The sequence below is a fragment of the Gossypium raimondii genome, chromosome 8 (assembly GCF_025698545.1).
Source record: "Gossypium raimondii isolate GPD5lz chromosome 8, ASM2569854v1, whole genome shotgun sequence".
In the NCBI taxonomy this organism is placed as follows: domain Eukaryota; kingdom Viridiplantae; phylum Streptophyta; class Magnoliopsida; order Malvales; family Malvaceae; genus Gossypium; species Gossypium raimondii.
The window spans coordinates 43,322,867-43,467,045 of NC_068572.1; the positions used below are offsets into that span (position 1 = coordinate 43,322,867).

The 144,179-nt window shown below is 33.1% G+C and overlaps 4 protein-coding genes and 1 non-coding gene across 19 annotated transcripts; 2 read left to right on the forward strand and 3 right to left on the reverse strand.

Annotated features, from left to right (window-relative positions):
* The first annotated feature begins 26,479 nt into the window (after positions 1 to 26,479).
* On the forward strand, positions 26,480 to 30,108 carry LOC105791536 (polyadenylate-binding protein-interacting protein 5). 8 transcript variants are annotated; one of them, XM_052634271.1, is made up of 6 exons: positions 26,480 to 26,672; positions 27,236 to 27,723; positions 27,820 to 27,924; positions 28,219 to 28,271; positions 28,510 to 28,904; positions 29,700 to 30,108. In XM_052634271.1, exons 5-6 carry the CDS (start codon positions 28,518 to 28,520, stop codon positions 29,862 to 29,864), a joined length of 552 nt encoding a protein of 183 aa, XP_052490231.1. In that variant the 5' UTR covers positions 26,480 to 26,672; positions 27,236 to 27,723; positions 27,820 to 27,924; positions 28,219 to 28,271; positions 28,510 to 28,517; the 3' UTR covers positions 29,865 to 30,108. The 8 variants fall into 8 exon arrangements, with proteins under 8 accessions (XP_052490231.1, XP_012475077.2, XP_052490233.1 ...); XM_012619623.2 differs by having other exon boundaries at positions 27,843 to 27,924; XM_052634273.1 differs by lacking the exon at positions 27,820 to 27,924 and adding an exon at positions 28,001 to 28,086 and having other exon boundaries at positions 28,497 to 28,904.
* Positions 30,109 to 53,476: 23,368 nt separating this feature from the next.
* Positions 53,477 to 55,851, reverse strand: LOC105791538 (uncharacterized). The gene is made up of 3 exons (XM_012619630.2): positions 55,097 to 55,851; positions 54,461 to 55,010; positions 53,477 to 53,884 (listed from the first exon to the last, which is right to left on the reverse strand). Exons 1-3 carry the CDS (start codon positions 55,744 to 55,746, stop codon positions 53,738 to 53,740), a joined length of 1,347 nt encoding a protein of 448 aa, XP_012475084.1. The 5' UTR covers positions 55,747 to 55,851; the 3' UTR covers positions 53,477 to 53,737.
* Positions 55,852 to 56,610: 759 nt separating this feature from the next.
* Positions 56,611 to 60,476, forward strand: LOC105791537 (beclin-1-like protein). 4 transcript variants are annotated; one of them, XM_012619627.2, is made up of 10 exons: positions 56,611 to 56,877; positions 57,175 to 57,515; positions 57,609 to 57,779; positions 58,288 to 58,412; positions 58,640 to 58,688; positions 58,912 to 59,070; positions 59,155 to 59,240; positions 59,482 to 59,553; positions 59,713 to 59,889; positions 60,023 to 60,476. In XM_012619627.2, the coding sequence occupies exons 1-10, from the start codon at positions 56,727 to 56,729 to the stop codon at positions 60,270 to 60,272; spliced, it is 1,581 nt and encodes a 526-aa protein (XP_012475081.1). In that variant the 5' UTR covers positions 56,611 to 56,726; the 3' UTR covers positions 60,273 to 60,476. The 4 variants fall into 4 exon arrangements, with proteins under 4 accessions (XP_012475081.1, XP_012475082.1, XP_052490494.1 ...); XM_012619628.2 differs by having other exon boundaries at positions 59,740 to 59,889; XM_052634534.1 differs by having other exon boundaries at positions 59,813 to 59,889; positions 60,023 to 60,093.
* On the reverse strand, positions 59,552 to 64,599 carry LOC105791539 (uncharacterized). 5 transcript variants are annotated; one of them, XM_052634538.1, is made up of 9 exons: positions 63,962 to 64,202; positions 63,688 to 63,819; positions 63,496 to 63,601; positions 63,225 to 63,407; positions 62,776 to 62,935; positions 62,237 to 62,562; positions 62,024 to 62,113; positions 61,572 to 61,642; positions 59,552 to 60,641 (listed from the first exon to the last, which is right to left on the reverse strand). In XM_052634538.1, the coding sequence occupies exons 1-8, from the start codon at positions 63,974 to 63,976 to the stop codon at positions 61,581 to 61,583; spliced, it is 1,074 nt and encodes a 357-aa protein (XP_052490498.1). In that variant the 5' UTR covers positions 63,977 to 64,202; the 3' UTR covers positions 59,552 to 60,641; positions 61,572 to 61,580. The 5 variants fall into 5 exon arrangements, with proteins under 5 accessions (XP_052490498.1, XP_012475090.1, XP_052490497.1 ...); XM_012619636.2 differs by having other exon boundaries at positions 61,572 to 61,645; XM_052634537.1 differs by lacking the exon at positions 59,552 to 60,641 and adding an exon at positions 64,231 to 64,599 and having other exon boundaries at positions 61,371 to 61,645; positions 63,962 to 64,004.
* A 24,898-nt stretch (positions 64,600 to 89,497) lies between these two features.
* LOC128032181 (small nucleolar RNA R71) lies at positions 89,498 to 89,604 on the reverse strand. The gene has a single exon (XR_008188310.1). It is a non-coding gene; the product is annotated as a small nucleolar RNA R71 (small nucleolar RNA).
* Between the last annotated feature and the right edge of the window lie 54,575 nt (positions 89,605 to 144,179).

Consider the following 144,179-nt stretch of genomic DNA (forward strand, 5'->3'; position numbering starts at 1 on the left):
CATTTTCCTATTGGTTTTTAATGATATCTAGCCTTTTAAATTGAGTTTTTACCTATTGAATCGAAATATTTTAATAAAACCCGAATATTGGGTCGTTAATGGTGAAATTCAGGATTTTGCATAAAAAAGTTTCAAAGTATTTTTCAACTTGTTTTGACATGATTAGAAGGTTTATAAATTTTTTCTAAAGTTTCGTTAAGATATTTTAAGGTTTTATTGAGTTTTCATGAAAACTACCTATTTTACGTTGAAATTTTGGAACCACGAATTTGGGTAGTTTTATGTAGTTTGAAGGTTAAGAATCAGTCGTAGGTGAATAATTAGATGAATGAAATCAATTTTAGGTAAAAAGAATAAGTATAGACCGAGATAATTGAGTTTCAAGTTTGCTATGTCAAAGATTTCGGTTCCAAGAGGAACTAACTTAGGCCTACATTTTGGTTGTTTTAAGAGTGTCTACAGCTAAATTCTAATCATGGTTATTGTGTAATTAACTTTGGTGAAGATACAAAAGTGTTGGAGCCTTCGACGAGTAAAGCGAAAGGAAAGGAAAAATCTAGTTTGACCTTTCAGCGACTAGGCGAAAGCGTGAACGGTGAGTGATTGGAATCACTACTTGTAGACATGATTCATAGTGTTTATTGAGAGATTAGGAATAGCCTAAACCCCTATCCTAAGTTCCAAATGTAAGCTTTCTATTTCCCTTATTTTATTTTGGCAAATTATGTGATTATGTGAATAATTGTGGATTAATTATTATTATGCGATATTGTGATATGAGACATATGTGATAACTATTGTGAATTGTGTTGTGTTGTGGGCATGATATACATGTCAAATAGCAGTGATAATGATATGCTAATAATGCAAATATGCAGCGGAAGTGAATGATATTTCAGTAAGTGCATATGTGTTGAATTGTGGAATGTAATATTATTATGACAGATAATATGTGAGAACACTTGTATGTGATATATGATGTACTAATTTTAATGCACACATATGTGGTCGGATATGTGATGGCTCAATGAGCATCATTATGGCACTTAAAGTGCAATCAAATGTGAATTCAATAAGCATGCAATGTGTACAAGTTTGTGATGTAAATTGATGAATATGAACAAATATGATTGTATTAAATCAGTAATTAAAAGTATGTAACTGTGGATATTTTGGCCTTGTGATCTCTTGAAACGTTAGATATAGTTGGCATGCCATAGGATTGTGAGTACTCACCATTGTGTTTTGTGATTCGGGCATTGAGGCCCTGGGTTAGTTTGGAAAGATAAGGGAATGTGAGCCAAGCTCCATTCATCGAGATATGTTGGTATGTGTTAGCTAAATGCTATACTTTTGGGATATGTTCGACTCTACGAGTCATTTGGTGTGTTGGAGATCCGTGTATCCGATGTGTGGTGATAGCGCCCACTTTTATGCTTAATAGCCTCAATGTCAAATTATCGTTTAAATGTGATTTTATTTATTGTGATAATACGATGTGAGATGGATGCATAAACATGAAAATAATATGCTAAATGAGTCGATTTAAGTTTCATGAAAATGTTAGAATGTTCTCATAGTAAATTGCTTATGTAATTTTGGTTTGGGTCGTTTTCATTTAACCTGTGTATGGATGTGAATATACCAACTAGACTTGTGAGTTATTAAAGCATGTATACGTTGTTAGTCTTGATGAATTATTGTAAAATGAATTATTTGAATATGAGTTAAGTGTAATTATACATGAGAGTATATGCTAGTTTTATGATTTAATGAAGCATGAATATGTTATTGTGACTTGTTTAGAATATGGTTGTGAATGTGTTGTAGTATGCTCTTGTTAACCTTTGATATTGTGTATACATTGTAGTTGTTACGACATTCACTAAGTTTGATTAAGCTCACCCACTCCTTTTAAAACCTTTGTAGATTGTGACCGTTGCAGTGTAAGTGGTGCGGAGATAACAAGGAAGTGATCCAAGTTAAGCTTTACTTTATGTGTAGGTGATATTATTATTATTCTTTGAGCAGTGGGTATAAGGCAATGTGGTAGACCTCTAGCTGATTGATGTCATAATGTTTACATGACTTTATTGCTCTTAGGATTTATGGATATCAAGCTTGATATGTTGATTCTTGCTCAAACATATTTTCGATGTTTTGAACTATTATTATAGTCGTTTTGACAATTTTTGATGTGGTAAAAGTTACATGCTGAATGGATTTAAGTTAGGTTGGACTAATTGTTTTAATATGATGTATTTTTGCTATCTGAAGTAGAGGTATCGAAATTCAGGTTTTAAAAATGATACCTCCATAAATTTCGAAACTGTGGGTAGTCAGTAATGTAATATGGTATCGATACCACATCACGAGTATCAATACTCAGGGGTAATAAAACTGATACTTTTTGAAATGTACCAATAATTTCTTTGGTTTTGATTTTAGATGAGAAACAGAATGCTAATTTGGTACCAATTTTCTGGGTAGTATCGATACAATCTACGAGAATTATCGATACCTTTGATTCAGTATCGATACCTACGTGATGTTTTTAGAACTTTTGTTAAATGGTTTAAGAGCATGTTCAAATCTTGTTATAATGTTGTTTAATGTATGTTTACCACAATTTAATGTTGTTTAGGGTATTCATGACTTAGAATCTCGATTAGTAATTTAATAAAATTTTATGATATTCGCATGTTAATGTGATGTTTTATGCTTTGCTGTTTATGAGATGGTGCTGTAGCATTTTGTTCTTGGGCTCGGTGACAGGGTCGAGTATAAGGTGTTATAAAACATTTATAAAAAAATACATTACTAATGTTCATTTGCTTTTTTAATAGTTTAAAAAAATTTAAGTGAATGTGAAAACAACAAATAAAACATTAAATCCACTACATAAGTCTTAAAAGTTAACACATAATTAAAATGCAACAATCTTTAATATTCCCCATTTACATCCATTTCATCAAACATTGACAATAAGTTTAAAATCTATCCTATTAAGTCTTCGATAAGTTTAAAGAGAACCTAAGAAGAGACTACATGTGAAAGAAATAAGAGAGAGGGGGTGGGGGATGAAATTTCCATAAGAAGATTACTTTAAAATGGCCAAAAAAGGGTTTTTTCCATTTAACATAACTTGTATAGGAGACAGGTGCAAGGCATGAATGACTTAATCATATCATGATGTTCTAGGGAAATATTTTTGGCAAGTGAAAATAGTTCTAGGATTTTGCATAAGGTTTCTTCCCTAGATATTCCAAGGCAATCAATGAAATTCACATCAAAATAAAGTAATAGAAAGTAGTAAATTAATAGCAGTAGCAATGAGTGAGTGTAAAAAAAGTTATAGCCATTCACCTTCCCCACTAAGTGCAACCTCAAGCACTAATTCATAAGATAAAATAAATAAAGGAAAGCAAAGCCCTTCACCTTCCCCACTAACTTGACCTGGTGGACATCGAATGGTGGTGAGTGTGTCGAGTTGCTAGTCATCGGGCTGAAGAGAGCTAAAGCTTGAAGTAGAACTTTAAGGTGCATTGGGTTAGGGAGTTAAAGATAATGGCAAACGAACGATGATGGTGACTTGGTGGGCGTTGGACAGTGGTGACTGGTGAGCGTGTTGGGCTGTCGGTACTAGGAAGTTTGAGATTTTGGGAGATTTCATATTAAAGATCCACTGTGAGTTAATTTTAATTTTTAAGACTTTTAGGTTTTTCATTAAATTATTTATGTAATATAAATTAATTTTATAATTAAATTAACATTTGGTTTGGGTTGAGTTGAGTTTATAAATGTATATTTGGATTGGGTTTATAGTGAGGGCCTGTGCTGGGGGTGGCTGGGGCTTAGGTGGGCAATGGGCTAACAGATATTATATATAATATATATTATTTAATTCATTTAATTAATTGATTTTTAACCGAATTAATTGCTAATCGAAATTTCAAAAATTCATTAATCGACCTCCGACCGAGAACTAAATTCGGCCACCGACTAGTTAACCAAATTAGATCGGTTCAGTAGGTTAATCTGGTTTTAACTGAAGTTTGAAAATCTCTACTATTAATGGTTTTTTAAATAAAAAAACTAAAGTACCATCAAATAATATAATTTCTTTTAAATGTCGAGGTGCATTAAAGTAATTTCTCTTACTAGGCTGGGATACGATTGATGAGTGGCACAACTCAGTAAAAGGCTTTATAAGTAGCATAGATATTTTACCATATCTATACTATTATTTAAATGAATGATTAAGTTGTCAGCCATCAATCGAGTCCTAACACGATTGAGAAACCATTGAAAACTCATTCCTTTTATAAAATAACAAACAATATCACAAGAATATTTTTATCATTCTATATTTTTTTGTAAAATCTAGAAAAAAAAATATAATACAATTTGAACCCAAAAACAACATAATATTTTAGCATATTAACTTTAACATTTCAACCTAAACCTCATTTATTTTTAATAGCATTTTTATAGATAAAATTTTCCACCCACATCTTACGTGTGGCATAACCTATATGTTAACGATATTTTACTATATATATCATGGGTTAAAATTCACTCATTACTTTTCCATCCATTAATATTCAATACAATAATCATCACCATTTAAATGTGTAAGACCCATGAAAATCTATATGCTAACGTATATTTTACCATATATATCATGGGTTAAAATTCAATCCATTACTTTTCATCCATTAATATTTAATACAATGATCATCATTATTCAAATGTGTAGGACCCATCTATTAAATGTGAAAATAAACTTGTGAATGATGATTAAACATGCATTAAATATTAATGGATAAAAAGTAATGAAGTGGAACCAAACCCATATATCACTATTTTTCTTACTTGACAAGGCACGAGTTTAGTTATATATATCAATTAAAATATATTTAAATTATTTTATAATTGTTTATAAATTTAATTTTATGATTGATATTATAAATAAATTTAAATGAGCTTATTACATATATTTAAAGCAAAGATACATGATATCAAGTCCAAAGGCTAGGCCTAAGAGTTTCAAACCAACATAAACCTTAGCAACACATAACACCCCGTCATCATCAGTAATGGAGGAGAGGGAACAGGAGACTGTCAAGATGGAAGTTGCACGGTTCTGATAGAGAACTCGCCTCAAGAACGAGGATGAAAGAAAGTGAAGCATAAGAAAACTCAAGCACTGGAGACCACCAGAACCAATTACAAGCTTGACGGTGAAGGGGCCAAGGATGGTAAAACCCTTCGATCAGTTGGCCATGAACAACCACCAGAGAAACACTAGTGCAAAGACACCAACAACCTTCGAAACTCAAACGAAAATAACTCCAACAAACAACTGATGTCGAAAAAGGAAAACCCAACACTTCACATGTTGGAGAGAAGAAAGCATTAAAAGGAAACATCTAAAAGATAAACACTAGCCACCATAGAGGTGATCGAGGACACAAAGGGACAGAGGCCAGTAGAGAACAAAGACATGACCAATCGTTACCAATCTGATAAGGACTAACTAGAAAGTCAGAATTTAGATGAGAAGAAGAGAATTCATAAAGAAGAAGAGAGGAGAGAAGAATTTCAGAGAGAAGAAATATCTTGTGTATAGTACTGATTACTCTCTCCCACTTACAACCAAAACAATAAAAGGAAAAAATTAAACAAAAATAACAACCCAATAACTAAAATTTGGTTACAGGACTGTGCTATACACATCATTTTATTAAAACTTTAAACTCCCCGTTTTGCTTATTGAAAATGTGTCATTTTGATACTTCTGTTTTTCATTCCATAATAACTACTCTTCCCTCGAAAAAGATCATTGTCCTTAAGGATCAAATTGATGAAACTGGCTCTTGATCTATTCCAAATACTCCCATGTGTCATCTTCAGGGAATGAATTAGCCCACTCCACTGAAATTTTAGTAACTAGACTATTCCCTTTCTTAACTATCCTTCGATCCAACAATGAACTGGCTCCCTGGCCCAAGCACCTATAGCATCAATCACAGGTAAAACTACTTTAGCTGGGGCTGACCCTACATATTCCTTAAGCTGAGAAACACGAAATGCACTCGAGATACAGGAGGCAAACTGACCATGTTCGCACGTGCGCATAAAACAAACAAATTCATAAAATAAATTTATAAGCGCGACTTTACTGCAAGCGTTCAAGTCAGTTGTAATATTTATAGTGTTATAATGGAACGCCGGAGTATTCCAAGGATTGAACCTAAATGAGATGGTGATTGAGCGATAAATCTCATACACGATAGATTCTAAGCAACTATTGATATGATTTTATAGTACGATAAATCGTAACAAGAAAATTTTGCAAGAAAATTAAATATGCTAATCTAGGGACTAAATTGCAAAGAGTATAAAACTAAGAAATTAACCAAATAAATGACTAACGATGGTTGATCGATTTTGATGTAGTTTACCGATCCTCGAACAAGAGACTTAAATCGCTTAATTTACTAAGTGACTCCATTTTATCTTTCGGTCTCAATTTTATCGACTTAGACAACTTAATCCAATTTCTCTCTCAATCTCACTAGTAAATACGAGACTAATGAACGTGTGAGCAACAAGATTACCTCTCTGTCTCACTTGCCTAGATATTCCCTTAGGTCACTTCCTAAGTTTTTAGGTCTATTTGATTTAGTCCAATTTATTACGATTTAGTCATTTGTCCAAAATCAACATACCCACATCTCCATCAACCAACCCTCTTTTTGATTTATCTACTCATGCTGAAAATAAATAGAATGAACATGGAAATGAAAAGCAAAGAAACCATTAAAGCAAAACTTAAGAAAAATATTAAAGTTTGGATTTTTATCAAATAAAAGTTCAAGAACATGAAATTAAAAGCATTCAACAAAGAAATGTAAAACGATAAATATAAAAGGAACTAACTTTAATAGATTTAAAGTAGAATAAACTTAATTATACTAAACTAAAGCTAAAAATGTCTTGCAACCAAGGTACAAGGACTAAAAGTGTAAATAAACCTAAGCTACGGTGATAACTAACACAAAAAACATCAAGAATAAAAAGTAAATATAGAATAATAAACTCTAAATTTTAAAAAGAAGAAAAAATGAAAACCCTAGAAAAAATGTAGAAAACCTAAGAGAAAACTAAGGCTCAAACTAAGCTAGTGTGTGAGTCTCTCCTCATCAGCAAATTTTGGTTGTTTTAGGCTTAAAGTTAGTGGATTTTTATTACCAAAAGTGCCCCTACATGGGCCTTGGGTGATTAGTGGACAGGGTGGACAAAGACTATATTTTTTGTCCAATTTTGTCCCCTTGACGATATTAATGTCGCGATATCCAAAAGAGGATATCGCGACACCTTAGGCAGTGTTGAGCCTTGGGGTTTTCTTGGAAGGGTGAATACCGTGATACCATTGAAGGGTGTCTCCAATCTTTTATACTATTGGAAGTATCACGATTCCAAGGTGTGGATATCGTGATACCCTTTCCTTTGGTGCCACATTCTCTTGTTTTCAACCTTCAACATGTCCCTATACCACTCAATCATACATTAGGCCTCTCAATGACACTACTGGCCAAATTGGGTCATAAAATGAGCAAAAAAATACGTTTTCACTTATTAATTTAAAATCTGAAAATTATGAAAAACTATGCAAAATATGTTATTTTGATTGAGAATAAGCTCCTTAAATATACTGGGAAAGCCTAACTTGCCACATCAATTTGTGGTAGATCAAACCCCTCCATACTTAACTCTTTGCTTGTTCTTAAGTAAGCACGCCAAACACGCAAAAGAAAATACGACTTTACGGCTAAATAAGACAATGAAGTTACTTAGCGATTAAACATCAAACTCGTACGAGAATTACCTTACATGCAACTTAAGAGTGATATCTAGCTAACTTATTTATTCCTAATGCAAACATAATTAGTTAACTAAGTTAAAATGTTAATAGATGTAGAGGCAATGTAAATGAACATATGTACAAGGGTTATCCATCAAAATAAATTATGTTGACCACTCATAGATATTTAAAAAGAATTGGTCATGTTTGTTCAAACAATTGCAAGCTATTTACGAATTATTGTGTTGGTGACTTATTGGGGTCCCAAAGGTCTTCTAGGCTTGTAGCGTTTCGAGGCTTAGGACTGTTTGGAATTCAATCAATAAATATTCAAAATAGTTTCAAGCACTAGAAAAGTTTAAGTGCACGACATTGTTCCTTACTCGTCCCCAATTTATTTACAAGCTCACCTCGTTATTTCTCCTTCCCTTGCCTACCTTATTTCTCCGAAATGTTAGAAGGTATTATGTGGGATTAATATGTCAAAATTTATAATTGTGAACCAAAATATTCTCATTTTTAGCTTAATTTTGATTTAGCTATCTTTTTCTTTATTTTTCACTCTTTCGTTCACTTTTTTTAATGTACTAATTCATAGGGGTGAGCAAAACTCGATTCGACTCGAAAAAATCGAAAAAAAAATTGAATTTCGAGTTAAACGAATCGAGTTATTTGAGTTAATCGAGTTATTCGAATCAACTCGAATTTTTTTTTTAATCTCGAGTTCGAATCGAGTTGAGTTTTCGAATTCGAATAACTTGAATAATTCGAATAATTCGAATATCAAACTATAATATTTTACATTTTTACCCCAAACTCCCAAACCTTTTTACTTTTCCCTCAAAACTTTTACTCCTTCCCACTTTCCCCCCAAAACTTTTACTTCCCTCCCCTCCCAACCTCCCAATCTACCCAAAATCCATTTCCCACCAAAATTTTACTCTCCCATTTATTTTTTCTCAAAATTTTACTCCTCAAGACCCTCAAAACCTTTTATTTTCCCCCAAAATTTTTACTCCCTTCCACTTTTCCCCTAAAACTTTTATTCCCTTCCCATCCCACCTCCCATCTATCCCAAACCCTCCCCCCACCAATTTTTTTTTAATATTTTCCCTCCAAAATTTTACTCCCCCTATTTACTTTCCCTCAAACTTTTATTCTCCAAAAATTTTTATTTTTCCCCTAAACTTTTACTTCTCACCCTTTACTCCCAAATAAAAAATCAAAATTATCCAAAAAAAAACACTAAACATAAATAGTAATAATTTTATTTATATCTACTATTTATATTATTAAATTAAATTTCACATTTTATATTATTTATATTATTGAATTGTTTAGTCATATTGAATATTTATATTAAAATTGAATTATTAATTATGCCATAAAATATTCGTGTTAAAATTTTATATTGGTATCAATTTCACATTTTATTTTTAAAATAAATTTTATTAAAAAATCATATTTTTACATTTAATATATTTTTAATCCAAAATACATAGTGACAAGAATCAAGATAATTGAAGCAACTAAGCAAGCAAATAAGCTAACCAATAGATAAAAAATTAATAAATAAATTATGAGGTGATGGAAGTTAATAAAAAATTTGATTAAGGTGGACAAATTTTATTACGATGGGTGACAATGGTTACAAGGACCCAAAATTATTTTTTAAAATTTAACTCGAACAAATATATTCGATTCGATTCGATTCAAATTCCATCTCACTCGAATCGATTCGAGAAAAATTCAAATAAAGTTAGGATGATAAAATGAGATTCGGAAACTCGATTAAGTCGAAAATTTTCGATTCGATTCAATTCGATCGAATGCTCACCCCTACTAATTCACGTAATCCCTTCATTTTGTTTTTTATTTCACACACAAAGCCACCATAATGTTTCTACCTATCCCTCAATGTCTATGGCCTAACATTAATCACATAGTGCATTTAAAGAATGAGATAGGGAAAGATCAACTACTTGTAACACCCTATACCAGGTTCGATCACCTGACTAGAGCTATAAGGTATTACAACCGTAAAACATTACTATCATAAAAATATTTGGCACAAATAATCAACAAATCTATTAAACATCGTTAATACAAGTGTGATGTTATTTAAACTCATAATCAGGCATTAATTAAGCATACGAGACCTTTAAACCAACTCAGAATCAACTTAGGACTAAACTAAAACTTTTACAAAAATTTAGGTAAAAAATACAAAAGGGGTCACACGGCTGTGTGACAAGGCTGAGACTATCTGGTCCCAAGACATGGCTGTGTTTTCTAACCATGTGACAAATTGATGTAGCATAATCTAGTGTCACACGGTCGTGTCATCGGGCCATGTAACAAATTGATGTCGTGTGAACAAACTTTCACCAAAATCAAACATGCCACATGGTTGTGTCATGCAACTGTGTGTGGAACACAACTGTATGGCAGGCCATGTCATAGGTTGTATGCAACTAAAATGCCTTCTAAACCAAGCAAACTCACCTAAGTTCACCTGTGTTACAAGCCATGCAACACACCAACCATTTAAGCTATTCAAACGCATCAAAAAGCTGTCAAAATATACCAAATGACAGTCATCCTAAGTGTCTAACCAATATGCCACAACTGGCACCACAAATTAAGCATATTGCTGTTAGCATTCAATACCATTCATACCATAACAATCAGTCACATTATATCTTTGATTCCATGGCTATCATAATACCAACCAAATTTCACTAAGTTACCTAAAACATATATACCAATTCAACAATCCAAAATGCATTTAGGTACCAAAACACGTCTATGTCATCACACACCACAACCAACCAAAATAAATATTTACATCTAATTACATAACTCATATCTCAAATGGCACAAAACATAACCAAAGTGCTTATAAACATACATAGCCAATACCCTATTTGCATGCCACTTATAACTAGGCCAAAATAAGTGAATAGCTACAAAAAGTATTGACGGATAGTGTGATCTCCAATGATGATCCAATCGATAGCTCAAATCTAACAATCTACAAGGAAATCAAACAAAACGAGGTAAACTTACTTAAAGCTTAGTAAGTTTGTAAAAATTAAACATCACATGCCTGTCATTTAAAGCATATAATCTAATTTAACATATAACAACAATTCTTTCCATAATTCACATTACCTACCATACCAAAAAATTAGTAATATTCATAACATTGGCAAGATCACAAGATATGTGTTCCACATACCATTTCACTTCTATATAAGTAAACAACCATTCATGACATGAGTTCCATTTCTGTATAATTCACTAATTGTTTTGCCTGGAGAACTTTAGTAGCTAACTTTGGATACATAGGGAAATAAATGCTCACACGAGCTGATTATTGAGACGTTAACCAATACACAATGATGCTCACACAAGTTGACGAGAATACGCAACAAATGTCAAATTCCAGTCATCAGTATGGTATCTACCATTGGTACATAGTGTTAGAAAATCAGGTTTGAAAAATACAACGGAAAATAAATTTAGGAAAAAATAGAGTTTTTAAATTTTATTTCCAAAACAAGAACATAGTTGTGATATCTAAAGTAATAAACACTTAATCAAAATTGTACATTTTTTATTCGTCTAGGATGAATGCTTTGACTGAGTTGTTTTCTCTGCTATCCTCAAGCTCACGTCTACTGAGTGTGGGCTCGCTTTGGATAAGAAAATGGTCACAAAAATTACTAGTGGGGTAATTTCGTAATTTCTCTAAAATTTTGGGTCAAGTTGTAAATAAGAAAAATATCTCTAGAAATTTTCTGAAATAATTTCTTCAAAGAATTTTCTCTGTATAACTTTTTCTTGATTCAAGTGTTTGAAAAATAATGACCTAAGGCTCTTTTTATATAAGGATAATTTAGAGAGTTCAACTATGATTAAACTTAATCACTTTAATATTAATTAATATAATATTTATCAAGATAAATATTAGATTAAATTTAATATTAAATCTATTAAAACAATATTATTTTTGAAATACTTAATCTAAAATCAAATTCTCTGGTAAAGTCATAGTAGGAGTGTAATTCTTCTACTGCTTAATCACCGAAGACCCACCATCGCCAACCATTTTTCGACCATCGAAATGTCGTCATTGCAGCCCTCGGCACCTTGAGCTGGTTCAATTTTTGTTGTATCGGTCTGGGTCAGTGTTGGCCTGACCGGTTCGGTCCAATCGGTGGTTGGACTGTCGGCTCGGTTTCACATACCAAGCCCAATTGGACCAATTTTTGGGTCTTGGTCTCGATTTTGCGCTTCCGGGCCCAATTTACGGTCTTAGATCCAATTTTCAAGTTCAATTACCAATTGGGCCAATTGTCTGACTTGAAAATTAATTTCCATAAATATCATATTAATTTTAATTTAATTTTACTTGATCAAAATTACTTTTCCTAAAAATCATTTAGATTTTCCAAATTAATTTTTCAAGAAAATTCTTTAATAAAATTCTTTAGTTGAACAATTTTTACGACCGTCCAATTCAATTCCACATCGAATAAATCGACTCAATTAAATTATTTCCAAAGTCCTAGAATTTACTTCTAATTCAAATCCAGTTTGATTGAGCTTTTGTTGAGCTAGCGAATGGACCAATTTGACATATGCAATTAGGCTCTAGTAATTACAATTATGTTTAGAAGCATAGTTTCGATAATTCACAATTACTTAATCATGGAGTAAGTCCACAAGAAGTACCATGATTCAAAATTCCTTATTGTATACTCATTACGAAAATAATTCATCCCACTATTTTTTCCAATGACCTCGTCATGTGTGTGTTACCCTCATGATATCTTTGATTCCTTTGAGTTATATCCGTTTACTCAATACAATCTTATTTTATCTCATTGTCATCATTGTGTCTTCTTAATGATTAATATGATCACTGTTAACAAATGATTGTGATAAATTGCTCGTTCGAGAACAAGCAACCCGTGGTCGCGTTCCATATTTATCAATCTACACAATGCCAATGAGAGGATATCATTAACCCTTTAATTGTGCTATGAATTCCATTGTTGCTAGTAAAGTCATGCCATACACAAGTCATATACCAAACATACTGGCTATCGGCTAAATCATCTTTAGAGCATAAACCTCCACTTATATCAAAGCACATGAGTTACATATGCATGGTCAGTGACTAACTCAGAATTTACGTAAATCACACTATGAATGTCACAAGTGAATTAATTCACAAATGGGTTCAAAATTAATTCATCTTGGGTCTAATCTAATGTATCATTATGCCAATGAATACATCTATGTCTCCACTCGTGGAGTCATGTAACACCCTAAACCTAGCCTAAACATTAGGGCCGAATCTGGTAATGTCACATTATAACACCCCTTACCTGTATTCTACGCTGGAATAGGGTACGAGGCATTACCAAAATAAATACACTTATAAACATATTAAACCGAGTTATAAAATTTCATCCAAATTAAAAACTTTCAAATTATTATCTTCGAGTCGCTAATTAGGGTTTACGAGGCCCAATACATACCTATTCATATGCTCAATATATCCGTTAAATCAATCCAATATTGAAGAATCCACTTTAAGTCAGAATCAATAATCACAATCATAAATCTTTTCATGTTATTTTCATATATCACTAACTGAACTTTGAATGTCAATTTACGAATATGTAATTCACTAACACATTCTGGTATACACAATGTTTAATTGATGAAATCATTTAATTGAGCTAAATTTCATATTCACTCCAAATTTTCTTCTATATCCATAAATGCTTTCACTTACCATTTACCTAACCAATTTCTCAAACCAAGCTATCACACAACAATAATACATCACCTGTGCTTCATGAATTCAATGTTCGAATCTTATCACCATCAAATCCATGTCATTCGAATACTTAAAGTTTATTCAAGCATATATTATTACGTTTCATATACCAAGCATATGTCAAAATTACGAATACGTAATCAATTCATTTGTCATTTATTTGACTATCAAATTAATCTCAAAATTCATAACATTCCATTACTTAAGATATGTCGTAAAACACTCATTTAACATAAACTAGCACCATGGTCGAATTTTCAGTATGCTATTTATTCCCCTTTTTTTGAATCACATAACAAAATATTACAAATATGTATATATTTGAATACTATAATTATGCATCAACTTACCAACATGAGTTAATTCATGAGCCACTCATGACATCATTTCATGCCAAATATACCACACGCATATGCTATGAAACTTTATTTTCTCTCATGAGCTTACCATGACTAGTAATGCACCAATATAAGCATCACTCTTATTTCAACATTTATCGATTATAATCAGACATTTAACCAATTATAAACAATTCATTCATATACTTTATTTTCCTCCTCCTCCTCTCCATCCCACATCCTTTATGTATAACAGTTGTAACAGCCTGAATTTTGGGCTAATCGGAATAGTGGTTTTGGGACCACAAATTCGACGAGAAAAAAAAATTATTTTCATTATATTTTTATGGTCTACGATTTCACAAAATGATTTCGTGAAAATTTTGTTCGAAAATTTTGACGTTTGGGCACTCAATTTAGTCAAAAGGACTAAATTGTAAAAGTGCAAAAGTTGAGTTCTACATGTTAGGAGTGTCCAATTGTTATGAAATTTTAAATTGGAGGTCCTTAAATGGTAATTAGACCATTGGTTAACTTTTTGGACAAAAATGGACAAGAGATAAGTGAAATAGGAAATTTTTAAGTTGGGGGCATTTTGGTCATTTAGTAATTAAAAGAATTAAAAAGGCCAAAATAGCCAAAAATTTGTCCATCTTCTCCATGGTGAACGAAATCAGCAAGTGGGAAGCCATATTTAGGGTTTTCAAGCTTCCAAGCTCCATAGTAAGTGATTCCAAGCCCCGTTTTTAATGTTCCTTACATTTTTTGAGTCCCGGTAACTTGATTTAGCTTATTCTAGCAATAATTTAATCTAGGGTTCATATTTGGAAAAATACTCATAGGTGAAATATGTTTATTTTGATGTTTTATGGTAGAATATGAAGCTTGAAATTATGTTAAATAACTTTTGCTAGCCGATTTTAAGTGAAAACGAGTAAATTGACATAATCAGTAAAAATACCTAATGTTCATAAGTGTTAGAGTGAGAATTTGATGTTGCCATAGAAGGGAAAATTTTTCAGCATGTCATAAAACATAAGAAAAAGGAATAAAGTTTAATTTCGGAGCCTAGGGGCAAAATCGTAATTTTGTGAAACTTTAGGGGCAAAAATGTAATTTTTCCAAAATGTGATTTTTGGACTGGATTGAATAATGTGAGTGTTAAATAAGTTAAATTTGTTATTATAAATCAAGAAAGACAAGGAATTGACTTTGATTAGTGAAAAAGGAAAAAATGAGAAAAAGTGAGAAATTTCCCGATTGAACATTCGGAATAAAAAGGGATACAAATAAAGTGACAGAAATGATCACATGTGTGGCATGGACTGTGTGTAGGCCACTATGTGAAAGTGAAAGTGATGGTCATGTGTGTAGTACTATGTGCAGGCTACTATGTGTACCAGAATGATAGGTCGCATGTGTAGTACTATGTGTAGGCTACTATGCGTACCGGATAGCTTCGATCACGTGTGTAGTACTATGTGCAGGCTACTACGTGTATCGGATAGTGATAGTCACATGTGTAATACTATGTGCAGGCTACTATGTGAACCGGTATCATTAATTATAAGGTGGTTGCTATGTGCTAATCTCACCGGATATCATTGATTACAAAGGGTGGTTGCTGTGTGCTGAATCCACCGCGTATCTGTTATTATTCCGAAGTGTTCATCAGGAAATTGACTAAGTGAAAATACATGAGATCATGTAACGATTAAGTGTGATTGAATGATGAATATATGTGTGGAATTGAATTGAATAATGATTGAAAGTGAAAAAGTGAAATTACGAAAAAGTAAAATTAGCAACAAAACAGTTTTGGAAAGTAACAATAGTGTGACTTTGAAAAATCACCAAAAATGGTGAAAATTGAATTAGAGGGTGAATAAGATATGAAATGAAATCTTAATGAGTCTATTTTTACATAAAAGAAACAGAGCAAGCAAAAGAGTTATATATTTTGAGATATTTGAATTTTTGTGAGGTAGGGTTGGATTAATTTCGGAATCCCCTGTTCTGACTTTTGGAAAATAATTAAAAATTGTATAAAAATAATTATGAGTTATAGTTTATAAGCTTAGAATCCTTAATGAGTATATTTTCAAAAGAAATAAACAGAAATATCATCTGAATTCTGTATAATGAGATAATTCATTTTGAGTGAAGAGAGGTCAGAAATATTGAGCAGTGAAACATGGGTGACTTTAAAGAAGAAACTGTACTAATTGGATAAGCCAAAAATTCTGAAAACTTTATGCTAAGAAGATATGTGAGTCTAGCTCCGGATAAAAATAATTAAGTGACTGTAACGCGACTAGACAGCTTTGAATTTAAATATAAGTGAATAGTGAAATTATGTATAATGCTATTTAAGCATGTTATATACATAAAGGATGTGGGATGGAGAGGAGGAGGAGGACAATAAAGTATATGAATGAATTGTGTAAAATTGGTTAAATGTCTGATTATAATCGATAAATGTTGAAATAGGATTGATGCTTATATTGGTGCATTACTGGTCACAGTAAGCTCATGAGAGAAAATAAAGTTTCATAGCATATGCGTGTGATATATTTGGCATGAAATGATGTCATGAGTGGCTCATGAATTAACTCATTTTGGTAAGTTGATGCATAATTATAGTATTCAAATATATACTTATTTGTAATATTTTGCTATGTGATTCAGAAAAAAGGGGAATAAATAGCATACTGAAATTTCGGTCATTGTGCTAGTTTATGTTAAAGGAGTGTTTTATGGCATATCTTAAGTAATGGAATGTTATGAATTTTGAGATTAATTTGCTAGTCAAATAAATGAAAAATGAATTGATTACGTATTCGTAATTTTGACATATGCTTGGTATATGAAACGTAATAATATATGCTTGAATAAACTTTAAGTATTCGAATGACATGGATTTGAAGGTGATAAGATTCGAACATTGAATTCATGAAGCACAAGTGATGTATTATTGTTGTTTGATAGCTTGGTTCGAGAAATTGGTTAGGTAAATGGTAAGTGAAAGCATTTATGGATATAGAAGAAAATTTGGAGTGAATATGAAATTTAGCTCAATTAAATGATTTCATCAATTAAACATTATGTATACCAGAATGTGTTAGTGAATTACATATTCGTAAATTGACATTCAAAGTTCAGTTAGTGATATATGAAAATAACATGAAAAGATTTATGATTGTGATTAATATTGATTCTGGCTTAAAGTGGATTCTTCAATATTTGATTGATTTAACAGATATATTGAGCATATGAATAGGTATGTATTGGGACTCGTAAACCCTAATTAGCGACTCAAAGATAATAATTTGAAAGTTTTTAATTTGGATGAAATTTTATAACTCGGTTTAATATGTTTATAAGTGTATTTATTTTGGTAATGCCTCGTACCCTATTCCAGAGTAAAATATAGGTAAGGGGTGTTACAATGTGACATTACCAGATTCGACCCTAATGTTTAGGCCGGGTTTGGGGTGTTACAAGTCAACTGCTCTAATAGTCAAGACTAGCCATCTCCTCAATTGGAATTGTAGACAATATAATAATCCTTATCTGCATTTGAATCAAATGCTCACTTTAATTCTTTTATGAGATTACGGACTCGTTTATATTATCTACTGAATTAAGTTGTCTTTCTCGCACTGTAAATATTCTTACAATGTCACTTATCATCAGTTTGAACTTAGACAATCAACGAGCTAATATTTTTTTGCCACAATTTCGCTATGCATGCAAAATATGAAAGAAAAAAAATTCAAAAAACATAACAGTGAAATGTGAAATTTATTTATAAATCATTCAAATACATAAAAAACAATTACATGTTTACTACAATATGGACACATTTCCTAACACATATTACCTAGAAATATATACATCACCGGCATAGAGAGCATAAAACTATAGCACCAACACATAATACCTGGAAATTGTAATCACCAACATCTAGTGTCTAGAACACCCTAATGACATGTCATTTGTATCCTAGCTATTCATTCAGTTCACTCGAGTTTTAACTTGTATAATTTAATCTTTTCATGATTATAACCAAATACCATGATCAATTTGACCACAACTTTTCATAACATAACATGTTTCATATCAAACAAATACAAATGCCATACTTTGTCATTCAAGCCTTTGATTACATTTGACTTACCTCAATCAACCATGTTCATTATACATATACACAAATAAAAATATAATTCAAAACACCAAAAATCCTAACAAAATCTAATACGAACCTACTTAAACGTAGTAGCTACCAACACTTCGACCATGACTACTCGACAACTTTTCCTTTTCCTCGATTATTAACCAATTGATCTGTTTCTTGATATATATATAATAATTTAACTCAATTAACCAATTCAAATATATTAAAATATTTAAATTCATGTAATTGACCCTTTAATGATATTTTACACTATTACTCTAAACTTTTACATTTTATTCAATTTAGCCCCTAAACCCAAAACTTAAACAATTATCACAATTAAACCCAATCTAAGCTAGCTGAATTCTCTATGGTTCTCATACAGCCCATAATTATTGAAATTTCACAAGAATATCATGCTAAGTTTATTATTTTATCAAATTAGTCTTTAAACTTAAAATCAACAAAAATCACTTTACAAAATAGTCATGTTTAACTACCAAGCTTATAAATCTATCATTAAACTTCAGGAAAATAAAAATTTCATCAATGGAACATATCAAAACATTTAGTAATTTTACAAAATAGTCCCTGGGTTGCCTAAATTAAGCTGCAACAATATCAAAAACATAAAAATCACTAAAAACGGACTTAAATTTCATACCATGCAAAAGGAAAAGACTTGGCCAAAAGTTTGATATCCTTCTAGCTATGTAGTTTCGATTTTCTAAGGAAAAAGATGAATATGATGACTTTTCCATCTTTTGTTTAAGTTACTTATTAATTTAATTACCATTTTAACCTTTTAATTTAACTAAAATTTCATTAATTACCACACTTAAACCGTCCACTATGTTAGTCAAGGTTTACTTACCTTTTAAAGCATTCAAATCCTGAATTCATTATCATTTAACACAATAAACTAATTGTAATTAACTTTTGCAGCTTTTGCGATTTAATCCTTAAGTCATTTCTGAATGCTTTCCAACATGTTTTCTATTTTCGATTTTGTGGGGTACGGTTGCATCTGTTCTTTCTCCTCATGTCTTCACACCCATTTGTCACGTTACTCCTACGAGAGTGCGTTAAATTTCTTATAAATTAAATCGTTTATCACATGTGTGGTTGATCTACGAAAAGGTTCAAGCGGCTCCATAGGCACTTTTGTAGCTCTACACAAGTCTGGAACCAAATGTGGGAAGAAAATTCCAGCTTCGTTCCTGATCATGCAATGTAACATAAATTTGTAGATCCCTGTCCCTACACAAAATTATTTCCTCTGCAAAATAACAGTCAATAAAATAGCTTGGAATAGGTCATAAATTTTGGCACTAGATGTGACAATTCTTGAAAAGAGTTATATTTTATGCCTTTAGACCTAGCTAATTGCTTGTACTTAAGTAACATTTCATTGTATTTTTAGGACATTTTAGTTAGCATTTTTAATATTGCATTGGGACTTGGATTGTGTTGGAAATAAGTGCTTTTAATCGCTTGTGGTGGAGTTTTTTTTTGTGTTGATGTGGTAGGAACAAGTTTTGGAATGAGGAAATAAAGAAGTGAAGTTTTGTTAAGGCAAAGTGTAGACAGTTTGCCAGCACGGGTGCCGTGGCAATGCCAAGAAGACCAAGTCAACATTTTTTGCGAAGCAATTCAAATTCAAATTTGAACTTGTACCAAATAAGCCCCCCTAAAAGAGGAGAAGATAATCACGAGCTGTTAACTGACCCTAGCCTAATCTATCTATAAAAACTGATGAAGGGGATCTCACAAAGGGTGAAGAAAAAAAGGAGAAAGATCCTTAGGCACAAATAAGGTTTCGGTTGCTCAAAGGACAGGAAGTCGAAGGCAGTCCTTCTTAGCCATCGTAGGACACTGTGCCGTCGAAGTGTGGATTGGGCAAGCGAAAGCTACTTCCTGAAGTTCTTTCATTATTTCCTTCGAAAGATTGAATTATAGTAGTTGAACGCGATGTCGGATAATATTTTGGTTTGGAATTTTAATTCCTATCCCATGAGCTAAATATCATAGGGTTGGGATTACTCTTGATGAAACCTTAACTGTTTTTATGAATACTGTATATATCTCATTTACTTTACTGTTTCATTTGATTATTCGTGCTTCTTAATTAAAATGCAATGATCTCTAGAATTAGAAGGTTGTTCGCATGCTATAACTGATTTTAATTCCAAAAGGGTTGGATTGGTTGGATTAAAATTAAATGAAGTGAGCAAGTATTCGATCAACACTTGTAGTCGACTCTAGATATAGAGTCACGATCATACAATAGGAACCCATGCAAGATATCTAAAACGCCTATAGACACGGGCAAGATAACTTAAGGTTTTGTCCTCACAAGAGGCAGGCCATTTTAGAACTCTTCTATGTAGTAAAGTAGATACGATTTTGCCAAGGCATTATTGGCAGTAAGGGTCGATTTTGGGTAATCCCAACCTTCTGAATCAACATCACTTTATCCTTATTCTTTGTCGTAGTATCTTTGTCACATCATATTTAGTTGTTTATTTCTTTATTTATATTCTATTTGGATAATGACTCTCGTTATTGCCGTTACATTTTTGCTTTCACTTTTGCCATAACATTTCCAGTTATTCATTCATACCACTTAGTGCTTACAGCGTTACTGCACTAATTGCCACCGCATATTTATCATTGACTTTTGTCATAGAATTAATTGCATTTTATTACAATAACTTGACCAATTTTGTGCCTTAATTTGATCCTCGTGGGAACGATACTCACCCATCACTTTATTACTTGAACCGACGTGTATACTTGCACTAAATTGCATATCATTTCACACGTGACAAGGTGCGGGGTCGATTCTTGTACGGGGGAAATGCATCCATATTTTGGTTAATGGGGTGAGTAGGACCGGATTAAATAAGAAGGGTAGATTTGTATAAATCTTTCGTTTCCACTCTCCTTGACCTTCCATAAAATAATGCATTATGGAGTTCAAATCTATGCCATTGAAATTTCTTAGCTCTAACAGTTCAACCTCATCATTTACATAAAAAAAAACTTTATAATACTTAGAGATCATGAAAAGAGAAACTTCAACCTATTTTCCCTTAAAATAAACTTTAGCATTATTAGAAAACTTCAGGTTAGTATAAAATTCTAGAACCATAGATGGCATTGCAGGTCTTTGAGGCCAAAGGCAAAATTCTTGCCAACGTGAAATTTTATCAGGTCCCAAAACTCATCTTCGAAAGAGGCCTTAGGGTCAAACCCACATTCATGGACAAACGGTCGTAAAAAAAGTTTGTGAATTTTTTTTTGCTTCTATTGACACAAATTTCCATGTACTATGTTCGATGGTCTCATTCAAAGTATTAAGAGGTTCCATTGAGTTCAGCTTTCTCAAATGCATAACAAAAAGTTAGGGATACTAATGTAGACCAATGAGGGTGTGATAGAAACTTTCCAGTGCAATGAGCTAGTACGAAACACTCGGATTGGTTGTAGACAATGTTGCTAAACTGTGATGAAGAATACCATGCTTTTGTCCCAACTACATCGGAGCAGAAATCTGCAGCAAAAAGTTAGAGCAAGAATAAAAATCATAAAAGAGGTTTCAAAACCTAGAATGAGCTTGAAAGATGCTTGTGAAAGTTCTTGGAGAGAAGAGAGTTGCGAGATGAATATGGTATGTGGCTAGGGCATTAAGCTGGAGGATTTAGGGCTTTTAAGGCATGAGGGGGTTTAAAAACCTTTAAAAACATGCGGGTCATGAAAATAGGATTTCAATTTTACTGACTTAAACAACTTAATCCAATTTATCTCTCGATCTCACTGGTCAATACGAGACTAATGAATGTGTACGCAACAAGATTACCTTTCGGTCTCACTTACTTAGATATTCCCTTAGTGGTGTCACTTCCTAAATTTTTAGGTCTATTCAATGTAGTTCAATTTATTATGATTTAGCCCTTTGTCCAAAAATAAACTTACCCACTTCTCCATCAACCAACCCCCTTTTTGGTTTAGCTACTCATACTGAAAACAAAGAGAAGGAACATGGAAATGAAAAATAAAGAAGGCATTAAAGTAAAACTTAAGAAAGAAAATATAAAAGTTTGGATTTCAATCAAAGAAAACTTAAAGAACATGAAATTAAAAGAATACAAGAAATAAATGTAAAGAAATAAACATAAAAGGAACTAACTTTAACAGATTTAAAGTAGAAGAAACTTAATTACATTAAACTAAAGCTAAAAATGTCTTGCAACTAAGGTACAGGGACTAAAAGTGTAAATAAACCTAATCTGTGGTGATAACTAACTTAATTAACACTAAGAACATCAAGAATAAGAAGTAAGTGTAGAACAATAAACTCTAAAACTAAGAAAGCAGAAGAGAAAATGAAAACCCTAGAAAAAGTGCAGAAAAACTAAGAGAAAATTAACAGTGTGTTCTTTAGTGATGTCGGAAATAGTGGTTTCGGGACCACAAATTCGACGAGTGAGTCCGTAAATATTATTAATTAATATTTACAAGTAAAATATAGTATTATATTGAATTTTGATATGATAATTTTGGCTTATTGAATGAATAGTCAAGTACAAGTGGGTTGTCCCTAAAATTAAGTGGTATTAGAAAATGAGGTATTGGGACCTCATTTTTATAAACTGATCCCATAAATATTTAATAAAAATATTTACAGAGTGATTGTTTAAGTGTATTGGAGTTTGGTCCAAAATTTTGGTGATTTGATAGTTAATTAAGGAAAAAAGACTAAATTGTAAACGTTGTAAAAGTCAATAACTATAGATTCTTATTAGTTAAATGGATTAAAAATTTAAAGTGCAGGGTTTAAATGGAAATTTAACCTTAATTAAATAAAGTGGATGGTTAATGGCTAATGTTTTGTATTTTATATGTTAAAAATATGTTTAATTATTAATAATAAAAAGTTAAATAATAAATAAAAGAAAGGAATCATCATCTTCATAGAGCTATCACTGAAATGAACACCCAAAACTCCATTTTTAAAGCTTCTTAAGTTCGTCCATATGAGATTCTTTGCATGTAAGTCATTTTGTTATTTGTTTTTTTGTTAAATTTATGTTTTTGAAATCGTTGCAATTAGGTCCAACTAACCTGTAGCTCTGGTTTAAAAAATGTCATACATTTTAATAGTTTCCATTGCTTTTATTTGAATTTTTGGATGTTAATGATATGTTTATCAGTTTGGTTGTTAAACATGATTGTTTTGTAAAGTAATTTTAGTAATTTTAATGTTTAAGGACTAAATTGTTAAAATAGTAAAAATTTTATGAAATTCTTGCAAAATGTGTTAAAATGGACTGTATAGGGACTATGAAAAATTATTCTAGCATGTTTTGGGATTAAATATGTTCAAATTTGAAAGTTTCAAATATAGGGCTAAATTGAATAAAAGGTAAATGTTTAGGGTAAAAGTATAAAATATTTATTAAAGTTCAAATATGTGATTTTAAGTGTTTAAAGTATTTGAATTGGTTAATTGAATGAAATTATTATATTTAGATCAAGAAACGAATCAAACAGACAATAATCGTGAAAAAATGAAAGTTGGCGAAGTAAGTATCAGTGTCGTGTTCATAGCCTTTTTTTATTAGGTAAGTTCGTAACTTGGTTAAATTAATTAGTTGATGTTTTAGTAATTTAATATATATTTATGTATGTGCAAATCGAGTTCATTGGCTTGAAAAACGGTTAAGACCATAGTTGAAAGATACTATGGCAACATGAAAAAAATAAATAAGACCATAGTTGAAAGACACTATGGCATTATGTCGAAAATAAATAGGACCGTGGCTGAAAGACGCTATGACATCCTTGAACAATTGTTTATCAAGCAATATGTATCGATTGATAAATGTGTTATATGATATGAACATAAGATAGATGATTGAATTGAAATTGTTAATTATGAACATGATATGATATGATATGTTTTAAGTTGTTATATATTTAAATGTTGTTAACAATTTTTAATCTACTATTTACCATACTCCGTAAAAAGAACGTAATAGATTTTAATTAGCATAACATTAAAAACTTATTAGATAAATAAAAAATTGACCAATTACTAACACTTTAATTTTATTTTTATTGCATATTTATCACCCTTTTCAATAAAAGTGTTTTTAAATAGATTCCTACAAACAAAATTTCAATTGTATTTTAAAGAAAAATAGCTTTTAAAATTTGTTTTAAAACGAAATAGTTATTTAAAATGTATTTTAAAATAATATATTAAATTAAATAAAATATGTAATACTAAAAAATATTTAATGCTATTTTTAAAAAGATTTAATATTTTTTGAAGGATGATATAATAATGTTTTCTTAAAACTTTTTTTTAAATTAGCATGTTTTAAAGTTAAAACACTTCAAGTTATTGTATAGAAATTATTTGAAATTATAAAATTAAAATTTTAAACTCTGATTAAAAAAAAAAGGCTGAATTACTTAAGTCTCAAATGATCCATAACATTTATGTTAATTCAAGAATAATAAATTAAGATAATTATTAGAAAATTTTAATTTTAATTACTTTTTCATATGTTATCCTTACGTATGATTTATATGGTTTAACTATAGTATATTTTATATATTAAATTCAAGTATTTATTTAACATTTGATCTAATAATATCATTTTTTAATTTCAATATTTTTATTTCAGAAATATTATCTTTACATTTGTTTCTTACATTATTTAATATATTTTAATTAATAAATATTCTGTATAATTTTCACTTTTATTCAAAATTAATTGATAATGTTGACTTGAACCAGTTGCGAACTTGCATGAAGTAGAGTATGAGCATAAGTGATAGCGCAAGTAGACACTTCTGCTAAAATTACGACAATTGTAATTAAACAAGGGGAAACAAAAATTGTTTACGTAATTCAGTTTTCTTACGTGTCCGAAGCTGAACTCAATAAGATGAATTCATTATCTTTGAACTTAATACAACTAGTGATTCTAGTTCTAACACACCCCTGTGAAGAATCCTCACTTTTGTATTTCAAAGATTAGACCTCTCACTACTAAATTATCTCCTTAAGAACTTAGCTTGTAAACCAACTATAAAAGGTTTTACTTTCACAAATGCACTTTCACAAATAACATGCCTTAATGGACTGGTAAGTGCTCTCAATACTCTTTACATAAACCTATGCAAGTCTCGTTTCGAGACTTGCTAATATATTAAAAGATCAATCACAATCCCTTCTAAAAATGAGCTAAAATAGCTAAATAGAATATAATGGTAATGACCAAAGTAAGATGGACTGTTAGAAGATAAGTCTTCAAGTTGTGTCTCGATTCAACATCATTGATCTAAGGGATTTGGTACAATCGATTTGATTTGATACGATTATTAGGATATGTTTCTTCAAGTGAATTAATCTTTATTGATAGGTTTGAATAATTCCATGATATTAGCACAACCCAAAGATTTGTTTCAATAAATTCTCAATCATCCAAATATGACAAGTTGTTATCTATCGCAGTGGTGATGGAAGTGAGCACATTGCAACAACTTCAAATATTTCAACATATAATATTATTAATGTAATATGTTAAATTTAAATAGTGATATTTTAATATTCAAAAATTTGATTTAAAATTTAAAGTCCAATAATATTATTGAATTTGAATATGTATTATTAATTGGTAGGGGTGTAAATGAACAAAACGCTCGATGAACCGTTCGTATAACATTCGTTTATGTTCATTTATTAAGCTAACGAGTATCAACAAAATTTTTATGTTTGTTTAATAAACGAAAGAACACAAATAAAGGTGTATTCGGTTCATTTATGTTCACGAACAAGCTCATTTATTGGCTTGTTTATAAGCTCGTTTATGACTCGTTTATTTATTAATGATATTTTCTTATAAAAATATTAAAATAATATCTCCCTCTATTTTTATATTTGAATTTCAACTCATTAATCTAGGATATATATATATATATATTTGCAATCACTATTGATAATTTGACAAAACAAGTTATGGGCAGTGTGCTCTAAATGCTTTACTCGATTGAAACAAACAATAATATAAAACTTAAAAGTAATGAAAGAAAAAGAAAAATATAATTTAAAAAAGCCTTAGCTGTCATACACTTTCTTTCTTTATGACTAAAAATTGAAATTAAAGTACTCTTTCTTTTTGCCATATTTTTTGGTACGATGTATTTTGATTTTTTTTAAATTTCGTGTGAATCTCTTTCCTTTTTACTTTACTTTTTCTCTCGGCCAAAAACAAGAATGTGAGAAGTCAAGATCAATTCAACTTGGATTCAGCTTAATATCATCTTCAAATCAAAAATTTGTTGCATCTCTTGATAGATTTCATCTTTCAACTTTATCAATCACCACAAATACTAGATTTTTATTTCTCAATGGTATGCAAAAGAGTTTTCTTTTCCTTTGTTTGTTTCATGTATTAGCAATATACATATTCTCCTAAGATCCGACTCTTTCTAACAGTCTCTCCAAAAATAATGTTCGGAGAGGCCGCAAAGAGTTTAGGGAAGACATTTTCAGATCTTTATTTGTGTTATACCATTCTCTTTTATCTGTTTAATCAATTTATTTGAATAAAAATTAATGTTGAGACCTTTCAAGTTGGAATTATAATTTCGTAACTATTATTTGCTATTATTATCTCCAAATTTAGCTTTATGAGATATTGCTTTAAACTTGATGCACATTGTTGTTTTTCATACTTGATGATTTTTAAAGATATTTTATATTATTAATGGTAAAAGAAAATTATTTGAAATGGTGATCTATTACTTATTTAGCCTATGTGTATTATTGTTTTTATAGAGCTTGTTTATTAGATTTGGTGTTATCCATTAATTATGATTTAAGTTTAAATTTTTAGGTATGACTTATAACTCGGAACAATGTCATTATTCCTATTCATGTACTGATTCTTCATCATTGATGGTTGTCATTGAAGGAAATGAAATTTCCAATGCTCGGGATACTACTCATGAAAGAACAACCCCTGAGGAGACTGACAGTATGTTTGGTTGGGGGTGGGCCCCACCTAATACATCTTTATTTCATCGTTTGGTTAAATGTGTTTCTAATACCCATGTAATACAATACAGATCTAATCGGTGAAAACCATCGATTTGTAATACAGCCCTTTTGCTCAGATTAGGTGCTGCATCCAAATCCCTCCCTGTTTTACCCTCCCAATTGGCTTCCCCATTCCGTCGCCTCTTCCTTCGTTCTACCTTCGTTCTACCTTCGCCTCCCGATTGGCTTCCCCATTCCTTCGCCTCTTCCTCTGTCTCTCAACCTCTTCTTTTCTTTTTCTTTACAACCAGTCACTCTTTCGATTTGCCTTCTCAACCAGTCGACCTTTTTCTTTTCTTTTTCTCTGTGTCACTCCTTCGATTGCTCTCAATTGGTGGGTTTCCAGGTTACTGCTACTGAAAGGTAAAGGTTTCTAACTCTCTTTTGCTCTCAATTATCCTGTAATTGTTCTAACTCTCTTCTTCTCTCTGTACTGAGTTTTAATGGTTGTCTTGTTAGTGTCTTCTTCATTGCACTTTCAGGGCCTGATCATATAAACTTCATCGAAACACGGAATCTTTTGTTTCTTCTTCTCTTTTGCTGGAGTTTTTGCTTTAATTTTCGGTAAAAATTTCTTACTAATCTTTGATTTTGGTTGTTTTCTCATTGGTTGATCTTTACGGCCCTCATGGAATCAAAGACCTGAAAGTTTAAAGGGAATTTTCCTTACTTTCTTGATAAAATTCAATTTAAAACATTCCAAGAATTTTTTTCACCTTGTGATTGGTAATTTTCCACTTCTTAATTCTTTTTGAATAATTGAGTTATCTACTTCGTTATTAGATGATTATTGTTATGATTATTTGAAGAACAACAGCTTGTGTACATGGAGTTTATTTTGTTCTAATTGCGTGACAGGTTTTCAATGCTTAGTTGCATGTTAAACAGAAATCCAGAATGATCCTATCAATGTAAGAAAAGTCACAGTTTATTCCAATTTACAATCATTTTTTTATCTTTCTATGTGTGTTTTTATCTTGTTAGGATTAGACTTGCTCATATTCATTTTCGTTCAGTATGTTGTTTTTGCTATTAGATTTTCATTTTTCTGGGTTGTTCTTTTAAAAAATGAATGATTTTGCCTAGTAATCTAATTTAATTTGTGTTTTTATGTTATGGGGGGCTAAAATGATTAGTATTCTTCTCCAGCAAAGAGAATGAAGCCAGAGGTAATTATGTTGAATCCCTGTGCAGCATCATACATACCACTTGCCAAAAGGAAGGGTTCCATAGCTAAAGATATTAAGGCTGGAAATGAGTCTTCTTGGTTTGATCCTTCCTCACGTAGCAATGCTTCACTTGAATCTGCAATCCCTGGCATTGGAAACCACCCGGTTGCACTGAAAAGCGACCCTGGTCATGGTTCTTTGATGCAAAATCAGGGTGAAATGAGTGGCGAGCAGATTATGGATGAGGAATTCGACATGGATTTGGATTATCTTCGCATGATGTTCCCCGGTTTGTCCAATGACTCTGTTCTGGATGTCTACATGGCTAATAATGGAGACTTAGAAGCCACTATTGACATGCTGAACCAACTTGAGGTAAATTTTGCCTATCTTTATTTTATAATTTATATAACTTGATTGTCTGAGTGGTCTTGCTGGATTCGTTTTCTATATTATTTTCATCTCGAGTGTTTCCTATATTATTAGCTCCTCTTGCTGTTCCATCCTGCAGATTTCCAAGTGTCCCTCTATGAAAGTGCTAGTAGTGAAGTAATTGAATTTATGAATAATTTTCTGATGTTGTGGGTAACATATTTCACTTGTTTTTAACTGTATGACATCAAAGAGTTAAGGATGTTAGTCTGCATTCAGGCCTATTTCAGCATAACCATGGTTTTTCTTCATTTGTTTTAATCCTCCCTATGCAAATGATAGAGATTTTTCCACCTGTTTTTGTCTCCCACCTTTTGAACTTTCATATGATTTTATACATTGATTTATGTCAATGATTTCCCACATATTTTGTTCTTATGGATCGTATACCTTCAGATGCTTTTATTGTTTTTATTCACCTCACTTTCAGTTGAATATATTATAACTGAGGGTTGTGTAGTGTTATCTTGTTCATATAAATTTGTTTGGAAATTTACCTATTCTATAATGCCATTAATAATGTATGCTAATTTGAATATTGGGGATAGGATGTTTTCCTCATGCTGCTTGCTTCTTGTTTACTTATTGTACGACAAGTTCTTTCTTTGGTTTCATTGGAAGTGATTTCCGGAGTATTTGTGATTTTGATTCTTGAATTAGTTTATGGTTGGGATTAAAAAATGCACCCTTTTGCCCTTATTTCGGTATTCATGTACATTGGATAGTTCTCTTTGTTAGATGTACACTGTTGAGTCCTCTGACACTCTTCCCGACACATTGGATATCGGTGATATCTCTGAATCTATCTCTTCAGCAAACTGTGGTACTCTTAAACTGAAGAATGTAGCAGGTGAAACCGGCGCGTCTTCATCAGGCTCTACAGAATCAGCTGTTACCTCCTGACTGACATAATTAAAGGGGTTTCAGTATTTCTAGTTTTAGTTGTATCTCTCAGTGGATAAGAAGTGTACACAAGTAGGGTTCTTCTTCAAGGTTGAGAAATGTAGTACTTTGCTTTTAACACTTGAAGGGTTTAACATTGGATGTATAGTTGTATGCTGTAACATTTGTTTGGTGAAAGTGGCAATTTACATGCAAATCAAATCATAGTTTTCATCAGAAATGAAAAATGATTCACATTTGTTGATGTTGGTGTATTATTATGATTTAGGTCTTAACCATCTTTTGATAGATTTAGCTGTTGGGGTCACATCTTGGTCGCTCAACTTTTTCTACATTTGTTTGGCGATGGAAGAGTATTTGTTTTGTTTATGCCTTTGCTGGGGGTTCATTTTCTCTATATAATATAATAACTTATATTAGAAGTAAAATTGTATTTTGCTCTCTACTAAAAGAATGGACAAATTAGTTCATGTACGTAAGATCAAAGAGCAAACTAATCTTTTTGTTAAAAATTTCATCCATTTTATAGTTAAAATCGGTCCTTATATGTCGGTATGAGGTACACGTGGTACATTACATGTAATTGTCTGATTATTTTTATTGTTAACAATTGATCTTTTTACATAGTTTGTGATATATGCACAAATGAGGTGAAATTTATTAAATTTTATTCACCGAATCTATCAATTTTCAAATTTGGAAAATCAGTCGACTTGCAACGACTTTTTGGATAGGATCAAACATTCTTGGATTGAGATATTTTCATAGCGTTTGGAGATCTCTTAATATAAGAATATTAATTATTAAGAATTTTATTAAATTATATATTTTAATTATAATATATTTAATAATAATTATGTTTAAATATGATTAAATTATTTATTATTGATATTAATAATCTTATTAAAATTTAAATAACAATAACAATAATAATTTACCAAAGCAAATTTCGCTAATTATTAAGAATTTTATTAAATTATATATTTTAATTAAAATATATTTAAAAATAATTATGTTTAAATATGATTAAATTATTTATTATTGATAATAATAATCTTATTAAAATTTAAATAACAATAACAATAATCATTTACCAAAACAAATTTATGCTAAGGGTATTCTAGTCATTTTAGTTTTTTCCATTATGCTATTACACCTCTATTCCATTCAACCAAACACAAGATTACTATTACGCCTCTATTCCATTACATTCAACCAAACAGTTGATTTGCTATTACATCTCTAATCCAATACACCTCTAATCCAATACACCTTTAATCCAATACAGCGAACCAAACACACCCTAAGTGTTTGGATGATATTAAAGTTGTCACTTATACGAGGAGAAATAGAAAGAAGACATGAATTGTTTGGCAGGAACTAACTGTAGTTAAGCTTGCGGATGGGACCGAAAAAGTGCAGTGTAATCAATGTAAGATTGAACTTGCCAAGAACAAGGATGGTACAACTACACAATATAAAAGACATTTAGATGGTTGTGTGAAACGTCATGTATCTTTAAAGGGACAAGACAATCTTTTCTACCACCGCAAGCACCTAGATCTGACAGTGCGAGTGGTATCCAGACTTAGAAATATAACCAAGCAAAGATCAATGAAGTTGTTTCTCACATGCTAGTGGTTAATGAGTTGTCTTTTGCATTTACTGAGTATGAGTTATTCACTTTGTTGATGGAAACAACAATTCCTCACTATGTAAGAATTTCTCGTGCTATAGTCAAAGCTGATTGTTGGACAAATTATGAGGTTGAGAAGAAGAGGTTAAATGAGCTGTTGAAGACAGTGGATAGGATTAGCATTACAACTGAAATGTGGAAGTTGGGTCAAAAGATTTAATACATGGTCTTGACAACTCATTTTGTGGACTCAGATTAGAATCTGCAAAAAAGAGTTTTGAACTTTGTTGATGTGCCTCCTCTGCATAGTGGAGTTTTCGTATATGATACATTGTAGAAGTACTTACAAGACTAGGGTATTAAAGGAAAAGTGTGCTTAATTTCTATGGACAATGCTTCTTACAATGATGCAGCTGTAAGGATGTTGATAGATAGCCTTTCATTTCATGAAAAGCTTCATTTGAATAGGAAATTGTTTCATGCCCGTTGTTGAGCAAACATCTTGAATCTATTGGTGCATGATGGTCGTTTCGAAATTGAAGATATAATTTGTACAAGCCCAATTTTAGCCCGAGCCCAAAAACCCAAAACAATTAAACCCACATAAAACTAACCTACTAGCCCAACAAATACAAGCCCAATTACCCAAACCCTAACAGCCCAAAGCATCAAATCAGAAAAAAGAACAAGTCAAACCCTAGTGCTACAGCGCTGCACCTAGGGTATTCAGACCCTTCTGCCACCACCACCGGCATGTCCCATCGCCACCTGCTTCGCCTGACACCGCCACTTGCCCACTTGCCGCATCAGTTACCTACAAACAAAGCAAGCACAAGAGAAGCAATACAGATAGCAGAGAAACATGAAAAACCAATATAAAAAATATTGTATCTATTCGGCTATAAAAGCCACATACATCAATGTATTCTGGGGGGGTTTTCTTTTTGAAAAAAAAAGAAAAAAGGTTCAAAAAGAAAAACTAAAACTCAAAAAAAAAACTAAAGGTGTTTTCTTTTTTTATATTTATTTTGTTTTTTATATTTATTTTTATTTCGAAATACTAAATAAAATAAAAAAGGAAAGATTTTTTACCTTTATCGGTGGTGCCGGAGTGCTCGAGGAAGCCAAGGGAGTGCGTCGGAAGAAAAAAGAAATTTTTTATTTTTCGCCATCATGACGACGGCGCAAGTTCTTTAGTGACCGGCGACTGCTGTGATGGCCGATGGTGGATTTTGGGCAGTCCCGGAGAAGGAGAGGGAGGTTGAGAGCATTTTCAAAAATTTTTTTAAAGGAAAGGGGAAAAGTGATTTTTTTGAAAAAAATTTAGCTTTTATAGAAGTTCAAAACGACGCCGTTTTGAGCCCCAAGCCCAGGCGCCAAAACGACGCCGTTTCATGCTCAACCCGCGCATACGACCCGACTCGACCGAAAGGTCAGCGTGTTTTCACTGGAGGGGATATTTGCGCAATTGGTCCCTCCGTTTTTGTGTCGCTCTCAATACAGTTCTTTTATATATTTTGAATTTTGGCTACCGGAGTTTTCTTCTGTTTTGATTTGGTCCCCAGACCATGCACATGTGCCTCACTAGAATGACGCCGTTTGGTCAACGTGGGAATATTTCCCTTTTGGTCCTCCTCCTTTTGCGCATGTCTGGATTTAATCCCTTTCATTTTTTTTATTTCGAATCCGCCCCATATTTTCATTTTTATTTCAATTTGGTCTGTGTTTTTAGCAATTTTATTATTTAGTTAATTATTTTAATGTTATTATTATATTATACTATTAATCTTGTATTATTATTATTATTTGTTCATTTATACCTTCTAAATTTTAAATTTGTTATATATATATACATACGTGCATTTTTTAATATATATATATACACGTATACATTTTATGTATTGTCTATATATACATATATACTTGTACATTCTTTATATTTTATAACTTATATGCATATCTATATATCTATGTACATCTTCTATTTTCATATATATATACATACTTTTGTATACCTTCTATAATTTTTATATACATGCATGTACATATATATATATATTTTAATTTACATACATATATTTTCATATTTCCATAATTTTATGTATATACACACATATATATCTTTTATATTTTTATAGTTTTATACATATTCTTTGTTTATTTCTTTATTTACATTTTCATTATTTATTTTGAAAGAATGTTTTGATTTTATTTGCTTATATGCATTGTTATTTTGTATGTCATTGATTTGTCCTTTTATCTAATTTATTTTCATTGCTATTACTCGTATTATTTATGTTACATCATCGTATTCTTTTTTTTTTGTTGCATATTGACACCGTGTTTTATTTCTACTATTTCGTGTTAGATTAATTTTATTTGATGCATAAATTATGATTTTTTGAATAAGCAAAATCTCGTGTTTAGATTCGAGAAGGTCGTACCCTAACTTACTAGGTTTCGACTTTCATAATAAATCTAAATACACGAATCTTTTCAAACTTAAATTTTAAACGATCTCGGGAATTAAGAAGAGATCGTGTCCTAACTTACTGGGCATAATCCCTTTTTTCCTCAAATTTTTAAACGATCTCGGGAATTAAGAAAAGATCATGTCCTAACTCATTGGGCATGATCCCCTTTTTTTAAAAAATCTGAGATAGCCAAATATTTTCTTAAATAAGTAAATTTTTCGGCATGTATACTCGTATCGGGAATTTGATACGTTGTGTCCTAACGCATTGGATATGACATGTCGTTTTCTCAAGATAAGGATTTTTCTAAAAAATAATAAAGGTAATATTTCGCGTTTGGAATTCGAGAAAACATGCCCTAATGTGTTGGGTTTCGATCTCTCGTTTAGCCAAATAGCCTGATATCCTTTTAAAATTTCAAAGTATGGGTTTTGGAACCATAAGGTGATCTTGGTTTTGAGGGTTTTAAGTATTGTATCCTAACGTGCTGGATGTGATATTTTTTAGAATAAGATAATCCTAAATTCCAACCCATGTTATTCGAGTTTTTTAGGATCATATTTTTAAATCTCTTCAAAGTTTTCAATTTTCAACACTGAGACATTAAGTAATCAATTAGGTACCAATTTTGGGCGTATCGAGGGTGCTAATCCTTCCTCGTGCGTAACCGACTCCCGAACCTGTTTTTCTGAATTTCGTGGGCCAAAATCGTTGTTTTAATAAAATCAAATTATTTATTAAAAACAACCACTTTTCAAGGTGACCCGATCACACCTTATCAAAAAAGATTGGTGGCGACTCCCGTTTTCGTTTTCAAAATCCAAGTCGACCCCGTTTTATCAAAAAAATGGTGTCAACATAATTGATAATGTAAGGGAAAGTGTGAAGTACATCACAACATCCACTGTGCATTTGACTATGTTCAATGATATTATTAAACAACTTCAGTTGCCAAATAAGAGGTTGATTTTAGATTGTTGTACACAGTGGAATGCAACATATGCTATGGTGTCATGTGTATTGGAGTTTAAGGACGTATTTCTACGGTATGCTTAACGAGATTCAAGTTATAAGTATTTGCCAAGTGATGAAGATTGGGTGAGGGTTGAGGAAGTTTGTTCTTTCTTAGCAGTTTTTAATGAAGTTACCAACATTATCTCAAGTAAATAATTTAAATATATCTAGTTTTATTTCTTTATTTCTTTATTTTTATTTATATTATTTAATTTAATACATGGTATTTCCTTTATAAATATTAGGTTCCGAATATCCAACTTCAAATTTGTTTCTTCTTGAACTTTGGAGTATCAAAGAGTTATTGATGGAGAAATCTTTGAGTGAGGAACTTTGGATGAGAAAAATGGCCAATAAAATGCAAATAAAATTTGATAAATATTGGGGTGAATGCAATTTGCTTATTTCTATTGCTACTATACTAGATCCTATGAATAATATGAAATTGATTGACTTGGTTTTCGTGTTATTTATTCTGAAGAGGAAACTTCTAGACAAATTCACATTATGCGTGATAGCCTATATGAGCTTTATAAGGAATATGTGGATGAATATGCAGCAACTAATGTTGATACATCAATGGAAAATGATGTGCAAGAAAGTGGTGCCAACAATGCTTCTACCACTAGTAGAATAGGCAAGGGAAAAGTTATGACTAAGAGGTCCAAGTTTGAGAGATATATTAGGAGTGTTGACACAGTTGACAATGTTAAGTTTGAACTAGATATATACTTGGAAGAAGGAGTGTTCATTTATAAAGAAAACTGTGATGATTTTGATGCCTTAGAGGGGTGGAAGGTTAATAACATCAAGTTTTGAATTTTATCAAAAATGACTTGTGAAATCTTGTCTATTCCTATTACCATGGTGGCTTCAAAATCTGCTTTAGTGCTAGCGGTAGAGTGATTGATGCATACTATTCATTTTTAGGAACTGATACGATGCAAATGTTACTTTGTGGTTTTGATTGGTATCAAAACTTTTATGGGTTGAAAAAAAAAGCCAAAGTGAGTAATTTTCAAGTATTTATTCTATTTATTTAGTATTTGAAATATTATTTAATTTGGTCATCTAATTTTAATTTTTTATGTAGATCAAAGTAAAAATAAAAGAGATTTTTCTTACTTTGACTTTAGAATTTTGAAGAATTTCAAAGGTACTTAATTTTTGGGGTGTGTACATTTTGGGGTGGTGTTTATGATAAGTCAGTAAACATTTTAACTTGGTTGGTGTTTGTCCTATAGCTTTGTATGAATCTGTTTTTAACTTTTCTGATATGATTATCTTTGTAAGGCAATTTTACATTTTAATTAGTTTACCTTCTATAACCTTATTTTTTTTAATAAATAATAATAATAATGGATCAAACAAAAGGTTTTTATGTTGTTGCCTTATTGAATTTGATGGGTGAAACTCATGAATTTTTTGATTTGGTGTTTTTAGGATGTGGTATCATTGGATTCATTGCAAAGGAATGTGATATTTATGTTGTCAACTTTTCTAGTTAGTGTTTACTGCAACATTTTTGTGTTATCTTTTTGAATTGCTTCTCTTGTAATATGTTTTGTTTTGAATCGATCAAACTACTTGTTTGCAACTTAGTTTTTTATGATATTACAAATGCCTCCTCAACTTTAAAACTCAACAATTCTCTTGTTGAAATATAAGTTTTATTTAGTTGGTTTTGTTTTATTTAATTTTATTGTTTGTTTGTTTAGTTAACATTCACGAACATAAACGAACATGTTCGTGAACATATAATAGAACATTTCACGAACATGTATGCGAACGTTAAACAAACATGTTTGTGAACGCTAAATGAATCGAGCCCGAACACACCAAATAATAAACGAATCGAGTTCGAACATGATATTAAAAATTTAAACGAACACTAACCGAACATTAACAACTTCAAAAGTAAACAAACGAACATGAACATAACATTGTTCGTTTGAGCCCGGTTCATTTACACTCCTATTAAGTGAATTTTAATTTTTAAATAAAACAAGTAAAGGAACTAAATTATACAATTAAAAGTAGAAAGATAATTTTCCAAAAGGTTAAAGAGAGTGGAAGCAAAATTAGACCCAAAAAAAATCACATTTAATCCTAATATGATATTTAAATAATATGAAGTAAGAAGCAGCATTTAAATACTTGAAATTTATTCCGTACCTTCATTAATTAAACGACTAATAAGCTAATAAATAAACGTGGAATGAGAGAGAATAAAATATGACAAATAAAACACGGTATTTTGCTATGAACTTTTATGGAAGAAGTGCAATAATGGGCACTAACCAAGTGGGGCGGCACTAGATGGAGTTAAAATTTTGTGTTTTTGGTAGAGATTTTGATAAATTTATATGAGTTTAATTAATTTTGGGCATTTGCCAAAGGAAGATTGGTTAGTGAACTTAAAGTGGGTAATCTCATGCCCATTTGTGATTAATAGTGCTATCTTAATCCTAATTGGATAAGAATTTGTATAGACAGGAACTGGCCAAAATTGAATTGTCTTTTATTCATTATCCTATCTCTCTCCCCAAAAGCTATAGCCTCTCAACTGCAAATAGTGGGGAGTGGCATTGCATGATCTTGATTGGGACCAAACACGTTGAATTTTGTAGAAAAAAAGGTACGTTTTTACTAGTGTTGGATATTGCATGGGTTTTTAAATTTCCAGTTATTTTTTATGATTTTACTGGGTGCTGCATTCATCATAAATTATGTTTTACGGTAATGCCATTTCCCGTTTTCTAACCCTGGATGAGAAAATTTGTCAAATATAATGGAAACCATCCTCCGCTTAAGAGGCTTTCGGTGAATATCATATTTTACAGTAATGACATTTCCCATTTTTTAACCCCGAATGAGAAAGATTTGTCAAATATAGCGGAAACCACCCAAGTCTGGCTCTTTGATACCTCCGCTTGGGAGGCTTTCGGTGAATATCCATCAACCGAATGTACAAATGTCTAATCATAAGATTACGGTGATTAATTTTATTAAGACAATATGATGTCACACGGTTTCTTAATAATCGCATCAAAACTCATTTAAATATAGGATAATGCATCTTTTAGTTGCATGAAAAAAAACATGTATTGAGAGAAGCGTTCTATTAAGACCTTAACTATCTAAAATATTGAATTTAAATTTTCTATTCAAACAATTCTTTGGATCGCTTGTTGGAACATCATTCCTTGTTCGAATATTTTGTTGGACAAACTGTTGGGACAACAATTTAAACATCTATTTAGGACAACATACGTGCAATTAAAACTTGACGTTTTGACTTTGTTCCCCATGGTATGTTTCTCAGTAAGTAAATGATCCTTGTGTTCTTAATCTTTTTTTTTTAGGTTGTTGATCCATTTTTGGAGAGGTGGAGGAGGAAGGATCAACAATCCTCATCTCATGCCTTATCCTTTGACTTATCTTACTTGAAGGATAAGCTTATTTGAATTCTCTTGGATATGAAGAAATTTGTGGGATAATTTTTGAAGATAATTCAAGAGATAAATTCAATTTTTAACTTAAAGTTTTAAGCTTATCAGAAAACTGTTAAAGAACTTTTGTATCAACTTATAAATAAACTGCATTGTCGCACATGTTGGTGTGGTTGTGGGAGTGCTTTTGACTAGTTATTTGTTTATCTTTACTTTGTATTTTTGCACTCTTGTGTTAGGTATTTTATTGGAGATTAAACCGTATTGTAAGTGAAATTATTTGGGGTGAGTGATTGCAATAATTAGGTTCATTGTTAGGTTGCAATTACCGTTATTGCAAAGAGTAAATTGAGTTTTAGTTAATAGATGATCTGGATGATTGTTGAATAAAATCATTTACTAAACAAGACTTTACAGAATAACATTTGTGAAATAAAAAATATCATGTATTGATTTCTCTCATTACCTTACTTTCTTTTTATAAATAGTTCGTTAAAATAACTTGTTTCAACATCAGTTGGGATATGTTTTGGGACAAGAAGCAAACCAAATTGTAATTTTCCACATTCCTAACTTAACCATAAAAAGGTATAAATAAATGATGTTGGCCCCCCGTAGTCAAATGATAGTAGAATTGAAGTTATTTTACCTGTCTGACCTAAAACATTTAATATTTATAAAAATGACTCTGGTTCAAAAATATTCACTAAAATAACCTGAAATGAACAGTAAGTTTGGGTTTTGGGAACCCAATGGCTGGCACCACCTTGTGTTTTGGCCCCATCAGTACCTAATGATTGTGTTAAGCTTTAAAAAAAATGAATTTTTTGAGTTTGAGACATGAATGGTCGGCACTAGGGTATTTTTTTAAATCATATCATACTGGTATACAAAAATATCAGTATCTGAAAAAAAATTTGGGTGTTGGCCAGTAAATGGCCGGCACCAAGGACATTTTTCGTGTCCTAAGGCAATTTCTTATTTTATTTTGGGGCACTGATGGCCAGCACCAGTCATTTTAAAAAAAAAATTTTGGAACTGGCCAGTAGATGGCGAGCATCAGGTATATTATTAGGGTCTCAAGACACTTTTTTTTTTACTTTGGAACACTGATGGCTGAGACCACCTTTTTCAAGTCCCCAATTTTTTTTTTTTTGGTTTTGGAACACCGATGGCCGGCACCAACTTTATCAGATTAAAATAATAATAATTATTTATTTTTGAACACTGATGGCCAGCAACAAGTATTAAAAAATTAGTTTTCTTAATTTTGGGAAACAGATGGCCGGAACCCCCTCCACTCTATATATAAGGGTGGTTTTGGTTATGATAGTGTAAATGGATGAGAATTTTTTTTTTGAGAGAGCCATCAAAATGAGAGTGTTTTGTAGTGTATCATCAAATGAGTTTTTTGTAGTGAATTGCATATGGGAGTTTTTTTGTAGTGTACAACCGAATTTCAGGGTTGAATTATATACTGTCATGTCAACCGTAAAGGTTATGCCATTAAGGGTAAGATGACTTTTTGCACCAAAGATGGCTAACCAAGATGTCCAATGCAGATGGACATTATCTATGGTGCCAGAGCATTTATTTCACAACTTAGAAGTGGGGTATTTATGCAACGTAGACCTGATTCAAGCAGAAAAAGACTAATTGTGAGGAAACTACTATTCAAAATAATTGTATTATTTCTTTAGAATGTTTGTATTTTTTATATCTGTAAATTTAATGTAGTCGTTTAGGGTTTAAGGTTTCATTATTATATTTTCGTGTATTAATTTCTTAGAATGTTTGTATTTTTTATATCTGTAAATTTAATTTAATCCGTATTATATGTAGTTTGAATTGAAAATTTTCGTATTAATTTTACTCATCTGTTTGTAGTTTGTTGAGTGTTTAAATTTAATTTAGCTTTGTATTATATATAGTTTGACTTTAAAATTTTCGTGCATTAATTTTACCCATCTGCTTTTAGTTTCTTGGGTGTTTAAATTTAATTTAGCCCGTATTATATGTAGTTTGAATTTAAAATTTTCGTATTAATTTTACCCATCTGTTTGTAGTTTGTTGGGTGTTTAAATTTAATTTAGTCCGTGTTATTTGTTGTTTGAATTTTATATTTTTGTGTATTAATATTCTAGAATGTTTGTATTTTATTATATCAGTAAATTTAATTTGTTGTGTACTATTACTTATTCAATTATATATATTTTATTAAATATTTCGAATTCATTTATTCAAACAAATAATTATTTTACAAAATTAAATTTATATTAAAAATAGAATAATTACAAAATAAAGTAAATATTTACAGATAAAAATCAAAATTGTCGTGATCTTAGCGATGTCCCCGATGATAGCGTGTAACGGTCTGGCTGCCTCCGCCAGCGATGTCGTGCACCTTGCTGAGGCATTTGATAGTTGTTCGGTCCGGCCTCCAGTGTCCCGTCCGGTGTACTTAGAAAAGTAGTATAATATTATACACCATAATTGAGAGTTAAGGGGTATCGCGTGACCAGAGGTGCTGATGGAAAAATATGCTCAGTAGTAGGTGTACGTGCTTCTAGATCGAGCTCCGGGTGGTATGAGGACGATTTGGACCTTGTCGAATGTTGAGGCTCGAAGTCGTCGCCAAAAATATCCTTGAAAGATGGAGGAAATTAGGGCTTGGGCTCAGGCTCGAGCTCCGGGTGGTATGATGACGAGCCGAATACTTCATATTGGGGCTCGGATCAGGGCTCAAGGCAGAATCAGTTTCGGTGTTCCCGAATGGCAGAACTCGGTTATGGCGCAATCGTACGTTCGTCTGTTGCCATCGGGAAGATTCTGGTTTCACATCTTTCGGGATCAACATATAACAACCTTGGAATATAAAAGGCTTCCCGTGTACCATATACCATTCTGCGTACTCGTGCGTAGGAGAGAACCCTCCCTCTAAGACATACAAGGAAGGGCGCCTCGAATGTCGATTATTCTATAGAAAGATATACGGTTCATGTTTTTCAGTCCAATTTATTGCATCCCGACTCGAACCCTTTTTGTCCATTCCGTAGACTTATTTGATGTCGACAAGAGGGTTTAGGATAGGTTGTGCGCAACTAAACTACCTCAATACCCGACCTTCATCGTGCCACTCCACCATATGAAAATGAATCAATGAAACATTTGACAAAAATAACTATTGCTGCTCGGTAACCCATGATGGTATGAGCGCTGCGATCCCTTCCTCGACATATGGCATCCATAGAAACTGCATAATATAGACAACAAGTTATTAGTTAATTTTTTTTTTGCAATTATTGTATTTAAAAATAAAGATTTGGAAGCGTATTTTATGGCATCCCAAGAATGACTCTTGATCATCATACGGTACACGGGTACGGTGAACGATCACCCGATTCCCAGTAGAGTTGCCCATCTAAAAGAGAGAATAAATTATCAGATTATTTTTTCCATGCAAAAATGAGTATACTATACTATAAAATTAAAAAACATATGACAAAATTGAACTATCTATTTACCTGTTCACGAGTGGCCACACATACAATTGTTGGCTCATTAATGCCAGAAATGGCATTTAGTATAACGCCCAAGACTACAGTAGAAGGCAACAATCACCCATTGTTTTCGTAGACAGCTTTGTTGCACGACAAAGCTCACAATATAAGCATGCTAATACTGCAGAGCCCCAACTAAATCTTCCGACAAGCTCGAGATCCTCTAATAAAAGGAGATACATGATGTGGAATTTATTTTGATTGACGTCCGACAACAATATCCCACCTATAAGTTGCAGGATGAACGATCTTGCAGCGTAGATAAAGTCCATCTGCGTTAGACTGCTTGGTAGATGCTAGAAGTTTTCTCTTAACCAGGTAAATTTAATACTAGTTAATGTCCTTCCTCATCGTTGAGGGGCACTCTTCCAAGTAACCGCTCACAAGTGCCCCACGGATCGAGCACTTTCTAAGCTCGGTCACTGCTTCGCCATTTATAGGCAACCCTAGTTAGACTGCTACGTCTTGCAGTGTAATAGTTACCTCCCCACACGGGAGGTGGAACGTATGTGTCTCTAGGTGCCATCTTTCAACTAAGGCCAATATTAAATCAGCCCGTAGCTCAGATATTTGAATGTACGCGGCTACCCCAAAACCTGCGATGTTCAAATATGGTATTACTCTTCGATCGGAAAAATAATAGGGATCATGCAACCGGGGTCTCACAATTCGGTACTGATCCTGAGTTTATAGTAAATATAGAATGTTATATTTTTCGTTTAAAAAAGAATTTATCATAGTATTTCAAATTAAATGGGACATTATTCTTCTCGTTTACCTTATTCACATTTTTAGCAATGTGGTTGTTGTCATTTAAAAGAATATTAGGATTAGGATCCATCGAGTGATCGGTGGTGGTCGGCAGTGAATGACAATGGTCGGAGATGTTTGGAGGTGATCGACGGTCGTTGGTCGACAAAAAATGGCGGCGGTAAACGATCGATAGTTAACGGCGACAGTCGACGGTGAGCGGGAATTATCGGTGGTGGTGATCGGGTTTTAGGTTGAAGTACCCCATTTATAGTGGGGGACCATAGTGGCTGAACAGGGGTAAAATTGGAAAAAGAAAAAGAAAAAAATTGTTTGAGGCACTGACCCATTGGGTCACTTCGCAGCAGGCCTAGCCTGCTAGTGTCGGCCAATGAAAGGCTGAATGGGCGTAGTGCCGACCAATTCCTGGCCAGTATTAACTAGCCCTGACGCTAACGCAGGCCTGACACAGGCCCTGACCCATCCTTTTAATTTTTTTTTTCATTTCATTTCCATTTCCATTTCCATTTCCATTTCATTTCATTTCATTTCATTTCATTTACATTTACATTTACATTTAAATTTCATTTCATTTAAATTTTATTTTTTCCATTTCAATTTTATTTTTTCTCATTTCAATTTTTTTTCACATTAATAACAAGTAGTCTCATTTAAATTATTTTTTCATTTCAGTTTTTGTTTTCATTTCAATTTATAATTTATTTTCATTTAAACTTTCATTTCATTTCATAATCATTACAAATTCATTTCATTTCATTAATTTTTTCCATTTAAATTTATTTCTTTTCTAGTATTCAATTTTTTTCATATTAATCACAAGTAGTTTCATTTCAATTTTTTTTTCAATTTATCATTCTATTTCAAAATTTAAAATTTCATTTAAATTCAAAAATTTTCTCATTTCATTTTTTTTTGTTTTTTTTAAGCTTGACCTATTGAGTCACATCGTAGCAGGCCTAGTGCCTACCAAGTCATCTACTGGTGCCGGCCACTGAAAGCCCATTTGTCAGGTCTGCTGCAAGCCTAACACAGGCCTTTACTGTCATGTCTTGTCAAATTTTTCTTTTTTCATTTCAATTTCAATTTTCAATTTTCATTTCTAAATTCATTTCATTTTCATTTCTCATTTCATTTCACATTGCATTTCATCTAAATTTGTTTTTTTTTCATTTAAATTTATTTCATTTTCCATTTTAATTTACGTTTTTTTCATATTAATTTTTGTCTTATTGTAATTTATTTCATTTCAATTTATACTTTATTTTCATTTCATATTCATTTAATATTTTAGTTTCATTTTAAATTCATTTCATATTTTATTTTCATTTCATATTCATTTCACTTTATTCACTTATTAATTAAAAACTTAATTTTAATTTATATATTTTATCTTTTTCTCATGTCAAGCCTTGGTAAGCAGGCTTGAACTTGGTGCTGGCCAATGTAAGGCCATCTCTGACAGGCCTTGGTGCTGGACATTCAAAGACCTTTTTGGTAGGCCTGTCACCTCAAATCAATCTCTTTTTTCCTTCTTTAATTTCTATTAAATTTAAATTTCATTTTAGCTTGATTTCAATCAAAAAGTTCAATTTCTCATTTAGATTATACTCATATATCTTTTTTAAATATAATTCCAATTATTTTCATTTCATTCCCTATTTTAATTTCATTTTCATATCACCTTTTACTTTATTTGATATTCAGTTGCATTAATATATTTAATGTGTTTTAAATTAAATATGCATGTATATTGTATTATAATTTAATGTGTTTTAAATTAGGAATAAGAAAAAATATTTATTAATTATTATATTTAATCAATTGTATAATTTGAATAAAGAATATCATTTGTATATGTTTTTTTCATATTTTTACAATGTTTTTAGAAGAACATGCGTTCAATAATACATCATTCGTCATCTTCGAGTCTAGAATTATGAGACGATTGACCGGAAACATAGACATGATGTGGGCAAGTTGATCGGTTTTGTCTGGATGTTCGACACACAATGCAAAGTTTGGGTTCGCCCGCTTGACTGACGTCCATTTCATTTCGAATTCTCGTCGACCTTTAGGATGTCTACGAAGACTACGGTCAAGCACCATCTCGAAAGTAGGCGGTGGAACTTCCCAATTTGAGACATCGAGGATTACAGGAAATTCGTTCCCCCATATACGCAATATGCGTTGCAACGTGTAGATCTCGTCTATGAATTGTTCAACATTTAAGTTTGCTCTCCCACACACTGTATGAACATGCGCACACGGATATTGAAAAGTCTAAAATATCCCACACTCGCAACGCCTGTTTTGCAAATCAACTGTGCATGACCTAGATGGCAAACTTGAGCAACAACCGATGTACTCTTGAACTCGAAAAGTTTCCAAGTCGTGCGAATACAATTCTACGTCCATTGTTTGCGCCTTTCGACTATTTACCACCATGGCCTTTCAGACAACCTCAATGTACATGTGCCCGGCTTCGATCTACTTAGCTTGTCCCAACCTTATCCTAGGCATCAATATGGCCAACCTATAGAATGTTGCTGAGAAAACAACAGAAATTGGTAGATGACGTGTGCGCCTCAATACAGAGTTAACTGCCTCTACCAAGTTGGTCGTCATCTACCCATACCGAAACCCCTTATCATAACTTTGAGTCCATTGCTAGTTCTCCATGCTACCCAACCATGTTCAGAGATCTGTTGGTAAAGATGGCATCTGAGATTCAAGCCTCGTGAACCTTTGCTTGAATCTTTGCAGTTCTAACTCATGAGCTGCATATGCAATTTGGAATCAGTATTTTAAAAACTTATAGGCTGATAAAATTTAAAAAAGAATTTTTTACATAAATAAAAACAATATCTTTTACCCATGTACACGAGTTTTTTTCATTCTTTATTCTTATAATCTCTGTGGAAGTTTGTCGCGATGTGTCGGATGTAATAAATAGACCTCCACAGAACCCCCGATCGCCTTATCCCAGTAAGTAGTCCCTTCGATCTGTCTGATATAAGACAAATGTTGTCTTTTCTGACCACGTGCCTTCGTAGATTTGTGAGGAACATTTCTCAAGACTCGAAGCACTTACGCTCCACGATGGCCAAAGTAATTGGAAGTACATTTTGGTTGTCGTCTTGTACAACAGCAATCAGGAGTATTTGCATGTATTTTTTGTACAACCAGGTCCCGTCCACCTGAACCATCGGCTTGCAGTGAGGGAAGACCCTAACACACAGCTTGAACGTCTAAAACAATCAATGAAAAACTCGTTTCCTCGATGGTATCTCCCTTTCTGGGCCTTTGTACGATAATGTTTGCAAATCAGTTATTGTCCCGGGCACATACTCTCGTATCCCGGTTATCTACCATTGAAGCTCATTGTATGACGCATCCCAGTCACCATACAACTCTCGCATCACCATTTGTTTCGCCCACCATGCCTTTTGGTACGACACTTTATACTTGAATCGAGTTTTCATGTCCGTAATAAGGACTGGCATTTGAATAGTGGGCGACTCTTTCACCAAGGGATGATGCAGTTGTATATAGTTTTTGCATCTAACTTTCGATGGTCTTACGACATACTAGCAGAAGTGCATGTGTGTGGACCTTCTAGTTTTCTTATCATCCACATCTGTGTCTGCTGCATTAACGCGGCTCGAACACACCAGTTACACCCGCTTGAGGCTTTCCAACATTCTCCTACGTACAAAGACTGCTTCGACTTTATTACTTTATAGTCCACACCTAACTTCAAGCTGAGTTGTTTTATAGCATGTAAACAGTCTTTCTTGTTATCGAATTGTTGTCCTACGAACAACTCTTCATCGTCGAACTCATCATCAAGTAGGTAAGCCGGCACAATGTTTGTATATTTTGAGAACTCGCGTGCTAGAGTTGCATCAGGATCTACGTCAGTCATAAAGAACCCTAGATTATTTCTTATGAATATACAAGGGCCCGTGTTCTCGGCCAAATGGGGGTTTGCATTTTCACCCTCCACCGGGCCTTCCTCGTCTATATCTTAGGGACGCCATCCAAATCGGGGTCACTGAAATCATCGTTGGGATCCCGGTGGGACTGGTCATCATTATCGGACCCTTCATCACCATCTTCTATGGTGGCCAACACCTCTGGGTGGATATCTAGACGAGTACACAAGTTTGGGTTGTTATGTAACAGCCCGATTTTAGACCTAGTCGGAACAGTGGTTTCGGGACAACAAATCTGACGAGGATAAAATTTGTTTTTATTATATTTTTATGGCCTAAGATTTCACAAAATGATTTCATGAAAATTTCGTTCGAAAATTTTGACGTTTAGGCACTCAATTTAGTCAAAAGGACTAAATTGTAAAAAGTGAAAAAGTTGAGATCTACATGTTAGAGGTGTCCAATTGTTATGAAATTTTAAATTGGAGGTCCTTATATGGTAATTATACCATTGTTTAAGTTGGTGGACAAAAATGGACATGGTTAGCTATGTTTCCAAAGTTTTTCATTAAGGTCATTTTGGTCATTTAGTTATTAAAATGAATTAAAAACAAAATTAAAAGCCAATTTTTGTCCATCTTCAACCCCTAGGCCGAAAATTGCATGGAGAAACCATGGCTAGGGTTTTTCAAGCTTCCAAGCTCGATTGTAAGTCCGTTCTAGTCTCATTTTTAATATTTTTACGTTTTTGAAATCCTCGTAACAAATTTACCTATTTTTACCATTATTTTGAACTAGGGTTTGTATTTAAAAATTTAGCCATGAATGATATGCATGTATTTTGATGTTTTATGGAAGAATATGAATGTTTGGAGTGTGATGAATGTCTTTTACTAAGTGATTTTCGATGAAAATGCCTAAAAGAATTAATTTGTAAAAGTTATAAAATATGTCACAAGTGTATGAATAAGTGAGAATTGTAGACTGCTATAGTTATGAAAATGGTTTGGCTAGGCCTAAAATGCAAGGAAATTGAATAAAAATTATTTTACGAGCCTAGGGGAAAAATTATAATTTTGTGAAACTGTAGGGGCAAAAATGTAATTTTTGCCAAATGTGATTTTTGGACTAAATTGAATAATGTGAGTGTTAAGTAAGTTAAATGTGTTATTATAAATCAAGAAAGACGAGAAATTGACTTTGATCAGTGAAAAAAAAAGTGAGAAATTTCCCGGTTGAACCTCCGGGATAGAAAAAATACGAATGAAGTGACAATAATGATCACATGTGTGGCACGGGCTATGTGCAGGCCATATGTGAAAGAGATAGTAATGGTCACGTATGTAGTACTATGTGCAGGCTACTATGTGTACCGGGTACCATTGGTTATAAAGGTGGTTGTTGTGTGCTGATTCCACTGGGTATCATTGATTATAAAGGTAGTTGTTGTGTGCTGATTCCAATGGGTACTATTGATTATGAAGGTGGTTGCTATGTGCTGATTCCATCGAGTATCATTGACTATAAGGGTGGTGCTATGTGCTGATCCACTGTATATCTGTTATTATTCCGAAGTGTTCATCGGGAAATTGACTAAGTGTAATTGAATATGACTATATGATGAATGAGTGCAGGTATAAGTGTGAAAATTTATGAACAATGTGCTTGATATTTGATCAAACCGTCGGTAAGATGCAATGGAGTAAGTGAAATTATGAAAGAGTAAATTTAGCAACAAAATAGTTTTGGACAGCAGCAGTTGTGTGAATTTGAAAAATCACCAAAAATGATGGAAATCTAATTAGAGAGTGAATAAGATATTAAATTAAATATGAATGAGTCTATTTTCACATAAAAGAGACAGAGCAAGCAAACGAGTTTTATATTATGAGATATTTGAATTTTAGTGAGACGGGGCTAGAATGATTTCGAAATCCCCTGTTCTGAATTTGGAAAATCATTAAAAATTTTAAAAAAATAATTATGAGATAAAATTCATATGTTTAGAATCTTGAATGAGTCTATTTTCAAAAGAAACAAATGAGAATATTATCCAAATTCTGTACTATGAAATAATTAATTTTTAGTAAAGAAAGGTCAGAACTGTCAAGCAGTGAAACAGGAGAAACTTTAAAGAATAAACTGTACTTATTGGCTAAGAAAAAAATTCTGAAAATTTTATGGTAAGAATATATATGAGTCTAGTTTCAGGAAAAATTAACGGATCTTAATTTGGAGCTCGGTATCTCGAGATATAAATAAATTAGTGACTCTGACTCAGACAGACAGTTTGAATTTACATACAGGAAAATAGTGAAAGTATGGATAATGTTGTTTAAGCGTGTTATACACATTAAGGATGTGGAATGGAGAGGGGGAAGAGGAAAATTGGAAAATATATGAATGATTTGTGTATAATTGGTCATATGCTCGATTATGATTGATAAACGATGAAATAGAAATGATGTTTATATTTGAGCATGATTGGTCATGGTTTAAGCTCATGTGAGAAAGTAAAGTTTCATAGTATGTGTGTATGGTATATTTGGAATATGATATGGCTTGAGGTAATGTCATGAATGGTTTATGAATTAACACATGTTGGTAAGTTTGATACATGAACAAATGTTGTGCTCATCTATGCTTATAATGCTTATGCTATATGTTTATTTGGTTAACATATTTGGTGTACATGCTTAGGCTTTGGCCAAGTTGTGGTTGGATTATGCCACGTTAAACTTATAAGTTATGCATTGAGATGGTAAGTGCCTAAATGGAAATATGCTTGTGATCATGACAGGGGTGGTAAGGTTTAAATTATGTAATCTCTAGTGAAATTGTTTATCACGTGGTTAATTCCAAAAAGGAATTATGTTTAAATGCATTAGCTTGCGACTATGGTTGAATGATATGCTTATGTCTTGTGTGATATGCATAGGAAATGGGTGTGGAAAGATAATGAAATAGTAAGTTCATATTTGAAGTGAAAAATGACGAAAAAGGGGATGATGAGTTTAATTGATGTTGTTATTTAAGCTAAAGTGATATTTTCATTGCAAAATTGAGAATTTCATAAATGTGTTAATGAATGGTATAATCGATAAACGTTGAGTTAAATGGTAAATACGTATTAGTATTGAACTTACTAATAGTGAATTGTACGTGAATTAAATGGAAATTGCTAGTGATAGGATTTGAATTGTGAGCATGAGAAATTGTGAATTGAATAAAAAGAAATGAAACATTGAATTGCATGAGTATGTATCGGGTCTCGTAGGCCCTATTTATTATGAATATAATATTTTGAGGATATATTGTGAAGAATTATAAAAGCATGTTAATAATTTGAAAGTTTTAATTTAGATGAAATTTTATAACTTGGTTCAATACGTTTACAAGTGTATGTGTTCTGATAATGCCTCGTACCCTATTTCGGTGTCGAATACGGGTAATGGGTGTTACATGTTATACGAACATCCACCGGTTTTTGGATTTTCAGGAGTTGGCATTGATCGTCCACAACCCGACTGATCTTCCTAAGAGACGTTAAGATCAAAATCAATTCCAGAATGCTGGCTTGCTGGAATTACAACTTGAATAGGATCCTGTTTATCTATCTCCGCGAACAACTCAATCGAGCTAGGATTATCTATCTCAAGGGGCAATAAATTGCTATCATTGTTCTAGATCATCATCATCATCATCAAGCTCCATTTTTGAGAACTTGAGCGGATCTGTTGAAACCGAAAATTTGTAAAACATTCTCAACATTTGCTTCCCGTAATGGGTTGTTATCTTTGTCCTGATTTTTTGTTTTAAATTCGCTAGTGAAACACGCTTGTTGAATCTCATTCCTATTTTTTTCGACTTTGAAATACACAGCCTTCTTCAATTGTATTTATCATTTCTCCATCGAAATGAACATAAACAAACAAAATCTAGGAACCCATCTTAAAAAAATTTTGCTTCCTTCTCAACAAAGAAAAAACTGATATTTTTAATCTCGATTTTCAACTAAAAAAGCAAACAAAAAAGCAAACAAAAATTCAAATAGAAGACAAAACACCTATATATATATCTGATAAATTTGATGCCGGTCATTTGATTCCCAAAATTAAGAAAACTAATTTTTTAATATTTGATGCTGGCTATCAGTGTTCCAAAATAAAATAAATAAATTTTTTAATTTGATAAAATTGGTGCCGACCATTGGTGTCCCAAAACCAAAAAGAAAAATAATTTTTGGGACCTGAAAAAGGTGGTGCCAGCCATCAGTATCCCAAAGTTAAAAAAAGGTGCCTTAGGACCCGAAAAATGTGCTTGGTGGATGGCCAGCACCAATTTTTTTTTTTAAAAATAACTCTGGTGCCTACCATCAGTGCCCCAAAGTAAAAAAAAAAAGTGCCTTAGGACTCGAAAAATGTACTCAGCACCCAATTTTTTTTAAATGACTCTGGTGCCATCTGTTACATGGCCAAAACCTTTTTTTTTTCAGATACTGGTATTTTTGTATACTAGTATGATACAATTTTTAAAAAATACCCTGGTGCCAACCATTCATGTCCCAAACTCAAAAAATTCAATTTTTAAATCCTGACACAATCATCAAGTAATGATGGGGCCAAAACACAAGGTGGTGCCGGCCATTGGGTTTCCAAAACCTAAACTTACTGTTCATTTCAGGTCATTTTGGTGAATATTTTTGAACCAGGGTTATTTTAATAAATATTAATTTTTTTAGGTTAGATAAGTAAAATAGCCTAGAATTGAAGTATAAAACCGTCGAATAAGGAAAATATTAAATTTAAGCCTTTAGTTAAATAAAAAAAACTTTAAATTTTGATAAACTCTAAAAAATAATTCATTTAATTTAAATATTTTTAACACAATATTTTTAACTTTCAACTCAAAATTTTATAATTTTATTTAGACCCTAAAAAAGTTCTTAGTTGGCCCTTGTAAAAAACCTAATTCTATTGCCTTCTTCCCCAACAGATATTGCCTTCAAGAACTCCAAATAAATATCCATTAACCCGCTCAGAGATTCTTTGTTCCACTATTTGAACACATTCTTCTCTTTTTAAGCTACGTCAACAAAACTTTTAGACCGCCTTTAGATGACCAGTTGGCTCCAATGAGATGTGGTTAGCACCTTAAACTGGATTGAAGAGTTGTTTTGAAACAAACTCCAGAGTCTCTCAATCTTTCTCATTGACCTTTACCCCTCCATTGTGATTTTCCATTTCCATCTCAACCTTGTATTTCCCCCTACGCTTTTTAGGTTTTGGTTATTCCTTCCTCCTTCGAAAGCTAATGGTATTCACTTGTTCCTTTAAATTACCTTTTTCATTATTTCATTTTGTTATTTATTTTGCAGATTACCAAATAAATGATTGCATAAATTTATTTTTATATTATAAAGTAATAGAGTATTTATTTATATAATTAGTACAAGTGAACTAGAAAAATACTATCATTGTTGATAACTTTTATTTATTAAAAATAATATTTACCATTATGGTAACTAATTTACTGTTACTACTAGTTTTTAATCACATAAAAATTAATTTTACAGTCCTTTGTAATAGAGGACAAAAAAAAATGAAGATTAAACTATCAAAACTTCAAAAATGACCGTGAAAAGTGAAATTATTGAAAATGGAGAATTTAAGGTATACCAATTTATGGGTCAGGTTGAAGGTCAGCTCGAAAAATAAAAGTGTTTGAGTAAAAATGAGGTTCGAAAAATGAACTTAAGTAAAAAATAATAATAAAGCCCGTTTAGAAAACGGGTCGAACCTCGGATAAGATTTTTTTGTCTGAGCAAGACTTAAATTTGCAATATATATATATATATATATATTTGTTGTTGTTTTCCTATTGTTTTACTTCATTTAACTGTTATATTGTTATTGTTTTGATTTTGTACAACTATTGTTTTATTGTTAATTTTGTTATTATTTTAGAGGCATTTACTTATTAAATTGCAAGTATCTTAGTGTTATTTAAGTATAAAGATTTTTTTAAAATTTTAAAATATTTTTAGTTTTTTTAATGTATTATGTATTCTAATTCTTTTTATATAAAAATAATATAAAAAATTTTAATATGAGTGGGCCGAGGTGGACCCAAGTTTTAGTAGTTTTAACTGTGCTAAGCTTGAGCAAAATTTTAAGTCTATTTTTCAAGTCTAACTGGGCCCAAGCCTATCAAATAGATCTAAATTTTTTTTAGGACTTAACCCATGAACACCTTTAATTTAAGGTACATGTTTTTATATCTTAATAATTATTGTAAGGGATAATGACTTATTTGATCATCTAATTTTATAAAAAATCATTTTTACTTTATATTTATTTATTTTTTGTCTTTTCTAGACATTAAATTTGCATTATTTGTCAAATTATCTCAAATTGAATGCAAAAGTTAATGTTTGTTTAACTTTCTGACATAGCATATATATATGTATTGCAATGTGAATGTCATATTAACGATTGATTAATTAATTACTAACGTAACATATACATGACAATCTACTTGTATGTCATATTAGTAAAGTTAACAAATTTAATTTTTTTATTTATTTTGGAGTGATTTGATTTAAGGAATAAACAAAACAAAAAAATTAAAAGAAAAGTTAAAATGAGTTATTATTATTTTTTATGAAATTGAAGTTCCGATTGCATCTTATCGTAAACCATTCCAAATATATTGAGACCAGAAATATTCCATTTTATCAAAAGAATAGACAAGAAAGCAAAGAACTGGGGTTTCTATAAGCTAACGAACTACATTCTTATCACCATTATCATTCCACAAATCTCAAAATTCAGTTTAGGCGAAGTGTAACTTACAGAGACCATTAGTTAATATCCCCTCATAGCTAACAGAGTTTCAGCTTACAAGAACCAATTTATACAATATTGAACAGAAACGTAAGAAATATATACATTTCTCTATTTGACAAAAAGGAGCACTCCTTAGCAATACACTATGAGGTGATATGAAGCCTTAGCCTACCACATAGCTTTTCACTTCTTCGCAAGCAGCTTCTTTGGAAGCTTATCTAAAGCGGTAGATTTTAGCAGGAACAGACGAGCAGCTCGCTCTTGCAAAGTACCCCCACATTTTAGCCCACGTGACTGTAGTTCAGATTTCAACCGCTCCAATCCAAGAACCTTTAGAAATGATAAATTAGTTTGCCCAAAAAAATAAAAGATAAATTAGTTAGTTCTGAATCAACATTGAGCATTATAAAGGCAACAGCATCACCATGTGGTCCATGACAATTTAATGCATATGCCATTTTTAACTTCATTCCATGGTATCTTTTCTTGAATTCTCTAGTTTATATCATCCAACTACTTTTTTAACATCAACACGAAGACACTGTCTAAATAACATCAAACAGCTATGGCAGGATTTAAGCTTTAAGCTAAAGGAAAGCATTTAATAAAATTGCAACAACAAACTAAAGTAAAAAGGGTGAGAGACCGAAAGTTTTATCACTTCTTCCACCTCCTAGATGCATCAATGGTATCAATCTCTATATAAGGGTGAGAATAACAAGGGCTAGAGTGCAAAGACAGCCAAATAGTTCGGATTTATTTGTTAGCAAGTTTATAAACAATGTCTTTCAAACCATCTAAAATTCTATATCTACAAACTTTAATGATAAAAAAAGGAAATAAACAAGCACTCAAAATCAGCTAAGCGTAGGAAATAGGAAAAGAACTTCAAGTGAGCAGCCATACCTCCATCTCTGCAGAAGAATAAAAATCATCAAAGTTCAATGGATTTTCTGGTTCTGTAGCATTAACATTTGAAACTAATGCGTCTTTGTGAACTTCTGGTTTTAGGATAGAAGAACAATTGACTTCATCAATCAATTCACTTCCAACTCCATTTTCCGCAACCGGATCAGCACTGAGACATTGACTAACTATTTCCTCTTGATTTTCAGTTTTAGTTCCATTTTGTTCTGGCATCTCAGGATGAGCTGCTTCACTCCCAGCAATCACATCTGCTTCAACCATGGCATTAACATCTTCACAAGATTCCGAGCTTCCATGCAGAACAACCTCCTTCTCTTCCTCAGAACCAGTATCACTTGAGACTCCACTTGAAAAGTCTATATCCTGTTTTCCCCCCAAAACTGAACCAGAACTCCCCTCAGCTCCCTTACTAGAATCTGAATGATTCCCATTGTTCAAAATTACAGATTTCTCATTTTCCTCATTATCTTCATCCTCACTGCTATAATCACTGTCACTATCACTCTCATCCACTTTCCTCTTTCCCATCCTATATAAGCAAACAAAAATAAGTCAACAATCTATATATCAATACCAACCTTATTAACGGCAAATCAAAAGAGCTTAAAAACTTACCAAATCTTCAATCTTTTGGGGTCAGCTCCTCCAGGCACTGTCTTCCGTTTTCCATTTTGGCACGCCGCCCTAACGGACTCTTCAACCACTGCCACGCACCTCGCCGACTGCTCTCTGTACTTCGCTACATACTTCTCGGCCTCTCCATCTCCAACTCCTTTTTTCCCAGTTTTTGCTTTCTTCTTTATGAAGTCTTCCGCGATCTTCTCCAACTTTCTCTGTTCTTCCTCCGCTTTCCACTCCTCCAACCTCTTCTCAGCATTCACATGCCTTAGCCTCCTTCCGCTCATGTCTCGGCACGCCTCGAAATTGCTTGTCTTTTTCTGCCCGGCTTTTGTGGCTGCGCCACGCAGCAGCGACCCGAAACCTCCTTTGCCACCGAGGAGCCGGAGGGAAAGGTTGAGGGTAGCGTTGGAGTGGGAAATCACCGAATCGTCCTTGAGTTGATGGCCGCGAATCAGTCGCTGGAAATTGAAAGGGATTTGGGTAAATTCCTGAATTCGGTGCTTGACATCGCTGACTTGGACTTGAAGGGTCGGGAATTGGAGCGACAAAGTTTCACCATTGAGAAGTTTAACGAACAGCTGTAACTGCCTTGGGTTCAGGTCCTTCATGTCTATATCGTCTCCGCTGATTTGATGATCTTCCATAACAGGTACGTGTCCGTGATTTCAAGAGGAAAATTTGGGGATCAGGGGAAAGGGAGAAACTAGGGTTGGGATCCTGATTATAAACCTAATTTCCCGAGTAGTCCATCTGTAAGGGAGAATCCTTAAAAGAAAAGGCAAAAAAGTTTAATTATAAGAGGGCCTCAATTTATAATATAAATTTTAAATTGATCCCAAACTTCAAAACATTTTAATTGAATCTTTAAAGTATCAATATTGTATCAACCAAATTCTTGTATCACCTTAGTCATTAGCTTAGATATTAAAAATCAATTCAAATATGATGTGGAACATATTTAATTACATAGTTCAAATTATAAATATATTTATTTATCATATGGACAATTTGGATCACACATGTTAACAAAATAACTTTCTTATATTTTAACATATCATATTCAAATTATTCATAAATGTAGGTGCAAAGTTGTTTACAGTTTAATCCACTTGTTTTAATTTTTAAATATGTTTTATATCAAGTTTGAACTAATATCTAATGTTGAAATTGATACAGGTGTTGACGTAGAGTGGATTTAGATGAGCGATGTATTTAACTGCGGTTAATGTAAAAACAGTAATGGCGGTGAGATTAGGTATTGCATCAATATTGTAGCGTGAGACAAAAAGCTAAACGCACCGCACCGTATCGCACTCCACCGCCCATCCAAATCCACCCATAATGACCTGATTGATATAATATTTATATTTTAAATATTTGATTAGAATACTTTGAAGTTTAGAGAATAATTTAAACTTTAAGCAATAGTTCAGGGACGTTTGGTGAAATTAATCCAAAAGTCGTTGGGCCTGGTCACAAACAAACCTGTCATAAAAACTGTTATGATTTCTTTTGTTATGTTTTACTTGGACGGCTCAACAATCGAAACAACGAAACCCTCTCTCTCTCCCCTGATTGCCCGACAACCCGAAAATCTCCCTTCACATAAAATTCAATTAGCTAAATGAAGAAGGAATATATACCCGATAAAGGTCGCAGCTTACCCGTGGATCCAAATCTCCCCAAATGGATCTGCCAGAACTGTCACCATTCCCTCTGCATCGTCGGAGTCGATTCCTACGTCGACAAGTTCCCCAACGACTCTTCTCGATCAGGTTAGGGTTTCTCCAATCTCTTCCTTTTTAAATTTCTGCTTCTGCCCAGTTGTTGAATTTAATATTTTTTCAGTTTAATTAGCTGAGGATTAATTCTTTTTTATTTTGGAGTGGTCTGAGTTGCAAAATTTATTGGGGATTTTCTATTATCTTCATTTATTTATGCTGGAATTGGGACCAAAGCATAGTGGATTCTTCAATTGTTTTATTTGGCTACTAAGTACTAAACCTGACTATAACAGCAGTGTTTCATGCTGATGTTCCTTGCTAAGAAAATTGTCTGTATGAATGATGCAGCAATGCAGGGGTCTTCGATTCATGGAGCTAGCAGCGTGCTGGGTTCAACACGAATGGATAACTCTTTCGTCGTGCTGCCAAAGCAAAAGCCCTTGGCCCCAGGAATACCTCCACGACCTCGTGGCATGCCTGGTCAGCCTGATACTGGCCAAGCTAGGAAAGGTATGGAAGAATCATTTGTGGTGGTTGATAAATCAGAGTCTGCTTCTGATGGAAGTGGGACGCAATTACCATCGTCAGAAGGTGGACCAAGCAGTTCTTTGCAGCCGAATAACTCTGGATTTCACTCAACTATTACTGTCCTGAAGAATGCATTTGAGATTGCCACAACTCAGACACAGGTATTGCTCATTTTATTGCTTTTCCAGTTTGGTGCTTCATTGTTGTAGAGAGGATATATTTATACTCTTTTATTCTGCATTTGGCATTTTTAGGTTGAACAACCATTATGCCTTGAGTGTATGAGGGTGTTGTCTGACAAACTTGACAAGGAGGTTGAAGATGTGACTAGGGATATCGAAGCATATGAAGCCTGTCTTCAGCGCCTGGAGGGGGAACCACGAGATGTACTCAGTGAGGCTGATTTTCGTAAGGAGAAATTAAAGGTAACTGTTTGGCAGTTTCTATGAGTAACTTATATGATAAAGGATAAATGGTTCCTCATGCTAGTACTTTAATTTGCGGAGAGAATTGTTAAGGGCTTTTTAATATTTTCTAATGTCTAGACACTCTAAGGCTTTAGTTTCACTTTTGTTTGGATGAGGGAGGTTTCACTCCAGAATGTTAATAAATTTTTGGTTTCAGAACAGGGTATCATAAAAGACACTAGAAGATGGCAGAGGGCTAGGATTGTTAAAATGTACAAGGATCCGATAACTGTTTTACTGGATGAATGAAAGAAAGTCCCTTTGAATTAACCAAAAAAAAAAAAATCCTTCAAAAAAGAAAAAACTTTTCCCAATGTTAATCCGCATTGTACTGTTGAAAAAAATATGAACATTAAACCAGGAATACTAGTAAATGACAGTTCCTCGTTGTGATATATGCATTAACTGCGTTGATGAATGATTTTCCTAGTTAAATGCATATCTGATTGTCTGTTCATTCTGTAAGATCGAGGAAGAAGAAAGAAAACTTGAAGCAGCAATTGAAGAAATAGAAAAACAGAATGCTGCAGTAAACGCAGAACTAAAAGAATTAGAGCAAAAATCAAACCGATTCAAAGAATTGGAAGAGCGGTAAGTTTCTTCTTCTTCTTCTTCTGTATCTTTATCCTTCATATGTATTCATCTCAGATAAAATTGTAGTGTTGTACAACACTTGTTTTACCTGTTTTCCCTTTGTCCTCCCCCTTGAATCTCCATCTCTTTCTCAAACCAGAATGCAAAGCACACCTTGATTTGTATATGACCAGGATTTTTTTAATTATAAGATCCTTATGCTTGTTGGAATCAATGTGTGACAGGTATTGGCAAGAGTTTAACAACTTTCAGTTTCAATTAATCGCACATCAGGTTAGTTTCTGATGCAGTCTCTTGAGCAAAACTTTTCTTTGACCCACAATTGATTGATAAAGACAGTCCAAGATGGTTCAGCAAATGTCAATTTTACTAATGTTGTTATTTACATTGTTGTGAGCAGTAAAGTTAATCAACATTTGCAAACAAATATTCTTTCAAATAACAAAGCGAACTCCTTAACTACCTTCTTACTTTACAAAATATTTCTTCTTAACAGGAAGAGAGAGATGCAATTTTGGCTAAGACTGAAGTTTCACAAGCACATTTGGAGCTGTTAAAGCGAACTAATGTGCTCAATGATGCTTTCCCTATCTGGCATGATGGAGAATTTGGAACTATAAACAATTTTCGTCTTGGACGACTGCCTAAAATTCCAGTAAGAAATTGACATTATTTTCCTTATGGAAAGTTGATTTTGTTGGCAGTGAAGAGTGACTGATATTTGTTGTTTTTGGCTTAGGTTGAGTGGGACGAAATAAATGCTGCCTGGGGTCAAGCTTGCCTCCTACTTCATACAATGTGCCAATATTTCCGACCAAAATTTCAGTATCCTTTTCTAGTGATTGTTAGTCTACGTAGTAGTTCCATGAAAAGTGTGTGTATGTTTTAATTGTTCAAGTTGTGTGGTCTACTCGTTTTCTTATGCCATCATCTATGTCTGCCTGTGTAAGGTGAAATAGTAGTTAAAGCGAGCAGTATCTCAACTTTGGGGGAACTTTGCTACCTTTTGTGCCTAAAAGCAGTTTATAAAGTGATATGTATTATATCCTTAATTACTGGCTTTCAGCTATCGGATAAAGATAATTCCCCTGGGTAGCTACCCTCGGATAATGGACAGCAACAACAATACATATGAGTTGTAAGTGTAAAGGCTTTTTGACTTTTTGAATGATTTGATTTGGAATATTAAAGGCATGTAAACCTGAAAGGATAGGTGCATCCTTGGAGTACGTAATACATAAATCTGGGCAATGTCCTCTTATGTGTTTTACGCATCATGCTTGTTGCATGTTTTCAGTTGCCTGCTGCATGAATATGTTTCTAGGTTTGGTCCAGTGAACCTGTTCTGGAGTACACGGTACGACAAAGCAATGACACTATTCTTAACTTGCCTCAAGGACTTTGCTGAGTTTGCAAATGCCAAGGATCTAGAAAACAACATTCCACCTGAGAAATGCTTTAACTTACCCTACAAGTGAGATTTCTTTTTTATATAGAATGGTACTCCTTAGTCTCTTCTGTATCTGAATATCAATGTGTTTTGGGTGGTTCTGAATAGAGTAGATCCGAACTTTTGAATTTACCGTTCTATTCGTGCCATCTTTCAGGATCGAGAACGATAAAGTTGAAAACTACTCCATCACACAAAGCTTCAATAAGCAAGAGAATTGGACCAAAGCTTTGAAATATACCCTCTGTAATCTTAAGTGGGCTCTCTACTGGTTCATTGGGAGCACCAATTTCCAGCCTCTATCCGCCATGGTTTCTTCAGCTACTGAAGTTCCAGCTGTGGGCTCTTTATACGCAAAACGTGGTTCTGATCCCAAATTTGTAGCTCGAAAGCCAGCAACTTCGTGATAGAGATCTGTGCATAACATGAATATTATGTAAATAGTGGCAGACTCTATTTAGTTTTGTGAGGTCGAACCATTATGTTTGTTGTCTCATAGCATCGCATTTAAAACGTTAAATATTTTTACAGTTATTCTTACCAAAAACACCAATATAATTAGGCTCCATTTGGATTTACAACTACCATAAGCGAGATGGATTCTTAAAGCATATGCTTTTTCACTGTACCTTTTTTGTTGTTTGGATTATTAATGGTGAGGTGCATCTCCACCATCTCACCACACTGTCTCCTCAATTTTCAACAAGAGTGAACTAGGACAATGGGTGAACTGGGCAACCAGTGGAAGGAGTAATTCCCTTTTTGCCCTTGCAATCCTTTTAAAAAAAATTATATATGTTAATTTTATTTTATTATTATTTTAATCATAGATTAATATTAATATGTTTTATTAATCAATATAAATATAATTTTTAACAATTTCTTAATATACATACAATTTTAATATATTTTATCTATTAAATAATTTAAATTTATTATATAATTTATTTAAAATATTTAAAATAAAATATTGGAAGATACATTTTAATATTTTATTAAATATTCTCACCTCACCGCTACAGCTACGTTTGAATCTAAACACACACTCCACTATTGTTTCTAATCTCACCGCTACAGTATCCAATCTCACCGCTACAGTAACTAATCTCACCGCTACCGCTGTTTTTAACCTCATCGAAACTAAACACACCGCCCATCCAAACTAAGCCTTAGTCCTTAAGTGCCGGTTTGTTGAATCATGCAAAAATGAGTTTTAAAAGTCTAAGTCTGTTTGCCAAATTCAATAGTTTTCCAATTTATTGATTCAGAACTGGATGCTTATAAACCCAGAAATTGGAGCACATTTGAGTTCGGTGTTATATTGTCTTTTATTCAGATGTAGGGTGAGTTTGGATGGGCGATGCGTTTACCCGCGGTTAGTGTAAAAACAGCAGTGGCGGTGAGATTAGATACTGTAGCGTTAGAGAAAAAGTAAGCTAAACGCACCATACCACATCCAATCGCCCATCCAAACCCACCTGTAAACTCAAAGAAAAGAATAAATGTTTCTCGGCCGTAACAGAATTAATCAATTGCCTTGTTACGAAAAATATTACAAGAACTTGGCTACTTCCATGTTTGCTGACTGCTACTGATTCATCAAAAACAAAAACTACACTGCTGAATTGTTCAAATACAGCTGTTCTTATTTATCTAACTCTTATTAACTCTATTCTAGCAATTATAAGGTACAATACAATGCTCACCTTTGTCTACTATTTCTCTTCGTCAGACGGAGTGCATGGCTGTCCAGGGACAGAATCAACAAAAAATTCCTCTACTGAAACAAGTTAAATTTATCAGTGCATGTGTTCAAACACAAACAGATTAATATACATATTTCAATGGCGTAAATGTTGACAAGCTGAGAGTTTCAAAATGACAAATCGATGCCATTTTCACACTTGCTATTAGAATTTTACCAGTCATATGCAGAGATTTTTTAAGTAGACATGGATATATGGTAATACGTGCATTAAATTCTAAAATCATATTAGATTTTATAGCAGTTTAAAGGATCCCGTTTCTGTTTATAGATAGAAATGATATTTTCTTTTTGTTGTTTTCCCAAATTTCTAATCTATAGCAGCATCCTTCCTCTTAAAAGAGTTCATCAAAACAGGTATCAAGGTAAATATGTAATTGGAGACCCCATTACCTATATCCTCGTGCTCCGAAGAACCGAGCATAATTTCTGAATCAGAGGGAAGAAAAGGAGAACCAGGGTGGTTCCCAAGTGCTCCTAAATCTGTAACAATTCAGAGGGACATAATTTATGAGAATGAGCTCCATAAGGAAAGCAACAAAGAAAAGGAGGATAAAACAACAAGCATGCTATGCTCCTGCTATGGGTCTCATTACCAAAACTTACCTCCCAAGTTTGAGAAATCGGCTGTAAGATCAGAGAGACTGAAATTCCACTGAATCTGATCAAGTGGTCTAAGGGAATCTCTAGAATCGTCGGCTCCATTACCAGGTCCCAGTTGCAATCCTATTGAACTTGCCACATCTGCTGTGAAGGCCGAATCAAGTGTTGCTGTGTCTACTCCCATTTCCGACATGTCTGTTGCAGTGAAAGGGAAATTCCCACTGGACGCCACCGATGTAGGGCTCACTGGCATCTCCGACATAGATGACATCATGGCAGTGGTTGGAGGAACTGCAGGTGTCGCATCAGTAGCGTTGTTGTCCATCATGCTAGCATAATTAGGCAATAATTACATTGCAAGTAAAAAAAAGGACAAAGAAAGCAGCAATAATAACATTGCTAGTAAAAAAAAGGTTGTCAATTAGGCAAGCCATGTTGAAAGAAATAGCATATGAAACTAAGGAAGAAACAGGCTAAACAAATATTTGTAAGTTAAAAAGGCAATTAATGATAGATTGAAGTGAAGATGGTTAAATTCTCACTCATTCCCAGAATTCATCTGCATTGGTTGAAAATGACTGGGTGCTGGGACTCCATTGACCACATGACAGCTTGATATCCCCATCGAGTCTAGATGAGGTTGCCCTGCAGCTGGAATCGGAGGTTGTTGCAGCACAGGATATCCCATTGGTAAGTTGTTAACTGCGCTATAACAAGTGGCTTTGAATAACCATGATAGTGACCATAAACATTCCATTATGTTGTAAATTTACAAAGAGCAATGAGATCAACCAATTTTGTAATAATTAGTATTAAGCAACAAAAACAGAACAATCCCAGATATTTATCATGCTCAAGAAACAATTCAATGGAAAAGTTTAAGTCCTAAATTTTCTTAACAAGTTGAGGCCATGCATCCCATTTTGGTACACTTCACAATGTAAGGAGATAATAGGGACTTGCTTCCATTATTGATTTAGTTAGAACTTACCAGGCATGGGATGAATCCCATTTTGGATTGGGACCAGAGGAACCTTTGGAGGCATAGGATATTTCATTAGATAATACTGACGCTCAAGCAAATGGTTAAACAAAAGGATTTGCTTCTTCAATTTCAGCCTTATATAATAAGCCCTGAAAAAATCAGCATTTTCCTCCTCCAGCTTTTGCCATACTGAAATAACCAAGAACAGTAAAGAAAACAACAGAGTAAGTTCAAAATATACATACATGTACAACATATATATATATTCAATGGATACCTAATGTTGTGAATCCAGGGTCTATCCTCGCTCGATTCAAGAGGGTTTTGACGACCTCGTCCTTGTTCATGTATAGTTGTAAACATCGTTCAATTAAATTCTGGACCTGCAACCACCAGTTTACATAAATTGTGTATCGTTTAACAAAAACCAGCATAAAAAAAATCATGATGAAAAAATGGGATTTCTTACAAGTTCGATATCCTGTCGTGAAACTTTTTGGCCATCATTGCTTGAAGCAGAATCAGCCGATGTTTGATTATTCTGCTGTTCTGTTTTGGATTCATTTGAAGCTTGAATCGAAGGTTTTATATCTTGTGTGTTCTGTAAATGGCATATAATTCCATCTTCAAGTTAGTTTCAAGGAACATGCTATAAGCAGACAGTTTTGATTTATGTTAAAACCTAGATTTAGTGACAGACACTGATCAATTATTTATAATTAAATTACTTACTAAAAAAATACCTGTAAGTTCTTCATTCCAACTGAAACCGAACTACATCCATCTCTGTGTTCAACAAAAAAAAGATGTTGCTTTAACTGAAAATTAAAGGATTATTGATGGAAATTCTCAATTGAAGCTGAAATGCAAGTACTTGGCAGCTAAGAGATGCTTTGAGGGACAAAAAAGAAAAAAGGTTTTGAAAGATTTTTTTTTTCTACAGCGAAATAAAGATGGAAGGGGGAAGAAAACAAGACAAAATGTGACAGCTTTTGTTTCATTACATACACACCAACCAATGAGAGTGCTTTTTACACATATGGGTGTTGAGGACGACAGGTCATATTCGGTTAACGGAAAACAAGAATTAGACGTATAAAGAAGTTAGAGGCCGAGAGCGGGCAGCGCCTCCGCTTATTTCCTCGGGATGGAGAAAAAGGTACGACTTTCAAAGTTGCTGCTAAGGATGTGGTATTGACAATTGGCGGGTCGTGCTGTGGTTTCGCTATCAAGTGGGTTTGGTCCTATTTGCAACTCCAGCCTCTTGGGTCCTCCCCCATAGCAATCAATGGCAGAACATTATTAAATTTTCCAACTGCAAAAATGATTCTTATGTATGATATGAACAAAAAAGAAAAAAAAATAGCGATGGTATGAAATGCAAATACAGAGGAGTCATGACGCGTTTACATCAAGAATTGGATAATTATGTGTTGGAAAAGTGAACCTTATCTTGAAGATTACATTAGAGAATGGGTTAATTCCAGGGTCTTCTTATGCACGACGCTGAGAAATTTCCAGCATCAAATGTCTGGTCACTATTTAAGCCGGGTGTTGATAGCTTATAATTTGGTGCTACCAAGAAATTTACACTCTTGTTAATTATCGAATTAGTACCTTTTTTAACCCAAGAGAAATAGGTACTAATTAACATCAAATTTAAAATTTCAAAAAAAAAAAAAAACCCAACCTTATCCTTACCTAATAATATTAGGTCAAAATAAGAGCAACAGATGGATTTGCAGCAAAATGATAGGGTGATAGTAAATACAAAAATCAAGGGGTGTGGTGCTCAAAGTATAGTGTTGGGTGTTTAGTAATGGAGCGAGGTAAGGCGATTGTCTCATCCACTTTTGAATTAATGTTGATAATATTTACACCCTTTCCTTAATGTTTATAAAATATTCCAAAACAAAATACATTAAGATAATATATTTTTATTGTATTATTTGGTTCTGGAATCAATTATTTTGTTTAACATATTATTTAAGAATAATTATAATTTGTCATTTAATATAAGTATAGATAATAATTGTTTTATACTAAATTAGTTGTACTTTTATAAAATTATATAATATTACCATATTACAAAAATAAATGTTTTTTATAGGAAAAGTATAACACACTGTCATTAACGAGTCTCAATTGTTAATTTAATATTATATTCAACCAAAACTATTGTTGGCAAAGTTGATAAAAAAAGTATCATCTACAACAATAGGAGAGAAATATAAAATATCTATTTAACAATCATAATGGAAACTTTGATTTATATCTTATGAGAAAAACTCTTGAAATAAAATCCCACATTCTTTCTTATAGTGAAAAAAAAGGTTTTAATCAAACAAATCAATAATAGAGTGAAGGGGATGAGCTCCAACTTCAAGTCTTCCAATAAACTAAATTTAAGTTTAGCAAAATCACGGTTGATTAAAAACCCTTTGACTGAAGTTACGCATAGGTCGCAACTTTCAGGTCTGAGACATTGAAAAAAACTTCCAAGCCATCAGGATTTCTAAACCTACCATGCCAATGATCCTGGTTTTGATAGAGAGAATCACCAATATATTTCATGAAAACATTGTAAAAACAGTGCATGTATGAGATGGAAATACAAATGATTGAATAAATAAATAAAATTATTTAACAGATGTAGATGTTAAAAACAAATCATCCGCAAGTTTAATAAATTTAATCATAAGAGAATTTTAAAATGAAATACTTTTACAAATTTTAATCCGTTACATCTCATATAATCAACTCCAGATTGATTGAAATGTTTGATAACATGGAAAATAATGGGATGCTTAGAAGGACAGGTTGGCAAGGATGGCACTTCACAAAAACGATGGTGGTGGATCAAGTGAGCCTTTTTTTTTTTTAAATGGAGATCAAGGTGAAGTTGATGAGAAAAATTCTTTACACCACAAACACATTTAAATAGAGAACACAATATCCCATGAATTTACTATAATTTCTATTTTTACAAAAAAAAAAAAAAAATCAAAACGCATGATTCTTACAAGTATTGATTTTCTTGCAATCTCAAAAATCAAATAAATTGGTATTACTCTTATGTAGCATGGAAATGATTTCAATACATTAAATTTTAGGAAACGAAATATATTTTTATATTGTAATAAAAATACTTTCATATATATTACCCCTGATTTACTAATATAATCTTATAAACATAATATGTGGTTTTCTTTTAAATATTTGTAATTTTTATTTTTGGATTGTTGGTAACCGTGAATAATTTATGAAAGCAATCTTATAATCCGTAATTTTAACAATCCTATTGTTAATAAAAATAATACATTTTCTATAATGAATACTTAGTATTTTAAGTAACAAAAAATCAATCACTGCTTTACTTATTTATGCATAATTCAAACATCCTTTCAAAAATGAATAATTCAAATCAATTAAATAGGGTTATGATGCTTTAAAATGTAAATAAATCATCTGTATAAATACAGATTAACTTAAAGTTGAAACAAATATATACTATAAGCTTAAATTGTTAAAAAGTATGTGATTTTTCTTTTAAATTATTTATAATAATAAAAAAATTATAGATTATTTTTAGTTGTTAATTATAACAATTGAAATTATATTACTTTTAATATTGTTGAGTAATTTTGAGTAATTTTATATTTGGGTATTTAAACATATTATCACTCTTCATAATTTAACTCCATTGTCTATGGACTTGACCCCACTATTCATAGGACTGATATTCTGAGCAGGCCTCGGGCATGCTGGACACGTGTATCGTTTTGGGTCGCCTGATGAACCTATGAGCCCACTACATGCGAACTCCTTGGGTATGTACGAACTGAGACTGCAAACTCCCCTCCACTCGTGCAAGCAGATATTGCAAGCTCCCCTGGATGTCCTCTTGTTGTACATCTCGCACACACCCATCTAACGGGGCCGATTCGGATCGCAGGTAAGCGACTCAGATCTTATCTAGACTTCGAGTTGGTAGTCATTGGTGTATAAAAAATATCAAATTAATTTGTAAGTATTTATAATAAAAAATAAAAAATAAAAATAATCAATTTAATTTGTTAGAATTATTTTTAAAATAAAATATATTTATTAAAGGACCCTTTTCAAATTTTGACTTTATATATTTACATGATATGCAAGATTTGGAAAAGGAATAAAATATACTTTCCTTAAAAAAAGAAAAGGAAGAAAATATAATTTTCAAAAGAAAAGAATTATAAAATGTAAATTTTCAGTTAAATTAAATCAAACAAATTGATTATCATCGTAAGTGAATTATATATATATTTTGGTATTTAACACTACTTTAGACAATTACTAAATGATTTCATTTGTATATTTAATAATTTTAATTAATAAATAAATCTAATCAAATAATTTATCATTACTTTTTAGATGTAAAATTTAACTATCAAAGTAGGTAAATAATCAATAATTGAAGTAAATATTATATAATTAAAGAAATCCAATATTTATTTTATTATTATTTGATTTTTCTTTAAAAGTTGAAATTAAAAATAAATTAAAAGTGAATACATAAATATTAAATCATATATCCTATAATAAAAAGAATAAAAAATTAAAATGCTTAAAGTGAATACATAAAAATTTAATTAAATGAAATAAAATTAATTATAGTGAATAATCTATTAAATTTTAATTTTTTAAGTAAAATGCATTAAAATGATAATTTTTTTATATTGGTAATACTTACATGTTATCATGATAACAGTGGCGAAGTTAGGGCATGAGCAAGAATGAAAATTTTTTTATTTAGGTCTCTGTCGCTGGATTAGGATTACAGAGTATCACAGCAAATAACGAAACAATTAAGAACTTAAAATTTCTCAAATATTAATTTAATTATAAATACTTAAAACATTTGTTAAAAATGGCAAACAAACACTTATAGACCTTAAATCGAGTTTAAAGGACCTAAATGTGAATTTCAAATACTTAATAGAATAAAATTTTAAAATATAAGTAATTAGTGAAAATCCATAATAGGTATCGATACCTTTATGAAAATCGGTACCAAATTACTATACTTGCTTTCATGACAAAAATCAAGGGTATCGATAATTAATTTATGGTATTGCTATTTTATAAACAAGTATTGATACTTAATTAAAAATCGATACCATTTTGGCATTCTGTTTTTCTCAAAACTTTTTCATAAGGCCATGTATCGATACCAAATGCCAAAATATTGATACATCAGTTCAAAATGGTAAAAATTTCAACTTTAAGAGTTTTTTCTAAGCCAAACCATTTCTAGATATTTTCACACAATTAAAAAACAATTCAAGAACAACAAAAACATGTCAAAATCATTCATCCTATGTCCAACCAATATGCCTTCAATAGGCACCACAATTTATACACCAAAACAACTCAAATACAATATCACATGATCTCATATTAAGCATATACCAACATACCAAATAACCAACTCATTAACTTTCCATTCCACCATTGATTACCTATTTTCAAAAGGGCAAGCATAAGTGTCCAACATCACATATTTACACATACATTTACAAGTAAAAAACCAAAGCATATAGACAAGTAACCTCAAGCCACATCACATAGTCAAAATAGCACAAACACAAATAAGCTTAGTACAACTCAAAACAAATCATATTGCCAAGATAACATTTTAACCCCATTACATTCCATTTATAACAATTAAACATAATAACCAAAAACTACCAAAATGATGGATGGATAGTGTGGTTGTGCTCCGACGAGATTCCAACTGATTAAGCTTTACAAAACAAAAGAAACAACTACAAAAGCAACTAGTGTTTAGTAAGCTTGTATAAAGAAAACTTAAACTTACCAAACATAATACAATTAAATCAAGCATAATTTCATTAAATAATTAGCAAAATTTCCTTTCCTAAACACATCACTTTACAAGGTTAGTACTTGTATAGAAGAGCATATAAATTCAATCTAATCATGTAACATCTCTTAAGAACTTGTAAACATTCTTTTTAATTTAAATGCATATATCAACATTTTCATATCATCTTATAACAACATAAGCCTTTTCATATACATACATACTCGGTCTAACCTTAATCACCCGTTGAACCAAATAGAATATCATCGGATATTCGAGAAATGCTCACACAAGCTATGACTATATTATGTAACCTTATATGCTCACACGAGTTGTGAAATGGGCATGCTCACACGAGCCGTGGAGAACCCACAACAAATGCAAGACCGTAGCCGTCGATAGGACATCCAATACTAACACCCGAAATCATATAACCCTTAATGACATGTCATTTGTATCCTAAGTATTCAACAGGTTCAAACGGGATATTTATTCATCCAACACCTTTCATTTCTGTCCATTATACCATTTCAGTATACTTTCAATAACTGCACATTTCCAAATATAACTTTTAATTAAATTCACAATTTGATGCATAATACTATAATATCACAAATTTTCAATCTAAATTACATATCATTAATATTCATTAACATTTCATCCAAATTAAAAAAATAACATATTTAATCTTTATACAAACTTACCTGTACCCAAAAGTGACTTTTAACACGAACCAACGACTACTCCAATACTTTAGCCTTTCCACGATTTGAGTCCGTTTGAGTTATTTCTTGATCTAGATAAATATTTTTTATTCAATTAATCCAATTCCAGCACTTAAAATAATCAATTTAATCCTATATCCCATTTAATATGAATTTACAAAATTACCCTTAACATTTTAACTTTTGTACAATTTAGTCCCTAAACCCAAAACTCACAAATTAACCACCATCAAGGAAAAAACAAGCTAGACGATTTTTCTAAGGTCTATTACAGCCCATAACTTTCATCATTTCACTCTATTTTTATTGAATTTTACTATTTTCTCAAATAGGTCCCTAAACCCTAAAATCATAAAAAATCACTTAAAAAAATACTTATTACCAACCTTAATAATCTATCAACTAAATTCACAAAAACTTCCATTTCATTCATGGGAAGTCCCTAAAATTTTAACATTTTTACGAATTAACCCCCGGGCTAGCTAAATTAAGCTAAAACAATAACAAAAATATAAAAATCATTAAAAACGAGATCAAAATCACTCACATGCACACCAAAATATCTTGGCCAAAAGCTTCACTCCTTTGGCTATGGAGGTTTTGGTTTTTAACTAAAGAAAATGCAAAAGATGATAATTCTTTATCATCTTTTGTTTAAATTTACAATATTACCTAATTACAAAATTATCCTTTATAAACAATCAAAATTACACCAAAACCTATTGATAAACATCCACTAACTTGATATGGTACTGTTACCCACTAAGTCCATTAAGTTTCCTTTTGATTTCTATTTAACACATTTACTAATAAACATAAACTTTTGCATATTTTACACTTTAGTCATTTTTACTTAATTAGTTATTTAAACCTTAAAATTTCTTAACAAAAATTTAGTATGACATTAATAATTAATCGTAAATATTAAATAATTTATAAAATACTAACTTGCTCGTCAGAATCGTGGTCCCGAAACCACAATATTTGACATCACTGAAAACTGGCTGTTACAGCATATGCCTAATTTTTTTACATGATACAAATAGGAAATATATATACATATATAATTTAATGGCACAGCACAAAGATAATTCAATGTCCCTTTATACACCACCCCAATCATTGAAGAACAAATTAGGTTGCTAAAATCTTGCCAGGTTGTTAATCTCTTCAGCTTTGGTACACTTGAAATGCCATTTTGCTTCAACTATCAATAAATAACTAATAATATTTTTAAATTTTGTGAAATTAAAGAACAGGAACTTCTAGTCTTTATTTGGAAATTTTAGGATTTTTACACTTGAAAGTTCAAATCTACAAACTAAACATAATATGTCTAAGCAATAGATTGAATATCAAAAGATGAACCATTTTTTTGTGGATCATTTCTCATGCATACATAGCCAAACTTCCGTTGTTAAGAAAGACACATAAAAGATATACAAATGATTGATCGTAGTTGTTCCAGCAACGAATGTGACACCTTGTAGCTTGGACTTGGCGATCGGTCGAGTATGGGGTGTTACATATTATTATAATATACTTAAAATTCAGAAAGTTTTTTTATTGAAAAATTCAATACTGATTAATTATGTATCCAAATTTATTTTCTTTTACCATTAGAAAAAAACAAGTGAAGATGATTCGTCCATAAATTTATAATCAATAGTTAATAGTTAATGGTTCCAATTTATTTGTCCTAAATTTTGACTTTTGTAACTGAGAATCCACATTTTCTTTTTCAATCGAAATAGAAAAGAAATGGAAAGTTTTTAGTTATTGTGTCTTGAGATATTATAACCAATTAAAGGTATGGGTCCGATATAAAAATGAAAATAAAAGGGAGATACTCTCATTTTTCTTGTTTGAAGCCTTCTAGTGACATGGCTAAGCGGTAAGGCGGGGGCTACAAATCCTTTATTCCAAGTTGAAATCTGAGTGTCAATTGGTAAATAGAAAATTCAAAATCCTAATGTCTAGGATACAAGGAAAAACTAAAGTTGTAACAACCCGATTTTAGTAAAATCAGAATAATGGTTTAGGGACCACAAATTTGAAGTCAAAAAATTTATTTTATTATTATTTTATTTCCTAAAGCATATAGTAGTACTGCATAAAAAATTTGTCAATAAATTTTACTGTTTACATGCTCAATTTGATAAAAAGGACTAAATCGTGAAAAGTGCAAAAGTTGAGTTCTAATGGCTAAAGGCATTAAATAGCTATTGAAATTTAAAGTAGAAGTCCTTATATGGTAATTAGACCATTAGAGTGGATAGTGGATTTTAATGGCTTGGTATTATTGAAATATTAAATGTTTTTAAAGGGTATTTTAGTAAATAGGTAAATAATGGTTAAATAAAATAAAATAAAATAAAAACAATATCTTCATATTTAATCACCATCTTCAACCAAATTTTGAAGAGAAAAAGAATCCATTATTGATCTAGGGTTTGGCCACTTTGATTTATTGATTAGGTATGCATTTTTGTCTCGTTTTCTATGATTTCTATGTTTTCAGGATCGTTGTAGCTTAATCTAGCTAGTCTGGGGACTAATTTGTGAAAATTTTAAACTATTAGGGTTTTCCATTGATGCATGTGCATGAGTTTTGAAGTTTGATGATAGAAAATGGATGGTTGTTGTTAGATAAACAACTTTTTTAAAGAGATTTTTGGTAAAATTGTCAAATAGGGACTAAATTGAAAAATAGAAAATATTGCATGGTGAAATTGTGAAATCAATGAAATATAGGGAATTCTAGGGACCTATTTGATATTTGGCCATAGTGGGTTGTGGTGAAATTGCATAAATTTCCATTTTTATGAGCTAGGGACTAAATTGTAAAGAAATTAAAAGTATAGGGGAAATAGTAAATTTTCCAAAATATGTTTTTAGGCTAAATTGAATGAGTTATTTATTAAATTGAGTTAAATTTATCCATATAGATCAAGACAGACATCGTAAGAGTTAGATCAAGGCAAAAGGAAAATCTCAGATTAATCACCTCCGTATTTACGTATACTCGTCGAGGTAAGTTCGTGTAATTAAATCGTGTTAATATGTTTTTAATTGAAATATATATGTTATGAATTGTTATACAGAATTATCGATTGCATATCCAACGATGTATGACGATTACTGAACCCCGTTTGAACCTTAGGAATCTGTAGGATACAAATGACATGTCATTAAGGTTTACATGATTTAGGTATTGGTCCTGAACGTCCTACCAATGGCTGAGGTCTTGCATGTGTTGCGGATACTCCACATATCGTGTGAGCAGCATCGTGTAGCTACATTCCGACCCACAGCTCGTACGGACAAACCCGGCTGCTCAACAACCTCCACCCCCTCCTGTTTCCCTACCGGTTCCCATTATTCCTCAAGGTATGGAGCCAATCCAAGTTAGTAAGTCACCTGTTGATAAGATACATAAGTACAGGGCTGAAGAATTTCGAGCTACTGCTGAAAATGATCCCGAGAGAGTTGAATTCTGGTTAGAGAATACAATCAAGGTTTTTGATGAGCTATCCTGTTCACCGGTCGAGTGTGTAAATGCGCGATATAGTTATTGAAAGATTAGGCTTACCAGTGGTGGAACACGTTGATTTCTGTGGTGCCGAGAGACCGAATCACCTCGGAATTTTTTCAAACTGAGTTCTGAAAGAAATATATTAATCAGAGGTTTCTGGATTAGAAATGTAAAGAATTTCTTGAGCTCAAATATGGCCGTATGACTGTGTTAGAGTCTGAGAGAAAATTTGTCAGACTTAGTAAATATGCTTTTGAGTGTATTCAGACTGAGACTGCTATGTGTAAGAGGTTTGAAGAAGGGCTAAACGAAAATAGAAAGCTTCTAGTCAGAATTCTTGAGTTGACAAAAATTTTTGTCCTAGTTGACTGAGCACATAAAGCCGAAGAGTTGAGTAAAGAGAAAAGACATTTTGATTTTAAAGCTAGAGACTTGAGGAAGAGATCGACTAGGAATTCATATCATTCAACATCAAAGAGATCTAAAGAACATCATAACCGTTCTACAGCTTCAATGGGGTACTCCAATAGGGATAGAGGCAATTAGCGTTCGAGTCCAAAACCTCAGGATTCATATGTTGCTAGTGGGTAATGTCAAAGATGTTTGGCCCAAGTGAAAGCACTGTAAAAGACCACATTATGGTGAGTGTCGATTAAAGAACAGAGTGTGTTTCAGGTGTGGTTCCTTAGATAACTATCTTAGAGAAACCCAAGAAAGAGAAAGCTCAGACCACGAGGCTGAGCAATACTGCTGCGAGAGGTAGACCACCTTGTAATCCTAAAAATGTGAGTGGTAGCTGTGGAATAACAAGAGACTCTGCTATGAGATACGAGGCACAAACACCAGCTAGGGCTTATGCTATTCGCGCACTAGAGGATGCTTCTACTCCAGATGTTATTACCGATACTCTCTATTTATGATACTGATATTACTACTGTGATTGGCCTAGGATCAAATCATTCTTATGTATGCACAAGTTTATTAACTAGTAAGAAATTACCTGTTGAGTCCACTGAATTTGTGGTTAAAGTGTCGAACCCCCCAGGTTAGTATGTGCTAGTTGATAAAGTTAGTAAGAATTATCCTTTGATGATTCAGGGTTATAATTTTCTGGCCGATTTGATGCTATTACTGTTTGATGAATTTGATGTGATTTTGGGGATGGGTTGGCAAACTCTACATGATGCGGTTATAAATTTTAGATGAAAGTTTATTGTATTGAAATGTTAGAATGGTGAGATGCTTCGGATTGACTCGGATAGTTTGAGTGGGTTGCCTATTGTTATTTCGTCTATGTTAGCGCAGAAATATGTGAGAAAAGGTTGCAATGCTTACCTTGCTTATGTGTTGGACACTAAAGCATCTGAGTCGAAGCTTGAATCAGTACCTGTGGTTTGTGAGTATCTTGATGTATTTCCAGAGGAGTTATCAAGATTACTACCGATCAGAAAGGTTGAGTTTGCTATTGAACTAGTGCCGAGGACATCACCAATATCGATAGCACCTTACAGAATGGATCCTATTGAATTAAAAGAGTTGAAAGCACAGCTATAAGAGTTGACAGATAAGGGTTTTGCTCAACCCAGTTTTTCATCTTGGGGTGCACCGGTTCTATTCGTTAAGAAAAAGGATGGATCGATGAGATTGTGTATAGACTACTATCAGCTCAACAAGGTTACAATTAAGAATAAATATCCACTACCTCGAATTGATGATCTATTCGATCAGTTGAAAGGTACCACAGTATTCTCGAAGATTGATCTTCGTTCTGGTTATTATCAGCTATGAGTGACAGATTCGGATGTGCCAAAAACTACATTTAGAACCAGGTACGAACATTATGAATTTCTTGTGATGTCATTTGGTTTAACTAATGCACCTGTAGTATTCATGGATTTGATGAGCATAATCTTCAGACCGTACTTAGACAGATTTGTTGTAGTATTTATTGACGACATTTTAATTTATTCATGAGATAAGTCCGAACATGCTGAACAATTGAGAATTGTTTTGCAAACCCTGTGAGATAAATAACTTTTTGCTAAAGTTAGCAAATGTGAGTTTTAACTTCGAGAAGTCAGTTTTCTAGGACATATAGTATCAACTGATGGCATTAGAGTTGATCTGAGTAAAATTTCAATAGTTGTTGACTGGAAACCACCGAAAAATGTATCTGAAGTTAGAAGTTTTCTGGGATTAGCTGGTTATTATAGAAGATTCGTCAAAGGGTTATCAATGATAGCTACACCGATGACGCGACTATTATAGAAAGATGTGAAATTTGAATGGTCTGAGAAATGTCAACAAAGTTTCAATCCGTTGAAAGCACTGTTAACTGAGGAACCAGTTTTGGTTCAGCCTGAATCGGGTAATGAATTTGTGATTTCCAGTGATGCATCTTTAAATGGTTTAGGTTGTGTTTTGATGCAGGAAGGAAAAGTAATCGCTTATGCTTCCAAACAGTTAAAGCCGCACGAAAAGAATTATCCAACTCATGACCTAGAGTTGGCAGCTATTGTGTTTGCATTGAAAAATTGGCGACACCATTTGTTTGGAGAAAATTTCATATATTTCTTGATCACAAGAGTTTGAAGTATTTAATGTAGGAGAAATATTTGAATTTAAGATAGCGTAGATGACTGAAACTGTTAAAAGATTATGTGTTGATCATTGATTATCATCTAGGAAAAGCGAATGTAGTTACTGACTCTCTAAGTAGAAAGTCTTTATTTGCTCTGTGAGTGAAGAATACACGATTGACATTATCTGATGATGGTTCGATCTTAGCTGAGTTGAAAGATAAAATGATGTTTTTACAGCAGATTTGTGAAGCTTAGAAATGTGATAAAGAGTTGCTAGTTAAACGGGCACAGTGTGAGTCAAGTTATGATTTAGGATTTTAGATAGGGCTCAATGATTATTTATTATTCAGGGGTAGAATTTGTGTACCAAAGAATCCAGAACTCATTCAAAGAATCTTGCACGAAGCTCATAGTGGTAGTTTTTCTGTTCATCTTGGAAGTAATAAGATGTACTGTGACTTGAAACTGATGTACTGGTGGTTGAGAATGAAATGTGAGATATCTGACTTTGTATCGAAATGTTTGGTATGTCAGCAAGTTAAAGCTGAACATCAGGTACCTTCCGGATTATTACAACCAATGATGATATAGGAGTGGAAAAGGGATTGAGTTATTATGGACTTCGTATGGGGTTTACCCCTATCTCCCAAAAAGAAAGATGCCATTTGGGTTGTCGTTGGTTGTTTGATGAAATCGGCATATTTTATTCCAATACGTACAGATTACTCCCTTGAGAGATTAGTTGAGTTATATGTTTCTGAGATTGTCAAGTTGCACGGGGTGCTAGTTTCTATTATTTCGGATAGAGATCTGCGATTTACATCACGATTCTAGAGAAAGTTACCGGAAGCTCTTGGTACGCGATTACATTTTAGCACTTCATTTCATCCTCAGACTGATGGTCAATCCGAGTGAGTAATTCAAATTCTCGAGGTTATGCTTCGTTGTTGTGTTTTAGAGTTTAAAAGCAACTGGGAGAAATAATTACTGTTGGTCGAATTCGCGTACAACAACAATTTTCAATCGAGCATAAAGATGGCACCGTATGAGGCTTTGTATGGTCGTAGATGTCAAACTTCGTTATACTGGACCGAGCTCAGTGAGAAAAAGATACACAGGGTTGATTTGATTCGTGAGACTGAATAAAAAGTAAAAGAGATTCAAGACAGTTTGAAAGTAGCTTCAGATCGTCAGAAATCATATGCAGATCTTAAACGTAAAGACATAGAATTTCAAGTTGGTGACAGAGTATTCTTGAAAGTAATGCGTTGAAAAAGTTCTTTGGTTCGGTCGTAGAAGGAAGCTAAGTCCTCGATTTATCGGATCGTATGAGATTACTGAAAGAATCAGACCTGTTTCGTATCAATTAGCTTTACCATCAAAACTAGAAAAGATTCATAATATCTTTCACGTGTCTATGTTGCGACGGTACTGATCTGACCCTTCACATGTTATCTCTCCGACGGATGTTGAAATTCAACCTGATATGTCATACAGTGAGGAACCGATCAGAATTCTGGCTAGAAAGGTGAAAGAATTGAGAAACAAGAACATAGCTTTAGTAAAGATTCTTTGGCAACAACACAGGTTAGAGGAAGCCACTTGGGAACCCGAGGAAGCTATGAAAAAAATAATATCCGAACCTCTTTTCTGGTAAGATTTTCGGGGATGAAAATCCCTTTAGGGGGAGAGTTGTAATAGCCCGCTTTCAGTAAAATCAAATAAGTGGTTTCGGGACCACAAATCTAAAGTCAAAAAATTTATTTTATCATTATTTTATTTCCTACAGCGTGGTAGTAGTACCGCATAAAAATTTCATAAAGAAATTTTACCATTTACATGTTCATTTTGATAAAAAGCACTAAATCATGTAAAGTGCAAAAGTTGAGTTCTAATGGCTAAAGGTATTAAATAGCTATTGAACTTTAAAGTAGAAGTTTTTATATGGTAATTAAACCATTAGAGTGGATAGTGGATTTTAATGGCTTGGTATTATTGAAATATTAAATGTTTTTAAAGGGTATTTTATTAAATAGGTAAATAATGGTTAAATAAAATAAAATATAAACAATGTCTTTCTCTTTAATCACCATCTTCAACTAAAATTTGAAGAGAAAAAGAAGCTATTGTTGAGCTAGGGTTCAGCCACTTTGATTTATTGATTAGGTATGCATTTTTGTCCATTTTCTTATGATTTCTATATTTTCGGGATTGTTGTAGCTTAATATAGCTAGTCCGGGGACTAATTTATGAAATTGTTAAACTATTAAGGTTTTTCCATTGATGCATGTACATGAGTTTTGAAGTTTGATGATAGAAAATGGATGGTTGTTGTTAGATAAACACTTTTGTAAAGGGATTTTTGGTAAAATAGTCAAATAGGAACTAAATTAAAAAATAAAAAATATTGCATGGTTAAATTTTGAAATAAATGAAATGTAGGGCAGCTAGGGACCTAGTTGATATTCGGCCATAGCGAGTTGTGGTGAAATTGCATAAATTTCCTTTTCTATGAGCTAAGGACTAAATTACAAAAAAATTAAAAGTAGAAGGGCAAAATAGTAATTTTGAAAAAATATGATTTTGGGCTAAATTGAATGGGGTATATATTAAATTGATGGAGTTAGATCGGGGCAAAGGGAAAATCTTGAATTAATCACCTCCGTATCTACGTATACTCTTCGAGGTAAGTTCATGTAATTAAATCGTGTTTATATGTTTTTAATTGAAATATATATGTTATGAATTGTCATACATAATTATCGATTGCATATCCAAAGACATACGATGGTTATCGAACCCAGTTTTAACCTTAGGAATCCGTAGGATACAAATGACATGTCATTAGGGTTTACATGATTTGGGTATTGGTCCTGAATGTCCTACCGACGACTGAGGTGCTGTATGTGTTGCGGATTCTCCACAGCTTGTGTGAGCAGTATTGTGTAGCTACATTCCGACCCATAGCTCATGTGAGCATACCGATTTATTGCTCGTGAGACCATACCAATTCACAGCTCGTATGAACATACATGTACATGAATTGACGGATTACAGTTATATGAGCTATCACACTATGTGTGAGCTATCCTGGGTATCCAATGGTATTCTAAACGGTTCAACAGGCAATGTTACGATACGAAATGGTAAGAGTTCGATACGAACTATTACAAGTATTTTGATACATGTATTTGGAACTTGATCAACTGTTGTATTCATTAATGTTTATTGGCTTATATATGTGCTTACATGGCTAATATGGTTGGTGAATATGTGCTTAGGCATTCGGCCAAATTGTGTTGGGATATGCTTGGTTTACTTACCTATTATATGATTAAATGGTAAGTTATATTCTATGTTATATGAACTTATTAAACTTAAATGCTTACTCTGTGTTATTTTTCGTATTTTATAGTGAATCAAAAGCTCGTTCAGGTTGCAAGCTTGTCGGAGTTGTATCACAGCATCCATCGGCTCTTTTGGCACATTCGGTTGTTAAATTTTGGTTATAATGGCATGTATAGGTATTTTGGCAAATGTGGCCATGTATTTTGGTTGTTAAATGACCATTTGTTTGGCTTCTATTTTGGCACTTTGACGATGGTATGAGTTTAGTATATGACATGTAAATATTAGCTTTCTAATGCTTGGTGTTTGGATTGATATGCTTGAATTATAGAAGATGAAATTATGGTTTGAATATGCATATGGTATAAGTCTTGTAACTTTTTGTGAATTGCTACTTTGCTATGGACGGCATATATGTATATTGAGGCTAGTAATTGAGTGGTATATTTGGTACCATTTGGTATGTTTTGGTAAGGTAACTATATGGCATGTATTGATGCAAATGTGCCTATAACTTAGTTGAGTATTTTGGTCAAATAGAGTACATGATTACACATATTCACATGTTTTCATTTGAGGTGCCTAAGGATATATTGGTTGTATGAAATTATACCATATGTATATAACTTGTTTATGCTTGATTTGGATGCCTTATTATGGCTTGTTTATATGTGAAATGTTGGTTGTAGGAACATGACAAATTGGATGAGAAAAATGGCTTGTAAAATGACCTATTTTTGTCCACACGGGCAGAGACACAGGCGTGTGTCTCAGCCATGTGTGACACACAGCCAAGTGACGGCTGTGTGTCCCTTATATCTTGTAAAGGGTTGCAAGTCAAGCTGTTACACGGCCTAGCACATGGCCTGACACACGGGCATGTGAGGTTATTTTGAAGGATACACGGCCAAGTCAGTGAGTTACACGGGCATGAACACGGGCTGGGACACAGCCGTGTGTCCCTACTTTGAATGGCACACGGCCGTGTGACCCCTACAGTGTTGAAAATTTTTAATGTTTTCTAAAAAATTCTCTAAGTTTCTGATTTAGTCTTGACTTTTTTCTAACGCATATTTAGGGCCCCAAGGGCTCGTATAAGGGACAATATGTATGATTTGACTTGGTTTTAATATGTTTATTGATATGTTATGAAATGTTTGAAATTTCTGTCCGTTTGAATTCTAAACTCTAGTAATGCTTTGTAACCCTGTTTCGGCGACAGATACGGGTTGGGGGTGTTACAAAAGTAGTGGAAGGGAATCAATAAATCTTGGTATGGGAATTAGTAAATCAGTTCAAATCCGTTTCGAGATAAATGTGACTAAATCAAAGACTAACCGAACATCAAATGCGCAAATCACAACAATGGCAATACACTTGTATGCTCAAAGCAGTATGCACAATGAATAATAATCAATGATTGAAACATGTTAGAGTTATGTGACACAAATTCCTGCTAAATAAAATAAGAGATTGGTTGCAATAAAGATAAACAAAATATATTTCTTTCTAGAAGATTAAGTATTTATTAGTATATTATATTTAGTATTTATTAGCATAATTTATTTGACCTACGAATCTAGCCTATAAATAGACTCTTCTACAACCTTAGAAAACACACCTATTAAAGATTAGAACACATAACACTTTTAGAGAATTTTGTGTTAACATTTTGAGGGCTCTTTGTTTTCGGGTTTCGAGGTTTAGTTTTTATCTCCATCTTTTGTACTCTTCGTTCGTTTGCCATTATAGTAAAATTATCTTTGCCAGCGGTTTTTATCCTCTTTAGAGGGTTTTTTCCACGTTAAATTTGTGTGTTCAATTTCTCAATTTTTTCTGCTATTTTTTACTTGTTCGTTGTTTAATCGGGTCGATTCTTGATAATTAGTATCAAAGCTAGTTCAATTTTCGTAGATCAGCCCTTTTGGAGATGGTAGCAATAAGATTTGACATTGAGAAGTTTGATGGTGTCACAAGTTTCAATTTGTGGCAAGTTCGGATGATGGAAATTCTAGACCAAATTGGCCTAAAAAAGGTCGTTACCGGGAAAAAGTCTGAGAATCTAGATCAAACAGCACGAGAAGATCTTGATGAAAAGGCCCTGTCTGCAGTCTAGTTATGCCTCGCGAATAGGGTAGTGTAGGAGTTATTAATGGAGAAAACCTCATCTGCCTTATGGAAAATGATAGAAACTCTTTATGTGACTAAGTCTCTGTCTAATTGTTTAATGTTGAAACAACGTCTATTTACATTTCGCATGAACAAAGGTGAGCTTCTTAGAGATCACATTAGTCAATTTATTCCTCTTTTGAATGATTTAAAGAATATTGAGGTTAAGATTGATGATAAAGATTAGGCTATGCTATTATTGTGCTCTTTACGCTCTTCATACAAGTCCTTCAAGGAGACCCTAATTTATGGTAGAGACAAACTCTCGTTCGAGGATGTGAAGGGTCATTTGTTAAGTAAAGACAAACTCGACAATAACTTTGGTTCAGATAGCAAGGCAGATAGGCAAACTTCTGTTTTGGTAGCATCAAAGAAGCGAGACAAAAGGTATCGCTATTGTAAGAAGTTAGGACACGTCAAAGGAGATTGTTATAAACTGCGAAATAAAAGGGTTGTTGAGAGTAATGAGGAAGATGTAGCTGGTGCTAATTTGACCGATGAAAGCGGTGATGATTTCTGGTTAGTTTCAACAAGCAATAACTCCAAGCTTACGTATGAGTGAATCCTAGATTTGGGATGTCCTTTCCACATGTGTACCAACAGAGAATGGTTCCCCACATACAGTTCGAATGAAAGTGGAGTTGTGCGCATGTGAAATGATTCATTCAGTAAGGTAATCGGTATTGGTACTGTTAAAATTAGGGTGCATGATAGGACGATTAGGACACTCTCAGATGTTAGGTATGTACATGCTTTATGAAATAATCTCATCTTCTTAAGTATTTTAGACTCGAAAGGTTGCAGAATCAACATCTAGTCGAGCGACATTAAGGTGTTTCATGGAGCTCTCGTTTGTTAAAAGTTAAAAGGACTGACAGTCTTTATATTCTGGAGGGTTCTACAGTGACCGGTGAAATTGGACGTCCCTTATTTGTTATGGCGTCGAAGTCAATTTGTTTAGAGCGAAGGCAACTTGGTCATAAGGGAAAAATATATGACTGTTTCGTTGAAGAGAGGTTCTCTTTTGGATACAGATTTTGAAAAGTTAGGGCACTGTGTTCATGAAAATCAGACCCGTGTTAGTTTTGATTTGACAGTGCACAAGTCAAAGGCTAGAAGTCTTCTAGCTTCTAAGCACAGATTTGACTCAGTTAATTCCCTGCATAGTTCAAGATAGGCCCATGGCGGGCTTTGACAAAGCTGACATTGTGAGAATTCATGTCAAGGTGGAGATTGTTAGGGTTGTGTGACCCAAATTCCTATTAAATAAAATAAGAGATTGCTTGCAAGTCAAGTTAAACAAAATATATTTTCTTTCTAGAAGATTTAGTTTTTAGTTATATAATATATTTAGTATTTATTAGCATAATTTAGTTGACCTATGAATTTAGCCTATAAATAGGCTCTTCTACAACCATAGAAAACACACCCATTAAAGATTAGAACTCATAACACTTTTGGAGAATTTTGTGTTTACGTTTTGAGAGTTCTTTTTTACTCTTCATTCTTTTTCCGTTATAGTAAAATTATCTTTACCCGTGGTTTTTTATCCGCTTTTGTGGGGTTTTTTCATGTTAAATTTTTGTGTTCAATTTTCTCAATTTCTTCCACTATGTTTTACTTGTTCATTGTTTAATTGGGTCGATCCCCAACAAAACCCTTACACACTATGACATGATGACTACATCTGAAGAATTTCTCAATAGTTTTATCATAGATTTTTATCATTTAATAAAAATAGCAATTTAAATAGAGCATTATTTAATCATTGAAGAAAAATAACATTAAATTAATTACTTTGCAAAGTAAATTTAGAATGCAAAGAATCACAAAATAATTTTAAAATAGCAAGCTAATAAATTAACCACAATATAAGGCAATCGAAATTCAAAGTCCACAAATTGAATTTTCTAAGGATTGGAAGATATTTTGCATACAAACGGATGAAAGTCTCTGAGTGTTCAAGCATCCAATTAATATTAGACTGGATAGATAATTGGGTTTTACTTAATGAGAAACCCCAAAAGAAATAATAAGTCTCATTACTGATACATGTGAGTAACATTCTTTTGATACTTCCAAAAGTGGTACTGCGCAATTTTCTTGTGCTTAATGGTTCTCGATTTTACTTGAAACCATATAAGAGCTTGTTATAAGCGAATTTATTGAAGTGATTCATCGATGGTAGTGTGCAGAATTTCCTTTTCTTTTTGACTCTACGCCAGTAATTGAACTATTATTAGTGAAAAATAATGGAAAAATTTCCTCATATTTGTTTCATATTCATAGAGATAGGGGACACAATATACATGGATATAGTATGTCTTTCTTAGGCTACTTTAATGGCAGTCTTTACATTTTCCCTGTCACTCATAATATGGGGAAGAAGTGGGGAGTACTCCTAATTGGATTGAGGAATAAAACCATATCAATTGTTTTCTAGATCTATAACCTCCCTAATTTGAACTAGATGCTATGACTGGATTTTGAAGGCTACATTAGCCTCCGAAACCGAAATGGCCCATTAAAATTATCATAGTTTTTAAAACAGTCTTTCTAAAATATTTATTTACTGTAGAAGGAAAAAAACTTAACGTGTTTCTAAAAGATACCATTTTATTTCAATAACCAATTGATTTTAGTGTTTACTTTGTAATGGTGACTATTTCTTAAAACTTAGTTGATTTCCAATTTATTTACCATTCAAAATTCATTTATTATATTGTCGTGGAAAAGTGGTAATCCATTTAGATTTAACAAAAAAACCAAATTTCATGCATCGTTCATTAAATTTAAAAAAATCAATAACCTAATCAACTTAAATGTCATAATGTCAATAATTAACCCCAATGTTTAATTTCCCATGCCACAGTTTATATAAAACATTATTGTATAAAAAATTATGATAAACAAGTTGATTGCCTTCGAACGTACTAACGTCCAGAGTGTGAATACTGCAACTTAAAGATATAGATTTGAGGCAGTGTCCGCAAGTATATGAGTCAGGTTGTAATATAGTTTTACAATAAAGTAGGTAAGTACTCTAAGGATCATACCCAAGGGAGGCGAGTACTAAATTAAAGTTAACCTAAACGCTAATAGAATTAATTAGTAGTTTAACTAAGTTATATTACGATAAAACATAAGGGAAATACTTTGGGGGTTTTAATAAATAAAGAATTCAAAACTGCATAAATCAAAGGGAATTCGAAAAATTAATTTCTAAAATCAATCAATTGAATACATTGTTGATTATTTCGCTTTGGTAGTCATAATCAACTGTCGTCTCAGGCTTTATTGTTCAATCAATTAGCCAATACCCCAACAGGATCTTTCGATTTGTCCACTAAAATATTGAGTCGGTAAGAACTACTTATCTTTCGACCTCACAGTTCAAACCGGTTCAAGGTTAAGGTGTTCACAGATAGGCCATACCAAATTTGGCTGAATTCCCACCTTGATGACTTCCTAGGGTTGTCAGGCCTAGGGTTTAGATTCTTCCTTTCCTGAACAACTGATCCATTAAGTAATCCTTACAAAATAGTTAATTATTCATGCATCGACTTGCTAATCCCTCATAAGATTAGTTCCTCATGGAATCCATAAACATAATAAACTTGATGATAAAGATATGTAGGAGAAATAAATCAAGAATAAAGTTTAGAGAATCCTAATTGTATTCGATTGATGAAGTGTATAAATCCTCAAACCTTTCATTGTGTCTACAAATCAAGTTCTCCGAAGAACATGAATGAAAAGAACTGAAAAGAAATCTAAACCCTAGGGTTGTTGTTTCTAACAAGTGTTTCAGAGTTTATTTATAGAGTTAGGGCTGCTGTCTTCCTCAACCCTAGGCCAGTTGACGCCCTAGTATTTAAATTTTGATTGTACAGACCAAAATGCCCCTGGCTCGTAAGTGTTTCGCATTCAGTACCGATGTCATGACACCCTAGTGCTTGTGTCGCGACATTGAAGGCAGTATCCTAGGTTCAGGGTAGCTTCAAGGGCGTGTCACAACATCCAATGGCTGTGTCATGACACCAAAGGTAGTCTCGAGATTCTTACATTCTTCTCCCTATGTTGCGACATCGATCTTCTTGTGTTGCTACACAATGAGCAATATTGAGTTTGTATACCTTTTGATGGTCTCTTGCACACTCACTAAGTACATTAGCTCACCTTTAGGCCTCATTCGACCTCTAAGCTTATATTCAAGCTCATCAAGTGTGAAAACTAGTTTGATCTGCTACTTTGAATTAAGACACATCACAAGTCTAAATACTTTTAACGAAATCTAATCCGAGTCGAGACATTCGGATGCCGAGTCTGTGTCCTAACCTTGTGAGTTATCCGTGAAGATTGAAATAAGAGGGGTGAGCTTAAGAAGCTTAGTGTGAGTCTAAACAGAAGAAAATCAATTCAAAACAGAGAACATAACATACAGAATATTAGTTTTTCAGGTCAACACATCAGAATAGCATTTCAGAATTTTCGATTTGTTTTTTCATGCTTATGCATGGCAATGTAAGTTCAGTATATCAGAAAAGATCCTACCCAACTCTTCTACACTCCACAATAAGAGTTCCTCAGAACTCTTCCATCCCTATACACTGCGTTGTGGATAAACCACCAGTAGTTTGCAGATAAACTGTCAGTAAGAATTTATGGTTCAACCACCATTAATTTTAGATAAAAAGTTTGTAGATAAACTGCCAGTAAATTGTGAATGGACCACCAGTGTTTACATATTATTAAATTGCCAATACTTCCTCCGTTCATGTTGCCCCACCCTAAGCAATGCGATATGTCATGTTTTTAAAAGAGCAATATAGAAATAGTAAACATGCTTTAACATGTATTCAGTTCAACAATTGCAATAGGCATGCTAAACATGCAATCAGTATGACAGAAGCAATAATGATAGTAACAATTTATCAGAAATGTTGTGACAATAGGCATGTATCATTCACATATCATGCATATTATGGTAATAATTCAATCAATTAGTTCACTGATTCCAGAATATACATAATATCAGGGTCTTAATTTAGTGTACAAAAATTCTAAAAACAATTCAGGGACTAAACTGAAAAATTCAAAAAATTTTGGGCAAAAGTGCAAAATAGAGGCCACCCGATAAAATATCCTATAGTAGATATACGACTATGTGGTAAGTCATGTAACAAGCTGAGGCCATGTGGTTTATGAACTACCTTAAGAATTACAGGGGCACGTGGTCGTGTGTTGTCCACACGCCTGTAAGACTCTATCTTGTATCTGTCGCCGGAATAAGGTTACGGAGCATTACTGTACAAACGTAACATTAAAACACACAACACTAAAACTTTAATTTCGTACATTATAGTAATAATAATCTAATACATTCAATCACCTACATAAAATCCCTTGATCAAGCACTCTAGGCCCTAAAAAACACCTTAAGAACAATTCAGGATCAAATTGGAAACAATTAGAAAGTATAAGAAAAAGTAAGAAAATATTGACTACAAGGGTCACACGGCCGTGTGACTGTAAACTGAAAAATATATAGGATTTTTCCTATATAATTCATCACTTTTTTACTTAAATTTGTTGTTAAAGCCAAGTAATTGTTTAATAAATTAATGAAATATGAAAATATGAAATTAGGACATGGAAATTATTAAAATGTGATTTTATGCTTTATTATATAGTTTTCATGCATAAAATGACTTATTTTATATTAGTTTGAGCATATTATATTTTTAAGCTATAAAGTGGGCCATGCATGATTAAATTAAATAATAAAATATAAAGTTATATTTAATAATTCAATTTAAATATTTCATTAATAAATTGAGTTTTAATTAATAAAGTAAATTAATTAATTAAAGTGGTTAAAATTATATTATTTGGTCCTCTAAACTATCTACTATCTTTGGACAGGTCTGAGAGTTTTCTTCTAATTGCAAAACTGTCCAAATTGGGGACCAAGTCAACCCAATTTTCAGCTGCACATGGCTGATCATAAATTATTTTTTGGTTTAATTACATAAGGTCCTTGAAGATTTAAAGAAATTAGAGATTTTCTCGAAGATTTACTGGTGACCGAGTCTTAGTCCTGAGTTGTGGTGGCACTCAAATTGACAAAGAATCAAGCAGAATCAGCCATATTTCCTCAATTCATGGCCGACCATCCTTGGAAGAAGTTTCAAAAGATGGACACTCTATTTTTAGCAAACTAGCTCCCTTGCCTCACCTATAAATAAGAGCTCATTTATCATTTTTTCAATCATCCCTCACTCATTCATCATTCTCTCCTCTCTCAACTCTCTTAGCTATCTTTCCCCCTCACGCCTATCATCATGCTTGCATAAGGATTTTTAGAAAAATTAGCCTCTTAAAGAACCTTTGGTCGGCCTCCTTGGATAACCATCAGCATAGGAGCAAAGCAAAGAAGCGAATGAGCCTCGTCAGTCAGAGTCTTGGGTGACAGCCACTCTGAATTGGGTTTAATCTTTCCTTTCTTTAATTTAATTTAAAGATGTTTGCTATGTGTTATTTGTTATTGTTTACAACAATGTTAGCTTAATTTTATTTAAGCTAGGATGATTGCTTTGATTAAATAATATTTATTTGATTCATGCTTATAATGTTTGTGCCTCAATCGATCATGTTTTCAATTTAAATCAAGTCTGTATTTCGTTCATACGTGATTGGAATGCACCTGAATTAGCTGAGTGATCCTGACTAGACGACGGCTAATGGACACATAATTGAAATGTGCATACTCAATTTAGATTTGACCCGATTAAATTGTAGGTTGCATAACAACTCTGACCAAGCTCTGTTATCTGCATAATTTTTAGATTTGTGTGATTAAATTGTTTCAAACCTGACACGTCCCTGTTACTTCACACGAATACTAAGAAACCCTTAGTAAATAAGGATTAGTAAAATGTGTATTTAGTAAGTAAAGGATTTCGAAAGGACCTAATATGGTTTCCGAACTCATGAAAGATCTAGTTGCCATGAAATGTTTTTTCGAATGTTATTAAGCATGTTGATAATAAATTGAGTTTAATTAAAGTAATTGTCGTAGTTTATTTATGTTATAATTGTTGCAAAATTGTGTTTAATTTTACTAAAATCTATTTTATTTAGTTTGCATACTTAGGATAATTTGCATTAGGGATCATCACATTTAGTTTAATATATTTTAATCACGGCTTTTCAACTATATTGTGTTTTTATTTACCAAATTGTTAATATAATTTTACAAATCAAGTGACATAGCAAAAATACAATCCCAGTGGAGACGATAACTCGATACTTACTTATTACTTGATAACGACTATGTACACTTCCACAAACCTATGCATTACAAGTTTTTGGCGTCGTTGCTGGGGATTGTCAATTGTTGCCATAGTAATTTTTTTCGTGAAATTATTATTTTCAATTTGATTTATTTCTAACATTACTAACTTATTTTTTTAATTTTTGTGATTTTCTTTTCAGGTGTTTATGAGCATAGATCGAATTATCGATTTACTCCCTGTAGACCCTGAAATTGAGCGAACTTTCAGTCAAAGAAGACGTGAACGAACATCTGAAAGACAAGTCGAGATGGACCTTGGAAATTAGAATCAAGACTAAGGTAATGAAGATGATCATGTACGAAATCTTATCCTTATTGTCGATGATAGGGATTGATGCATCAAACAATATGCTATGCCACTTTTTAGTAAGTTAAACCCAAGAATTAGAAGGCAGATATTTAGGCAACCCAATTTGAATTGAAACCAGTGATGTTTCAAATGCTACAAAAGGTGGGCCACTTTAGTGGTATGCCCACGGAAGATCTACATCTCCACCTTTGATTGTTTATGGAGGTAAGTGATTCATTCAAGATAGCCGGTGTGACTGAAGACACATTGAGGTTGAAGTTATTTCTATACTCGTTGTGAGATTGAGAATTAGCATGGCTCAACTCATTGCCCCCAAGTTCCATATCTACATGGCAAGAATTAGCAGAGAGATTTTTGATTCAGTATTTCCCATCTAGCAAAAATGCTAAGTTAATGAACGAGATCATAACTTTCCAACAATTGGATGACGAGTCTTTGTATAAGGCTTGGGAGTGATTCAAGGAGTTACTTCGCAAGTGTCCTCATCATGGGTTTCCTCATTGTATCTAGTTGTAGACATTCTATAATGGTGTCAATGCACATACAAGATTAATGGTAGATGCTTCTGCGAATGGTGCAATTTTGTCTAAGTCTTATAATGAGGCTTATGAGATCATTAAGAGGATAGCGAGTAATAACTATCAATGGCCAACAAATCGAATAGCTTCAGGAAGACGTGTAGCCAGAGTTCATGAAGTTGACTCTTTCATTTCATTATCAGCTCAGGTATCATCTATTTCCTCTATGTTAAAACATTTAACTATTAATAGTACTAATAATTTTGCAACTCAGCCACCAAGTCCGTTTGAAGTAGTCTTGTGTGTAATGTGGGGAAGGTCATCTTTTGAGAATTGTGCATCAAATCCCGAGTCAGTGTACTATGTAGGGAACCAATATCAAAATAAGAGTGGACAAGGACCCCAATCCAACTTCTTCAATCCTTCATGGCGTAATCATCCTAACTTTTGTTGGAGCAACCAAGAAAATGGACCAAACAACAACTTATTGCAGCAAAGACCCAACCAATCTCAAGGGTATAATCAGCAAGCTTCAAAACCACCTCAAGCTAAGGCATCAAACAGTTCGGAGAACTTGTTGAATGTGTACATGGCAAAGAATGTCACTTTGATCCAAAGCCAAGCAGCAACACTGAAAATTTGGAAAACCAAATGGGTCAGTTAGCTACGGAGCTACGCAATAGACCGCAAGGAACCTTGCCGAGCGATACTGAGAATCCAAGAAATTTTGGTAAAGAACATATCACGATAATGGCATTGCGAACTAGTAAAATTTTAGAACCCCGGTTGATTGATGTTGAAGATAAGCCCGTTGAGAAGAATCAACCAGCTGCTGAAGTTCCTACACCAAAGGAATCAGATACTGCAAAGTCCGACAAGGTAAATCCTAACCTAGTAAATTCAGATACTTTAACATCTTCTTTGGATGCAGATTTACCTACTCAGAAAATTTTTCTGGTTCAACTGAAACTTTCATCACCTCCATATCCACAAAGATTGTAGCAACACAAGCAGAAACAGGTGGTGCAAGTTAAGAAGTTTTTGGATGTTCTGAAGCAGTTACACATCAGTATTTCGTTGGAGGAGGCTTTAGAACAAATGCCAAATTATGTGAAGTTTATGAAGGATATACTTTCCAAGAAGAAATGACTGAGTGAGCATGAGACTATTGCCTTGACAAAGGAGTGCAGTGCGTTCCTGCAGAACAAACTGTCACTGATTTTAAAAGACCCAGGAAGCTTTACTATACCATGTAACATTGGTGAATCTTACTGTGGTAAAACTTTGTGTGACTTAGGAGAGAGTATCAACTTGATGCCTAAGTCTATTTTCAAGATGTTAGGGATAGGTGAAGTAAGACCTACAACTGTGACGCTTCAGCTAGCGGATCAATCCTTAGCATATCCCGAAGGAAAGATTGAGGATGTTTTGGTAAGAGTCGATAAATTTATTTTTCTTGCTGGTTTCATTGTCTTAGATTTTGAAGTAGACAAGGAAGTGCCGATCATCCTTGGGAGACCTTTCTTAGCCACAGGAAGAACATTAGTTGATGTGCAGAAAGGAGAACTCACTATGCGAGTTCAAAACGATCAGGTAACCTTTAACATTCTTAAAGCAATGAAATTTCCCGATTCGGCAGAGGAGTGTTCAGTTGTGGAAGAGATAGAAACCTTGGTTACTATGGAAAGCAATTTTAAAGAAGATCCATTGGAGAAAGCCTTAGATCTTGACCCTTTGAAGGATGAAGAAGGTGAAAAAATCATGGCTTTGATGGAAACCAATCCGAGAAATTTTATTCAATCCACACGATTTGAACCGTTGGAGTTAGAAGTCAGAGAATTTGTGCAACCCAAGTTGTCAATCGAAGAACCACCTACAATCGAACTAAAGGTATTTCCGTCCCTTTGAAATATGTTTATTTAGGTGACTGTTCTACTTTGCTTGTTATTATTTCAGCAGAACTAACGAAAGATTAAGAGGAATAACTGCTTGTTGTTTTAAAGAAATTTAAGAAAGCAATTGGTTGGACTATAGCTGATATTCGAGCTATAAGACCTTCATTTTGCATGCACAAAATTATTTTAGATGAAGTTGAAAGAGCTCGAATTGATGGGTAAAGAAGGCTCAATCCTATTATGAAAGAAGTTGGTAGGAAGGAAGTGATCAAATGGTTAGATGCAGGAATTATCTATCCTATTTCAGATAGTTCATGGGTAAGTTCGGTGCAGTGTGTGCCTAAGAAAGGTGGAATTACGGTTGTTGAAAATGATCGCAATGAATTGATTCCAACAAGAAATGTTACTGGTTGGAGAATCCGTATTGATTACAGAAAGTTGAACAAAGCTACTCGGAAGGACCATTTTCCGCTGCCTTTTATGGATCAAATGTTAGATCGACTGGCAGGTAATGAATTCTATTATTTTTTAGGTGGCTATTCGGGATATAACCAAATATTTGTAGCCCTGGAGGACCAACATAAAACAAACTTTACTTATCCATACGGTACGTTTGCTTTTAGGCGAATGCCTTTTAGTTTATGCAATGCACCTGCAACTTTTCAACGATGCATGATGGCAATATTTACTGATATGGTTGAAAATTTTGTTGAGGTTTTCATGGATGATTTTTCTGTTTTTGGTAGCACTTATGATATCTGCTTTAATAATTTGGCTAAGGTACTGAAGAGATGCGAAGAGACGTATCTTGTCCTTAACTGGGAGAAATGCCATTTTATGGTTAAGGAAGGGATTGTCTTAGGCCATAGAATTTCAAAGAAAAGAATAGAAGTCAACAAAGAAAAGGTGGACGTAATTGAAAGATTACCGGCCTCAATTAATGTGAAAGGAGTCAGAAGTTTCTTAGGCCATTCCGGTTTTTACCAAAGGTTTATCAAGGATTTCTCGAAAATTTCGAAGCCACTGTGTTTGTTGTTAGAGAAAGATATAGTGTTTGATTTCAACAAAGCATGTTTAGAAGCTTTTAAAGAGCTAAAAAAACGGTTAACCTCAGCCCCAATAATTATTACATTTGATTGGAGCACACCTTTTGAGTTGATGTGCATGCAAGTGATTATGTTGTTGGAGCTGTGATGGGTCAAAGAAAAAATAAAGTGTTCCACCCCATTTACTATGCAAGTAGAACCTTGATAGAAGCCCAACTTAATTATACAGCAACTGAAAAGGAAATATTTGCTATAGTTTTTGCTTTTGACAAATTCCGCTCATATCTTATAGGTACCAAAGTTATAGTATTTATTGACCATGCGACCATTAAATATTTGCTCATGAAGAAAGATGCAACGCCAAGGCTAATTCGTTGGATACTTTTACTCCAAGAAATTGACCTTGAGATCCAAAACCGAAAAGATGTCGAAAATCAAATAGCTGATTATCTGTCAAGGTTGGAGCAAGATGAGGTAACTCAGTCATGTGTGCCTATCAACAAGAATTTCTCAGATGAACACTTATTTAAGGTAAATTGAATTCATGAAATACCCTGGTTTGCTGATTTTGCCAATTAACTTGCATGTGGAATAATTCCTCGAGAAATAACATACCAAAAAAGGAAAAAATTCCTTCATGATAGTCGGTATTATCATTGGAATGATCTATTTTGTTTAAACAGTATGTAGATAATATAATCTGAAAGTGTGTAGCTGAAAGCAAGATTGCTGAGATCTTGTATCATTACCATTCATCTCCAAGTGGGGGACACTTTTGTGGTTCACATACTTCAGCAAAGATTTTGCAAGCAGGTTTCTTATGGCCTACACTATTTAAAGATACTTATGCTTATGTGAAGAACTGTGATAAATGCCAAAGGACTTGAAATATATCAAGGAGGAATGAGATGCCCTTGACAAACATTTTGGAGATTGATTTGTTCAACGTATGAGGCATTGACTTCTTAGGCCCGTTTCCTGCTTTGTATGGGAACAAATACATCTTAGTTGCTGTGGACTATGTATCCAAGTGGGTTGAAGCTGAAGCATACCCTACAAATGATGTTAAGGTAGTCATACGATTTTTACATAAGCATGTGTTTACACGATTTGGGACACTAAGAGCTATTATTAGTGATGAAGGTTCTCACTTTGTGAACAAATGGATTAAGTGGTTGCTTGATAAATATGATGTGAAACACAAGATTGCTACTGCCTGTCACCCCAGTCTAATGGGCAAGTTGAAAGAGTGAATCGCGAAATCAAAGGTATCCTTGAAAAGGTAGTACGCCTTAGTAGAAAAGATTGGTCTCGAAGGCTTGATGATGCATTATGGGCCTATCGAACAACAGTTAAGACTCCGTAAGGAATAACTCCTTATCGGTTAGTCTTTGGAAAGGCATGTCATTTGCCATTAGAATTGGAGAGGAAAGCTCATTGGGCTTTGAAGCTGTTAAATTTTGATCTTAAGCAAGTTGGTGAGAGAAGAATGTTAGAACTGGATGAGTTGGAAGAGCTGAGGTTGTTTTCCTATGAGAATGCCAAAATATGCAAAGAAATATCAAAGAGATGGCATGATACTCATATACAACTTCACGAGTTTAAAGAAGGCCAGAAGGTGTTGTTGTTTAATTCAAGGCTAAAGTTATTTCCTGGGAAGCTGAAATCCCGATGGAAAGGACCCTATATCATCTACCGAGTTTATCCTTATGGAGCTATTGAATTATACAATAATTATGGAGGTACGTTTAAAGTTAATGGTCAACGTTTCAAACATTATTGGGATGGTGAAGTTGAGCTAGTTGAATCCTCGTTCAAATTAATAGACCCTTGATTTTTCATGAACTTGTCTTGTAAATAAATAAATAATTAGAATTTATTTTCTTAATTAAGTACATTTAATTAATTCTGTCTAAGGAGATTGGAACTTAAGCGAGACCGCTGTGACCCCTCCAACGTTTCCTGGAAATTAATTTAATGTAATTTGTTAAGAAGAAATTTTCTAATTAAGTTTTAAAATATTTTTTTCTAGTTTAATTTATTTTTATTAATTTTAAATTTTTATGTTAAATTTTAAATTTGACCCAAGTACTTATCATTTTCTCTTTGTTGAATAAGTCTTTAAATAAAAGTTTGAATTTGAGGCTCAATACAGCAGAAAAGGAGGGAAAATCCACACTTAGTGTCGCCACTTCCATTGTTTGCCGCCCAAGTAACCTTACTGTGGATAAATTTTTGCTACATGTTGCCCTAATTTTTCCCTATAAAAACCCTTTTACATTCTACTATTTTCATATATCTCAAAGCAATTTGCTTAACCCTAAAAATCCCAAACCTCCTTCTTGTGCCACTAGCCTCAAATCCCTAAAGAAACCCCTAGTCTTTTTCTTTTCTTTTGCCGAGACCACCTAGTGCCGTTGCAAGAGAATCATCGGAACATCGACATTGTCACCACACATAGCCATTACCACCACCGCACACCACCATTGTTGTCGCACATTGTTGTTGCCACCGTAAATCCCTCGCCATAGCAAGGTTTGTCGAAGCAAGTTCTACCCTCTTTTTCTGGTTTCTCTTCTGCCCCTGTAAGCAGAAACTTTGCCGAATTATCGAGAAGAGATACCATGTCTCGTAAAAGAACTAGATCTTCAAAGACTACTCCTGAAAACCCAATTGTGATCGATGAAGAAGTGAAAGAGCTTATTGATTCAATTTTCAAGCATCAACCTATGATGCCGGAAAAAGGTTTTAACCTGAAAAGCAATGATGTTATGGTTGTTCCTATGACGATTAGAAAGATAATCAATGGTCTCAAGTGGGAACGATTCTGTGATGCTCGTTCAGTTCCTGATGATGAACTAGTTCGAGAATTCTATGCTAGTTTGACTACGTAAGATGCTACTGAAGTCATCGTTCAAAAGAAAAATGTACCTCTTAGTTTTAAGCCCATTAATGATTTGTTTAATTTAACTGATGTTGAAGAAGATGAATACTACCCTATGATGAACAATATCAATTGGGATTTTCTTCAACAAATGCTTGATGTTGTGACAAATCTAAGATCCCAATGGATTATAAGAAAGTATGGGAGCCATTCCTGTCGAAGAGAATACTTGAAACCAGTAGCAAATGTATGGTTTTATGCCTATCTCACATAGTTCCACCATCTCGATGGAATGGATGCTTTTTTATATGCAATTTTGATAGAAAAGTCCATTAATGTTGGGAAAATTATCCTCAAGGAGATTCACCATTGTGCTAAAAAGAAGGCAGGAAGTGCTTATTTCCCATCATTGATCACTTCACTTTGCTTAAGGGCCCGTGTTAAAACACAAGCAAATCTGAAGGGGCAATATGTCTAAGGAAGCATTACAAGTCATAATCTTGAAAGGATAGTAGAGAGAGTGCATGAGCTGAATCAAGGCGAGCAAGAGAAACCAACTGATCCAGAAACCGAAGAGTCAACAAATAAAAATGAAATTGAAGCTGATTCAGTGACAGACACTGAAGAAGAAGAATTTGATAAGGAACTAAATAGTCATCAACCAGCTGAAAGAGCTGAAAACCCTAAACCTAGGGTTGAGCTAGAAGAAGAACCAGTCAAGCTAAGTGTTGAACCATAATTTATAACTCCAATGTCGACTCCTACAAGTACTTCAAAGAAATTAGAGCTGTCAATTATGAAGGACATGTGCAAGTTCATGCACAAACAACAACAAACTTACTGGAAATATGCAAAAATTAAGGATGATTCAATTCGAAATACTTTTAAGAATACCTCTAACGCTTTACAACCCTCTCTTTCTTTACAACCCTACCTAGTGTTCAGTTTTTGTTCATTACTTTGTTCTTGCAATGAGGACATTGCTTCTTTTTAAAGGGGGCTAAGGCAAATTGCTCAAATTTTTAAAATTTTCAAGTATGTTTCAAATCGGTTCTTTCATAAGTATGTTTTAATCAATGAATGTTTAGAGAAATTCTTTTTAATAAGATAACTTGCATGCAAGCATGAATGATGATTTTATTTGGGTGATTGTATGTTCTAATGAAGAATGAAATGTTTTTATGATCTTAGTCTTAGGTAATGTTTGCCATGAAAACTTAGTTTCTCTTGAGATTAGACATGCATGAAGGTTTATATCTTTAGAATTGACTTAGTAACTTTTTTGAGGCGAAATCCTAGGAGACATAAAAATCTAAAATGATATAGGCACCATTTTTCTTTGGATCGTTTGAGCCTTTTCAAGCCCAGCTTATTATATTAGACCCTTGAAACTATAATCTTGAGCTTAAAGGCCTGTTCATTGTAATAAACCTACATTACAAGCCATATCTCTATCTTTTGAAGTTATCCTAATTTTGTGCACCGCCTTAACTAATGTTGTCTTGGTAATTAACATTTGAGGGAAATTTTTAGAAGATATATGTGATCATGCTTATAAAAAAAAGAGACAAAGTGAAGAAAAGTTTGCTCAGTCTCCAAAAAGAAAATATATGAGCATGAGTTCAAAATAAGTTTGGGGGAGTTCCAAAGGTTCGTTTGAAGAAAAAGGTTGAATTTTGAGAAATCCAAGACAAGTTAAAAGTTAAGATTTTGAAACCGAAATGTCTCATCTCTTAAAATCCCTACCTTTAACTGAGCCCCATTACAACCTTATAAAAGACCTATTGATTTGATATTAGGTCACCTACATTAGTGGAGAGAAAGTATTAAGTTCAACATATGAAGATCATATATAAGCCTTATGATTGTTTTGCTTCATTGATGAGAAATTGGGTTGAATGAAGAATATTATCTATGGCTGTGACATACATGCAAACTATGATTCATGTTGGCATATCTAGAAACATAGAAATTTTTTTCAAAATGTTTGTATATGAGTTACTTGTTAATAAAGAAGATCTATGAGCATGAATTTATTGATGCATGATTATGAGATGAGGATTTATGCTACTTACACTCTTAGCAAAATTTACCTTAGCAAGACCTTGTGCAGTGCATGAAAATTACTCGGGACGAGCAACAATTTAAGTTTGGGGGTGTGTAAACTGAAAAATATATAGGATTTTTCCTATATAATTCATCACCTTTTTACTTAAATTTGTTGTTAAAACCAAGTAATTGTTTAATAAATTAATGAAATATGCGAAAATATGAAATTAGGACATGGAAATTATTAAAATGTGATTTTACGCTTTATTATATAGTTTTCATGCATAAATGGCTTATTTTATATTAGTTTGAGCATATTATATTTTTAAGCTATAAAGTGGGCCATGCATGATTAAATTAAATAATAAAATATAAATTTATATTTAATAATTCATTTTAAATATTTCATTAATAAATTGAGTTTTAATTAATTAAGTAAATTAATTAATTGAAGTGGTTAAAATTATATTATTTGGTCCTCTAAACTATCTACTATTTTTGGACAGGTCTGAGAGTTTTCTTCTAATTGCAAAACCGTCCAAATTGGGGACTAAGTCAACCCAATTTTCGGCTGCACATGGCTAATCATAAATCAATTTTTGGTTTAATTACACAAGGTCATTGATTAAAGAAATTAGAGATTTTCTCGAAGATTTACTGGTGACTGAGTCTTAGTCCTGAGTTGTGGTGGGACTAAAATTGACAAAGAATCAAGCAGAATTAGCCATATTTCCTCAATTCATGGTCGGCCATCCTTGGAAGAAGTTTCAAAAGATGGACACTCTATTTTTAGCAAACTAGCTCCCTTGCCTCACCTATAAATAATTGCTCATTTCTCACTTTTTCAATCATCTCTCACTCATTCATCATTCTCTCATTTCTCAACTCTCTTAGCTATTTTTCCCCCTCACGCCTATCATCATCCTTGCATAAGGATTTTTAGCAAAATTAGCCTCTTAAAGAACCTTTGGTTGGCCACCTTGGATAACCATCAGTAAAGGAGCAAAGCAAAGAAGCGAAGGAGCCTCGTTAGTCAGAGTCTTGGGTGACAGCCACTCTAAATTGGGTTTAATCTTTCATTTCTTTAATTTAATCTAAAGAGGTTTGCTATGTGTTATTTGTTCTTGTTTACAACAATGTTAGTTTAATTTTATTTAAGTTAGGATGATTGCTTTGATTAAATAATATTTATTTGATTCATGCTTATAATGTTTGTGCCTCAATCGATCATGTTTTCAATTAAAATCAAGTCTGTATTTTGTTTATACGTGATTGGAATGCACCTGAATTAATTGAGCAATCCTGACCAGACGACGGCTAATGGACACATAACTGAAATGTGCATGCTCAAGTTAGATCCTGACCCGATTAAATTGTAAGTTGCATAACAACTCTGACCAAGCTCTGTTATCTGCAGAGTTTTTAGATTTGCGCGATTAAATTGTTTCAAACCTGACACGTCCCTGTTACTTCACACGAATACGAAGAAAAATTTAGTAAATAAGTATCAGTAAAATGTGTATTTACTAAGTAAAGGATTCTGAAAGGACCTAATGTGGTTTCCAAACTCATGAAAGATCGAGTTGCCATGGAATGTTTTTTCGAATGTTATTTATCATGTTGATAATAAATTGAGTTTAATTAAAGTAATTGTCGTAGTTTATTTATGTTATAATTGTTGCAAAATTGTGTTTAATTTTACTAAAATCTATTTCATTTAGTTTGCATACTTAAGATAATTTGCATTAGGGATTATCACATTTAGTTTAATATATTTTAATCACCACTTTTCAACTATATTGTGTTTTTATTTACCAAATTGTTAATATAATTTTACAAATCAAGTGACTTAGCACAAATACAATCCCTGTGGAGACGATAACTTGATACTTATTTATTACTTGATAACGACTGTGTACACTTGCACAAACCTACACGTTACAGTGACTCACACGGCCGAGACACACACCCTTGTCTCAGGCCGTGTAACAATCGAAATAGGGACAGACGGCGATGTGCCAACCCATGTCCTCACCCGTGTAAGTCTCTAAGTTGTGTCACTCAGCCAGGCCACATGCCCGTGTGCCAGGTTGTGTAACTTTCGAAATAGCCACACACACCCGTGTGCTAGGCTGTGTGCTAGGCTATTTAATAGTCTAACTTTCATGCTTTAAAACCTACAGGGGACACACGTTCATGTCGCTTGGCCGTGTGTCACACACGACTAAGTCACACACCCATATCGCCTAGCCATGTGTCACACACGGCTGAATCGCATGCCCGTGTATAGGCCCTGTGAACATGAATTTCCCATGTATAGGCCCTGTGGACATGAATTTGTGTAATAATTGATTGAGCTTAAGCCAATAGGTGATTCAAATAATTGTTGAATAAAATTATTTACTCAACAAGACTTCAGACATGTAAGATTAGGGAATCTGAAATGCGTTAGCAAATATAATGTACAATAGTTAGAATGAAACTATTTTTCAAGTGCAAACCAGAGGCTTTTACATTAAAGTTCATAATTTTTTTAAAAATTAAGTTTAAAAAAAAATATTGTAGAAGTTTATGGAATTTTTAATTGTTATAATTCTATATTTTCAATTTCTTTTTGGAATTTTCTATTTTTAGAATTTTATGAAACTTTGCATCCTTTTAATTTAAGAATTATTGTTTATGAAACTGTAAATTTTTCATGTCTGTTTTACGGTCCATGTTCAGGGTGTCGTCTCCACTGTTTGAACTTGAGTTCTCCCCTTGTGAGTGCAATGTGCCTTACCACTATTATATTTGTTTGGATTTCTGAAATTTCATAAATAGAAAGATAATATGCTTTAACACACTTGAACCCACATCCTCTTACGTTGGTAACAATTCTCATACCAATCAAGCAACCACAGTAGTCCCAACAATTCCCAACACCAAAACATGCAACCACCTAAAGGTCCTTAATAAACCATATCAAGATATTAAAAGATAACCCAAAACCTGAAAAAATGACTAAATTAGTAGTCCAAGATCATTCAACCAATATGCCATACAAGGCAGCTCAATATCAATTACCAAAAACCTACCAAATCATGAAAACTTTACCAATTACATTCATCAACTACAATTTCCAAAAACCTAATAAACATATAACCTAAAGTAGCAACCTAATAAATGATACCAAATAACCATTCTCATTCATTATCATAAGTGACCAAAAGTACCTTCTAAAGTTAGCATCATAACCTATTATGCATATATGACATCAAAACACAAACACATTTAGTTATTATATACACATTCATCAAATACCATTTTACAACATCCTAAATACGTTTCACCCCAAATTCAACTACTTAAGTTTATACATGCCACTACCCTAAAAGATAAAAAAATTACCAAAGTCGGTGAATAGTGTGAGCTGAAGATTTGATCCGTCCAAAGTTTCAGCAACAATGATCTACAAAACAAGCCAAAAAAAAACGAATAAGCTTATAACGCTTAGTAAGAACTTAGCATATCATTTAATCTATCAATAAATTGAATAGAGTTCATATGTTCTTCAATTTAGAATTACCAAATTCTAAATAGAGTGAAAAATTACGTCCATGGGTATTGAAGTACAAATAAGGGCACGTCTATGCAATTCAAGGGTACCGATGTACAAACAGGGGTACGTATGTGCAATTTTGGGTATCGAAGTACAAACAGGGGCACGTATGTGCAATTCAACATATTTTTTTCTAATAAAGTAATAATTAAAGCATCATAATACAAGTAATCAATAGAAAATTCATTACGTATTAAAAACACTACGAACTTACCTCGACAATTAAAGTGTAGAAACAGAATCGACTAATCAGAGGCTTTAGCTTTTTCTCGATCTAGATCCGTACGTGGTCTATATTGATCTAACTAGACAAATTCAATCCATTTAATTCTTCCATTATTCAATTTAGTCCATATTTCATATTTTTTCAAAATTCAGTTCCTAACATTTTAACTTTTTACAAATTAGCCCTTCAGCTCATAAATTAAAATTTAAGCAATTTGATCCTCATCTAATGCTAGCCGAACTCACTAGGGATCTATATCAATTCATACAAACCATCATTTCACAATTTCACCATAAATATTTTTCATTTTTACAAATATGTCCTTAAATGACAATTTCATCAAAAATTACTTTACAAAACTTGTTTATTCATCAACAAGGACTCATAATCTTTCATAAAACATCAAGAATCATGCAAGAAAATTCATGGAAAACCCTAAATATTTAACATTTTTGTAAATTGATCCCCAGTCTAGCTAGATTAAGCTACAACAATCACGAAAACATAAAAATTATTAAAAACAGAACAAAATTACACTTACATGCAAGGACGGACTTGGCCGTACCTTTAAACTTCTTCAATGGGGTTTTTCTTACCATAATTTCAGTGGAAAGATGAACGAAAAAGATGATACCTTTTTTTCATTATTTTTTATTTATGATAATTTTTCTAATTACTAAATTAACCTTGGCTTTTAACATTAGAATTACTTAATATTAAGTCCATCTTTGTCCACTAACATTATAAATGGTATAATTACCATCTAATTCCAGTCACATTTAAATTCCATAGCTAATAGATACCTTTAACTAAAAGAACTCCACTTTTTCACCTTTTACGATTTAGTCGTTTTTACGCAATTAAACATGCAAACGTCAAAATTTCTTAACGAAATTTTAATAAGACCCTAATAATATTCCATAAACATTTAAATAATAATAAAATAGTAATTTACTCATTGAATTTGTGGCCCCAAAACCACTATTTTGATTTAACTAAAAATGAGATGTTACAAGGCCTATGTGGGATATTGTTTGGCCCTAAATCTACACACTATTAGCATCGATTCACTTGGAAATGACATACACCTTTCACCACGGGTCTGATTGACACTTCACATGATCAACTTTGATCCGATTCTCTTAGATCCTATCCTTCAATGACAAATACACACAATTGACGATTGCTATCAAGATTTGGGAAATATTTGCAAAGATTTGGAAAGATTATCAAAGATTTCTTAATCTAACTGAAAAATTAACATTGGATGTTGGTACAACGAAAATACAAAATTTTATTGATGACAAATCTAAACTCTAATAGAAAATGAATTTACGGGGGACGTTTTGATACGGGGAAGATAAAGAATAAAAAGCACAAAAGTGAAAATATGGTGTAAGATTGGGAGAAAAGAAGAGAAAAAGAATGTGGCAAGAAATTTTCTTAGAATTATGAAAAAGGGGCAAAGTGAAAATATAATTAGGAAATAAATTGATTATATACCTAGGGTTTCTAAACCTAGGGGTGACATTTAGGCAATTTACTCAAACTTGCCGAAAAGTAATAAAAAATGAAAGAGGAAGGAGGGGCTCGAACCTAGGACTTCTAAGATGGGGCTTTAAATCTTAACCATTAAGCATATCGCTCATTTCTCATTTAATTTTAATTATTAACCATATATATTTTAGGGTGTGACAAGATCATTTTGTAAAGCCTTTTTTAACTATTTAATCAGTCTTCATTTCAAAATTTTTGGATTCTAGTGGAGTAATGTATTCTATAACATCCTCTAAATCAAAATCAAACAAACATTTCAATAATCCCATATTTTTATTTCAAAAGTAAAAGGAATTCGGATGATAAGCAATTAAAAAAAAGTTCTTCCTAAATTTTCTATTTGGATAAACCAGCTCTTACCAGAGTTATAAATGGACAATGAGGGACAAGGAACCCCCTTTGTTTTCTGTATTTGCTTATTTTAATTTCCCTCCCTCTTTATTGTTCAAAGACAAAAAAAAAGTATTTTTATTTAATAAGATCTTGCCTTAGTGTAGTCACATATTAGGGCTATTTTAAACTAATATGCTAAAAAAAACTTATTTGAGAAAGTATGCTGAAATTTTCAAAATTTACCGATCTACGCTGATTTTGGAGAGAGAAAGGAAAACACATCCTACAGGGCATATTTTCACTGATGTGGTATTGAAAATGCGCCCTATAGGTTGCATTTCCTCTGTCTAAAAAACGTGTCCTATAGGGCATATTTTCACTTTGCTAATTTTTTTTCTCTTTTTCTTGCGGTTGGAAAATAAAAGTTTGTAGATTTATTTTTATCCGTGTTTGAGATAGACATTGTTATAGTTTTAACATATGTTTGAATTTATGGAGGTGCTATGGAGCTGGGTAACCTACAAATGTCATCTGCCATATGAGTGTGGAGCTATCACCCGGGAATTTAGATCGTGTTGCAACTAAAGGTCCCAGTTGACAATGATTATACAATCATGGGTGAAGTGTAACTAGGGCTTCAAGTTTATAAAGGTTATGCTGTTAATGGATGGAGCATAAATGGGGCCTCAATTGGCAGTGGTTATTCTGACACGACAACGAGTTTTTCCTTGTTAGTGGAGGATGCTTTATAAAACCCAAACAAAAGTACAATGAAGAAAAATGTAGTGCTATTTTAGTATAATCAAGTAATTCATTTTATCCATCACCATCGAAGGCGGTGAACCCGTTACTATTTCCCGTGACAGAATTGGAGTGTAACAGGTTATACTAACAAGGTCATTTCCTTTGGTGTAGATGGAAAACATGAATTACTTGATTATAGTAGAAGGCCCCTGTGTTTTCCTTCATCGCACTTTCGTATGGGTTTTATAAAGCATGCTCCTTTGACAAGAAGAAACTCGTCGCTCTGCCCGCATAACCACCATAAAAAAGGCCCAATTATGCTCTATGCTTTGAAAGCATAAACTTTTTAAACTTGAAACCTTAGTTACATGTCAACCCGAGACGACATAATCACCGCGAACCTGGAGCTCAAGTTACAATGCGATCCTAACTTCTTAGGTGATGGCTCCATACTCACACAGAAGGTGAAATTTGTAGGTTACTGAGCTCCACGATATCACCGTGAACCCAAACGCAACTTAGTACTATGACTATGTCTCCCTCAAAGCTAGAGAGAAATAAATTTTTAAACCCGAAGATTTTATCACACATAAAAAAGACAAAAACAATTTAAAGGAGATTGAGATATGTTGGAGTAGGGGATGAGAGTGGCCATTTATATAAGGGATGCGATGAGGTAAAAAGGAATTTTTTTTAATTTATCCAGGGAATCCTGACTTGCAGTGTATGAAATTTATCCTGGGAATCCCGAGTTATAGAGGCTTAGAGGCAGAAGCAATAAAGTTGGCCTGCAGGGTGTGTTTTCTCTCTAGGTTTTTCAACCCCCACTCAACTTGATTGCTTTTGCCTCTCATAAATTGTTGGCTTACTGAAAAACACTATTGCAAGGGAGCATTTTCTTCCCCCCAAAACTTTAAATTTAAATGTATACTTAAAAAACTCGTGATAGCATGTCTTATTGCTGGAATGATTTGATGTGCCTCGGGGTACAAGCTCTGTAAAATAAACTCAATAGAATCTCTTGAGTTTCCGTAATGACCTTTTAAGAAGATTATTTTCTTAAGGATACTTGGCATTAGGAGTTATCGGGTTTGTCGTGGCGGACTTGAATTTCATACCTACGTTGTTGTCAATGTAAAGGTAATTCGTTAAATTAAGAGTTATCGGGGTTGTCGTGAAGAACTTGAATTTCGTACCTACGCTGTTGTCAAGGCATGTGAACAACATTTTTTTACTATTTTCTCTATTTTCAACATATTGAACATGTAGCACCCCAAACCCGGCCTAGGAGTTATGGTCGAATCTGGCGGTGTCACATTGAGGTGTTTAGCGAAAATTAAACTCTTTGGTAAAAATTCGTTTCTAAGTTTAAAAACCCTTTTATTATTATTTAACAAATTATCTAGTCAAAAACATTTACCTTGTTATCTGTTATTGTTATAAAAGGTTGATCTAAAATCGTGAAAGCTTTTGAAAACTCTAATGTTTAAATTTCGTGTATTTGAAAACAGTAATTATTTTGAAAATTCATCTTCTCCTAAACTAGCAGTTTAAAGTAAGTAAGCAAAAGCCCAATTAAAAATTTAAACTAACTTAAAGGCCTTATTACAAAAACAAAACCTAACGTATAAATTAAATTAAAATAAAAACAAGTGTAAACAACAGCAGTTGTGTGGCCATCACCAAGTCCCTCATAGCACCGAATCACCTATGGCTGAAGATTGCCTGCACAGTTAAAAGGAGAGGGTGAGTTTACGAAACTCAGTGTGTAATCCCCTACCATGTAGTCAACCTACAACATGCAGTAACAGTTTGGGCCTGAGCCCTATTAAGAAACAGTACACTATGGGCCTTAACCTGATACAGAAACAGTGTGGGCCTTAGCCCAATACAGTAACCAGTACAGTGCAATAATACAACCCATCCCAATCTAACCAACACACCACTCCGTACCACCAACACACAATGTGGGGATAAAATTGACCCACCCAGCCAACACACCAATATCCCAACAAAGCTGCCAGTAATAGTATATGTGGCAAAGCCACCAGTACAGTATACTTTCCCCATATCAGTATCCTAACCCCATACAGTATGTCATGTCATAAATCATACGTGTATGCAGAACGTCATACTCAGTAACAGTCATATATATATCATAGAATAAATCAGCCATACATAACATAAGGCTATAACGATCATTTCATCTCCTAGGGGTATAACAGTCATTTTAACCTATGGGGGTATTTCAATCATTCTACCCTATGAGGGTATTTTGGTCATTTTACCCTATGGGGGTATTTCAGTCATTTTAACCTATGGGGGTATTTCAGTCATTTTACCCTATGGGGGTATTTTGGTCATTTTACCCTACGGGGGTATTTCAGTCATTTTACCCTACGAGGGTATTTTGATTATTTTACCCTATAGGGGTATTTCGGTCATTTTACCCTATGGGAGTATTTTAGTCATTTTACCCTACGGGGGTATTTCAGTTATTTTACCTTATGGGGGTATTTCGATTATTTTATTCTACGGGGGTATTTCGATCATTTTATCCTACGGGGGTATTTCGATCATTTACCCTATGGGGGTATTTCAATTATTTTATCCTATGGGGGTATTTCAGTCATTTTACTCTACGATGGTATTTTAGTTATTTTATCCTATGAGGGTATTTCGGTTATTTTACCCTATGGGGGTATTTCGGTCATTTTACCCTACGTGGGTATTTTGTCATTTTATCCTATAGGGGTATTTCGGGGTGTCAGTACAGATATCGACCTCTCGAAAAGTCCGCAGTCGCCTCGAGCGACTCAGGTAACCTAAAAGGTTATAATAGTGAAAATGGGCCCAAGGCCTATTACTCGGCCCAAGTGGGCCTACACGCTCGTGCGGCCCATTCAGCCTAGTTTTTTTCCACGGTTATGAGATCTACACAACCCAGTCCAGAATTTACCATAAATAGTGGATTTCATCCGTGTGGGGCCAAAAGCCCATTGAGCCCACACGGCCTATTTCGACCCAACGTGGCCCATTACGGCTTAAGCCCATGAAAATGCTCATGGAGGCCTCTACAGTTTATTGCCTATGATTCGCAGGTTTGGCTTTCCACACGAGCTATCACACACTTGTGTGGTCTCAACGTCGTATTTTGACTTTTCGGCTTTTGCCGTTCTACAGTTACAGTGAGGTGGTTACACACCTGTTGCGATTTGCAGATTCCCTTCGTTCCGAACACTCTTATTCCAAAAATCAATGATCATCGCACCCTTGGTTCCCAGGCAATGTGCCAATCGACCTCGACCACCACCAGTTAGGAATGGAAGCAATACAGGTTGGAGAAAGTGACGAAAACCTTGAAAACCTCGCCGATCTCCCATCGAGAACAAGGAACAAATGATATGATATATATCTCTCCACAACAACAACCTCCACAAATCCCAGTATTCTCTCCTCAAATCTCTCTATGACCAGTTTAAACTCCATTTAGCAGTATTTCAATCCAACTCTACCACCCACACGAATTAGACAGCAAAATAAATACTCCCTTTTTTATGCACCAGCACTCGAACCTTAGACCCCATGTACACTCCACACGCCCCTTACCACTAGACCAACAACTCCTTTGTATGATATTTTAACCATAATAATTTAAGAACCTATTATCTAGATCCAAGGAATTTATTCACTTAAATTAAAAATTTTGCATAAGCCAAGGCTTGAACCCCTGACTTCTCAGACACGTCCAAACACTCCTAAATCACTTAACCACAGAAGCAGACATTCATTTATGTCACTTCCTTGCACAAATAAATATTTATGTGCACTCTTCTAATTGTTCCCTTGTTCAAAACCTATTTCTTCTAGGCCCAAAATTCGGGGTGTTACAGAACATGCAATTTGGTTCAAGATGAGAAAACGAGTCAAAGCTGTTATCTATTAGAACAGTCAAATTTTTTAAACCGAAATTGTTCTTGTTTATATATCATCCCAATCTAAAGATCTGGCATTCAAAGGGAGCATAACGTTAAAAGAGCTTCAAACAAGGATTAGGAGCAAAGTGGGGGTTCAGAGAAGAATTTCGAGCCTGATATGTAGATATCTTTTGTCGTTTGACCCTGTTAGATATGCCATTTTTGAAATCATAGGGGACAACGAGCTGAGACAATAATCGAATCCCGTGTCGCTAGTGGGAATGTTGTAGTAAAGATATATCTCGACTTCGTGGCAGCGTTGTGTTTGTGTGCAGAAAAACAAATAATTTTGAAAAAATATTTTTTTGAAGAGCGGTTTTAACTGTAAGCGTACAAGTCAATTGTAATATTTATAGTATCCGATGGAACACCAGAGTATTCCAAGGGGTCAAACCAAAAGGAGTCAACGATTTCTATTCAAAAGTGCATGCAAGAAAAGAGTCTAGCTAGCTACTCACTAATTGTTATATTACGACAAACCATTAATTTTAGAGAAATTAAACTAATTAATAACCTAAAATAGAGAAGGTTAAAACTCGACCTTCAAGTCATGTGGTTCAACAACTATATAGGAAGCATCCTCCTCAACTTCAACAGTGTCTAGCTTGACACACTCGTCCACTAGAGCACTCTCCCTGACTCAGTTTCTGATGACTTCTAACACGAGGTCCAATTGATTTTGTATGGTTTTCAAATTTTCTTGGCACCCAGACATGCCATCCTCAAATGTGCTACTCGAAGTGGTTTGGTAGCGATCTTCATTATGCTCTTCCTAATACGCATCGCTCATCCATGTAAAAATACGAGGAATACAGGTCGTATTTCAGGTGACTACCTTCCCATCCTGGGTTGTCGCTATCCACCAGACATGCATAACTATACGAATATAAGAAGGATCACATCCTTGCCTCCCATAGGGGCTATAATCATCCCAGCTAGGCGCTGACGTACAATCTGTCTTAGACACGAACGAACCTTTGGGCCACCTATAATCGTCATTAACCATGACTATCAGTCAATAATCAACAAAACAAAATGAAGAAAACCATAAAAAATAAAAATAATGTGTTGTATTTATAAACATAACTTTCACTAGTTATCTACCTAACAAGCATGCAACAATCACATAAAAACCACTAAATCTAGCATGGACTCTCCGGTAACAGCGCCAACAACTTAACCACATCATGTTTGTGCACAGAAAAACAAACAATTTTGGAAAGCTATTTTTTTGATGAATGGTTTTAACTACAAGCATATAGGTTAGTTGTATTATTTATATAGTCCGATGGAACATCAGAGTATTTTAAGCGGTCAAACCTAAAGGAGTTAGCGATTTCTATTCAAAAGTGCATGCAAGAATGGAGTCTAGCTAGCTACTTATTAATTGTTATAGTACGACAAACCATTAATTTCAGAGAAATTAAACTAATTAATGACTTAAAACAGAAAAAGACTAAATTGTAAATAATGTAAAATATAAAACTATTAAATACGATTGTAATACCCAAATTTTGCCCGGCCCGAGCCCAAATATTAAAACCCAAATAAATCAATAAAATAAACCAAATAAATGTCCAGTTTATTACAACAGTAGGCCCGACTAATTTACACAAACCCAAAACACATTAGAACACCTAGCCCAACTAACTAAACCCAAACCCGAGCCCAAAAGTAAAAAAAACCTAAAACCCTAAACAGTTTCTAAAACAAGCCTCAGCCACCGAAGCAGAAACCCAACCCCTCCTCACACGCGCGCAACGCCTTCACGCGCCCCCGTACATCCCCAGGCTGGCTTTGTACTTGCAGCAATCAAAACAAACGAAACCAAGCAGTAAATGGAGAAGTAACAGTACAACAAATGGAGTGAATTAAAAATTGCAACAGAAAAAAAAAACAAAACAGAAAAAGAAGTATTTTTTTATTTTCTTTTTTGGCTATATAAAGCCATTACAAAAGCTGTAAAGGGTTACACACACACATATTGAAATACAAAAAAAATCAATCAAAAAATCAGATTTGAAAAGGTGATTCATCAGTTTTTTTTCTCTGTGTTTCTTTACTGTTTTCTTTACTTTATTTTTTATACTAAGAAGAGAAAAGTAAAGGAAAAAGAAGAGGGAGAGAAGAGCGAACTTACCTGGTGGCCGATCTTCCTTCTATTCCGTCGCGATCGGAGTCGGATGGAGAATAGAGGCCCGAAACGGCGCACAGAGGGGAGGAGATCATGTTTTTTTAGGGTTCCATAGGTTTTTTGTAAAAGAGATTAAAAGTCTGTTGATTTTAGGCTTAATTTTAGCATTTATTTGCTGAAAGAAACGACGCTGTTTGGAGGCTTGCGACCCGCGCGGTGACCCGACCCAGGGAAGGATCCGCGCAATTTGGTTTAAGGGTCTATTTGCGTAACAAGCCCTTCAGCGTTTGTTTTCATTTCAATTCAGTTTTCTCTTCTTTTTTAATTGTTACCTTGCATTTAATTCTAGTTTCATATAGATTCATGTTTGAACGACACCGTTTTGAATATTCAAATCATATGCTAGAGAAGATTTTTGTGTTAAATTGCTTTAATAACCCCTTTATTGTTTAGCTTTTCTCAATTCAGTCATTTGTTTATTTGCTTCAAATTCGCCCCTAGGATTTTGTTTTATTTCTAAATTAATCCATTGTTTTATTTTTTTACTACTAAATAAATTGGTTTATTATTATTATTATTTTGTCACTATTAATTATTTTATTATTCATCAATTTACCTAATCGTTATATACATTTATTTTATTTTATTATATAGTATTATTTTGTGTTTTCCATATATTATTATTTAATTTTATAGATTTTATGTTTGACTAGTATAATTTGTACACATTTTATCATTATTTTTTACCATATATACATATATATGTATATTTTTAACTTTAAAGATTTATACAATAATATTTCATAATTCTAATTCTATTTTATATATGGATATACAATTTATACTAAATTATTTTTTATACGTATGTATATAATAATATACCACTAATTTCAAATTGTAAATTTTTACCTGTTTTCTCTATGTAAATATTTTATTTCTTTTAAATTCTCTATTATTATTTTACTTATTTCAACCCCTTTTACATATATTATTATATAAATATATCTGATTTATATTAAATATTTCATTCCATATGTATTCCTTATTTAATTTAAAACATATATACTAATTTTGTGATTTATTCATTTTATTTTATTTTCTTCTTATAATTCTTTCTCTAAAATTTATTTAAACATTTTTATTCATTTTTAAATTCTATTACAAAATTATTTCAAATCTTCAGTAAATTACTTTTTTAATGTATAATTTTGTGTAAATACTTTGCTAAGTTCAAATTTCTTTTCTCTCATTTCTTTTCTCTTTTAAATTAGTTACATTTTATCTTCTTTTAGATTAATAACCTTGAACGCGATATTGATATTGACATAACGTACAATTAAAATTATTGATGCTATGTTTGTTAGTATTAATTTATTATTTGTTCATTATTCTTTGGTTTGTATTTGGATTATATATTATCTTTTACGTCATATATCGTTATTCAATCATGTTCTTTTTGTAAGAGTTGATTTTTATTAAAGCTTCATAGTCGTTTTATTTCGTAATCCTTAAAAAAGGGCTTGACGTTCATAAGTTCCCGAGAGAACTGTGCCCTAACTTACTGGGCTTCGATTCTTCTCGATGAATTTAGATAATCAAGTTTTCATTTTATTAAAACCATACAATTCCAAAATAAAGTATGTGAGATTTCAAGAGGTTTGATCCTAACTTACTGGATGTGACATCTTGTTGTCTCGATTTTAAAATAAAGGCAATATTTGGAGTTTAGGAATCTCGAGAAATTGAACCCTAACTTACTGGATTCTAATTTCTCGATTGACCTAAATAACCAAATACCCTTCTCAAAACGTATGAATTTCTAAAATTTAAAAGGACAAATCTAATTTTGATGATTGAATTGTTGCACCCTAACTCACTGAGTGTGGCAATTTATTCATTCGAGATGAGTGCGTCTTATTATTCAATTTGGTTTATTCAAATTTAAACTTCGAAGGATCGTATTTTAAAATCTTTTCAAAATTTTGACCCTAAGACATTAAACAATCAATTCGGTACCAATTCTGGGCGTCATGAGGGTGCTAACCCTTCCTCGTGCGTAACCGACTCCCGAACCTGTTTTCTCAAAATTCCCAGACCTGAAATTATTTTCTAGGTGATCTGATCACACCACAATAAAATATCGGTGGCGACTCCAATTTTCATTTTTAAGTCGACAACTAAATTTTTGTTTTTTTTATAAAAAAACGGTTTCGACAGCTTGGCGACTCCACTGGGGAAGATACTTAGAGAGTCAAGCCGTAAAATTGATTGTTTTCTGTCTTATTGTCGAAAATTGAAAATTTGATTTGAAAAATTACTATCTTCTCTTTGTATTTATTTCAATGATTACTGCAAATTGAGCTCTATATTTCGGCATCATATTGCATAAAGACTATTTAGTCTTACCCTTTTAAGTGGGAGTGAGAAGCTACTCCTTCGTAAGGTTATCACCTCCGTGCAGGATAGTAGATCACTTCCGGGATACATCCGTACCTATGTCTTCGTGAGATTTTCATTTCCGTGCAGCCATAGGGAAATGTATCCCCCTGAACCAAACTTGGTCTGTGTGAGCCTATAATGGGTGAAGATCGAGGAATCTACTGGTTTGGGTACCTTGACTTTAGAGCCAAACCACATATAGAAGACCTTAGGAACTCATCCTAGGTAAAGCCACTCCAAATCCCTAAGGGTTACCTGATTAGGTACTTGTTGTTCTCCTTGTTTACTTCTGTTTTGTACTAACCCCTCTTATTGTGTTTCGATTGTGATTACATTGCATTTGCATCTTAGGAAGGAGATATTGATTCAAGTCCAATTACTAAATTAGAAAGCTTGTCATGGAATACGGATTCCTTGAAAAAGTGGAAAACAATACGGCTGCTTGAATATATTCTAAGAAACACAAGAAGAGTGATGAACGAGTTCACTTCGTGGCCCGAGGATTCAATATGATTATCTAAGAGCCTTCAACGTTTCAAAGAAGTTGGCAAGCCTTATGACGATGGGCAAATAATGGATTGCGACCAAGATCAATAAAAGGAGCTAACAGTGGCATCTATTGGAAATTGGTGAGATTGTCTCAAACATACGGATGAAGAAAAAGATCGATGGTGTCTCTTGGAATATAAGGGCGAGACTGTACATGCATCTGTTTTATGTAAAGGAATTTGCTTTCTAGAAAAGTTTCCTAAATGTAATTGAATCAAAATCAATGTCTCTTTAGGCATTCATTTTATGCATCTACATTACATGACATCACACGCATTAAAATCTATTGAAAGAGTCTAATTGAGTAAATTTATTTCAGCTAATCTGGAAAACCAACCAATCAAACACCCTTACGGTACTCGTCGCAAAACTAAAGTAATGGATCAAAGATTGGAGAAACTGGAGCAAATGAAAAAAGAAGTGCAAGATCAGTTGCAGATGCAAATGAAGGAGCAATTTGAAAAAATGCAACATGACATGACAGAAAAGATGCAGGAGTCTCAAAAGGACATGATGACAAAGCTGACGCAATTACTGACTAATGGAGTAAATAAGGGGAAATGTCCTATGGTTAATGAAGAAGAAGATAAAGAGGAACCTCTATATCCTCCAGATTTTATGCCTCCGCATGCGTAAGTTCAAAATGAGGTGCACCCGCACAAATCCTCTGTCACGATCATGCCTCAGCAGTTTCAGGTCAGTGCCCCAATGAACTTTCAAGCAGGGTCAGGCTCTAACCCGAAAATAACCCTATTAACCTCGCCATCCCTGATTTTGACGAAGTGGCTGATAAAGAGAAAACAAGGGTAGAATTGCCGAAGCAGCTAGAAGAAAGGTGTAAGTGGCTCGAGGAAAAATTCAGGGCAATGGAAAACATTAAGAACTGCCGTGGGATAGATGCTAAAGATTTGAGCTTGGTCCCGGATCTGGTACTCCCTTATAAGTTTAAGATGCCAGAATTTGAAAAATACAATGGGACCAGTTGCCCTGAGACTCATATCACCATGTTCTGCAGACGGATGACTGGGTATATTCATAATGATCAACTGCTAATACATTGCTTCCAAGATAGCCTCATAGGAGCAGCGTCTAAATGGTACAATCAGCTAAGCAATACCAGGATTAGTTCATGGAAATATTTAGCACAAGCATTCATGAAGCAATATAGTCATGTGACAGGTATGGTTCTTGATAGAATCACCTTGCAAAACATGGAAAAAAAAGTCAATCGAAAGTTTTAGGTAGTATGCACAGAGGTGGAGGGAGTTTGCAGTCCAGGTTCAGCCACCCCTCTTGGAAAAAGAGACGAAAATACTTTTTATTAATACATTGAAAGCCCCGTTTATCACACATATGTTAGGAAGTGCTACAAAAATTTTTTCTGACATAGTCATGAGCGGTGAAATGATTGAAAGTGCCATGAGAAGTGGAAAGATTTATGCTGGGGAGAATAATAGAAGGTCGGACTTAAAGAAGAAGGAAAATGAGGTGAGCAATGTGAACACTTACAACAAATCGATCACAGTGAATCAGCCAAGAAAGGTGATTGCTAGTCAGCAAGGTTCATCTAGACAAGAATCTAGTGTGAAACAAGGCACTGAGAACCTCCAGTTCACGCCAATTTCGATGTCGTATAAGGGGCTGTATCAAAGGTCATTTGATGCGCACATTGTTTCCCCTTTCTACTCAAAACCCCCACAGCCTCCGTACCCCAAATGGTACGACGCAAATGCACAATACGATTATCATGCGGAAATGACGGGGCATTCCACAGAAAATTGCATTGCCTTTAAAAAAGTGATTGAAAGGCTTATCAGTATTGGCGTCGTCAAATTTGATGATTCTTCCTGTGTAAAAAATTCGTTACCCAATCATAATTGATAATGGAGTGAATGCAATGCATGAAGAAGAGTGGGAAATGTTCACATCGACGAAAAAGCAAATGAAAAGGGACCTTGTTAGATATCAGCCCTTATAAATCTGAGAGTGTTCTAAGCAATTCGATTGCGGAAGAAATCCTTGTAGCATTTAAAACTTATTTAGAGTAATATTCAGAACGTTATTATTCTAATGAAAAACATCTTTGCGATCACTTTTGAGCCAATGTTTTTCATTCTTTTTGAATAGTTATTTCTGATTATTTCATCCTTTTGGATTTTCTTCCACATCATTCATTCATTCATAATCATATTGTACAAATAATTATTCATAAATTTATACATGCTTTTGTATATTCTTTGATACTTATTATGGGTCCCAAAATATCAATGACATGAATGACGCTGCTACAGGCTCATATTTTCCTTTTGAGCAAGACATGTGTTTAGAGAGATCTCATGACTTTGAAAATAACATAGATTGTAGCTTATCTCTGGACCTATTGAGGATGGTAGAACAAGAGGATAGACAGATCCTACCTCATAAGAAATCATTAGAAATTATGAGCTTGGAAAAGATTAGAATGGACCTGACCGCAAAGACGAGGCAAGACCTGGTTGAGTTACCTCTAGAGTTCAAAGATGTCTTTGTATGATCATACCAGGATATGCCCGGGTTAACCCCTGATAATGAAATCTGCACAACAGCACAATGTCAGAAACTTGCAGTATGAACGATGAAATTCTTTGTCGGGGCAATGCCTTTCTCGTTGGCTCAGCATAGCTTTGCCCATTTAAAGTCGAGTTTTCATCTCTTCAAGTTTTGTTGGATCTTATCCTGATGGAAGAGGAAGATCAAAAGTTTTCAGTCGTAGTGTCTCCCCAAAAGGCTCTATGAAGGAAATCCGATATCAAAGAAGATTCTTCGAAAGGGATAACGAGGACTTGCCTAACCCTATGAGTTCAGATTCAAAAAGAAAAAAGAAAAAGAAAAATCAAAGTTAAAAGCAAAAAAAATAAAAAATGATCAAAGTCAAAATAAAAAGTCATCCAAATAAAAAATGATAAAAAGAAGAAAAAGAAAAAAGAAAAGGAGAGGCCAAGGCAAAAACCCGCAAAGGGCGCTTTGCGACCAAAGGTGGATTTGAGTTGAAAACCCGAAAAGGGCGACTCAAATTTTGAGCAAAATAGGGCATGGACATCACCATTATCGAAGACTTCTAATGGGCATTGCTTATGTTTGAGATCATTTTGTCAAATGGGTAGAGTCTGCTTCATGCGTCAATGCCATCATATGCCGGTATAGAATTTTAGAGAAGATGATATCAGGGATGATAGCACGATAGCTGAGGTCTGTGATCAATTCAAAATCAGACAGCACAGTTCATCACTGTATCGCCCAAAAATGAATTGCAAAAAATGTCTGAGACTTACAAGGGCTGGCATGAGATTACCATTTGTCTTCATTACTTATCGAACATCTTCACTAGGGTAACACCTTTTTCTTTGGTTTGCGGGATTGAGGTAGTTTTACCTATTGAAATCCCCACTCTCCGGGTATTAGTTGAGCTAGAATTGGATGAAGCAGAATGGATCCAATAGCGATGTGATCAGTTGAATCTGATAGAGGAAAAAACTAAAAGCTATTCAACACGGTCAGATGTATCAAAGGTGAATGATGTAAGCCTACTATCAAAAGGTTTGTCTCAGAGAATTCTATGAAGGGAACCTAATGTTGCGAAAGATCCTTCCTACACAAAAGGATTTTAGAGGGAAATGAATGCCAAACTGGGAATGTCCCTATATTGTAAAGAAGACCTTTTCAGAGGAGCACGGATCCTGAGTGAGATTTCTAATCCTATAAACTCAGATCCAGTCAAGCAATACTTCGTTTAAAGAAGAAGAAATGACCAAGGTGAAAACCCGCAAAGGGCAATTTGAGTCAAAAAAAATGAAAATGAAAAATGAAAAAATGAAAAAGTGAAAATGGAGAGGCTAAGGGGAAAACCCGCAAAGGGCACCTTAGGCCAAAGGGGATTTGAGTTGAAAACCCGAAAAAGGCGGCTTAAATCATGATCAGAATGGGGCCTGTGATGATCTTGTTATGCCTGAATCAACAGGAAAGGGTAGGCGACATATTGGGGCATCGACAAAGTGCTGTAGATCTCCTAAACACATGTCAAACTCAGAATGATCTTTAGAAAGTTTGTACAGAGAAGTTCAAGCTGCGATATTTGGGGCACCCAATTCTCATATTATTTATATTGAATTTTTGTTCTTGGAATACTTTTTCTTTTCCAAGATATACATTCCCAATCAATTTCTTTATTACCCTTCTTTACTATTTTTGATAATTTATTCATTTTGAGCTATGCTTAGAACCAAATTTATTCTTATCCATTGTCATGACCCTTCTTTGCAAGCATGTTGCATTGGAATAATGATCAATGGACTAATAAAAATTTCACAAAGAAAGTTTTGCATATTACTCTGAAAAGTTTCTAAATAATATAGGAACCTGAAACAGGACTATTGTTTAGAGCACACCAAATTTAAAGGTTGGAAATTTGAGAAGGAAGAGTCTAAATTTGGACTTTCTCTTTGGATTTTGTTGCCAAATGCATTGATTGAACAAAATGACAAGATGTCGGGTTAATGAAAAAGCTTAAATAAACAAGCAGCAATGATCACCAGACAATAGGAAGAGGTTTCGTCGTAGAAGAAAGTTTTCATTTGTGCATGGGCCTTTGGTACGACACCCTGAGAATGGTGTAAGTGACCAGAGAGATTTAAATCTGGTATCCTTGAATTGTGATAGGAGAGGATTAAGGAAAGCCACGTATTCCTACCCTTAGGTTTACAATGGGGGCAATCTAATTAAGTGTTTCTTTGAAAACACCAGTCGAGCAAGAAGGCATTGTAGCACGTCAGTGTTAAAGCCTTAATAAAATTTGGGCAATGATAACCTAATGGATAAAGAAGGATCATTCTAAAAAAAATAGAATTCTACATTCATGCAAACACCATTCACACATGTCTAGTTAGGAGCATTTGATGCATTTCGATCAGGCCATCCTAATCCTAGGCATATTTAGGTTCATTATACAAGTCATGTTCCTCGGAGAACAGATAGATGAAATCACAAAGCCTTGCCTCCATGGGTTGCAGCGGAGCAGGTTGAAGATAGCAGATCTTGCCTTCCTGTACTGACAGCGAAGCAGATCGAAGATACCAACCTTGCCTCCCTAGGTTGGAGTGACTAGGTTGAAGATAGCAGATCTGGCCTTCCTGCATCGATGGCGAAGCAGATCGAAGACACAAGCCTTGCCTCCCTCGGTTGTAGTGGAGCAGGTTGAAGATAGCAGATCTTGCCTTCCTGCATCGATAGCGAAGCAGATCGAAGACACAAGCCTTGCCTCCTTCATTTGTAGCGGAGCAGGTTGAAGATAGCAGATCTTGCCTTCCTGCATCGACGGTGAAGCAGATCGAAGACACAAGCCTTGCCTCCCTCAGTTGTAGTGGAGCAGGTTGAAGATAGCTGATCTTGCCTTCATGCATTGACAGCGAAGCAGATCGAAGACACAAGCCTTGCCTCCCTCGTTTGTAGTGGAGCAGGTTGAAGATAGCAGATCTTGCCTTCCTGTATCGATGGGGAAGCAGATTGAAGACACAAGCCTTGCCTCCCTCGGTTATAGTGGAGCAGGTTGAAGATAGCAGATCTTGCCTTCCTGCATCGATGGTGAAGCATATCGAAGGCACAAGCCTTGCCTCCCTCGATTGTAGTGGAGCAGGTTGAAGATAGCAGATCTTGGCTTCCTACATCAACAGTGAAGCAGATCGAAGACACAAGCCTTGCTTCCCTTAGTTGTAGTGGAGCAGGTTGAAGATAGCAGATCTAGCCTTCCTGCATCGACAGCGAAGCAGATCGAAGATACTAATTCTATCTCCTTGGGCAACAGTGGAATAGATTGAAGATTACAGATCTTATCTCCCTAAGCAGTAGTGGAGCAGACCGAAGATGGCGGATTTTACCTCCCTGAGGTTACAGTGGAGTATATTGAAACTACTAATCCTATCTCCCTAAAACTACAATGGAGCGGATTAAAATAAAAGATCTTATCTCTCTAAAGTTGCAGTAGAGTAGATCGCATCAGGTCTTATCTCCTTGAGGTTACAGCGGAGCAGACTAAGAAAGCAAGTCTTATCCCCCTGAAGTTGCAGTGGGGCAGACTAAGAACGGCGAATCTTACTTCTCAAGCGATGTAGCGAAACAGATTGAGGCCACAACAGCGAACTTACCTGGTGGTCGATCTTCCTTCTACTCCGTTGCAATCGGAGTCGAATGGAGGATAGAGGCCCGAAACGACGCACAGAGGGGAGGAGATCATGTTTTTTTAGGGTTCCATAGGTTTTTTGTAAAAGAGATTAAAAATCTGTTGATTTTAGGCTTAATTTTAGCATTTATTTGCTGAAAGAAACGACGCCGTTTGGAGGCTTGCGACCAGCGTGGTGACCTGACCAAGGGAAGGATCCGTGCAATTTGGTTTAAGGGTCTATTTGCGCAACAAGCCCTTCAGCGTTGGTTTTCATTTCAATTCAATTTTCTTTACTTTTTTAATTGTTACCTCGCATTTAATTCTAGTTTCATATAGATCCATGTTTGAACGACACCGTTTTGAATATTCAAATCATATGCTAGAGAAGATTTTTGCGTTAAATTGCTTTAATAACCCATTTGATGTTTAGCGTTTCTCAATTCAGTCATTTGTTTATTTGTTTCAAATTCGCCCCTAGGATTTTGTTTTATTTCTAAATTAATCCATTGTTTTATTTTTTTTACTACTAAATAAATTGGTTTATTATTATTATTATTATTACTTGTCACTATTAATTATTTTATTATTCATCAATTTACCTAATCATTATATACAATTATTTTATTTTATTATATAGTATTATTTTGTGTTTTCCATATATTATTATTTAATTTTATAGATTTTATGTTTGACTAGTATAATTTGTACACATTGTATGATTATTTTTTACCATATATACATATATATGTATATTTTTAACTTTAAAGATTTACACAATAATATTTCATAATTCTAATCCTATTTTATATATGGATATACAATTTATACTAAATTATTTTTTATACGTATGTATATAATAATATATCACTAATTTCAAATTGTAAATTTTACCTATTTTCTCTATGTAAATATTCTATTTCTTTTAAATTCTCTATTATTATTTTACTTATTCAACCCTTTTACATATATTATTATATAAATATATCTTATTTATATTAAATATTTCATTCCATATGTATTCCTTATTTAATTTAAAACATATATACTAATTTTGTGATTTATTCATTTTATTTTTATTTTCTTCTTATAACTCTTTCTCTAAAATTCATTTAAACATTTTTATTCATTTTTAAATTCTATTACAAAATTATTTCAAATCTTCGTAAATTACTTTTTTTTAATGTATAATTTTGTGTAAATACTTTGCTAAGTTCAATTTTCTTTTCTCTCATTTCTTTTCTCTTTTAAATTAGTTACATTTTATCTTCTTTTAGATTAATAACCTTGACAGCGATATTGATATTGACATAACGTACAATTAAAATTATTGATGCTATGTTTGTTAGTATTAATTTATTATTTGTTTATTATTCTTTGGTTTGTATTTGGATTACATATTATCTTTTACGTCATATATCGTTATTCAATCATGTTCTTTTTGTAAGAGTTGATTTTTATTAAAGCTTCATAGTCATTTTATTTCGTAATCCTTAAAAAAGGGCTTGACGTTCATAGGTTCCCGAGAGAATTGTGTCCTAACTTACTGGGCTTCGATTCTTCTTGATGAATTTAGATAATCAAGTGTTCATTTTATTAAAATCATACAATTCCAAAATAAAGTATGTGAGATTTCAAGAGGTTGGATCCTAACTTATTGGATGTGACATCTTGTTGTCTCGATTTTAAAATAAAGGCAATATTTGGAGTTTAGGAATATCAAGAAATTGAACCCTAACCTACTGGATTCTAATTTCTCGATTGACCTAAATAACCAAATACCCTTCTCAAAACGTATGAATTTCTAAAATTTAAAAGGACAAATCTAATTTTGATGATTGAATTGTTGCACCCTAACTCACTGAGTGTGGCAATTTATTCATTCGAGATGAGTGTCTTATTATTCAATTTGGTTTATTCAAATTTAAACTTTGAAGGATCGTATTTTAAAATCTTTTCAAAATTTTAACCCTAAGACATTAAACAATCAATTCGGTACCAATTATGGGCGTCACGAGGGTGCTAACCCTTCCTCGTGCGTAACCGACTCCCGAACCTGTTTTCTCAAAATTCGCAGACCTAAAATTATTTTCAAGGTGATCTAATCGCACCACAATAAAAGATTGGTGGCTACTCCAATTTTTATTTTTAAGTCGACAACTAAATTTTTGTTTTTTTATAAAAAAAATGGTTTCGACAACGATAGCAGACAGTGATTGGTCGATCTCAATGTTGTTGATTAATTCTCAAATTAAAGATATAAATTGCTCACACTCCAAATTGGCTCCATTTTACCTCTTTGTCTCAACTTTATCAATTTAGACAAATTAATCTGATTTTCTCTCGATCTCACAGGCTAACCCAGGACTAAAGAATTGGTGCCCAATAAGATCTCCCCTTGGTCTCACTTATCTTGATTTTTCCTTAGGGCGTCAATCCTAAGTTTTGAAGGTTATTCGATTTAGTCCAATTTTACGATTTCGTCCCTAAACCTAAAAACTAACCAAACAACATTTCCACCAACTAACCACTTAAGGTTTAATTACCCATTACCATATTAAAGCTAACAAATATGAAAGAAACAACTATAAAACCATTAACATAAACTTGAACAAAAATATGAAAGCTTTCATTTTAACTTAATAAAATTAAATGAAAAGAAACAAGCATAAATATAAAGAAATAAGAACCCTAAAGATGAGAGCTTTAACTGATGAAAAGAAGGAAAACTTAAATAGCATTAACCCAAAGATGAAAGAGTGATTACAAATAAGTTGAAAGTCTTTAACATGTAAATAAAACTAAGCTACAACAAAAACTAACTTCACTAACAACTATGAAACTAAGTAAAACCAGAAAGAAACATAAGCTAAAACCATAAAACTATAGAGAAGAAAACTACCTTACCCCCAAGCTAAAAGATGAAGGAAACCCTAAAACTAAGGATTTTTCTAACCTAAACTAAAGTCTCTTTCTACTCAGCCAAAAGTGACTTTTATAATTTATTACAACCTAAAATTTAATGAAAAAAATGCCCCTGTACGTTATATTTTGATTGGTGTTAGAAAAAAACTATCATTGCAGTAATTTTTTTGTATGTTAGGCTGCGGTATCACGATACACAGGTTCTGGTATCGCGATACCCACAAGAGTTTACACGTGGGGGTCCTTTGAGGTGGATATCATGATACCTAAGGGTAGGTACCACGATACCACTATAGATGGCTTATTTTATTCTTTTTTTCAAGCCTATCGAAGGTGCGACTTCCACGCTTTGATGTCATGATACCCCTCTTTTAGGCGATGTTTTCAATCACATTCGGGTCTCCAATGACTCCCTACAACACTCAATCAACCATTAAGTTTATGACAACACATTTGGCCACTTTGGGTCTCAAAAAGTAGTATAAAAACATAATATTTTATTTATTAGAACTAAGTAAAAACATAATAAAAACATATAAATTGCTCAAAAAAAACTAGTTAAGTGTAATAAGGTGCTTAATTTGACATGTAAAATTACGACAGATCACTTCGTCGAAGAGGACGAAGGTGGCTCAAGCTTGATTACACAATGTCTGCCAAAACTCATGCTAGATCAAGAAGCAGAAAGTTCGACCACGCGATTGTGCGTTGGAGTCATATCATTGCTAAATCAGAACAGTGGTTTTGGAACCACAAATATGAAGTTGTAAAATTATTTTAATATTATTTTATTGTGTTTACAACTTGTGAATTAATATCTGTGAAAGTTTCATGAAATAATTTTATCGATTGGTTGTTTAATTTGATAAATGGACTTAATCGCGTAAAATGCAAAAGTAGCATGTTATATGTTAAAGTGCTTAATTACTTTAATTAATTATTTATAAGGTCCTTATGTTCTGATTTGGCCATTGAATAATGGTGTGGCCATTGAATAATGCATATTATTATGTAATTAAATAAAACAAAACATAAAATGCATGTATTATCATCATTGTTGGCCGAATGTACCAAAAAAAAAGAAGCCATTTTTGAAGCTTTAAGTTTGACACTTAGGGGACTTGATTTAGGTATGTTCTTTGCTCGGTTCTTGATAATTTTTATAGTTTTTAGATCGTTGCTTCGTATACTAGCTAACCCATGCTTGAATTTTTGAATTGGTTGATGTATTCGTGAAATGCCATTGATGAGTAATTAAGCTTTTTGTTGTTTGATGATGGATTATAAGAGTTTGATGTTAGATTATCATGTGTTACTAAGTAATTTTTGATAAAAAAATGCTTATTAAGGATTAAAATGTGAAATCTGTAAATTGAGGGGTTTAAATGTGAAATAAATGGAATTAATGGGTTGCTAGAGACCTAAGGAATATTCGACCAAACATGAGTTAAATGAAATTTTGAGTATTTTGTGTTGTTTTGAAATAGGAACTAAATTGTGAAAATGTTAAATGTTAGGCGCTAAAGTGAAAAATGCCCATTTATGTGTTTTTGGATGAAATTGAGTGAATATGTCTTTAAATATGTTAAATTTGAATTGATTTAGATCAAGAAATGAAGAAATCAGATTTGAATCGGGAAAAGTTGAAAGTTGTTGAATAGTCATTCTGATCCGTTCATTTTCGTACGAGGTAAGTTCATAAGTAATTAAATTTTTTTAAATTCAAATGTATATATATTATATGCAGCCAAATTGAATTGTATGTATTGATATATATATTGCCGAATTGATTTGAGAATTGGATGACTAGTTTCGAGCATGAATTGATTTAATCACAAAGTCAAAAGCCCCAAAAGAACCTTAGTAAATGTATAGGATACTGATGTCATGACATAAGGACTTTCGAGATGTGATTTCATGTAAGACCATGTCTAGGAGATTGGCATCGAAGTGAGAGAACGTGTAAGACCATGTCTGGGACATTGGCATCGTACATAAGTCATATAAGACCTTGTTTGGGACAGTGGCATCGAAATGTGTTAACATGTAAGACCATATCTAGGATATGTCATTGAATGAGCTTTATATGATTTTCGTGTATCCTTAACAATTCCGAATGGTTCATCAGGCATTGACAAAACGAAACCAAAGATGAAATTGAGCTAAATGGTTCAGGTATGTGAGAAGTTTATATATTCATGAAAGATCAAGGTAAGTGTAATATTTAATGTGGTAATATGTAATTATATAAGTAAGATGATTTTATATGTGTATGAGATTGATTAAATTTGGCCTATTTGAATTGGACTATTAATTTTCTTGTGATAATTTAATTGCTTATGACTTTCTAAGCTTTCAAAGCTTAATTTGTGTGTTTTTTCATTGTTTTATAGATTTTGAAAGCTAGTTTTGAGCTCAGGGATCGTCAAGGATCATCGTCACACTATCGATTGCTATTTTGGTACTTTAAGAGTTTGTACTTTTGACGTATGGCATGTATAGGCTAGTTTTGTTATGGTTGGTTTTGATTTGTATATGTATAGCCACGCGAATTGGCTTGAAAGTGATGTGGATTTGGCTTTATAATTAGCTCCTTTTGGAAGTGTGTATATGGTATATCTTGTGCGATGTATGATTTTGTGAACCGGTCTAAGTGATGTCAATGTAGTTGATGGATGTGTTTATGAGTTGTGGTTTTATCCATGCAAGTTGGTTAGTAAACGGTGTAAGTGTTGGAAGTTACTTTGACTATATAAATGAGTTTATTTTGTGCATTGATAAATGATAGATGATGTCTATAATCTATCTTGTGATTCGGCAAATTTTATATATTCATGTGGTTAATTATTCGATTAAATGTTAATGTTGGTATGTGTTCGTATTTGCTATGTGGTGACTATGCTATGCCATCTGAATTTGGCTATTTGGTGTGGCTTATTAATGACCTATGTATTGATGTATAAATTGCCTTGTAAGTTATTTTGTGAATGATGAAATTTGCTTTGGTCATTAGGTGAGATAAATTATGATATATATATGATGCATATTTATATTCGGCTATGGTATTTGGTTCATTTTGATAAGCATGAGATTTTGGTATTTGGTATAATTAGTATAAAATTTAGTGGCGGTATTGATATGATTTATGAGGCTATTGATTTTTGAATATAAGATGTTTTGACATGATATTTTGTTTATGAAATTGGTATGCTTGATTTGTCATTTATGCTCAAAATGGGTAATTTTGTTATGTTGGAATACACATGAATTTTGGTAATGTATAAGAATTATATTTAACCATTTGTTAATGTTTGCTAATGAATCATATTTGGATAACTAATAAATGGTATAATATGATTTGTTTTAACTCATTATCCGAAAGTGCATAGGTATATAAAATGGTTTTATAATAATTAGCCATTGAAATAGATCTAAACTAAAGAATGAGGTGATATATGTGATTGATATATGGAATAAAATATGCTTGAATTTAATTTAGATATTCGAATACCATGAATGCGATGCCTTTATGGTTCGTATGTTATATTTACAAAGTACATGTAATACGACTTTGTTGTATGTTAGTTGGTTCAAATATGTGATTAAACAAATGACTGCGATGATCTGTTTTTTTGTATGGTAATGCCTCATAACCCTAATCCAGCGACGGCTACGGGTTAAGGGTGTTACAATATACTCTTTACGAAAGCAATCCATCCAACTGCTTTGTCTAGTGACCCCGTCATGTATGTGTTACCCTCATAAGATATCTTTGATTCCTTTGAGTTAAATCCATTCACTCAATACACTCGTATTTTATCTCATTGTCACCATTGTGCCTTTTTAATGATTAATATGAGCACTGTCAACAAATTACTATGATAAATTGCTCGTTCAAGAATGAACAACCCATGGCCACACTCCATATTTATCAATCCACATAATGCCAATGGGAGGATATCATTAACTCTTTAATTGAGCTATGAATTCCACTATTTCCAGTAAAGTCATGTCATACACAAGTCATGTGCCCAACATACCGGCTATCGGCTCGATCATTTTAAAGCATAAACCTTCACTTATATCAAAGCACATGAGTTTCATATGCATGATTAGTGACTAACTCAGGATTTAGGTAACTCACACCATGAATGTCACAAGTGAATTAATTCATAAACGGATTCAGAATTAATTCATCTTGGGTCCAGTCCAATGTATCATTCCACCAATGAATACATCCATGACTCTACTCGTAGAGTTAACTGCTCCAATAGCCAAGACTAGCCATCTCCTCAATCGGAATTATAATAGCTCGTTTTTCTGTGGTGTCAGAAACAGTGGTTTTGGGGCCACCAAATTTAACGAGTAAGTTCATAAATATTATATTTAAAATTTACGAGTTAATTGTGACCTTGAAAAGCTTTTTAATGTAGTGATTTATTAAGTTCAAGTGGTAAGACCCTAAAGTCAAGTGGTTTTAGAAAATGAGGTATCGGGACCTCATTTCTATAAACCAAGCCATAAATATTTTTATAAATATTTAAAAATGTCATTAAGGTGGTATTAAATTTTCGTTAAAAAATTTTAACGTTTTGATAGTTAATTAATTAAAAGAACTAAATTGTAAAGATGTAAAATTTAATCACTATTTGATTAAATGGTTAATTGAATAAAGTAAAAGGGACTTAAATGGTAATTAAACCATGGTCAAAGTTTCCAAGCGGTGGTGTTATGATTTAATCCACTAGCTTTTGGATTAATTGTTCTTTTAGTCCTAATTAGTTTGGGATTAAATTGTAAATAAGTTTATTTAGTTAGAATTTAATTAAATTGAAGGACCAATTATGAAATTAAACCTTCCTTTTATGTTAATTATGTCATATATTTATGTGATGGACAAATATGGACATGAATTTGGTATTTTATTTATTTATTTAATCAAGTGCAAAATAGTAATTTAATAATTAAATTAAATTAAAATAAAACTAAACTGTTTGCATTTATTCTGGTGACTTCTTCTTCACGAATAAAAAGAAAAAAAAACCATGGAAGTTTCAAGTTTCAACCATCCTTTTTATGGTTAGTATAAGTTCAATTTAGCCCCGTTTTTAATAATTTTATGTTTTTTAGATTGTTGCAACTAGGTCCAGCTAGCCTATATCTTCGATTTTGAAACTGTTAAAGATTTTGAATGTTTCCATTGATGAACCTTGTGATTTTTGATGTTAAATGATGAATTGGAGATATTATTTGTTATTTAAAAGTATTTTATTAAGTGATTTTGATGAATTTTCCAATTAGGGACTAAATTATTGAAATAGGAAAAATACAAGGGTTTTTGTGAAATTATTTAAAAATGGGCTATATTGAATGCCATGAATATTTTTCTAGCATGGGTTCTTATTAAAAATAGTTAATTTGCATGTTTTAGGCTCAGGGACCAAATTGAATAAAACTAAAATGTTAGGGCAATTTTGTACAAATTTCAAAAATACTAAATTTCATAAAATAAATTATTTTACTATCTGAATTAATAAATTGAACAAAATTATTAATTTAGATCAAAGTCGAGTGGAAAATCAAGGAGAATATGAAATTACCAAAATGCCCCTGTATTTTGACATTTCTTCAATTTAGCCAGGTAAGATCGTTCGGTTAAATTTAACATTTTTACTACTTGGTGGTTAGTATTATATATATATATATATATATATATATATACACTATTGTTGGAAATGAATTATTGTTTGAATTATAATATTGAATTGGATATTTAGTTTGAATTGAACGCGAGATTTGAGTACATTTGTGTTTTGATGTATGACGAGGGTTTGGAGTGGAGATGATATTGGAGGTAGATATCGACATATTACCCAAGTAAACCGGGGTTCAGCATTTGTTGCGAACTCTTGCGTTTTACTTTCTGTTTAGAGTGATTTGGGTAAATCAACTCTTACGAGCTTCTGTTTAGCTCTCACGAGCTTCTGTTGGTGTGTTCTAGTGAACCAGCTCTATGAACTTCTGTTGATGATGTACTTTTATCCGTAAGTTGTTCTTCGAATGGAAAATCTTGGTAAGGTAATCTGTTTAATGAATTTTGAAAAATTTGTTATTTATTGAATATTGATCTGAACATAAATGAATTCAATAGTTGAGATTATGGATGATGCTTAGGTTTATGCTAAGCTTATGGTTACATTATATCATGTTTAATATTAATGATATACAATGAAATGTTAAATGAAAAAAATGGGAATATGCTTATGTTCATGAAAAGTGGTATGATTCAAAAGGTAAATTTTCTTATAAAATGGTTTATTATGTGATTGACTCCAAATGAGTTGTATGCTTAAATGCACTAACTTGTGTATTGATGATGCTGATTAGGCTTATGTTAAGCTTGAGATCATGATTGATGTTTATACTTATATCTGGTAGCATATAAATGAACCGGGTAAGAAAACATAATGAAACGATAAGTTTATTATTGAAATGTGATATTTCAAAAAGGATTGATGAATTGAATGATGTACTTACATATGAGAAATTACGTATGTTATGGATGAAATTACCTATGATATGAATAAATATACTAATCGGTGAGTTGATGTTGTTATTTAAGTTTATGCTTACTAAATGGAATGGAAAGTAAGTAAAGGAAGTAATTCATAGTTCTATGAAAAGGTTAATGATGGTGTATAATGTTTATAAAATCCTATTAAGTTAGGAATGAGAAATATAGATACATGATGTTGATATACTTACTCATTCATGAGTTGATGGTTATGTAGTTGACAAATCTTGAGGCATTGGTATAGGTTTATATTTAATCTATAAAATTTATTTATGAAATGGAATGTTATGTTTAAAGTTTATACGAGCTTACTAAGCATTCATTGCTTACATAGTTATTTTTCCCTTACTTTGCAGATTATTGGAAGCTCGATCGGGTTGGAAGCTTGTTTGAGCTATATCACACTATCCATCGGTTCTATCGGTACTTTCGGATGTTTTGATTTTGGTTATAATGGCATGTATAAATATTCTGGTTAGTGTTGGTCTATATGTTTGAATGTTGAAATGGCCATTTGACTTGGTTAGGTTTTTGGTATCTTGATGATATAATGGCAAAGTTTGGCATTTATGTGAGTAGCCTTATTATGGTTAATGTTTTACTTGTTTGTTTGAATGATAGAATATGAAATGATAGTTGAGTATGTATATGGTATATGTGCTTTATGGTATGTGCTATAACTTGGTGTGATTTGGTACTATGCTATAGTAAGTATATATGTATTTGATGCTATTGAGTAAGTGGTACAATTGATACCAAATGGTAAGTTTTGGTAAATGATTTACATCTTGTGTATTAATGCAATTATATATAAAAGTTGGTTGATTACTTGGTTACATGGATTACATGGTTAAACATGTTTATATTTGACATTTGAGGTGCCTAAGGGCATATTGGTTGTATGTGAATATACTACATGTTTAAGGCTTGATTTTATTTGTTTTGGATGCCATAATATGGCTTGTTTATATGCACAATGTTAACTGTAGGTACATGCCTTGTTGGGTGAAAAAAATGGCTTGTAAAATAGCCTATTTTCGTCCACATGGGCAGAGAGACGAGTGTGTGTCTCATCCGTGTATGACACACGACCAGGTGACATGGTCGTGTGTCCCCTATAGCTTGTAAGGGTTTGTAAGTTAGTATGTTTACATGGCCTAGCACACGGGCGTGTGACTTGGCCATGTGACCCAAGTTAATAGACTCTTAACCCTAAACCCTAAACCCTAAACCTTAAACCCTAAACTTTTTTAGATTAGCTATTGAAGTAAGTTTTGTTTCTCGCAATGTAAACATTCTTATAATGCAACTTATTAAACCCTAAACTCGTTTAGATTAGCTATTGAAGTAAGTTTTGTTTCTCGCAATGTAAACGTTCTTACAATGCCACTTATCATTAGTTTGAACCTAGACAATCAATGAACTAATATTTGCTTATCACAATTTCGCTATGCATACAAAATACAAAAGACAGAAATACAAAAGACATAATAGTGAAAAGTAAAATTAACTTTATTTATTTATTCATCGTTCAAATAAATAGAAAACAATTACATGTTTACTCCAATATGGGCACATTTCTCAATAATCTCGCACTTGCCCTAGTGAAGTAATTGTGTCACGTTTCGCATTCCCATATTCTCGACGTGTTTGCTAAAACTCTTAGTTACAAAAGTCTTAGTAAATAGATCCGTAACATTATTTTTAGAATCTACTTTCACCATGTCTACAATTCCTTCAACTACTGCCTCTCGTATAAAGTGATACTTTCGATCTATGTGTTTCGTCCGCTTGTGAATTCTCATTTCTTTAGTATTAGATATTGCAACACTATTCACACAATACAGTGTTATAGCTTTTCCCATACCAGGAATGACTTCAAGACCAATTAAGAACTTTTGAAGTCATATTGATTCTTTCGTTGCCTCAGAATTAACCATATACTTGGCCACTATAGTAGAGTTAGTAGTGCAAGTTTGTTTTACACATCTCCTTACTATGGATCCACGACCTAGGACAAATACATTTCCCGATGTAACATCCCAAAATTCAGAATGTGGTAGCCCAAAAATATCTTCGTCTATGGCTTTTTGAAAGTCAGATCAGTTTTTGAAAATAATGTAGAAAAGACCTTCAAATTTAAAAAGATGAATGTTTTGTAAAAGGGTTTAATTTAATAGTAGCTATAGAGCAATTATGCCAAGTTTTAAAATCAACCTATTTATGCCTGTTTCACCTTACTTTTGACGTGAAAAAAAATAAGAGCACCCATCTCCCCTTTTCTTTGTGTTGTCCATTAGAAAGAAAAACCCCTAAATTTTCTCCTTTTATTTATGGTCTTCATTACTCCAATCTCTTATTTTTCATCATCTTCCAAACATTAAACCTTTCTAGAATTCCAAGAAAAGCATAAAAAAACACCATTGATTTTACCATTGTTCAACTTGTGGGTTTTCTGAATTTTCGATAAAATGTTTTTTTTTCTCTCAATGAAGGTAATGTTTCATTTTTCTATTAGTTTTACATGATATCTAGCCTTGTAAATTGAATTTTATTTATTGAATTAAAAGTTTTGAATAGATGTCAAAATTTGGGTCGTTAATGGTGGAATTCGGAATTTTGAATGAAAATGATGTTTCAAAGTGTTTTTCAACTTGTTTTGATATGATTAGAAGTTTTTTAAACTCTCCTTACAGTTTCGTTAAAGATTTCTAAGGTTTTATTAAGTTTTCATGAAAATGGAAATTTTACGTCGAAATTTTGAAACCTCCAATCCGTGTAGTTTAAAGGTTGAGAATCATTCTTAGATAAATAATTAGATTATTGGAATTGGTTTTAGGTAAAGTAATGTGTAAAGATTAAGATATTTGAATTTTTAATTTGCTAGTCGAACATTTCAATTCCAAGAGGAACTAGCTTAGTCTTGCGATTTTGGTTGATTTAGGTAGTCTATGGTTGAATGTTAATTATATTTATTGTGTGGTTTTTATGTGTGAAGCTCCGAAATCACTAGGACCTTCTTTGAGTAAGGCGAAAGGCAAGGAAAAGCTAGTTTAGACTTTTGGTGACTAGACGAAAGTGCGAACAATGAGTGTTTGGAATCGCTGCTAGTGGACATGATTCATAGTGTTAATTGGGAGATTAGGAATAGTCTAAACCTTGATCCTAAATTCTGAGTGTAAGATTTCTCATACCCTCTTTTAATTCACAAAATATGTGATTGTGTAATGTGGATTGAGTATTAAATTGTGATAATATGACATGTGATATATATTGTAATAACTCTTGTGCTTGTGTTAGTTGTGGGCATATTAAACATGTCGAATGATAATGATGATGTTGTGTTATCGATATAAATGTGCAGTGAAAGTGTGCAAAAAATGATACATATGTGTTTAATTGTGGAATGTGATCCTGATCTGACAACTAAAGTAAGTGAATATTGGTATGTGGTATGTGATAATATAATTTTTAATGCATTTATATGTAAACGGATATGTGATGACTCAATGAGTATAGTTGTGGCACTTAAAGTACAATTAAATGTGAATTCGTTAAGTGTGCTATTTGTACAATTTTTAATTTGAATTGATGTTTATGAACAGAGATTCTACTACATAAGAATAGTAATTAAATGAGTGTATTTGTAGATACTTTGGCCTTGTGATCTCATGAAACCGTTGGATATAGTTGGCATGCTATATGATTGTGAGTACTCACCTTTGTGTTTTGGGCAATGAGGCCTTAGGACAGATTGGAGAGATAAGGGAATGTCGAGCTAAGCTCCATTCATTACGACATGCTCGTGTTTTGGAGAGTGTTTAGCTTTATACTACACTTATGGGATATGCCAAACTCTTTGAGTCATTGGTGTGATGGAGATCTGTGTATCCAATGTGTGGTGATAGAGCCCACTTTTATGTTTCATGGCCTCAAGTGTCAATTTATCGTTAAATGTGATTTTATAAAATGTGATGTATGCTTAAACATGTGATTGTAAAACTAGATGAATTGGTAGATATTGTATGAGTGTTTTAGTATGTCATTATAGTAAATTGTGTAAGTAATTATGCTTTGATCGTTTTCTTTTAATGCATAAGTTGCCAAATTATCATTAATTGATTAATACATGAAAATGTTGTGTAAATGCATGTGAATATATAAGCTAGATTTGTGGGTTATTAAAACATGAATACATTGTTTTGTCTTGATGAATTATCGTTAAATGAATTATATATATATGAGTTGAATGTAATTGCTTGTGAAAGTGTATGCTAGTTTTATGATTCAATGAATCATGAATATGTTATTTTAACTTGGTCTGAATATGATTTTGAATGTGTTGTAGTATGCTCTTGTTTAACCTTTGATGTTGTGTATACTTTGTGGTTATTCTGACATTCACTAACCTTAATTAAGCTCACCTACTCTTTCTAACCATTACAAATATTTAGCGTTTGCGGTGTAAGCAGTATGGTTCCAAGGAAGTGATCCAAGTTAGGCTTTAGTATTTAATTAGGTGATGTTATTATTATTTGTTGAACTGTGGAACTAAAGGCAATGTGGTTAGAACTTTGGTTGGTTAATATTGTGTTCTTATTGGTTTAGTATGGTTAGGAACTTCTAGAATTTTTGCTTGGTAATTATTACAATTTTTAATTGTTAACACCGTGATTTGGATCGACAAGGTAAAGATGTTGTGTTGGACTGTGTTTAGGGTAAATTTGATGCTTGATACTGTGATGATTAATGTATGTTAGAATAGAGATTTATTGAGCATGTTAATACTCTATTTTGTTGTGTTTTTGTGAATCTGAGCAGAGGTATCGATACTCGGGACATGAAAATCGATACCTCAGAGTGGAATTGTATCTTTGTGAAGTTAGTAGCTTAATTTGGAATCGATAACCGATCACGAGTATCGATACTCAAGGTGAAAATACCAATACCTTTTCCCGTGTATCGATAAAATGCTTTCATTTAAAATTTGACAGAATGTTAGTTTGGTATCGATTTTCTTATTAGTATTGATACCTGTGATGGTGTATCGATACCTACGTGGGTTCTTTATAATTTTATCAAAATTGTCCCTAAGCATGTTTTTAAATTATTTCTAATGTTTATCAATACTTACGTTCTATATTTATCAATCCACATAATGCCAATGGGATGATATTGTTAACTCTTTAATTGAGCTATGAATTCCACTATTACTAGTAAAGCCATGCCATACACAAGACATGTGCCCAACTTACCAGCTATCGGCTTGATCATCTTTAGAGCATAAGCCTCCACTTATATCAAAGCATATGAGTTGCATACGCATGGTCAGTGACTAACTCAAGATTAAGGTAAACCACACCATGAATGTCATAAGTGATTTAATTATAAACGAATTAAGAATTAATTAATCTTGGGTCCAGTCCAATGTATCATTCTACAAATGAACAAATCTATGTCTCTACCCGTGGAGTCAACTGCTCCGATAGCGAAGACTAGCCATTTCTTCAATTGGAACTGTAGACGACATAATAATCATTTTCAATATTTGAATCAAATGCTCACTTTGATTCTTTTACGGGATTATGGACTCCTTTAGATTATCAATTGAAGTAAGTTATCTTTCTCGCAATATAAATGTTCTTACAGTGCCACTTATCATCAATATGAACTTAGACAACCAGTGAGCTAATATTTGCTTGTCACAATTTCGCTATGCATAAAAAATATGTAAGACAAAAATAAAAAAGACATAATAGTGAAAAGTGAATTTAACTTTATTTATTCATAGTTCAAATAAATAGAAAACAGTTACATATTTACTAAAATATGAGCACATTTCCCATCAATTTTACGTATGGTGACCCAATTTATTATTTTTCAGGCATGTCGAATGATAATTCAAAAATGAATTCAGACATGATATCTGACTTCATATTACCCTTGGTCAAATTGAGTCCTAGGATTCTAATCCCAATTTTGATCGCACACATTTGTAGCAAGTTCGATTCACTGTGTCCTACCACAAGGTATGGTTGGCAAAAAAAAGGCATTAGAGAAGATGCATAGCGGGTGGGAGAAGTCCTACAATGAATTGTGGCAATGGTGTCAGTTATATGGGGCGGTACGTACCAGGTTTCGTAGCTAAGTTGCAAATAGAGCCTACGTACTACGGAGATCGCTTAGTCCCTTGAAAAAGACTTTTCCTATAATGTCCCAAAATTTTAATCTTTGATTTGATAAGATTTGTTACAATTAAGTCTTGGTGTCTGTGGCTAAGTGTTTTTTTTGGTGTGTTTGAGGTCCTATGTTCGAATCTTTGAGAGAGCATTTTTGCAAATTTTATTTTTTGTGTTTAGCTGATAGAAGTTGAGTTAAATTTAACTTAGGACATCTGTTGGATGTGGATGAGATTTGGGGATTGTGGGTAGTTGGATTTGTTTTTGATTTAATATTAAAGAGTTTTATTATAGAAAAAAAGGGGAAAATATGGTTATTTCTATTATTTCTTTTATTCCTTTTGTTTTCTTAAAAGAAAAGGGGACTGCTCTCAAATTTGGTTGGACTTTTCCCACGTCTGTTTCTATTGTTCCCCAATCCACACCTCCATTCCCAAGTCATTCCCAATTCCTTTTAATTGATTTTGCTTTGTTCCTATGTTTCTTTCTTTTTCTTTTCATTAGTTCTTTGTCCTACGTCTTTCTTCTTCTTTAATCATGGGGCTGCTATTAATTCGTGAGATAACTGTTCAATTTTCTCTGGCTGCAAATCTAAGGGTAAGATGTCTAAGTTTAGTATTTGTTTTATGTGTTATTCGTAGTCGTTTTGGGCATTGGTTTCGTTAAATCAATATAGTGGGTATTATGTTGATTTTGATGTGTTTGTTTTAAGAATGGTACAAGAAGCAATGGACAACCCTCCAGCGACTTGAGATTTGCGTGGTAGTCATTCGTTCAATTAGTAAGCGCGTGGATGTATTTTTGAAGGGTCATTTTAGTTGATTGTGGGTGATTAAATATTAGAGTTTTATAAATCATTACAAAAATCGGTTGTGTTAAATTGGCGATTTAGGTGTGGAATTGCTCCTGTTCGGGATTGTTTCCAGGAATTTGGTTCTGTCAACGCACCACGGCCGTGTGGTAGGGTCGTGTGACAAGTCGTGTGTGAGGCCGTGTGTGACACAAGGTCTAGGCCATTTTAGGTCATGTGGGCCACACGAGCGTGTGTGAGTCTTGTGCCAGGCCGTGTGGGACACACGGTTAAGGCTAATTTGGGCCGTGTGTGCAACATGAGCATATGGGCCACACGGGCAAGCAATTTTGGGCCATGTGGGCTACACGGGCGTGTGGGCCCAAAATTTAGAATTTTTCTGTACGGTCATACATGTCGTCCCGATCGACTGTGGGCCTTCCGTGGGGTCGGTATGTGGTTAAGTAAGCTATAAAACTTGGATTCTGTTAATCTGTTAGTATGAAACTTGACGTAAATAACATTTAAATTCATGTATTGGGATGTGATATGTATGAAATGTTATGTATAGAGCATGATCTTCATCTGTTATACGTGCATGTGTGGTATGTAAATTCTGGCATCTGTTATGTTTTTCATTTTTGTTTATATCTGACTATGGGGTGGGATGTATATTATGTGGAGGAAATATTCTGAAAGAGGTGATATCTCGCCTATTATACTGGCAGCATAGCCATTAATATTCTGAAAAGTGTCTTGTCGACACTCAATTGTAACAGCTCAATTTTTAGTGGTGTCGAAAATAGTGGTTCGAGGCCACCAAATCCAGTGAGTAAGCTCGTAAAATTTATTATTTAATATTTACGAGTCAAATATGATTTTAAAAAGATTTTTTGAATTGGTAATTTATGTCTTATAATGAATTAGTTCAAGTGGTTTTAGGAAATGAGGTAACGGGACCTTATTTTTATAAACTGAGTCGTAAAAATTTTTATAAATATTTGCGGAGTGTCAATAAGGTGGTAGTAAAGTTTCGTTGAAAAATTTTAACGTTTTGATAGTTAATTAATTAAAAGGACTAAATTGAAAAGAAATAAGTGATTAATTAGCCTAATTAATAAACAAGGAGAACTTAAGGAATAAATATGCCTAAAATATATTGATGAGGTGGCATAAGAAAATAATAATAAAATAAAGCCATTTAATGGAAAAATTGTGATTTTGGTGAAATTAAAATAAAACAAAATTGAATTTAAAGGTTTTAGATACTTTCTTCTTCAAATTTCGGTTCAAAATAGAGAAAGGAGAGCTCCTCAAGCTATTTCTTCAATTTTTCTTCATGTGAGTTCAATTCTTACACTTTCTTGTAATTTTATGTTTTTGATTGTTATAATTAGGTTCAACTAAATCTTACCTTTGTTTTTATTTTGTTAAAGATTTTGGATGTTTCCATTGATGAATCTATATGATTCTTGATGTTAAATGATGAATTTGAGCTAATAGTTGTTAATTAAAAGTATTTTATTAAGTGATTTTGATGAATTTCTAATTAGGGACTAAATTATTAAAATAGTAAAAATACAAAGGGTTGTTGTAAAATTATTGCAAAAATAGGCTGTATTGAATGCCATGAATATTTGGCTAGCTTGGGTTTGTATGAAAAATGGTTAATTTGCATGTTTTAGGCTCAATGACTAAACTGAATAAAAGTAAAACTTTAGGGACAATTTTGTAAATATGTTAAAATGACCAAATTACATGAAATGAATTTTTTATTGTCTAAATTAATATATTGAATGAAATTATTAATTTAGATCAGGATTGGGTGGAAAATCGAGGAAAATGGAAAATTACCAAAATGCCCCTAAATTTTAATATTTCTGCAATTTAGCCAGGTAAGTTCGTGTAGCTAAATTGTGTATTTAAATGTTTTAAATTTAATTTTTTTTGTGTGTGAAATGTATAATTGCCATGTACAAGTATTGAACACATTTCCAAATATATCCGACAAGTATTAAGTCTCGTTTGGATAAATGAAATTCGATGGATATAAGGTTCCCGAATTGGCTATGGTCCTGCATGTGTTGTGGACACACCATAGCTCGAAAGAGCGTCCCATTATTAGCTCTCATGACCATCCCGATATATGGTCCTCTTGAGCTTTTCGTTATATGGTTCTTGCGAGCTTCCCGTCAATAGCTCTTCGGAGCATCCCAATTGGTTGTGATCCTACATGTGTTGTGGATACACTGCAACTCTTATTAGCGTCCCGATATATGGCTCTCCAGAGCTTCTTGATATATGGCTCTTCGGAGCTTTCCGATTAAAGGCTCTTTCTTGAGCTTTCTAATTAATTGGCTCTCCGGAGCTTCCCGTGTAACACCCCAAAATTCTAATTTTGGGTATTGTGAATGTGTGACACAAAATATCTATCTGCTTTAGTGGTTATGTGTTCTGGGTGTGTTTGAGAGGTCCCAAGTTCAAGCCAGGACTTGGGCAAATTTTGGTATTTTTATGAATAAGCCCTATCTTTAGTCAGTAGGATTTTAAGTAAAAGTTGACAAATAATTAATAGAATGGGTCTGCTGGTCTGGTGGATAAGTGGAGTGTTGGAGTGAAGGAGATCCTGTGTTCAAATCTTGACATGGGCATTATTTTTGCTCCTGTGACCAGTAGAGTTTGAGATGGACTAAAAATCTGAATATTGAATTTTGTGAGGACTTTGATGGAGAGAAATAAGGGATTGGGATGGTTATCAAATATTCTGTTCGTCTTTTTTTTCTCTTTTTTTTACTTTCCCCAAAAATCCCTCCACCCTCTTGCTATTTTTCTCTTCATTTCTGTCGAATTTCTGCTCTCTTTCACCCTTCATCTTCTTAATTATTCTTTTCCTACTCTGCCTCATGTCACTCCATGTTTGTTTGCGATCGTTCCGTAAGTTTTAGATAAGTGATTTTTCTCCGTTTGTTAACTTTCTTCTGAAGTGTTTTGTTTATGCCAATTAGGGGAGGATTCAAGGGCTCATAATCACTAATTGGAGTCTTAGTTTGTGTGGGAATTACTGATCATTGGTTGAAGGTAAGGTTTAGTCGCTTATGGGTTAGAACCTCGATATGAGTTTGATTTGGGATCATGTTATGTCAAATTAAATTAGTGTTATTTGTTCAATTATAGGCTTTGGAGTGCTCAGGGACTGTTTTAGCATCAAACAAAACCAGGTGTGTACCCAAAACGCAGAAAACGAGATTCGGTGAAAAGCTAAAATTACTTACCGTTTGGACAGTAGTAGGCTAAATTTTAAAAATCACTATAAATTGTGGAAATCGAATTAGAGGGTGAAAAAATATGTAATTAAAGCTTGTTGAGTCTCGTTTCTCATAGAAGAAATGATTTAAGTAATGGAATTTTAAATCATGAGATATAATAAGTTTTGTGAGACAATGTCAGAATGAATTCGAGTTCCCCTGTTCTTACTTTGGAAAATCATCAAAAATTGAAGAAAAATAATTAGGGTTTAAAATTTACATGTTTAATTTCTTAATGAGTCTATTTTCAATAGAAACAAATGATAACATCATTCAACTTTTGTACTAGAAGATAATTAATTTTTAGCAAAGGAAGGTCGAAGCTGTCAGACAGCAGAACAGGGGTAAGTTTGAAGATTTTACTGTACTTATTGGCTGAACCAAAAATTGTAAAAATTTTATGGTAGAAAGGTATTTGAGTCTAGGTTCAAAGACATCAAGCGAACCTTACTTTGAAAATCTATAGCTCAAGATATAAATAATTTAGTAACAGTGACTCAAGTAGACAACTTTGAAGGAACATATAAGTAAATAGTTAAAACATATATGAATATTTAGCTAGCACGGGTTACATTAAAAATGGACCACGTGGACAAGGCCAATTTGGGCCGAGTGGGCCATAGGGGTAGACCACATGGGCATGTCTGCCCATTATCACTGAATTGATTGCTAAGGTTGCACGGGTCGCCCAAGTTGACTGTGAACCTACTGTAGGGTCGGTAAGCATCACTTAGACCCGTACAAACTGACTGTTTGATTTATATATGTGTTGAGCATGATGATAATATGCTTGTATATTGAACTGGTTATATGTACTAATGTCCTGAGATAGTATGTAATGACTAGTATGTTGCATTGCATGGGGTTGGGTTAATTATATTTGGAGGAAGTGTACTGAAAGGCTCTTAAGCAGAACATACTGGCAGCTCAGCCGCAAATTACTATTTTGTGCCAAAAATTACTACCTAGAGTGTAGGAATGGGTGTGTTGATTTGATCTCCACATGAAGTGTAGGGTTGGACGGAAATGGTGTGTAGAGGCTGGTTGGGTAGGACTTTATTACTGAATACTTCATGACTGCAACTGATACTGTGATGGGCTAAGGCCCTACTGCATATATGATACTGTACTGAGATGGGCTAAGGTCCAAACTGTTACTAATACTGAAAAAGGGTTTAGGCCCAGGACTGCTTTAACTGTGCACTGTGATTTCCTATTGTTTTTTTCCGTGGGATTACACATTGAGTTTTCATAAACTCACCCATTTTGTTTAAATGTGCATAGGTAATCCCCAGATCTAGACGGATCGGTGCGGCGAAGGACTTGGCGGTGACCACAGTTTTGGACTTTCATGGTTTTTAACCCATATTTTCAATAATTGGTTTTATTTCTATTCTATTTTTACTGGTTAAGTTTTTGGGTTGTAATTAGACTTTCGAACTTTTGTTTTGGGTTTTAATTATCTTTACCTTATGAATTGCAACTGCTAGCAGTAGGAAACCTCGGTTTTCAAAAGAAACACATGTTTTTCCTAAACACACGATTGTTTAATCTATATTAAAAGCTTCCGCAAACAAATAACATTTTGAAACTATCGATTAAATGAGCAACACAAATTTGGAACTAATAAGATATTAAGATAATGATTTCAATGGAAATAGTTTTAACGCGATGACATGGTTTTCAAACACCCTCTAATGTGACATCGCTAGATCCTGCCATAACATCTGGGTTGATTTTGGGGTGTTACATTTAGTGGTATCAGAGCTTGGTTACAAAACCCGACCATGGATTATGGATTTTATATAAATTGGGCTGTCAAAAAATTAATTGATTTCCAAATGATTTGAAATGTTTTTACTGAGTAAATGGTACACCGAGTCTCCCGTGCTGATCCTATAAGTATTCTGAACTGTGATTTGTTTTAAACTGAAAATTTAATGGATAGTGTACAGGCCCAATTCCACCCCGGCCTTAAACACAAAAAAATAAACAATTAAAATTCCCCAGCCCAAACTAAGCCTACCCATTACAAACCCTATCGAATAACAGACCCAAAAATAAGCCCAAACTAACCCACAGCCCAAAATCTAAAAACCCAATACCCATTTTCAGAAAAAAAAAACAAAAGAAAACCCCAGCCCCCTAACCCTAGCCGCCGCACCTAGCCCACTTGCCCTGCCACCGCCGCCTCTAACCAGTGTCGCACCGGTCCCGTCACCGCTCCACTTGCACTGTCATCTACAAGAAGAAAAGACAGCAACAATAAATAAATAAAAAGCTTGTAAAAGGCTATATAAAAAAGTCATTTTTGTAACCGAAAGGGAGGGTCTCTATTTTGTATTTTTTTCTACGAGATTTTAGAGAAAAAGAAATAAAAAACAAAAAACGTAGTTACTGATTTTTGATCTAAAGGATTTCTTTTTATATTTTTACTCTATTTATTTTCGTTTTTATTTTTAAAAAATATACGAAAATACAAAAAAAGAATAAAAAGGAAAGATTTTTACCTTCATTGGTGGCGCCAGAGTGCTCGGGGAAGCCAAGGGAGTGCATTGAAGAAGAAAAGAGGAAACTTTAGGTCTCCCTTGGCCGTGACATCCATGACCAGTGCAAGTGGCTCTCACGGGACCCTAGGCTAGATTTTTGGAGAGTGGGGAGAGAAAAGAGAAGTTTTCTGAATTTTTTTTGAAGAAAAGAGAAAATGAATTTTTTTGGTAAAATTTTTGGTTTAAATAGGGAAGCAAAACGGCGCCGTTTTGCTCACCCCTTTAAAACGCCAAAACAGCGTAGTTTTGCCTTAAGGCCCGAATACCCGACCCGATCTGACTCGGAGGATCCGCGTGTTTTCAAGGGATGGATTAATTGCACTTTTAGCCCTTCCGCTTTTTTAATGTTTTCCAATCAAGTACTTTTAGTATTTTAATTTTGCCCCGGATTGTTTTTGTGTTTTCAATTTAGTCCCTACTAGAACTCTGCGTTTTGCAAGAATGGGATTATTTCCCTTTTGCCCCTCCTAGTTTTTTTGCGCGTTTGATGTGGCCCTCCCTTTTTTATTTATTTCAAATTTGACCCCAAATTTTGTTTTAAAATTTCAATTCGATCCTTTTTCGTTATCTTGGTTATTTTACAAATAAATCTATTATAATTATTATAATTATTTTTATTTTTATTTTTATTTCCTCATTTATATATATATATACATGTATTTGTAATTTCCAATTTTGCTATATATATACATGTGCATGCGTGCATTTTTATATTATACGTACATATTTTTATAATTTATTTATTTAAATATATATATACATACTTATATATATTTTATATTTTATAATTTTATATACATTTTGTATACATATACGTGTATATAAATACTTACATAAACTTTTATATTTAATAATTTTAAAACACATATATAGATATATTTTTCATATTTTTATAAATTTATGTACATATACACTTTTTATAACGTACATACTTATATTTATATATTTTGTATTTTATAATCTATATACATATATATGTAAATATTTATGTTTTATATTTTATAATCCATATACATATCTTTTATTTATTTTCTTCATTTATTTATTTATTTACATGTCCGTTATTATTATTTGTTATGCTTCATAATTTTTATTTGTTTATTACTTGTTATTGTGCATGCTTAATTGATTTTATTTATATATTTATACATATATTTTTTTGTCTTCTTATTTATTTATCTTTTGTTTTTGCTTGTACTATTTTACTTGCATCATCATTATTGTTATTTCATTACACTCATTTTTATTTAGATTTCAAAAGAAGAAATTTTAAAAATATGAGTAATACTCGGTATTTGTAATCTTTGAGAGAATCGAGCCCTAACGTATTGGGTTTCGGTTTTCTTCGTTGAATCTAAATAATCGAGATTACTCTTTTAAAAAATAGTAAAAAGCTCATCATCGGGAATTCAATAAGTTGTGTCCTAACGCATTGGGTATGACATGTTGTTTTCCCGAGATTAGGATTTTTATAAAAAATATATATATTAAAGGCAATATTCAATGTTTAACTTTTTGAGAAATTGTGCCCTAACATATTGGGTTGCGATTTCTTCATCTGACTTAAAAAATTGAATATCCTTTTAAACTTTATTACACGACTCATTTTTTCAAACCTAAGCTTTAAACGACCTCGGAATTAAGAAAAGATCAAGTCCTAACTTACTGGGCCTGATCCCTTTTTTTCTGAAATTCGAGATAACTAAATATCTTTTAAATAAGTAAATATTTTGTATTCATTCGCGTATCGAGAATTCGAGACATTGTGTCCTAACTTACTAGATATGATGTCTTTTTCTCGATTAACGTGAAATATACTTCTTTTCCCAAAAATGTTCAACAATTTAATAAAAGGATAGTATTTTTAAAATTCTTCAAAGTTTTCAATTTTCAACATTAAGATATTAACTAATCAACTAGGTACCAATTTTGGGCGTTATGAGGGTGCTAATCCTTCCTCGTACGTAACCGACTCTCGAACCTGTTTTTCTAAATTTCGTGGACCAAACTCGTTGTTTTAATAAAATCAAATCGTTTATTAAAAACAATCACTTTTTAAGGTGACCCGATCACACCTCATCAAAAAGTATTGGTGGTGACTCCCACATTCGTTTGCATTTTTCAAAACCCAAGTCGACCCCTGTTTTCATAAAAAAATGGTGTCAACAGCTTGGCGACTCCACTGGGGAACCAAAATAAGAGAGTCAAGCCACGAGTTGATTACTTTTTGTCTTTTTGTTGAAAATTGAAAATTTGATTTAAATATACGATCCTTTCATTGCCTTTCATTCGTCTTTATTACAATTTTCATTGTTGTGGTTTATAGTTGCTGTGTTGGTTTAAATTTTGGTATCTTTCTGCACATTGCATTGCATGACCTTTGGTCACACCCTTTTAAGTGGGAGTGAGAAGCTACTCCTTCGTGAGGTTTTCACCTCCGTGCAGGATAGTGGATCGCTTTCGGGATACATCTGTACCTATGTCTTCGTGAGATTTTCATCTCCGTGTAGCCATAGGGAAATGTATTCCCCTGAACCGAACTCGGTCCATATGAGCCTAGAATGGGTGAGAATCGAGAAATTTGCTGGTTTGGGTACCTTTACTT

Coding starts and splice junctions, on each gene's coding strand:
- LOC105791536 (XM_052634271.1), top strand. CDS start 28,518: ATGAAGCCAGAGGTAATTATGTTGAATCCCTGTGCAGCATCATACATA. Junction 28,905..29,699: donor ACATGCTGAACCAACTTGAG/GTAAATTTTGCC, acceptor TCTCTTTGTTAG/ATGTACACTGTTGAGTCCTC.
- LOC105791538 (XM_012619630.2), bottom strand. CDS start 55,746: ATGGAAGATCATCAAATCAGCGGAGACGATATAGACATGAAGGACCTG. Junction 55,011..55,096: donor CCCAAAAGATTGAAGATTTG/GTAAGTTTTTAA, acceptor TTGCTTATATAG/GATGGGAAAGAGGAAAGTGG. Junction 53,885..54,460: donor ATTCTTCTGCAGAGATGGAG/GTATGGCTGCTC, acceptor TCATTTCTAAAG/GTTCTTGGATTGGAGCGGTT.
- LOC105791537 (XM_012619627.2), top strand. CDS start 56,727: ATGAAGAAGGAATATATACCCGATAAAGGTCGCAGCTTACCCGTGGAT. Junction 56,878..57,174: donor CAACGACTCTTCTCGATCAG/GTTAGGGTTTCT, acceptor TGAATGATGCAG/CAATGCAGGGGTCTTCGATT. Junction 59,241..59,481: donor TATTTCCGACCAAAATTTCA/GTATCCTTTTCT, acceptor ACTGGCTTTCAG/CTATCGGATAAAGATAATTC.
- LOC105791539 (XM_012619636.2), bottom strand. Junction 63,602..63,687: donor CACGACAGGATATCGAACTT/GTAAGAAATCCC, acceptor TGGTGGTTGCAG/GTCCAGAATTTAATTGAACG. Junction 62,563..62,775: donor CAGATGAATTCTGGGAATGA/GTGAGAATTTAA, acceptor TAATTATGCTAG/CATGATGGACAACAACGCTA.